At 53.9% G+C, this 136,440-nt stretch overlaps 6 protein-coding genes across 11 annotated transcripts; 1 reads left to right on the top strand and 5 right to left on the bottom strand.

Moving 5' to 3' along the window:
• Positions 1–25,635: 25,635 nt before the first annotated feature.
• On the bottom strand, positions 25,636–33,375 carry FGD2 (FYVE, RhoGEF and PH domain containing 2). Of its 3 annotated transcripts, none has more exons than XM_053998422.1 (16): positions 33,224–33,375; positions 31,093–31,327; positions 30,918–30,998; positions 30,466–30,614; positions 29,944–30,100; positions 29,683–29,821; positions 29,108–29,166; positions 28,622–28,768; positions 28,132–28,224; positions 27,740–27,819; positions 27,633–27,663; positions 27,437–27,529; positions 27,172–27,297; positions 26,831–26,977; positions 26,356–26,499; positions 25,636–26,251 (listed from the first exon to the last, which is right to left on the bottom strand). In XM_053998422.1, exons 1-16 carry the CDS (start codon positions 33,286–33,288, stop codon positions 26,027–26,029), a joined length of 1,971 nt encoding a protein of 656 aa, XP_053854397.1. In that variant the 5' UTR covers positions 33,289–33,375; the 3' UTR covers positions 25,636–26,026. The 3 variants fall into 3 exon arrangements, with proteins under 3 accessions (XP_053854397.1, XP_053854400.1, XP_053854399.1); XM_053998425.1 differs by having other exon boundaries at positions 30,466–30,515; XM_053998424.1 differs by having other exon boundaries at positions 31,093–31,324.
• Positions 33,376–34,655: 1,280 nt separating this feature from the next.
• On the top strand, positions 34,656–46,563 carry MTCH1 (mitochondrial carrier 1). The gene is made up of 12 exons (XM_053998082.1): positions 34,656–34,817; positions 35,895–35,979; positions 37,318–37,424; positions 37,809–37,886; positions 38,192–38,249; positions 38,979–39,030; positions 39,832–39,891; positions 43,002–43,095; positions 43,381–43,428; positions 43,621–43,688; positions 44,378–44,453; positions 44,886–46,563. The coding sequence occupies exons 1-12, from the start codon at positions 34,656–34,658 to the stop codon at positions 44,958–44,960; spliced, it is 963 nt and encodes a 320-aa protein (XP_053854057.1). The 3' UTR covers positions 44,961–46,563.
• A 27,283-nt stretch (positions 46,564–73,846) lies between these two features.
• LOC128818663 (peptidase inhibitor 16-like) lies at positions 73,847–82,038 on the bottom strand. 3 transcript variants are annotated; one of them, XM_053998201.1, is made up of 5 exons: positions 81,820–82,038; positions 79,151–79,369; positions 78,784–78,893; positions 77,910–77,998; positions 73,847–75,511 (listed from the first exon to the last, which is right to left on the bottom strand). In XM_053998201.1, exons 1-5 carry the CDS (start codon positions 81,970–81,972, stop codon positions 75,369–75,371), a joined length of 714 nt encoding a protein of 237 aa, XP_053854176.1. In that variant the 5' UTR covers positions 81,973–82,038; the 3' UTR covers positions 73,847–75,368. The 3 variants fall into 3 exon arrangements, 2 of the variants coding, with proteins under 2 accessions (XP_053854176.1, XP_053854175.1); XR_008440528.1 differs by lacking the exons at positions 77,910–77,998; positions 78,784–78,893; positions 79,151–79,369; positions 81,820–82,038 and adding an exon at positions 75,868–76,685 and having other exon boundaries at positions 73,847–74,968; positions 75,002–75,511; XM_053998200.1 differs by lacking the exons at positions 77,910–77,998; positions 78,784–78,893; positions 79,151–79,369; positions 81,820–82,038 and adding an exon at positions 75,868–76,685.
• A 6,179-nt stretch (positions 82,039–88,217) lies between these two features.
• LOC128818501 (peptidase inhibitor 16-like) lies at positions 88,218–91,553 on the bottom strand. The gene is made up of 3 exons (XM_053997896.1): positions 90,418–91,553; positions 88,963–89,175; positions 88,218–88,331 (listed from the first exon to the last, which is right to left on the bottom strand). Exons 1-3 carry the CDS (start codon positions 90,568–90,570, stop codon positions 88,218–88,220), a joined length of 480 nt encoding a protein of 159 aa, XP_053853871.1. The 5' UTR covers positions 90,571–91,553.
• A 1,920-nt stretch (positions 91,554–93,473) lies between these two features.
• Positions 93,474–117,924, bottom strand: C24H6orf89 (chromosome 24 C6orf89 homolog). 2 transcript variants are annotated; one of them, XM_053998241.1, is made up of 8 exons: positions 117,860–117,924; positions 114,275–114,482; positions 112,744–112,909; positions 100,764–100,918; positions 100,326–100,447; positions 99,118–99,244; positions 98,306–98,429; positions 93,474–97,936 (listed from the first exon to the last, which is right to left on the bottom strand). In XM_053998241.1, the coding sequence occupies exons 2-8, from the start codon at positions 114,461–114,463 to the stop codon at positions 97,851–97,853; spliced, it is 969 nt and encodes a 322-aa protein (XP_053854216.1). In that variant the 5' UTR covers positions 114,464–114,482; positions 117,860–117,924; the 3' UTR covers positions 93,474–97,850. The 2 variants fall into 2 exon arrangements, with proteins under 2 accessions (XP_053854216.1, XP_053854217.1); XM_053998242.1 differs by lacking the exon at positions 117,860–117,924 and adding an exon at positions 114,827–114,849.
• Positions 117,925–122,037: 4,113 nt separating this feature from the next.
• On the bottom strand, positions 122,038–134,993 carry RAB44 (RAB44, member RAS oncogene family). Its single transcript, XM_053998426.1, has 16 exons — positions 134,814–134,993; positions 134,603–134,717; positions 134,186–134,357; positions 133,770–133,913; positions 133,337–133,427; positions 133,124–133,219; positions 132,611–132,798; positions 132,188–132,236; positions 131,798–131,892; positions 130,937–131,325; positions 126,047–126,607; positions 125,494–125,575; positions 125,050–125,164; positions 124,279–124,380; positions 123,376–123,452; positions 122,038–122,931 (listed from the first exon to the last, which is right to left on the bottom strand). The coding sequence occupies exons 1-16, from the start codon at positions 134,991–134,993 to the stop codon at positions 122,844–122,846; spliced, it is 2,544 nt and encodes an 847-aa protein (XP_053854401.1). The 3' UTR covers positions 122,038–122,843.
• Positions 134,994–136,440: the final 1,447 nt, after the last annotated feature.

The raw sequence follows: 136,440 nt of genomic DNA, 5'->3' as shown, positions 1-136,440 counted from the left end.
TGCTTTATCGCTTGATTGCTGTGCTGGGCCCTTGAAGCTGCAGTGTTGCTTTCGCAGTTTACTTTTTGTATTTCCTCCCCCTCGCCTTCCCCGCCAGCACAATTAGCAAATAGGTGAAAACGGGGAGGGCCAGGGCGATACCCAGCAGGGAGAGAGGCTCCCCAGGAGCGCCTGGGGTGAGGGGTTATAATTCAGGTTTGCACTGATGTCCTGGAACAAAACAGCAAGGTCAATGCCCCGCCGGGAGCGCGGCCCCGCGCCAGCCCCACGAGCATCCCCGGGCGGAGGGGCCGCGGCTGCGGCGGGGCCGGGAGGATGCGGGACCGGGAGGATGCGGAGCCGGGAGGATGCGGGGCCGGGAGGATGCGGGGCCGGGAGGATGCGGGACCGGGAGGATGCGGGGCCGGGAGTATGCGGAGCCGGGAGGATGCGGGGCCGGGAGGATGCGGAGCCGGGAGGATGCGGGGCCGGGAGGATGCGGAGCCGGGAGGATGCGGGGCCGGGAGGATGCGGAGCCAGGAGGATGCGGGGCCGGGAGGATGCGGAGCCGGGAGGATGCGGAGCCAGGAGGATGCGGGGCCGGGAGGATGCGGAGCCAGGAGGATGCGGGGCTCGGGAGGATGCGGGACCGGGAGGATGCGGGGCCGGGAGGATGCGGGACCGGGAGGATGCGGGGCCGGGAGGATGCGGGGCCGGGAGCACCGTGACACACAAGGGCTGTGGTTCTCCACCAGCAGCTTTGAGTCACTGCGTGACCTTGGCTGAGTCTGCCCGTGGCTCCCGCGGCTCGGGCTCGGTCGCCCGCGGAACCGGCTGGCCCAGGGCGTGGGGCGAAGCACGGCACCGACCTGCGGGTCCCCGGGGGAAGCCCGAACCCTGCCTCAGCTCTTCCCGATCCTCTGACGGGCACCCGGCCCTGATAGAACCAGGAAAAAAGAATTTGAGGCATCTCAGCAATGCCCAGTGCCCCACGAGGAGGGCACCAAGCCCTTTGCCCACCCAGGGCTTCTCCCAGCCTGGCAGTGGGAGCCCGGAGAGGGGAGAGGTGAGGAGAGTCGGGGAGCGAGGGTGCTCCCACCTACACGCAGTGAGCAATCCCTGGTGGCACCGGCCGGGGAGCGGGCGCTGCCCTCGCCCAGCAGTGTGTGCCACCGCTGGGACACCCCCAGAGTGTGGGGGGTGCTCAAAGTCACCCTACAGCCACAGTAAGGTGCTCTGGGGTCTCACATTTGGAAGTGCAATAAAACATGTGCGTGTTCCTCGTGTGGCAGTGCGGGTGAGGGACATCCCTGCAGGATGAGACTGATCCCGGGGTGCACAGTGTCCCCCCGAGAGAGAGGAGGGCTGGGGTCCCGTGGGTTTGGATCATGAGTGCTGGGAGCCAGTGAGGCACAGGGCGCTGGCTGGGTGCTGCTTTCCCTCTTCTCCTCATCCTCAGGGTCCCCCCAGACCCAGCTGGGACCACAAGGCAGCAGTGACAGCTTGGGGACCACACGCCACATCCTGGGGCACAGGGAGGAGAGAGGTCCTGGCAGGACCTTTTGCTGCAGCTCCAAAACCCCCCTCAGCCAGCACCCTGTCCCAGGACTTTGGGTGCCAACTCCCACTGGACAGTGATGGGACCTGAGAGCAGGGCAGGAGATGCTGAGACCCATCCTGTTCCCCGGCAGGAGCAGCCGTGGGGATTTCTTCTTAATAATTGAAAATTTTTGGTTTTTCTTTTTTTTCGGGTTTTTTTTCTGTTTTGGTGTTTTTTTTTTTTTTTTTTTTTTTTTTTTTTTTTTTTTTTTTTTTTTTTTTGTTTCTTTTTTTTTCGTTTTTGGTTTTGGTTTTGGTTTTGGTTTTTTGTTTTTTTTGGTTTTTTGTTTTTTTGTATGTTGGCTTTTTCGCGGGCTTTTTGGGGCGAGGTGTGCGGGGAGGCGGCAGCATGGCTAATCTGCTTTGTGAATAGAGCCTCACGGGGGGCGGCGGAGGGGATCGGGGAGGTGGAAGGAGCCGCATATTTGGGATTCCATCATCTGGGTGGGCTCCTTCTCCCCAGACTCTCAGGATGTGGGAAATGGAAGATGAAAGGAGCTGCATTTCCAGCCTCTCGGGTTACAATGTCTAAAGCAGAAAAGGGTGGTTGGGGAAAGAAAGAGAAAAAAAAAAAAAAAAGAGCGGGGGGGAGCGGGATGCTACAGGGAAACCTGGGTTGGGAAATGGCCCGGGTAGGTTGGGGCAGGGAAGGGGGCGGCTGGGGCCGAGCCGCTCGTGTTTCACATCACGTCAGGGCTGAGGAATTTCCTCTGCTCTGGGGGTGCCTCGCAGAGAAAAAGGGGGAGGCTTTAAGGTTAGCTGGGGATGAATAATAGCCAAGAGAGGGATTAGAAGTGTTACCCAGGGGCTGCTGTTTACAAGCAAACCCTCCTGCCGAGAGCAGCAGGGGAAAGTGGGGTGATGGTGGGGTGATGGATGTGCCACCCACATCCCACCCCGAGGGCGCAGCGGGGTGATCCCCCCAGCCCCTGAGAGATTTTCTCCCCAGCATCAGCGGGGTCCCAGCAGCTGGTGCCCTGCACACGTGGCATGTCCTGGGGTGCCCAGCCTGGCTTCCCCACGGTGTCCTCCTGTGGCCCCAGGAGGTTTCCCACCCTTCAGTCACCCTGAGTTGCAGACACCCAGATCATCCCCGTGCACAGGCAGGAGAATCCATGAGAGGGTTTGTGTCAGCCCCTGGAGAAAGAACTGGGAGAAGGGATGTAAGGAGTGGGGAGGGGGCACAGGGTCCCCACTGGGGGCAGTGCCCAGGCCTGGGGCTTGTACCCTGCTGGGTGATGGGAGCAAACCCTGGGCATCTCCTTTTTGGCCCAGGTTTTGTACCAAAACAATCCGTTTTCATTTCCCCTTTATTGTTATCCTGGGTGATGCAAGGTCAAGGTGGGGAGGAGTAAAGGGCGCCACATTTTTCCTGTGTTATCCCATATCATCTTAGGACAGCTGGGAAGGGATTGTTGCAGGGTGGAAGTGCAGCCTCCAAGCTGGGCCCAGGGAAACTGTAGGATCCAACTCGGCTGCCCACCCTGGGATAATGAGAGAGACACTGGAATGTGCTGTGGGCAACTGGGCTCCACTTCCAGGGGCTGTGGGCTAGGGACAGGTTGTTCTCCCTGATTTAACCCAGGGAAACTGAGGCACGGCAGGGGCCAGGAAGCCCCTGTGAGGCTGGAGTGGGGAAATGGGCTTATTCCATCCCATAAAGGGGGTGAAAGAGCAAGGGGAAGACGTGGCTGGAATCAGCTGGGTGCTGTTTGGAGGAGGCTGAGCTGGTGCACCCGCACTGTTGGCCACTGGTGAGACCTCGTGGCCAGGTGAGCCCCCTGACCATGCCTGGGGACTTGGCCCAGTGACAGCACCAGGGACTGGCACCACTTGGGGGGCACAAAATTCATCCATGCCCGAGGCTCGGGCAGAGTGCAGCCCCACCTGCCCCGCTTAACAGGTTTCTTCCTGCAGAGCATTTGCACAAGAAAAGCACCTTTTAATGGCCATAGAACAAATGGTGGTGGCTAACTGCGGACAGGAGGGTGCTCAGCTCTCCTCTTCCCCCTCCACCCTGCAAAACCCTGCCTATTCCCAGGTACATTCCTGGCATTGCTCCGTCCTGGAGTGCAGGGAGGGCCCTGACCCCCTGAGCATGGGAAAAATGCCTGTCTGCGTGCGGGAAAGGAGGTGCAAATAGTGCGGGGTGAGGAGGTCAGCCGGGAAATCCCTTTCATCTTCTCCCGGGCCTTTGCCGACACGCGGCCGGGGAGCGCGTGGGGAGAGCGGGAGAGGGTTTTGTCTGCAGCTGGAAAAGAGGAGGCTCCCGGGAGGCTCCTGCAGGGACGGATGCTGGTTCCGAGCTGGAGGAGGCTGAATTGCCACGTGGGGTGGATGGTGTGGAGCTGGGCTGGCCAGGTCACAGCGGCGACCCCCGGGATGGGCGATGGGTGTGGAGTTTGTCACCTTGTGCAGCTCAGCGGTCACCGGGCCCCGCCACACGCGAGGGCGAGGGGGCAGAGGGGCACCCCCACACCCCACAACGCCCATGGCACACAGGTACCAGCTCTCAGGTCAGCCCACTTGGTGACACGGAGGTTCCTGGGTACAGGTCACTGTCCCAGTGTCACCCCAGAGAGCTCTGAGTGCCAGAGTGACCCGGACTGGTGCTGTCCCATCCTGGAGAGATCCCAGTGGAAACCCATCCCCATCTCAGAACTGACACTGCTGCAAAGGCTGGGCCTGACTCTGTGCCTGGGCTGCTGCAGCAGGAAAAAATCTCCTGGCACGAGCACAATAAAAGGCAGGTGTTGCCCTCCCTGTTTGGCAAAAACCTCCTGAGTGGAGGAGAAGGGGGAGCCCCTGAGGAGCCCATGAGATTCCGGGGCCATCCCATCCTCTGCCACAGACCCTGCATTCTGTCCCTCCTCTCTATCTCTGTATCCCACCCGGACAATTATAAACCTCTCCCTGCGGTTTGAACTCCTCCATCTCCCTCCCAGCAGCACCCCCCGGGCCATCGTCGTCATCGCTGTCACCTGCCCTTGTTGGCCAAAGGAGGAGTCCCAGCGCAGCCCAGCCCGTGCGTGCCGAGCCGGATCCAGTCTGGCTTCCAGGAATCGGGGCTGTGACGGGCGGCTGTGCCTGACAGCTGGTGCCTGGAGTGGCATCCGCTTGTCCTGATGTGCTCAGCTCCCGATCCACCCTTTTCCTAAAGCACCCACTGCTCTGTGGGACTCACCTCTCCCCAGGGGTTGCCACTGCCTTTCCCCAGCGTGGGACGAGGGCTTCTCCTGCCTGCGCAAAGCAGATGGTAAAACACGGACTAACAAGATCAGAGATTAATCTGCACTTTGCTTCCAAATCTCATAATCATGTAATTATTCCCAGTATCGGGGAGGAGCAGGCTCCAGGCTCCCGCTTCCTCTTGGGCCACTTTGCACGGCAGGATGGTGTCAGGGGTGGGATCCTGCCTTGCTGCTGCTGCAGGGCACTGTTACTGCGGTGGGACTGCCCTGTCCTACTGATTTATGGCCTCCAGTGTTGTAACTCCAGCTCAGTGTCCAGTGAGAGGTGTTGGGAGAGGCCCAGGCATGTGGGAGCAGCAGCTCCCCATCACACCCCACATCCCCGTCCAGCCTTGCTCCGGGGTTATCCACCTTGTGCTGGGGTAGCCCAGCAGAAAACACATCCCAGAGCACCTTTCCACACCCCCTGGCACAGCACAGGAGCAAACCCAGCCCGGTGACTCCCAGTTCCTACCAGCAAGAGTCTCTGGGGTGGAACTGGGCTACTGCTGATGTGATGCTGCTCTGTGCCCAGCACAGGAGTCAGGTGGCATCAGCACCATCCACTGCTGCCCCAGCACTGTCTCTGCCTTTGTGGGAGAGGAAACGGGGGAAAATCCTGCATTTAGGGCAGCATGTGTGGCCATTGGCTCCGAATTCCTGGGTGGCCGTGGCAGGGCCCCATTATCAGCAGGCCCGGGCTGTTTGCTGGAAAAGGGCGGCAGCGGGGCTGGGTGACCCCACACTTCCTTCCTTTCCTGGAAGCCACTCACTGCGAGCGTGACGCCCGCGCTCTGATAACCAGCTGCTTTCACAACACAGACACAGGGCTGGGGCCGGGCTCACTCCCTGCTCTGTCACCATCCTTCCCGCCCAACTTCCATCCCCTGCCTTCCCTGCCTCAGTTTCCCCCTTTCCAAAGTGGGAACACAGCTTTGAGTACTGCAAGAGTGAGGGTTAGATATGTGGATATGTGGTTAGTGAGGTGGGTATGTGGATATGGATATGTACACTGCAAGGTGTAATAAAATGTATTGGGTCTCAGCCTCACTGTGCATCCATCCATCCATCCATCCATCCATCCATCCATCCATCCATCCATCCATCATCCATCCATCCGAGCAGTGAGGGCTGTGCTGAAGGCTCTGTTTGCAGCCCTTGGACTGGGGGAGTGAGGAGAAGTGGGGGCTCCTTCACCACCACCCAGGAAAGGGCTCATGAGCTGTGCTGAACCATGGAGCTGCACTTGTGGCCGTGCACTCTCTGGTCCCCCTGTTCCCTGGGGTAGATGGAAGACCTCAGTGCAAGGTGCAGGATGGGACAGGAGTGGGTTGGGGGGTTCTTGGTCCCCCTGTGCCCAGGGCAGAGCAACCCAGAGCAATTGCAATTGCCTTTGAAGGGGAGTGGCAGGCGGGGTCCTGCCTCAGTCAGGTGTACCCAGCACGGTCCCCTCCCTGCATGGTGGCAGGTCCCTGCACGCCGCAGGAGCCACCGCCGCGGGTCAGGGAGGGACAGGCTGAGGGGGAAACTGAGGCAGTGGTGGCAATGCTATGACTTGCCTGAACCCTTCCGGAAAGGGACCCAGCAGTCCTGCCTGCTCCATGCACGCTGCAGGTTTACAGCTCTGGGAGCTGCGTGGAGCCAGGCTGGTGCTAACTGGGTTTGGCTGTGGGCTTGGAAACCTGGTGCTCAAATCCTCCCAAGCCCTATTGGGGTCCACTCTGCACTACCCTGTGCAGGGGCAAAGGATCACCATCAGGCTCTGGGGTTCCAGGGTCCTCCCTGCGAGGCTGGTATGGCCGAGCTGGGCTCCTTGGCCCGTCCAAGGAGGAAGTTTGCAGGGTGGATTCCAGCAGACAGGTAAACAGCGGCCAGATGGGACCCAGATACCTGCCCAGAGCCACCCGCCAAGCTGGGTTTGCACAGCCCCGATGTGTATTTGCTCTAGGGAGGGCTTTTCCCTCTGCTGGACGTCAGCAGCGGTGCCAGGACGTCACCCCAGCAGCCCTGCCGGGCTCCCCCGTCACGCTCCTGGCCAGGTGCCTGCATCCGGGGCGCTGCTGCGGCCAGCAGGGCTGGCAGGATGCACTGCTCAAAGAGCCACTGACCCACAGCCTCACCTCCCACAGGCAGCTGCCAGCAGATGCCCAGGGCTCCTCTGACATGGCCAAAAGGGCTGCAGGACTTCAGGGGCCCAGCAGTGCTGGGCTGAGGGGCCCTGGCCTCACTGGACCCCTTTGCAGCAGAGCAGGGGTGAGGGGTTGCTGCTGACTTGCCCGGCTCAGGCAGCAGAGGTGGCTGGCAGAGGATGCCAGGCATGCCCTGGCACACGTGCTGGAGCACCTCGCACCCAGCCCTGGTCTGCAGTGCCACCGGGAAGCTCCTGGCCCTGGTTGTGAGATCCTGTCTTGGCTCATCCAGCTTGCTCAGCTCACCCTTCTGCTGCCACACCCAGCCTTCTCTACTCCCGGGGGAAACTGAGGCACGGGGATGGCAGGATGGATGCAGGGACATGGAGTGAAGCTGCTGAGGGAAGGTCACCGAGCATCACCCACCCATGGGACCACAGCACCCTCCATCCCGGGTGCTGCTGTGTTACCCAGAGCCCCGGGGCTGCAGCGCTCCCAGCCAGTGGGTGCTGCTGGGCCGTTTCTTCTCCCGGGTTTCCGTCACTTGCCCATCACTCCCCCATCCCTGCAGGCCCGACGTGGGACAGCTCTGGGGCTCAGTGCCCACTGCAGCATCACCGCATTTCCCTGCCCTTTGCGTGGTGATGAATAATGCAGAGCCCAGCCCGGAGGGCTCCTCCTCTCTGCCACGGGACGAGCGCCCGCGGGAGGCTGCTCCCTTTGCCTGCCGGGGCACGGAGGGGAAACGCCGGGTCAGGACCCCGCCAGCGTGTGTTTACTGTGTCAGGAGAAGCCGTAAATTCACTTGGTTTAATTGAAAGCCGGTGCTGTGGGTTTGGCTTAATCCACCCTCCTCCTCCTCCTCCATTAGATAACGTCTCGCTGAAACCACTTTGCAAGCTCACGGCATTCCTGTGTGCTGAGCACCGGGCGGGCCACGGCCACCACGGGCCACGGCCACGCCGGGGGCTCACGTGCCTCGGGGCCACTTTGCTGCTGCCAGCTCCGCTCCTCCGCACTCATCCTGTCCTGGTCCCGGTCCCAGCTGCAGAGAATTGACCCACTCGTGACATGAAACACGGGTGGAAACATAACAGGATGGCTGAAGGTGGTGGGATGCAGAAGGATGCAGAATTGTGCTGGGGAAGCACCCTGAGGGAAGCCAGGAGCGGATTCAAAAGGCTGAAGCTGAAAAGATAAAGGGACTTTTTTTGGGTGAGGGGAAATCCAAGCAGTAGATGGGCAGGATGTCCCCAGAAAGAGCTGCTGGGGAGAAGCAGTGGGAACCCTCTCATCTCTGTGCATCAGAGGGGTCAGCACTGCTTCTCCTCACCTCAGCAAAGGGAAACTGAGTCACAGAGCTGGACAGTGCTCGGGGAGTGCTCGGAGTCGGGGCTGCACCAGGGCTGTTTGTGGGGAGCCCGTTCCTCTTCGGGGTTCTGCAGAACTGGCAGAGGAGGAAGCGCCCAAGGCCACAGAGAGGTCAGTTTGCCAGCGCAGATACCTCCGTGAGCTCTGTCCCTTGTCCCCATCCTCTCGCGGGGCCACCCGGGGGGACCCCGCTGCCTCCCCCTGCCCCCGCAGCCGCGGGGCCGAGGAACCCCGGCATCTGGCGCGGGGGGAAGTTTTCTTTGCCAGCGGAGTTCAGGCAGAGGCCAGGGGCGGCGAGGGCTGTCGGGGTGTCCTGCGGCCGCCGCTGACCTGCGAGGAATGCTGTGAGTCACCGGGAAAGCATCCCCACGCCGCCAGCCCCTCGCCGTGCCTCCGTGCCGCTGGCCACCGGAGGCTGCGAGTCCGGCCCCTCGGGCTTTGGGGTGCGCAGTGCCCGGGACACCCCGTTACACCCCGCAGAGGCGCCCGGGGCACGGGCAGTGCCCACCCTGGGCTGAACCCCGCCGCGATCCCGACGCTGCGGTCAGCCCGGCACACGGGCAGGGACGGGGCAGGCAGGGCAGGGGCGATCCCCAGCTCCGGGAAGGCCAGACATGAACTCAGCTTCTCCAAGAGGGAAGAGGTGACGTGATGCTGCGAGGTCACCCGGGGCCGGGACGCCGTCCCAGCCCGGCGCTCAGGGCTCTCCCGGTTCGGCCACCGGGAGGGGAGGGGGAGATTCTCCCGGAGGCAGCTCCTGCTCAGGTCCTTCCCCCAAGGAAGCCGGTGTTTTAGACTTTATCAGCTCACCGCAGATTCGTGACAGGCGTTGCAGAGGAGAGAAAGGCTTTTCCCACTGGCGCCTTATCAAGGCGCTGAGCCTCGGACGCTGCATTGTTTCTGGTCGTGTTGCAAAATTAAAGAGGCAAACGGCATTTCGGGGAAGAATTGCAAATTCCTGGAAGATTATCTGAGCATGGCACCTGCCCCTGGTGTGGGGCAGTGGGAGGTGGCATGGGGCCAGGAGTGGGAATGCCAGGAGGGGACAAATCCCAGAGCAGCCATCCCTCTGTAGGTGAACACCCAGAGCCTGCCCAGCTGTGCCCTCTCAGCCTCCACAGCTGGATACATCCTAACGGGGAGGAACACTCTGTGTTTTCAAAGAAGTCTCAGCTCTGGGCTTCTCCTGAGCCCTGGGGGGATACTGGAGGCCACTGGCTGCAGTGGCAGCTGCGATGCTGAGCAGGGCACCAGCTCTGGCTGCCCCCTTTGCTTCCGTGCAATAAAACACAGCGGGTTATGGAAGGGACGAGTGTGAGACAGAAGGAACCTGGTGCCACCTCCTGCCTGTCCCTAGCACTAGGGCAGGACACCCGGGAGGTGATGGAAGGGATCAGCTGGGGGCAGAAGGATGGTGACCTCCAGGGAAGGCTGTGGTATCATAAAGGACATGTGGTGCCCTCTCAGCAGCCAGAGCTCATCTCCCCTGCCTGGGGCATCTCTGTCCCCAAGGTGCCACCCCAAAGGCCACTTCAGCACCCCGTTCCTCTTGTCCTGCACCACTGCTCATCCTCCCAGGAAGAGCAAAGACCTGATGCTCTTGTGACACCTAATGGCAGTTGCTGTTATCAGACACAGCACTCTCCCAGGAAGGCTCATCTCGCCGTGGAGCTGCAGACCAAGGGATGCTCTCTTCCCAGTCCAGGCTGCTATCCCAGGGCTCCAGAGGGGTCTGGGAGATAGAAACATCAGCCCTGGGAAAGACAAGCCCAAGAGTTGTTTTTCACCCCATTCCTTGCAGGAACGCTGGCTGTGATGTGCCAGTGTTTTGTCCTTTTGTCTCCTCCCAGGGACTTTTGAACCTGCTGGCCACTTCCAACTCCCAACGCTGCATGCAGAGCCAAGGAGAACCAGGCAGGTGTACAGACAGGAGAAGCTCCCACTGTTGCTCCTCAGTCCTCTCCCAATGAGAGGGAGAGGCAGGACCTGCCCACAACCACAGCACCAGAGATCAGAGGATCCACACCTGAACACCACACAGCAGTCCTGACGCCCCAGATCCTGCTCCTGGGGGAACGCCCTGATACATCCAGCCCTGTCCCTGGGGAGGAGGATGTGTGCCCTCAGATCACAGCACCGAAACCTCGGATCAGGGCTTGCCACAAGGTTGCATCACCGAGGCTGGAGAATCCTGGATCAGTCCTGAATCCATCACCAAAGGGATCAAACCCTTGGAGTTACCCAGGACCACCCAGCCCCTGCTGTGTTGGGTCACATCCCTCACGTTCCTGTTTGCTCTGATCCTGCAGTGCTCCAGCCACTTTCCAAACCCTCATCCCAGCACACAGAGACCGGACCTGCAGCCCCTTAGACCCTGCTGGGGCAGTGGGGGCTACAAGACTCCCTTCCCCTGCTGGCAGAGCAGGATCCTGCCTCCAGACCCAGTTATTTTCTGCTTGGTGCATCCAGCCCAGCCCAGGGATTGGCATCCCAAGGGGCTGCAAGGTTCTTTGCCTCCCTACACCCTCCTTCTGCTGAGCCAGGACCATCCAGGGTGCAGGGGGCGTGGGTGATGGACCCACGAGTTTCTGTGAATTTAGCTACCAGACCACACGCCACGCTCACCACTACTTCTGTTCCTGGGAAGAGAGGTGACAGGGTCATGAGCAGCACCCATGGGTGGCCGCAGACAGCACTACGAGCAGGATGGGGAAGCTGAGGCACAGAGCAGGTACCTGGGCTGCCCGTGGTGTCATCACAGCTCTCTGAAGAAAACACAGCTACTGAAAGAGCCAGCAAGCCCAGGAGCTGCCCCTGGAGCTGGGAAAGCATCTTCTGGGCTGGATCAGACTCCAGAGGATGCAGCCCCGGAGCCTCCTCACTGCCCCCCCTGAATTTCCACCCACCTTCAGGCTATTTTTCCTTACTGAAGTGCCTCTTTGCAGGGTGGCTGGCAGAGGGGGGCACTGCCTTTAAGTGTATTTGATGGATAATTCCTCATTACTCTAATGCATTTGCAAGCTGGGATAATTGATGGATGTTTAACAGGATGCGTTTCCGACAGTCGGCTGGAGAAATGGACTCCCATTACTCCGCAAACGTTTCTTTTTACCATTGAACTCCTTTGTTTCAATTGATCCTCGCCTTTCCCATCACTTGCTGCTCATTAATAATCCCCAAAGCAGCTGCTCCCCCACTCCAGCTCCTCCCAACCTGCGATGCCGGAGGCTTTAGCAGGGGTTTGCAAGCAGATTTGGGCATTGCTGCAGTTTTATAATAAACAAGATTTTTTTCCCCCCCAAAGTGAGGCAAAAGCTGAGCAGGAGCAAGGCAGGCAAGGCTGGGGTATCTCCAGGGTCCACCAGAGTGATACAAGCTGCTAATCAGGGGGAATCTGGGGTGAGGAGGGGGAGGTGGCCGGTCTGTGGGGCTGAGCCGAGCCCAAGGGAGAGGTCGCCCTTTGGGGCTGGTATCAGCCCAAGCCAGGCTTGGAGCTGAGCCCTGCTCTGCCTGCAGAGCTTTTATCTGCAGCTCCCTCTGCTCAGGAAGGGCAGCCAGGGGTTATCGGCTCTGCCTGTCCCCTGAGCAGGCTCCATTCCCACCCGCAGAGGGTCCCTGTGTCCCCACCCTGCAGAGCTGCTCGGGGGGCTGAGGTGGAGGGGAGCTCTCCCACTTGCTGAGCTGCTGGCCAGCAGCAGCCTGGCATTTCATTCCCCTGGGACTTCCTCAGGAGAGCCCTTGGCATGGCTGTGGCAAACAGGGCTCCTTTCACTCCAGAGTCATGCCAGGCATGGCTGTGGCCCTGCCCCAAAGCTGGGGGCACTGAAACCCCCGTGTTCCAGGCTGCCAGGAGCCAGCAGTGCTCGAGAGATACCAAAGAGCTTTTCCCCATGGTGCTGAACTGCTCCCACTCCCAATCCTGGTGTATCCCAAACCAAGGTACTCCCTTGATGCTCCCCTGCACCCTCAGGCCAATGCTCCCACCTGTATCCCTGCTGCAGCTCCATCCTTGGCCACTCTCACCCTCAAGTCTGGGTTTGGAGCTCTCTCTTCCCCTCCATTCCCCAGACCTCCAGCCTTGCAGGACCACCCCTCATACCTTCACTTCTCCTTCCCAGTTCCCCCAGAGCTGCAGATGGACCTGCAGCCTCATCTCTCACCCCCTGACATCTCCCAGCCACGCACAGCACTGGGGCAGGAGCTTGCACTGCTGCTCACACCAGGCACTTGCCACGATCTGACCCAACCCTGCAGCATCCTTTGTCCTTTTCCCATCCACATCTTGCCCAGGATGAGGCACAAGAGCTTTGGCACAGAAGAAGAGCATCACAGGCCTGGCTTAAGGCAGAATTTAAGAGGGAAAAAAAAAAAAAAAAGAGAAAAAAGAGAAAAAAACCCAAATTTCATAGAGGAGAAAATCAGCTGTGGCTGCTCAGGGGTTACATAGACCCAAGTGGGTGGAAAGAGGGGGATCAGGCTGGATTCAGGTCAGCTGGGGAGATGGGACAGGACAAGACTGTGAGAGCTGCAGGAGGGAGTGGCTGAGATGGAGTGTGGGGAACAGGAGATGTTCCTGCCCTGGGCTGCACTTGGGGGTCCCAAGTGGACCCCCCTGATGGAGCCCATGCTGCTGGGGCCAGTGAGAACAGCAAAACCCAAATGGCTGAACCATGGGACTGAGCCCCTGTGCTCCCCAAAACATGGGCTGCACCCCTTGTACCCAGAGCGCACGGGCCTGGGGCCTCCCCATGCCAGGGAGCAGCTGGCTGCAAACACTCCCTGCTCCTCTGCACAGCCTGGGGAGGCAATAATCTGCTTTTGGGGGGCTCCCTTTGAGGTCTCAGCTCAGGAGGGTCTGGGGGTAACAGAGGAACCCACAGCCCATGCCCACCATCCTCCACAGGATTAACACCCAGAGAAGGGATGAGCTCCATGGGCAGAGATGGATGAGGCCCCTCTTGCTGCAGACAAGGTCCTGAGCAGGGTGGGGACAGAGGGACAGCGGGGACTGGGATTTGTCACTGCTCCCATAAAGCACATCCCAGTCAGGTGCCTAAACCAGGCTCATGTCCTGGAGATGCCCCTCGTGACTCTGTAGCTGCCCCATGAACACCCCTGGTCTGTCCCTGCCCATAATGGAGCATTTCTGAGTCAGGACAAGCAAAGCCTGGGCACACCTGGGGGGTCCCAGAGAGCTGCCAAACACAGCTCTGATCCCCTCCTGAACTGCAGAGCTGGTCTTAAATCATCGCGGGAAGGCTGGTAAAAGCCTCAGTGCCTTCAAGCATGAAATACAAAGCACTCACCACCCCCTTTCAGCCTCTTCCCTGAGTGCCCGGCTCACCGCATGAAACCTTTTATATCCCCCCTCCCCGTTTTCCCCCATCAGCCCGGAGAGCGCCGGCGCGCCGCCAGCAGCACAATCCCCAATTGCTCCCTTTATTAGGGAAAAAAAAAAGAAAAGGAAGAAAACCGAAGCTTCGATTTCCTTTCTCACCTCTGAAATGGCCAGGGGGGTGGGAGGCCAAAGTCACCCCAACCCCAACACTGACCCCAAACCCAAACACACAAAGGGTTTGATTTTAACGGGAAGGGATGAGGGAGGCATTTTGCAGCGAGGGAGGGTGTGACTGCAGATGAACGACGGGGATGTGGAAAGACCCCAGTCGCTGCATCAGCCTCTGGCAGGGCTGGTACCCACGAGGCACCGCAGCAGGAGGCTGATGGAGCCCGGTGATGCTCCCCGCAGGCAGGGATTGGATCGGGATGCACAATCCCACTGCAGTCCCAGGGGGACGGAGGCAGGCAAGGGTGCCTCAGGGTGCTGCCGAGCATCCTCCCTACAGCCCGGAGGTGGGGAGGGCCCCGCGGGGCATCGCAGATGGGGCTGCGGGGGGCGCGGGGGTGTCCCCGGGAGCCGGGGGAGGTGCAGATGGCGCGGGGTGGGTCCTGTCACGCTGCCATCAATCAGCGCCGGCTCCTCCGAGCGCGGCAGCGTCTCCGGGGTGTAAATCAGACCTGAACAAGGCTGAGGGTTTCTCTGCAAGACCTGGCCTCGCTGTTGGCATTCGCTCCGGTGACAGCGTCGCGACGGGCAGACCTTGTGTCCCCGCCGGCCCGGCAAAGGGCGCCCGAGGACGTCTGCGAGAGGATGCTGAACGTGCCACCTCTTGCTGTGGGGGAAAACGGCCCAGAGGAGCATGAATAGCAGTTCCTGGCAGCCTGAACCCCTCCTCAGCCGTGTTTCTCCTGTCTCCCACCCTCCCGTGTCCTGCTGATGGAGCCCCAGCCGAGCAGGTGTCTCCCCACCCGCCGGGCCCTGCTGGTGTTTGTAGGGGACAATGAGGCACCCACAGACCCTGCACAGCACCCGCTCCCTTCCCAGACCAGGGTTTGTCTGTGCAACACCAGGATTGGCCCCCAAGCTGCTCTGAGGAGAGACTGGGATGGGGACAGGGCCTCTTTGGCGAGCCCCTGGGTGTCCAGAGGCTGTTTGGTCTCTGCAAGTGGCCCGTCACCTTGTCCCCATCCTGTCTGGGGCAGGACAGGGCATGTGTCTGTGAGGCTTTCCTCCCCATTTTCCTCAGCATCCTCTGGGTGTGGTGCAGCCCAAGGTAGCACAGCACCCTTCCCACGTGCTTTATTCTCCCTCCTAGCGCTGTAGCTTCCCAGCAAGGCTGGTGCTGCTGAATTGTTTCATCTCTTTCCAAAATTTGCTCCCCTGGAAGCCAGCCCAGCCCTCAAACTGTGCCATGCAGGCACCCCGTGCCCTGCTGTGCCTGGTCCGAGTATTGCTGGCATTGCTGCTTCACCCGGAGGCACCACTCTGCCATCAGGGTTTGCTCTGCAGGGTTTCACTTTCCTGCCCCTGCTGCTTCTCTGTTCTGCCCCGGGCTTCTCCCATCGCCCCCAGGCTCCCTCCTGTCCATCCAAAGCTGGAGCACGTTCCCTGCTCCCGACAAAAGGCAGCCGGATCTGTTCCTTCCTTTCCGCGGGGGGAGAGCGGGTGAGCTCCCTGCCTTGGCTCATGTGAGCATCTTTCATCCCTGCAACGAACGTGCTCACATTTAAGGAGTAATTACTGCGTGACTCAGCCGTTTTGGCAAACACCCGATGGCTCCGTCCCCGTGCGCTCCCATTCCTGCTGAGCTCCCCCCGTTACCCCCCAGCCCTGCTCAGGGATGTGAGCTCAGGGCATCCCCAGCAGCAGCTTTTGGGGGAAGCAGGGGGGGGGATGCAGCGCAGAGTGTCCCTTATGAGACGTTCGAGCCCCGGGGACAGCGATGCTCTCCAAGGGGCTGTGGTCCAGCATCCACCCGGCACATCCCGGGCTGGGGCTGCCAGGGAGCGCCCGGGAGCAGGGGAGGGCTGGGCGGCTGCGATTATTCAATCTGGAGCAACCCTGACCTGCTGACAAAGGCAAAGTTATTTTTAAAAAACAACCACTCAGCGAAATTCGCCTCCGCCGCTCGTCCTGCTGCTGCTGCCCGCCACCGGGGAGAAATCCATCCCGGGAAACGCTGCCCTGGGATGCCTGCAACGGGGTAGGAGCGTGGGCCCCGCTCCACAGCCTCCAGGCTCCCTCCCCGGGCCCCGCTGGCTTTTTGGGCTGTCAAATCTTCCACAGAGCCACGGGAGCATCTCAACCTGCTTCCCAGCATTATTTATAGCCCCACGTGCATGGTGAGCCTGGGGCACCCCGCATGCACCCCCCGGGGCTCCCCAAAGCATCTCCTTGCTCCCTCCACGAGCAGCAGAACGGATTCTGAACGGCCCAGGGACATTTTGATGTCAGGGTGGTGCTCACTGCAGCAATGGCCGCGGTGCAGGGACCGGAGCAGCGTGGCAGTGGAATCACCAGGATTGCAGGGTGGGAGCGTGGGGCTCCCCCATCCTCACTGCCCCTGCTCAGTCTGTGGGTCAGCAGCAGCCTCGGACTCGGCCGGTGCTGGGGGGTTGCTCTCTCCGTGCCAAGGCTGGTTGGCATCGGGGAGGGATGCAGCCAGAGGAGGGCTCGGTGTTTGCAAGGGAAGAGCTGGACCTGCTCCAAATTTCCAGGGTGAGAAAATCTCCCCAAGTCACGCTCCAGCTCCAAACAAATGCTCGGCTCCAGGGGCTGCCGATGATTCACCCGGGTGAGACCTCAGTGCTCCCACCTTGCAGCCGCCCCCTTTCCATCTGAGAACTCTCAGGGAGGGTCAATTCCCAATTAAGGGGGGATGGCTCCAAGATTGCCTGGCTGTTGCCCAGGGCTGTGATCCCAGCCCCACTCGCCTTCACTCCCCCGAGGTGGCTGCGCTGCCCGGGAGCCCTCCTTCCCTTTTATTGCCACGAGGTGAATTAATACCCATTTCCTGAAGCTTTTATAGTTTCCTCCCAAATGGCTCTTACATCAGGGGCATATTGGGTTACAGCAAATACCAGCAGCAAGGAACGAGCCCAGGCTTTGCTGTTCCTAAAGCCACCGGTGCATTTGGGGACCACCAGCCTCCGGTCCCTCTCCTCCCAGCCACTCCCTTCCCCCAGAGCCGGGTGGATGCTCCCAGCAACAAATGATTCCCTTGAGATGTTGGGAAACAACGAGGACTTTTGTGAACCTCTGCACGGGGAACACTGGACTGGCTGAGCCCCTGGGGGGTGGGGATTTGGGGGTGGCCCCTGGTTTCGGGCTGGTTTCGGGGTGCCTGGTGTGGCTGCTGAGGCTCCTGTCTCCGTCTCGCTCTGAGCGCACGCACACCTCTTGGGCTGGTTACTGTAGAAACGAAATTAGCACGGGGAGGGAATGCAATCCCAGAGCTAATTAAGGTAATTACAGCTTCACACCAGCTGCTCACGAGGTCCAAGGACCTTCTGTAACTTGTGGAGGGGATCAGGCGCTCCGGGGGACTTTGAATTCCGATTCCCTGGGACCACGCGGCTTCCGTGGTGGTGGCCCTTGTGTCACTCGCCAGTGTGACATTGAGCTGGGGGGATGCACGGCGCCAGATGTGCCTCCCAGATGTGCCAGCCCCATTGCAGCAGTGGGTTTCAGGCTGTGACTGGGGCCTGGGGTGTGTTTGGGATCCCTGGGGAGTTGCTTTGGAGGGGGGTCAGTGCTGGGGGGCTGGCAGGAGGTGCTCTGTGAGCCCAGGGAATCCTGCTGGAGGCTGTACTTCACAGATATGTCAATTTGGCTCTTCAGCTGGGGACATGCTGACCTGGCAGGGAGGGAAACTAGAACTGGCTTGGGGTCCCCCTCCATCCCACATGGATTGGCTGGCTGGGGCCAAGGGTTGCAGGATGGGTGCAGGCAGCGGGGAGGTGGCAGGACCTGGAGCTGTTGGGTGTCAGGGATGTTTGGGTGGGGTGCTGGAAAATGAGACTTCTGCTCCAGGCTTGGATGAGCCCACTGGAACCAGTTAGACATGCTGGGGATGGGGTGAACGACCATGGGGTCTGGCACAGGATCACCCCCAGCATCCAGGGGGGCAGGAGCATCCCCAGATCTCCCCAGCCTCCTTTCAGCTGGCAAAATGTTACCACCCAGCGGGAGCCTTCCCAAAACCCATGGATTTTCGGAGCTGATTCCTGGCACTGGTTGAGACGGGAGCCAGGAGAACGTGGCCAAACGTGTTTGTGCCGTGGCCGAAAGTGCCCGGTGGCCCGGCTGGGGCAGCGGGGGCTCCGCTGCCCGGGGACCCGGCGGGCTGGCGGGGGGGCAGCGCTGGGGACAGGAGCGCCGAGTGCCGCGGTGTGTCAGCAGCAGCGCCGGGAGCGGGCGGTGATTCACGGCTTCCCAGCAGCTGATATTTATTACTCAGCCTCGCTGCGGGGCCGACATGAAATGTGGTACGGGGAGGGGGAAACAAGCACGGAGCGGGGGGCGGCAGCGTCGCCCGTGAAACCTGATGGGTTTCCCCATCCTCCCCCTCCCGCTGCTCTCTCCGGCTGGTGGATTTTGATGGAGGAAAATAAACGCTCACAGAAATTGCTCTCTCTCTCCCGGCTTGTCCCCGTTTGCCCTGTGCTTTGGCAGCTCCGCCGGGGTGGGCTGGGACGTGGCGGGAATGGGAGCGAGGAGGGAGGGACGGCAGGAAGGGGCTCCCCTGGGACGCTTGGCCCCAGCAGGGTGATGGGACTGAACTGGGACTCTCCTTCTGAACGGGACCCCCCTCCTGCAGCCTGTTCTCCGTGGCTTTGGAGAAAGCCAGTCACGCTGTGGAACTGCCCGAGGTATGCGGGCATGAGAACTGCCCAGGTCGGTCCACGGATGAGAGGCAGGGATGGGATCCCATGGGATGAAGAGGTAGGGGAGAAGGGGGCAAATCCCCGAGCTGGTCCCCAGAGCTCGTCCCACACACTGAGGAGGGTGGTGTGGGGGGAGAGTGAGGCAGTTCGGGTCTGGGGGTGGATCCTCGGCAGCAGGATGGATCCACGGTATCAGGATGGATCCATCAGGATGGCAGCAGGTGGATCCTCGGCAGCAGAATGGATCCATGGCAGCAGGGTGGATCTGGTGCAAAGCGAAGGAGCCAAAGCAGAACGATGCAGCTGCTGCGAGGGGACAGATCCAGCACAGAGGGATGGGTCGGGTGCGGGCGGCTGGTTGTGCTGCAGGGGATGGAGCTGCTGCAAAGGGACGAGTCTGATGCAGAGGGATGTGACTCAGAGTGACACGAGTGCGGGGCGGGCTTTGTGTATCTCTCCCCAGCCCTGCCATCAGCCCCGGGCTGATCCCCTCTCCCACCCTGGCATCGCAGGCAAGCGGGTCCATCACCTCCCCTCGCCCTCCCAGCAGAGCCCCACCTGTGCCTCAGTTTCCCTGTGCAGCAAGGGGCAGAGGCTGCTCCGTCCCCGTTTCCCTGTGTGCCTCCATGTGTCCGTCCACCCCTCCGGCGGCACGGCGAGGACAGGGCTCCGACCTCCTCCCGCAGCAGCCGGGAAGGGCCGGTGTGAGCTTTCCCCCGGGTTATTTATCACCAGCTCCAAGTGCCGGTGCGCGGCGGCAGCTCCCGGGGATATTTTTAGCCCGCTGCAGGGAATCACGGCGGCGAGGGCTCGGGAGCAGCAGGAGGGAGGCAGAGAGGGAGAAGTGCCGCAGCACGAAGCCCTGCCAGCATTCCTGCTCCAAAAACCCTTTCCAGGGAGGAACCCTGCTCCAGGATGGCTGCGGGGTCACGCCCGGGCTTGGTGCCGTCGCATCCCTTCATGGCCTGCTGGGACCCGAGGGACCAGGTCCCTGCGGCACCCGAAAAGCGGGGGCTGCAGGCTGGGCTGGGGCACGCACCGAGGAGCCGAGGGCGGCTGCAGCACAGGAGCTGTGCAGGCTGCTGCCGTCTGCTCGAGACAGGAAGACATTAGAGAGCAGCGCTGTCTGCATCCCTAATCGGCCTCGCTCCGCCGCTGCCGCCCGCTCCCCCTCCCAGCGCTGCGCCGGGGGCTGCGGGAAAGCCGGGCCGGGGACCCCCGGGAAAGCCGGGCCGGGGACCCCCGGGCAAGCAGGGCCAGGGACCCCGGGAAAGCCAGGCCAGGGACCCCCGGGAAAGCCGGGCCGGGGACCCCCGGGAAAGCCGGGCCAGGGACCCCCGGGCAAGCAGGGCCAGGGACCCCGGGCAAGCAGGGCCAGGGACCCCAGGAAAGCAGGGCCAGGGACCCCCGGGTGCTCCGTCCCTGTGGTGGGTGCTGCTGCCTGCCCTGCTGCCACCCCTGTCCCCGTGGGTGGGTGCTCTGCAGCACCCGTGTGGCACTGCCACACACCCCCGTGTGCACATGTACACACACACACACACGTGTGCATCCCTGGCAGGGAAAGAGCACCCACCGTGAGCTCTGGGCTCACCCACCCAGGCCTTGCTGAGCGGGGAGGGACCCCTTGTGCCAGCCCCCCCAAATGCTTTGTTGTTTTGTTCTCCTGTGACCCTCTTACCCCCAGTGCCAACAACACTCCCCATTTCCCAAGCCCCAAAGCCCATAACACCCTACAGCAGCTGCAGAACACTCGGTGGCTGCCTCCCAGACACCCCAGGATTTGGGCACATGAGGATCTGGGCACGCAGGACTGGGGCTGGGCATCCCTGGGTGCAGGGCTGGGCACACAGAGCTAGGGCTGCACACCCCAGGGTGCAGGGCTCAGCACCCAGGACCAGAGCTGGGCACCCCAGGGTGCAGGGCAGGATTCCCAGGACCGGGGACAGACACCCTGGGGACAGGGACAGACAGACATTCACCCCTGGCAGCGCCAGCGGGGCATGGGGCTGATGTGTGAGGCACCGCCCTCCTGTTCCAGGCAGTTTCCCAGTTTATTTTCTCCCCTATTAGATTCCAGCTGGCAGGATGGTTCCTATAAATATACATAAGGGCTCATTTACATGACGGTTTATTCGGGAGCGAATTCCACAGCTGCCTGGCAGACGCTCGCTGCAGTGGGTGAGAGTCATGCCCGAAACCAACCCTGCCTCAGTTTCCCCATCTGCAACCCAGGCGACAGGGAATGGCTTTCCCCACATTTTTGACAATCCGTTCCTGGAAAACCCAGGGTGTTATTATCAAGGCTATTTATAGCCTGGTAAATGTGTTATTAATATGATTATTTGCCGTGTGGCAATGGGTAATTGCCCTGGGTGGGGATAACACCAGCATGTGTGAGGTGCTGCATGGGGACAGTCTCAGACCCAACCTGCCTCCAGAGGGGGAAACTCACCCCAAAACCCCAGGAGGGCACTGGGATGTGCCTGGTGGGTGATGGGGTCCCAGGGCAGAGCCAGGGACTCAGGGCAGGTGAGGGGCTTTGGTGGCTCCGTGCTCCAGCGCTGGAGTCCAGCTCTTGTTTCGATCATGATGATTAGCTGAGTCACAGCTGGGGTGCTGCTAATTAAATGTATTTCTTAATTAACAAGATCACAGAGAAGGCCTGCCAGCCCGGCTTGGCTTTCAATCACGGCTGACAGAGGCAGCTGCGGCCACGGGGCACGGCAGGCCCGAGGTGTGGCGAGCACCCCGGTGCCCCGCGGCCGCCCCGCTGCCCTCCTGCTCCACAAGGCCGCTCCCACAAGCAGCAGGAGTGTGAGGATGAGGAGGGCTCATGCCCGGCATCACTCAGCCCTGGCTGTCCCACTCTGGGGTGCAGTGAGTGTGTCAGGGCTGGGCCACCCCCTGCTCCTGCCCTGTGACTCAGGGCTGCTTCATCCCTCCCTGCCACCTGAGCCCCGACCGAGCCTGGCTATTAATTAATATTAATAATAACCCCCTGCAGCTGCTATTCACTGACCTCAAAGCACAACCTGAAGTAACCCCTGTCCCGATGGGGAAATCTCCACTCCCTACCGGATAGGGAAACTGAGGCACAGGAACTGGGGCAGGAACTGTGCCAGAAGCTTTCCCTGCTCACCCATAGAGCCCGGAAGATGGGGAAGCAAAACCCCAGGGACTCCCCCCAGTCCCATGGCGACACATGGACGGATGAACCAGAGTAGGTGGAGAGGGTTTTCCTAGCTGGAAAAAAAAAAAGAGAGAGAGAGAAAAAAAAAAAAAAAAAAAAAAAATAAGTCCATTGTGCCCCCCATGCTGAGCTCTGCCCCGCGGCAAGGGGCTGCCGTCTCCCTGGGAAGTGGGAGGCTGAGCTCCCCGAGGGGATTTCGCGTGTCCTCGCCCGCCGGCGCGGGCGGGAGTCGGAGCTGGGGCTTCTCCCGGTTTTTGGCAGTCTGGTCATGTCCTGCCGGCAGAGCAGCAGGACTGAGTCACGTTCCAGCGGCAGCAGTGACTCACGGCCACCCCAGCCTCCCGGGGGGCAGCCGGCACATTGCAGAGATTCCTGGATGGAGGAAGGAAAATAAAATTAAATAATAACAACTGCCAGCTTCCCCCCCCTACCTCCGCCCCTTCTTCCTTCCCCCAGCCTCCTGCAACACAGGCGCAAACAGCAAATTCCTGCGCCACCGGGAAACACCTCCCGCCTCGCCAGACGCCGGGATGCACGACCTGCTTCTCAACTGCACGAAATGCCCTTTGCCGGCGGGGGCCACCGAAAAGCAGGTGGAAGCTTTGCCCCCTCAAACTCTCCCCCGAGCATGGGGACACCCCCACACCCTCACGGCGAGGTCCTGCCCGTGCATTGCAAAAATGGGGTGGGTGGATCCTGGGATCCCCCTCCGGATCTGAGTTGCTCCCTGAGGGACTTGAGGGGGTGAAGAGCAGGGTGGGGTACCCCAGTCCTAAGGTTACACAATTCTGGCTGTGGGGTTTGTTGGTTTGGTTTGGTTTTTTTTTTGGTTTTTTTTGTTTTTTTGAGGGGGGATATCACCAATATTTTCCATCATTTAGCATCATGTCACATCTGTAAATCCCCGCATGCAGGGGGTGCCCCCCAGACTCAGGGGACACAGGGTTCCCACGTGTCCCCGCAGCCCTGGCACGGCGGGAGCGATGCCCTGGGGCAGGGCTCTGCTGTGGCTGCCTCCCAACTCAATTTATTTATTATTTAAAGCGCTTGGCGGGAGCAGCGGAAGCCCCGCTGGGCTGCAGAGGCTGCGTGGTGGGAGAGGCTGCGCTGCCGCAGCTCCGGCACCGCGGCGCTGCGGCCGCAACTGCCCGAAATGCCTCGGCGAGGGGGCAGCTGCCCCGCTGCCCCACAGAGAGGGATGTGCCACCCAAAATCTCACAGTGAGGGATGTGCTGCCCCAAGAGCCCCACGGCAAGAGTTGTCCTGTCCAGTATCCGCAGTGAGGGATGTGCTGTCCCCGAGCAGGGACTCTGTGGGTCACAGCCCCTCCAGGGAATACCCCTGTGGAACTCAACACCTACAAGCACTGTGTGGGGCTGGCCCCTATGGAGCCCAGCACCCACACAACCAAAGCCCAGGGGTTATAGAGCAAAATCTGCTGCCCCAGCAGAGCAGACACCTAAAGAACAGTCCCTAGAGAGCACAAAACCCATCCCATGTAGTGCAGAGGGACCTGCAATTAGTGAGTGAGAGAACATGCCCAGTGGAACAGTCCCCGAAGAGGGGGACTGCCAAGCATGTAGAGAACCCCCCTACAGAGCCTGTCCCTATGGATCAAGAGCCCAGGGCCCACAGAGCAGCTCCCAGAGCAGCCCTGCACGCTGGGGCTGTGGGGTTCTATAGGCCCACATGGTTTCATGCCACCCCTCACCTGGAGGGGCACCAGCCCAGGCCCCGCTCAGCCCCTTCCTGGGGATCAGGGGGAGATTGCACCACACAGAGCCCTGCAAGGGGGGACCACAGCTGTGCCCCTGCCAGCCCCCTCTGCTCACTCGTGCCCTCGAACCTCTCCACATGCCCCTCCCGCAGCGGGGATGGAGGAGTGGTACCCAGCCAGGGTTTGGGATGAGCACGGGGCAGTGGAGCCTCTGCAAGGCAGCAGCTGCAGGGACAGTTCCCCTGGGCCGGGCTGGGTGCTCTCTGTGCTGGGTGTCCCGGCCCCAGCACAGGCACTGTGGCTTTCACTGGGTATTTTGGTCAGTGCTTACGGGAAGAGGTGTGGGGGGGCCCGCGGGGGGATGCCAGTAAATGGCCTCTGAGCCTTCCCCATTCTCGAGAATAGGAAACTGTGGCTTCTGCACGGGGGTTTCACTTTCTGTTCTGGAGGCGGGAGGCCAAACTGCTCTGCTTGACCACTGCTGTGGCACTGCCCAGGGATTGAGACAGGACAGGCAGGGAAAATTCATCAGTGTATTCTCTGCACGTGTAAAAATGTTGGGGTTTGTTGTTTTTTTTTTTTTTTTTTTTGTAGGAGAGCAGAGTTGGGGAATCATACAAACCCCCTAAAGTTTGGTCTCCCACTCTCCCGTTTGGGGATGCTCAGGGCAGCGATGCTGTCTCCCTGTCTTTGAGGGTGGCAGGATGCCAAAGCCACACCAGTGGCCTGCCCTAGTGCCCTGCCATTCGTTCCATCCCTGGGCCACCTCTCCTCTGTGGCAGTCCCCTTCCCGAGGCACTCATGGGTGCTGCAGTGGTCCCGAGGGTGCTGGGGGGTCAGGAGGGAGGAGAGCAGGAGCTGGTAAAAATAGCCCCAGGTGCCCTCTGCCCCGGGAGCAATTCCTCACTGGGTAAACAGGAAATTTATTCTTAGGCCATTCACGAGCTGAGGGCAGCTCTCTGCTCGGGGCTTGTTTTGTTCCTCGCTGACACAGCGGTGACGCCGAGGTGGAAGGGCCACCACGCAGAACCTTCCAGCCCCGCGGGCTTCCCCTTGCTCACTCTTTCCTCCCCGCAGCACCCTGCACTCCCCGGCTTTTCCAGGGCTGCTGGGGTTTCCCCTTCCCACGGGGTGAGGTGGGAGGTGAGGGCTGTTTGGGGTGTCTCTGGAAAGCCTTGTTTGTGCTGTTTGCATCTGGGCTCAGATGGCATCCTGAGGGGCAACTGCTTTGCAGAGCTCTCATCCTGACATCCAGCTTCCTCCTCTTCCCCTTCCTTGACAGGATCTCTTGAGCTGGAGGAGGTAAAGCCACCACAGTTTACCCTTTCCCAGGATGAGCTGAGTTGAATACATTGAGGAAGGGCATTGCTCACAGCTTTTTCCTGTCTCCTCAAACCCCCCAGAGTGATGACAGCTGTGGTTCATCTTTACCCACCCCCCCATCCTTTCCCCAGGTGTTGTTCCTATTTGCAGTACCCTGCTCCACCTCCCTTCCCAGTTTGCAGGGATGTGTTCAGCCTGTGACACCCCTGGGCCCTGCCCGAGCCTGCTGTGCTGGAGCTGCTGCATGCTCCAGGCAGCAAGCCCTGCCTGCCAGGGACCGTGGGCTCCTGCAGCTCTGTACACGAGGCCCCTGGCAGGCTCAGAAGTGGCAACTTCTGCCTGGGCAACATTTCTGGGGAGCTAAAGAGAATGCAGAGAGAAAAATGTGGGGCTGCAGCCTAAAGCACTGAATGAAATGAACAGGGGTGCTCATTATGCTGATGGTGGAAAGGGGGAGCCCCCGTGTCTCCCCAGCATCACAGCAGCACCTGTGTGGACATGACCTTGTCCCAGAGTGTTTTCCCCCTGGACATGTAACTGAGGGAGGTACAAGGGTGGAAGGTGCTTGTGGGCAGGAGAGTGCAGGGAAAGTCTGGGATGGGCAGGAGTGTGGGCTGGCTCAGTGAGGCAAGTGAGGGCTCTCTGTGGTTAAGGGGTACCCCTACACCACGGGACTGCAGTGTGAGGCCAGGAGTGGTGACAAGCTGGAGAAGGGACATCCTAAATCCAGCACTGGGGTTCCCTGGGCTGTGAGGCTGAGCTACAAGCTGGGTGCCTGACATATTTGTGACATATACATCAATGTGGAGCCACGGGGACAATCCCACGGGGCTCTCTGCAAAATAGACGCCCCAAAAAAAGGCTACACGGAGTGCAGAGGGGGGTGGCAGGTGGGGTTTATCCCAGCAGTCCCCGTCCCACGGGCTCGCCCGGCTCGGGGCATCCCCGCCCGGCTGCGGAAGGACGGGGCGGTGCTGCCCTCGCGTGGCCGCCGGTGGCACCGCACAGCGCCCGGGCTCTGCGGGGCGCGGGCTCCCCAAAATCCCCCGCTCCCTCCGCTCCCTCCGCTCTGTCCAGCGCGGAGCGTGAGCAGCGAGGGAAAGGGGATCCAGCTTGTCCGTGTGCTGGCAAACGTGTCCCCGCCTTGCCCCTATCACGATGGAAAACCAGAATGCAGAGATGTCGGCGGTCTGCCCAAAGCCAGCAGTGAGAGCAGGCAGGGAAGGTGTGACCCCCAGGCAGCGCAGGGGTGGCAATGGCCTCATTCTGCTTCATCTGCACCCTCCTCCTCCTCCTCCGGGTGCGTGATCCCCGCTGCAGAGCGTGCCATGGCCTTCATCCAGCGTTGCTTCAGCTCCTCAGTGTCGGCCACGAAGGTGAACACCTGCCGGGACTGCGCCAGCTGGAAGAGGTGCCGGGACTCGCTCTGGGGCATGTCCCGCACCTGGTAGCCCAGCAGGGGGATGGAGGTGTGGGCTCGGACGTCCTGCCAAGGAGAGACAGCGGTGGGAGGCAGGGGATGGGCACAGCGGGATGTCCCCTGGGCACAGCAGGGATGTCCCCTGGGGGTGGATTCGCGGCAGGCCTCACCTGGGGGGCTGCATAGATGTAGAGCACGAGGGGATCGTCCTGTGGGATCACGAACCAGCCCCGTGTGCTCCCCTTGCCGTTCTTGTCCAGCAGCTGCAGGGAACTGCAGAGCAAACTCCTGCTTGATACCTCTGCAGCTCCTTTCTGCCAAAATAGCCAACAAATCCCTCAATACCCAGTGCAGGTGGCAGAAAGGACACGGAGCAGAGAGAATTTCCTGGGGAATTCCCTGCCCACTTCAGAAAACCCCCCAAAGCAGGTCCAGGTGAGGGGCTGTCCTGGCTGTAATGGTGCTGCTGACATTCCGTGGTGAAGGGAGGCTGCTTGGTCCCAAGGCTTGGAGCACGAGGGAGGGAGGGAGATCAATTTATGCACCTTCTGACTACTGTGGGAGTGACTCCCACCCCTCCTGCTGCGGGTGCAGGGCCAGGCTGGGACAGCGAGGCTGGAGACCGGGGTGGGTGGCAGAGCTCACCTCCAGGATGCCTTTGTGCTTCCCCTCGCGGTCCTCGAGCACCGTGTGGCCGGTCAGGAAGATGAAACACTCCTGGCAGACCCGGTTTGGGCGGTTCCCATCGTACTGCAGCTCGGCCTTGTAGTCAGAGCAGCGAGCACACACCACCTGCAGCCACCAGGCAGCGACACTGGTGACACTGGGGCAGGCTAGGGGACCCAGCGACAGCTCCATGAGGAGCCCAGGAGCAGGAGCAGCCCTAAGCCAAGGAAAGGGGTACAAGGTGTAGGAGAGGGGCACTCCTGGCCCAGCAGCCATCTGAGCAGGCCAGGAGGGAGGGAGGGGGGCGCGGGGGGACTCACATATCCACAGGCTCGGCAGTGGTGCCTCCGGCGGGTGATGGCGTTGAAGGGCTCCTTGCAGCGCATGCACATGGTCACCAGATTGTCCCGCACCCACTGCGGGGCTCGGCGGCCCAGCTCCTCTGTCTGGGGGTGGGAGACCATAGTCTGGGTGTCCTCACCCCTTCCCCTCCTCAGCCTCCCCCCAGGTCGGTTTAGCTTGGGAAACTGAGGCACAGCAAGGGGTGTTCTCCCAGGTGGGGCACAGGGAGAGCAGAAGGGTTACCTTCAGTGCAGGGGTGTCTGTCTCCAGTCCATGGACTGCTGTCTTAAAGGTCTCACTCCTCTTCTCCTTCCTGTCAATGGCATCTTGGAAGGCCTAGAGGGGAAGGCAGGGTTGGAGGGGCACTGGGGGTGCCCTGACCCAGGGCATCCAGCTGGGATGGAGGGGCTGTGCCGCCTCTTCCAGCCCTCCGTGGTACCTTGATCCAGGCGTTCATCTCCTCCCCAGACCTGGGTACAAAAAGGACCTGGATGAGCTGTTGTCCCTCCTCCCCGAGGGTCTGCATGATGTCACCCTTCCCCTTACCTGGCTTGGAGCTCCAGCGTCCGCTGCTTTCCTGACACCAGGAAGGTGTGAGGGAACTCAGCGTCCTTCAGCTCCCGCACCTGTGGGAGACCAGAGAGAAGATGTGGAGCTGAACCCACTTCCAGCAGCCTTGGACCTTTCTCCATGATGTGGGGCACAGGGATGTCCCTCTGGCACAAGCCCTCCAGCTCCTCAGATCCCACAGGCACAAGATTTCACTGGCATTTCCCAGGATCAAGGTGTCAACTCCACTCACAAAGCCACCCCTGCCTCCAGCTCCTCCCTCCCTCCCTCCCTCCCAAGGAAGTTCGGGCAGCAGCCACATCCCAGAGCAGGGGCTTTTGGAGCAGGCAGGAGCTGGGGGAAGCACAAAGACAAGGTGTCTGTCTGACCTTCATGCCCCCCACATCCATGCGGAGGTGGACCTGGAACTCGGCGCCCACCTGGATGACCTTGGGCACGCAGTACAGCAGCATGTTGTTGAACTGGGAGGGGAGAAGAGGGTGGGTTGGAGCCCAGCACCGCCTGCTCCGAGCTTCCTGGGGGGCTTCCCTGGGGTCTGAGCTCCTTCACTGCCCAGAGCTGAGCTGGTCCTTGGGAAGAATCCCACCTAAAGCGTATCTGTTTCTGCCTCTGCACCCTCTCACCCTGCAAAGGTGAAGCATCTCCCAGGGCTGCCATGCCCAGGGATCAGCAGATTCCCAACTGTGCCCTGCACAGGGTGCCCTGCACTGAGCGAGGTCAAACCCCCACCCCCCAGCTCTGAACTCAGCCCCTCTGTGTTCAGGTGACCCAGCAACACCCTGGCCAGGCTGTGCTGCCCCTCTCCCCACTCCTATCCCATCTGCTCCCTCCCCTTGCCCCAGGCATCCCAGCTCCCACCAGGAACAGGTACTTCTCCGATGTGCTGTTGTTGCGGGTGGAGACTTTTTGGATTGGTCCCTCCTTGATCAGCTCATTGGAGGGATCCACGATGTCATCCTCGAGGCCCAGCCTCTGATAGACCACCCAGAGGTTCTGCAGCCGTTCCTGGGGGAGGCAGAGGGACCTGTTCTTGTGGGGTGCTGAGCAGCCACAACCCTGTCACTGCTGGGTCCCCTCCATGCCCACCTCCCAGCCTGTTGCTGAGCACTGGAGAAGTAGCACAGCTCTCTCAGCCCAGACTGATCTTTGGGAGCAGCTCCCAGCTTTGACCAGCTGGTCAAACCCCAGCTGATGTTACAGATGTGTCTTCCCCAGGCTTGGGGTGGTGAGGTTGGGCATTAAGAGCAGGGTTTAAGCTCCACAGCTGAACCCACAGGGCTCTTGTACCCTTCAGGGGACTGTGCTGTGAGCTGCAAAGCATTTCCAGCTGGGACAGGGCCTCACCATCTCGGCAATAGCTGCATTGGAGTGCTTGGCCACCATAAAAATCATCTCCAGGGCCTCTGCAATGAGAACAGACAGGAGGTGAAACACCTGCTCTGGAGCTGTGGGAGGAAGCTTCTGGCTCTGTCCCTCATGGATGCACATGAGTAGCAGCTGCTGCCCTTCCATGAACACAACCAAAGTGGCCCTGAAATGCTGTGCAGGAGTCTGGGTACAGCTGGACTGCATATGGAGGGGCCTTGGAAGGACAGACAGCCCACTCCTGTATCCCTCCATCCCAGCAGGGCTGGGAACTGTGTTATCCACAGGGGTCTGAAAGCTCCCCCAGTTGCTACAGGTCTCTTTAGGGGATACTGTGGACACCTGACACACCATCCTTCCCCTCCCCAGCTCCTGAAAAGGAAGATTAATCCCTCTCCCTGGTAGAAAAGGATCAGACTGAGAGGTTTATCCAAGGGCACAGGGCAGCTGGTGAGTGAATCCAGGTTTTCTGGTGGCCACGTACAACACCAGGGGTTGTTATTTCCCTACAAACCCACCCTGCCGTCCCCACCGTGGAGATGCAGAGCCCTTACTCTCGGCGTCGCCCCTGTCGGGGGATTGGGGCGGGAGTTTCCGGACGTAATCCTTCAGGAGGAGCTCGTAGCGCGGGATCCTCTGCACGGGTTCCAGCATGTGGTGCTGCAGCGTCAGGTTAGCACAGACCTTCCTCTTCTGGGCAGGGACAGCAGGAACGGAGAGAGGAACAGTGACCAAGGCAGCTCCCACCCTCTGTTGTTTCCCCGCTCCCAGGAGATTTTGGGAGCTCTGCTGCAATTCCCCCACCCTGCACTTACCTGGATGTCAGCAATGAGCTCCTGGAAGGGGGGTGATTTCTCTGACCAGGCAGTGATGAGCTCCACGGCCTTGTCGAAGTTCTTCACGTACTCCCCATACATCTTGAGGAAGGGTGCAAGCTTCTGGATGACATCCCCAATGCGGGGGTTGCGGTTCCTGCAGGAGGGAACCACAGCAGCTTCCTCAGGACAGACAGACAGTGAGGGATGAACTGAAGGACCACGGTGGAGGACTGAGGTTTTCCCTGCTGCAGGCAGCTACATCCCCACACTGTTTCCTGCTCTCCAGAACAGGAATTCTCCCCACCTTGCAGCCAGCCTGGGCTGTTCATACCCAGGCACACCCTCAAACCACCTGAGATGTCACCCAGGTTTCCATACTCTGATCTGAGTGTTTTAAGGAAGTGTTTTCCAGCAAAAGACACTTGGAGCAAAACAGGCTGAGCTCTGGTCCTGGTGGGAGCACAAACTCAGTGCTGCTCCCCAACTCTGGCCAAACCACCCAGGTGTCCTGCAGCTCACCAATCCTCCATGCGCTTCTGCAGCTCTGGCAGGAAGAACTCAGCGTGGAACTGGTAGATGGAGGAGATGTTGGAAAAGATCATTTTCACTACCTCCTCTGGGACTGTCTTCCCAGTTTTGGCTTCTTTCATCAGCTCTGAATAGAATACCTGGAAGAAGGGTGAACAAAAAGGGTCAGGGAGATGCTTGAGGATCCCATTCCCTCTCTGAGACTGGTGCATCACCCAGTGAAAGGCCTGACTGTGCACTAGGAAAATCCCAGGCCCCAAGAGGAGAGAGGGATGGAAGGCTTTGCTAGGACAAGGGTGCTTCCCAGAGGTGTAGGGTGTAGAAAAGGCAAAGGCCAGACCCAATCTCTGGCTGTAAAGACCAGCAGTCCACGTGTTTCTCATTTTTACACCTTCAATCCCTCCAAGATCCCCTTGCACTGGTCCCTCCACTCCCCAGTTCACCTGGTCAAGGAGGTGGAGGCGGTTGACATAAGCCTGCTCTGTCTCCAGCAGCTCCAGTGCGATTTTCTTTTCCTCTGGTTCCTGCATGGGGAGCAGGGCTCAGTCTCATGGGCACAGATGAGACCCTGAGCCAGCCCTGCCTGAGTGTGGGCACCCACCAGCCTCTGGAGCTCACCTGGCTGCCAGGCTCCAGGCCTGGGCCCTGTGGCCTCCTCCAGTTGTCCTCACGGATTTTGCATCGCAGAGAACGGAGGCATTTGAAGCTGAGTCCACGCTGACCTTGCTGATCCTCCTCCTCCTCCTCATTCTCTTCTCTGGTCGGGGAGCACCTCTGGCTGGCAGGGAATGCTGGAAGCTGCTGGGGCTGCCTGCCTGCCTGCTTGTCCCTCTGGGCTGATGTGCTGTCCCTGCTACAAAGGAATGTGATCAGCTCAGCCATTCCCCCAGCACAGCCCCCTGGCCCAGCTTAAAGCCACCAAAAGGGACAAGAGCAGCAGCTGCCCAGCGCTGACACTGCTCTGCTCTGCTACAGCCCTGCAGTACAAACATCCTCAGCATCCTCCACGGGGCCAGGATCCAGCCTCTCTTCTCCCAGAGCTCCTTGCTGCTGTGCCCAGTCCCTCTCCTGCTCTAGAAAAGCAGGATCCTGCTGTTTATCCCACCCACAGCTCTGGATTTCTGCCTGCTGCCACAGGCACAGAGGAAAGCAGGGAGAAGCCAAATAGCCAAGAGTTTTGAGCAAAGGGCAGGCCATGTGTGGGTGGTTTTACAGACAGGTTGTTTTTGGTGGTGTTCTCTGTTCCCTTTTCTGGCAAAGACAAAGAAAGCAGATCCAGAGAAGCATGAGGGAGAAGCCAGGCTGTGAAGAAGGTGACAGCAAGTGACTTGTCTGTCATCCAAGAGCTGGTCACTGCAGGAAACTGCTCTGGGCAAAAACTGGAAAGACATCCACTGTTGGCCTGCAGACAGGAGTGGGATGGATAGGATGGGAAAGACATGAAGAAATTGGACACCAAACTGCAAAGTTTTGAGGATAGGAAGTGACTTGAGGGGCAGAAACTCATCTGAGGACGATGTCAGTTCCATCCCATGCTCAGGGTGTCTGTGAGCTCGGGAGTGCATCCACAGCCATGCACAAATCCCCTCCTGTGCAGGGGGGCTGGCAGAACCCTTCAGGGACAAAGAGGCTTTTTCCACCTCTCCGGTGCCTCCCAAACCTGTATCAGCCTAAAGCCACAGCTGAGTCCCAACAGGGAACTTCTCTCTTTCTACTTATGCTGATTTAGGCCAAACCATTGTCTGCTCCAAAATGCTCTGCTCATTCCCAGGTTCCTCAGCTTCCTCTGAAAGTCCCAAGTTACTTTTATTTCCTCTAAATCATACTCGTACTCCAGGGCAAACAACAAACACACTGCAGCAGTGACATGGGGGCAGATCAAACACTGCAGTGGTTCCAACACAACATCCCTGTGGGATGATGGGGACAACCACAAAGCCTGGGGAAAAGCACACAGCAGAGATGCAGGAGTTCCTGGAATGAAAGGAAATCTCGTGCCTGAGCATCTTCAGGAATTGCTGCAAAACTCACCTGCCCAACCACCCAGCCCCTCCAAGGCTCACTGAGAGCATCTCATGGGTACAAGGAATGGCAGGATTCCATATCTTCATCCATCAGATAGAGAAACTGAGGCACAGTCCTGACAATAACTCACCTGAAGTCTCAGAATTACTTTTACACCAGCGCCAGGGCAGATCCCCTTGCTCAGATGCCAGCACATGCTGTCTGAGGGTCCCAGCTCACACTCCAAAGGAAGGGGCTGTTTTATGAAAGGAATTCTCTCTTTCCCTTAACATAATGCTTTCTGTTTCCTTTCCTAGGAGCCACATCTCTGCAAACAGCTGGACAATCTGAGGCTGGGACCCTCCCAGACACCCAGGCAGTTAATTCCCAGTGAAAATGCCTGCCTACATATTTGCAAACCACAATTGCTTTCCCCAGCAGCAGCAGCAGCAGGATGCACCAGGCAGGCTGAGTGTGAAGATGCTGGGTGTGGGGGAATGGCCTGCCACAGCCTAACCCCGAGCCACACAGAACTACTCACACCCCACTGAGGTTTTCACATTCTGCTCATGACCCGCAGCAGGAGGAGGACACTGAGGCAGACCTGAGTTGTGAACAATTGCAAATCACCTTGTCAGCTTCTCCACAGGCTCCAAACCACCTCCACAATGGGTTTCTTCCTTCCCAAACCCACTCCACGTGGAGCCCTAACACACCCTCAGCACCCAGAGCCCTCCTGCCTTACCAGTGCTCTTCAAACGCAGCCACCAGCTCCACCACACTCTGCTGATAATCTGCCTTTCCCTCCATGGCACGGGCTGGGAGCAGGTCCTGGGTGTCCAGGAGCTGCAGGGGCAGGTGCTGGGGGCTGCAGCTCTTTCCTCTGTCCCCCTCTCTGCTCTGGCTGCAGTTTGGGAACGAGGATTTGCACGAGGCAAAGCCCACCCGCTGCCCTCTCTGTGGTAGCAGAACTTGTGTCTGTGTTGGCCTCAAAAGGGAAGGGAAAGAGGAAGCACAGCACTTTGTGGGTAGGAGAAATGCTGAGAAAACACTGGGAATCACTTCAGTTTGGGAGGGATCCAAGTGGTGGCACAGCCAAGGCCAGAGCAGCAGCAGGGATGGCGCAGGGCAGGTGTGACCTGGGACACCTCCCGGCCGTGCAGCCCAGGTGGGCTGGGCTGTGTCCCACCAGGGTGGGCTTCAGGGTGGGAGTCTGGACAGTCCGGATGGCTGGAGGGGCCAGGAGGGGCTGGCAGGACCCTGGTGCCCAGCTGGGGCTGATGTGCCTGTCCCAAACACCAACACCTGCATGGCCGTGGGGCCAGCCAGGGACCGCTGGTAACAACAGACAAGGATTTTGGTAAGAACCATGAGAAAGAACAAGACGTGGCCGGAGAAGGGGCCACGTGGAGGTAGGGCAACACTTTTCCAGAAAGGTCTGAAAGAGCGCACTGTGCATGAGAACCAATTTGCGTGGCAAGTGAGAAACCCATCCCAGAGCTTGTGCCCCAGGAGCCTGGGCATCCCATCAGCCAGACCAATGCTGCCACCAGCACTGGAGATCTGCTTTCCTCTCTCCTCTTTTCTTTTCCTTTCCGTGTTTTTTTTTTTTTTTTTTTGTTTTTTTTTTTGGTTTTTTTTTTTTGTTTTTTTTTTTTTTTTTTTTTTGTTTTTTGTTTTGTTTTTTTTTTTTGTTTTTTTTGGTTTTTTTGGTTTTTTGTGTTTTTCCCCTTTCCCCTTTTTCCTTTCCCCTTCCCTTCCCTTCCCTTCCCTTCCCTTCCCTTCCCTTCCCTTCCCTTCCCTTCCCTTCCCTTCCCTTCCCTTCCCTTCCCTTCCCTTCCCTTCCCTTCCCTTCCCCTCTCTCCTCTCCTCCCTCTTTAACTCGTATCCTCTTTTCTCTCTCCCCTTTCCCCAAACCCCTCTGCCGTGTGCCCACAAACCCGGTCAGGCACTAACACCCAACTCCACAAATCCCTAAGAACCCTCTCCGCTTTCCGCGGCCCCTCCGCCTCTCCCGCCCCTCTCCCGCCGCCGCCATCGCCGCCCCTCAGGCCGGGCCCTCCCCCCCGCCCCGCGATGGTTCCTCCCGCCCCGCGATGGTTCCTCCCGCCGCGGTTCCTCCCCCGCCCCGCGCCGCGGTGGTGGCGGCCGGCGCGCGGCGCGGTGACGCGCGAGCCATGGCGGCCATGGCGGCGCTGCCCCCGGGGCCGCTGTCGCCGCCTGGCGGGGGCGCGGCGGACGCGGCGGGGCCTGAGGGCGCCGAGGGCCTGTTCGTGCTGCTGGGCGCGGGGCTCGCCGCCGCCAGCCACCCCCTGCTCTACGTCAAGCTGCTCGTGCAGGTCCGCTCGCGGGGGAGCGGGGAGGCGGACGGTGGGGTGGGAGTCCCGTGTGTAAAGGGGGTGGCGGCTCCAGGATAACGGGAGGATTTCCCGTTAATGCTCCCACGGAGGCCTCCGTGCGCTGGGGGTCGCTCTGTGTGCAGCTCTCCCCCGTATAACGGGCCCCCCTGTGCCATGGGGGCACCTGTGGAAGGGGGGGGTCTCAGTGTATGTAGCGGGGTGGGGTCCCAGTGTGTGCTGAGGGATCGGGACCCCGGTATAACGGGAGGAGGTGGATTCCTGCAGTGTCCCTGTGGAAACCCCCGTGTGCTAGGGTTATATGTACGGTATGTACAGCCCCCCTCGTTACAGTGGGACCCCCTGTGCAATGGGGGCATCTACAGAATGGGGGGCACCTACGGAGTGGGGGACCCCCGTATGTAGCGGGGTGGGGTCCCAGTGGGTGCTGGGGGATCGGGACCCCAGTGGAACGGGTGCGGGTGGATTCCTGGTTCGTGCCCCTGTGGAGGCCTCCGTGCCCCGGGGGTCACGGTACATACAGCCCCCCATTAGAACGGGACCCCCTGAGCACTTCCAGAAGGACGGACATCTGGGTAATGGGGTGCCCCATGTGTGAGGGAATGGGGTCCCCTATGCACTGCTGGACCCTATACAAAAATGAGGTCCTGTGTAATAGGAGGATGCCTTCCACAACATGGGCACCCTATTTAGGGAATAGGGGACACCATATAATGGAGGGGTGAGGCCCCCCCATACAGTGGGGGCTCCTTTGTAGTGGGGTGTTGGGACCCCTCCTGTGACAGGGAATGGGGACACCCAGTAATCTGGGAAGCCCTATAAAATTAGCCCTCTACCATGGAGCCTTCCATATAAGAAGGGATAGGAAACCCCAAGACCCTCTCAGTAACAGAGACCCCCTAAAATGGGAAAGTGGAGGACCCTCTGTAAGCTAGGGACCCTATAAAATGGGGAAAGGAGTGCCTGAGAGCGACAGGGGGGTGCTGGGATCCATCCTGTTCATCCCAGGGACTTTGGGAACGCCAGAACAGAGACCTGCTGACGAGGTTTCTCTCTCAGGTTGGGCATGAGCCACTACCTCCAACCATTGGAAGAAATGTATTGGGAAGGAAGGTCCTGTACCTGCCCGGCTTCTTCACCTACGGTGAGTGACTGGCCCTCCCTGCCAGCACAAGGTCCTGCCCTCATGGAATCAGGGCTGGGAGCTGCCAGGCAGGCTGAGCTGACCCCCAGCAGCACTCCCACATCCCCTTGGGATCGTCCCGAGGCTGCAGTGAGGCGTAAACCACCACAGCTCCTTGTAAGGCTGTCAGAGTCATGTACCTGTTGCTGGAGAATAGGGGTGTTGTTGCTGCATTGTGTCCCTGTGGCACATTGCTCTGGGTTTGCACTGTGGTGGAGGGGTTTGGGGGGGTTTAGGTGGTGTAGGCTTGTTGCAGGAGGTTTTTGTGTGTTTTGGAGGTTGCAAAATACTTTCCTTCTGCTCCAAAACAGCCCTGGAATAACCTGCCCCCTGCCCTGCTCATTTGTGTTGTAGATGGAGCCCTAAAGGGACAGAAATACCAAGAAAAGGGCAGGTAATATGTTTAGAAGGAAAAAAAAATCAGTATTTTCCTGTTTTTGTGGGTGCAGCAGCATGGGAGAGGTGGGTGAATACTTTGTGACCTGCTGTCACAGCAGGTTTGCTGTGGGGAAGGGGAATGCACTGTCCTGGCAGCTGACCTGGCCAATCCCAAAATCAGCCAGTGGTATCCATGGGGTGGAACCAGCACAGGAGCAGGATGAGAGTGCTGGAAGCCCATCCTGGGACACCCAGGGCTGGAAAAGCTCCAGTGCTGCCCTTTGGAAGATGCAATTTCCAAAGAGATGGGCAGCGTTGGGTGATGGGGAGGTGCAGAGCCCACCTGGCTTTGCGTGGACAGCACAGGACAGGGGCCAGCAGCAGTCAGTAGCCACCAGCACATAGTGGGTTCTATCCCACCTTATTATATGTGGGAGAAATGGGATCTCTGGGCTTTTTTTGCAACTGGAGACCTGAGGAAGTTTGCCTGGGTGAAGGTGGTGGGGCAGGAACTGAACATGGGTTTGTGAGATCCATGTGAACCCTGAGTCAGACCTTCCTGGGGTGGAGGGAGGAGGTGACAGCACAGAGCACATGGGATGATCCCCCCTGCCTGGTTCAGTCCAAACTGCCTTCAGGTGAGCAAAACCATCAAAAGACAAAATAGCCCAAATAGCCCAAAACCACCCAAAATATTGGAGCTGTCCTTCCAGATTAGGCAGGTGGCAGTAAGAATTCTTGTCCTCCAGTAAGAAGTTTCTTTAGGACTGTTAACAATAAATCACTTACTGTGGGGCCGTGGAGTGGCTGCCGTGCCGAGCTGAGCCTGGCGTGGTTTCAGCTGAACTCTGGGGCTGTTGGGGTGCTCTCCATGCATGGTCCCCTTGCCCACTGACAGCAGCCTGGTGTTGTCCCACCCAGCCAGACACATCGTGGAAGTGGATGGGAAAAGAGGCCTCTTCCGTGGCCTGACTCCTCGCCTCATCTCAAGCACTTTATCAACCATCACCAGGGGGAGTGTGAAGAAGGTAAAGGTCGGCTTCTCTCTCCATTAATCACCTGCAGGGTCAGTGCCACTGCAGCAAGGGCTGCACAGGAGGACTGATGCACCCAATCCTCTCCATCTCCTAAGGGAATAGTCCTCCAGTGCCCTCATCCCCAAAGCATTTTTAAATTTATAAACCATTTACATTTGATTTGGCATCCCCGTGCCTTGTATCCTCTGTCAGCAGTTTTGTGACTCCTCTATTCTTCTATTTTACTTTCCATCCTTTCTTCTCCTGTGTTCTTTCTTGCCTGTTTGCCTTGTCCTTGCATCTAGAGCATGGCTTTTCATGGTTTCCCCCTGTCCTCAGACATTGTGAGTCAGCATCTCCATCAGTTCTGACCATGTTGTTTCCCTCTCCACTCAGGCTTTTCCACTGGAAGACATGGAGCACGTGTCTAACAAGGATGATGTGAAAACTTCACTTAGGAAAGTGGTCAGAGAGGTGAGAAGTGGATATTGCCCATTAATGAGTGGTTGGGGACGTCCCTGGGGACGTGGGTGAGATTACTTGGAGAGAAACTGGGGTGAGAAGTTTGTGGTGAGAAGTTTGTGGATTTGTTTGTCTATCAGTTTAGTGGCCATTCTGTGTCCATCCATGAAATAAATCACAGGAGTAGAGGTTTACCACAAGAACAGATCTCAAAAGAGGGACCCAAATTGTGTTTCCCCACACTAAGGGAAAGGGTCTGGGCTGTGCAGGAGGAGCAGCACAGCTTTTCTCACAGGTGTTTTCTCCTCCCTTCCCAGACATCCCACGAGATGATGATGCAGTGTGTGTCCCGGCTTGTCTCACACCCGCTGCATGGTGAGTCCTGTCCTCTGGCTGCAGCCCCCTCCAGACTGGGCATCACCCCAAACCCTGCTTACTCAGGAGGATGATTCTTATGATACTTCTCTATCATATGAGGCTGATGCTGGGCTTTGCCTTCAGGCACTAACACAGCTGAGCAACGAGTTTCTCTCCCCACTCATCCAGGACCTTGTCCTAGAGATCCCATTGGAGTTAGGGCCAGTAGCAGCCTTCCAGAGCCTAAAGGGGCTCCAGGAGAGCTGGAGAGGGACTTTGGATGAGGGCATGGAGAGACAGGACACAGGGAATTGCTTCCCACTGTCAGAGAGCTGGGTTAGAAATCCTTCTCTGTGAGGTGGGCAGGCCCTGGCACAGGGTGCCCAGAGCAGCTGTGGCTGCCCCTGGATCCCTGGAAGTGTCCAAGGCCAGGCTGGACAGGGCTTGGAGCAACCTGGGAGAGTGGAAGGTGTTCCTGCCCCTGCCAAGGGGTTTGGAAAAAGATGATCTATCAGGTCCCTTCCAACCCAAACTTCTCTGTGATCCTCTAAAATCCTTCCCGCCACTTACAGGCTCAGGAAAGGCCCCAGCTTCTAATGAGTCTTGCAGTGCTGATGACCACTGAGAGGAGCTGGAGATGTTGTGAGTTGAGGGAGAGCAGAAGGGTCATGTTTCATTTTCCTTCACATCCATTACAACCCAAACTGGATTTGTTTGTCTATCAGCCCTGTGTTTGTTTCCTCCCAGTGATCTCCATGCGCTGCATGGTCCAGTTCGTAGGCCGGGAAGTCAAATACAGGTGAGTGGCTGCAGCTGGGAAGGGTCTGGGCTCAGGGGTGCCAGGTGCTCCCATGCCATGGGGAATAGGGTTATCCAAGAGGCTTGAGAGACTGAAAGTGAATCTGAGCTGTGCTTAGAGACTGGGGCTTGAAGGGATGTGGGAAGGCTGGGCTCTGTCCCTGACATGCCTCTGTTCCACCTTGTGCCTGTGGGGGTTTGGGGCTCTATCACCCCTTGCTGATCACACAGCGAGTCTCCTGCCTTTTTCCTTTGGCTATTAATGGAAAGGGAAGGCAGCAGGGAGGCAGAGTGGATAACACAAAGCTTTGCTGCAGCCCTGCTTAGTCTGTAAAATTTTTCCAAGCCTTTTGCAGTACCAGCTGCCTCTCTGCAGTGCAAAACTGCCTGTGGAGTGGCGTGGAGGCACGCTAGACAGGATTGCAGCCAGCCCACGACAGCCAGCTCGAGCTCCCAAAGGCAGGACAGGGTTCTTGGGCTTAGAATCAGCCAAATCAAACCATATCACACAACATCTGTAGCCACTCAAAAACCTCAGAGCTCTTGTACCTTCAGCACTGAGCAGTTGTGTGCAGGTTGGGTGTTCTCCTGGGTGTCACTGCAGACTGGCAGAGTACAGACACGACCTTCCTTGCCTCAAACCTGCCTGGTCTGAGGAGAATAAGCAGAACAAGCTGCCTTCTGCTGGAACAATGGCTGGGGAGGCACTGCCATGGCTGGGGGCTGCAGGATGCGTGTGAAGCTGCACAGGGCAGAGGTGGAACAATTCTGCACTACCACAGCTCTTTTCCTTTCTTGGCAGCGGAGTGTTCAGTGCCATTGGCAGGATATTTAAGGAAGAAGGGATCCTGGGATTCTTTGTGTACGTGAGTTGCTGTTTAAATACTTTCTCTCGTAGCCTCAAGGCACTGATGGCTCTCCCGGCAGCTCTGCCAACCCCAGCTGGAGTCACACTGAGCTGAAGCCTTGTCTGACCAAGGGAATCCCACATCACTCCCACGATTAAATCTGTGCCTTTAACAGCACTCCAGTTTGACCATTAAGTTTGCCCCAGATCTTATCTTCAATCAAACCTTCAGAGCCCAGAGGAAGCTGTATTTTTTCTTATCTTTCTTTTTCCCTTGATGCTTCTTTGTGTTTCAGTGAAGGGCCTTTTAAAGCATTTGTTTGTGCAACAGGCACCAAGATCAAGTGTAACAATAAGTTCCCTTGTTGAAATGAAAGCCAGGGCCTGGATAAGCATCATATTCCTCTGCAGAGCACCGTGGGTGCTTGTAATGAGCAGGTTTACCTGTGTGCTTGGAGTGTGGTGGTGCCTGGACCAGGAGGATCTGAAAGGTGTCTCCAGCTGCTTACAGAGCGTGGGAAATTGGTGCATCACTGAAATGGAAGTTTAGTGGACACCTTTTTGCTTGAACCCTTAATTAATGCTTCCTGCCTTTTTTTTTTTTTCACATCTATATAAAAGCAGAACCACCTGCTGTCTCTGCTCATGGTGGGGAGATAACTCACTTTATTATGTCAATAATAGTAAAGGGAGCTCTGGAATTTCAGTAGGGGTTTTCAGGATGCCTTTGGCTCTGCAGTCATAAAACATGGACCTCCAGATGAAACCTGAATACATCAGGAAGAGGGAAGCAATCACAGGGGGTCTCACCCTGTCCTTCCCAAAGGGGAAATGGCCAAGGATCTGCAGAGACCCCATCCCTTGAGTGTCACTGCTTCTTCCTTTGGCAGCCCACAGCTTCTCAGCTGAACTGTGCAGCTCCAAATCTGCTCCACTAAATATAGGATCCTCTGGGATGGTCCCTGTGAGTGGGGCATGGCTGGAGAAGGCTGCTCAGAGCCCTCCACCTCCCAGGGAAGTGATTCTGAAAGAAGCTGCCACATTCCCTTCCATCCACATCAAATAATCACTGCTGGTAGCCTAATGAAACTTAATGGTTCTCAGGAAAGGCTTTAACACAACCCAAATTGTCTCAGGAGGGCTCTGAAGTTCTACATACTCTATAACCCTGTTAGGAAATCCCACTGCTGTGAGGGGTGCACAAACTGCATCTGAAGGACCAAACTGCTGGTTTTCTCCTCTCAGCCCTGGTGCAATCCCAGCACATCCACTGCCTAAAATCATGGCAGTGCACTTGTTTCTCATGGCCTTACAACCATCCCCAGCAATAACAGTGGCACACACTCTCTGGGTGTGTGCCTGGCTAGAGATAAAGACTTTTCAAGGATGCATTTATCTCCCTTTCCCTCACATCTGCATCAGGCTCCTGCCAGCCCAGGAAGGTGTTCCCTGAGCTCCAAAGCTGCTGGGCTTGGTCAGCTCAGGAATGGCTTGTCCCAGGTCCCTTGCACTGGGGTTTCTGCTGTTGGGTCACATTACTGTACATCATTGAGGCTTCCTCCTCTGCCTGCTGCTATTCCAGCTTTTCCTCATCTTCCAAAAATATCCCCAGTTCAGATCTTGGACATCTCAGCAGGTGTGAGAATTGCAGCACTCACTTTTTTATGTCAATAGTAGTAAAGCTGTGTAAAGGCAGCACTGGAATTCCAGGAGGGGTTTTCAGGCCTGATGCCTTTGGCTTGTTGGCTTTTTTTAGTTCCTTTCTGCAGCTCTCAGACTCCTGGTTTCCAGTCATCCAGCTCAGGGTCAGCAGCTGTCATTACTTTGGAGGGGAGAAAGGGATGGGATCCGTATTGGAAGTGGAATAAACAGTCTGATTCCCTATCAACAGTTGGGTGAGGTTTTCCTTATGGGGCTGCCCTGGCTCAGCCCTTTGCTTCTGGACTTTATTATGTTCTGTTGTATCTGCAGCAGCTCAGGAGCTTCAGACTTAACTTTGAGTTAGAAAAAGGATGGTTTTTACAAAGGCTGAAAGCCAAACACAAAACAGAACATCTCTTTGGGGCCAGAGAGCTTTGATTTCTTTGTCCTGTCTGTTGCTCTCATGTATCACATCTTTGAAGCCAGTGAATCTTCTGATGAAGGTTTCTGCTGTGCCTGGCCCCTGAGACCTCAGCTGCATTCCCAGGGCTGCTGGGGCTTAACAATGCACAGGTTATTCCCAAAACCAGTCCCAGTTGCTGCTCTGCTGCTGCAGCAACCACAGCAGGAAACAAACTGGTCCCTTGCTGTGAGGAGGCAGCATCGTGTTTGGGAAGAAACAAAAGGCTCAGATTAATGTGCCTGGAGGTGGCTCTTTCCAGCTCAGCAAACTGTGTCTCTTGACAGGCTCCTTTTCAGAACTGACCACGTCTGCTGGTGAAACACTGGTTTGACACACACCTAGATCCTTTTACAGTGGAACAACCCCTGCAAGAGCAGGAAACCCTGCACTGCTGCAGCAGATGCTGCAGAAGGACCAACAAACTGGAGAAGCCCTCTGGAATATTTTGTTAAAGTTTTAGTGCTATTTTCTGCAAAAGCTGGCAGTGCTGTGCTGCTGGGAGCTCTAGTGTGTCAGTGGGAGGCATTAAGCAAAGAACTGTGCTCCTGGGGGCAGCAGGGACTGGGAAAAATCAGTGTTTCCCCAGTTATTCCCACTTCTCAGTGGAGCAGGTTGTGCAGGAGCAGCCCCTTTCATTTTGATTTCTAAAAGAAGGGAGATTCCATAAAGAGATGAACTTCTCATTCTGCATCCAAAAGAGCACCTTCAGAAATGGAAACCACTTAATCTGTGTCTCGCTTGGGTTTCTCAGCAGGAGTTGGGCCAAGAACAAGGGGAATTGAGTCATGCCCAAAAAAAGAGATCCCCAAAAAATCTCAGCCAGAGCAGCACGTGTAGTACCAAGTTTGAAGGCTGAGAGAGCTCTTCCCTGAAATCTTCCTTTTCAGTTCCTCCCAAAGTAAAAATTTCATTTTGGGGAAGTGGAGTTCCTCTGAGCTTGTGGAGGGAAGAAGGGCTGGGCATCTCAGGCGGTGGCACTGGGACCCTCCTGCACCTCACACCCCTTTTTTTGCCCTTGCAGTGGGTTAGTCCCTCACATCCTGGGGGATGTCATCTTCCTCTGGTGCTGCAACCTCCTGGCTCACTTCATCAATACCTACGCTGTGGATGACAACGTGAGTGGAAGTGCCTGAGGGAGGGTTTGGGGTCTGGACCAAGCACCTGCAGTGGGAAGGAGTTACTGGGGAGCAGGGGCTGATTTAATACAGACCCCGGGCTTTGGGGACATCCCTGTGAGAGTGCTGGAGGAGCTGTGTCTGCTCAGGGCTGTGCTTCACCTGCACTTCGGGGGATCACAGTTCCCCAGATGCCTTCCCAGACTCTCAGCTGGAATGCAGCTGCTCTCCCTTGCTTTCTGCCTCGTCCCCTTGCCCCACAACGCCTTTGGTTTCTCTCTGCAGTTCAGCCAGGCATCGGTGATCCGGAGCTACACCAAGTTCGTGATGGGGGTATGTAGGCAGCTGCGTGTCCTTCCCCCTTCTCCTGCCACCTCTGGGCTGAGGGCTCATGCTCTGGGGACTAAGGCTGGTCTGTACTTGACATTCCTTATCCAAGGTTAACTCTGCTAACATGCAAAAGCTGGAAATAGCGTTTTTGACATGGGGAGCATTAGAGAGGCTGCTGGTTTTCTGTGCTTTCAGATCGCTGTGAGCATGCTGACCTACCCGTTCCTTCTCGTGGGAGATCTCATGGCAGTGAACAACTGTGGGTATGTCCTTCACACTGAGATCTAAAGCTTTCCCTTCCTTTCTTGCAGCCCCTTGTTGTCTGAATGGGCTGCTAACGACCGTAAAGCTTTCCTACAGCCCCGTAAACTCTGTGGCACCTCGAAGAGCTGGCTCGTTTCCTGTCCCAGGTTGCTTATAATTTTAGATCAGAGGGCACAGACACGAGCAGCAGAAAAGCTCAGGTGGTGAGAAATCGGGAGAGTTGTGGTGGTGTGGTCTTATCTGAGCTGAGCTGGAGGTACAGGGATCAAAGGGACAGTGCTGGCTCCAGGGAGCAGCACGAGGGAAGCAGAGCTCTTACTGCAGCGATGGGAGCAGACAGGAGCAGGACCAGGCTTGCCTTCCCAATCCCACTGCTGCAAATCTTCTGCATTTTTGCTCATGGGAACGGGATCCAAGTCTGGTGCCGTGTTTTCTCAGTATCTGCTGACTTTTGAAGGTGTAGATACGGTCCTGGACTCTCAAAGTCTCCAGGTAACGCTCCTTGTTTGTGCACTCCAGGGGTAATTAAATTACAGATCTGCTGCATTGTAAATAACAAGCTGTCACTTGGCCACCAGCCCGGTGCAGACACTGTCCCCGTGTCCTCATTCACACTTCCTGCTGCTCTTTTGTTACCTGTGAGGGTAAGGTGACACATCCACCTCAGCTGTTCCCTGTTGCCGTGCAGGTTGCGTGCAGGCCTCCCTCCCTACGCTCCTGCCTTTGCATCCTGGATCCACTGCTGGAGGTACCTCAGTGCTCAGGTGAGGGAGCGGGGCACACACGGGGCTTTGGGCTCCCTCTGCTCCTTTCTCAAATCTCCAGCATTCCCCAAAAGTGCCTGTGCTGCATCCTTGCTGTGCTCTGTAGCCTGCTTCTATCCCTCCAGTTCTGGCACTGGTACCAGCGTGGCAGTGCTGCTCTGCCCACTGCACACCCCGAGCTTGCAGCCTGCAAGCTTTTATCCCATGCATTGCACACAGCAGAGTCTGCAGCTCCCCTCTGCATCTGTCACCCCTGGGGGAAATGCTCAACTCCAGCAGCCACAGGGCTGGAGCCTCACTTTGTCCTGCAGAGCAGCCCAGGGTGCCCAGGCCTTGCAGCCCTGCCATGGCCATGGAGTTGGGCCCTGCTAAATCAGCTGCAGTTCCCTGGCCAGGTCTCAGGCTGCCCTGACCCCGGGCTCTCCTCCTCAGGGGCAGCTGTTCCGTGGCTCCAGCCTGCTGTTCCGCAGGGCGCCCATCCCAGCCGCCTCCTTCCCCATCGACTGACGCCTCGGCAGGGACAGCTCATCAACGTGGACTCCTCAAGAAACCCCAAGCTTGTTTCGATATCTGTATATTTCTATTTTCTGATCCAAAGTCCATGGTGCCAGAACTGACACCTCCTCTCCAGCAAGGCCAGGAACAGACTTCCGGACATCTGGCTCAGGCTCCAGCTGGACCAAAGCTCCATCCTCATGGCTGTCTCAACTGGGATGTATAGCAGAGAGAGCAGAAAGCTGTTGTCTCTTTGGTCCAGGCTGTAGCTCTGGAGTTGCTGGGGAAGTCCAGGAATCCAGAAAATGCCCAGGTACTAAAGCAGCCAGCCATGAGCTGCAGGGACAAAAGACTGCTTTGTTCTGCCTGAGCTGAAAAGCAGCAGGAGATCCAAGGTCACCTCCCTGGGAAGGTTATGCCAGGTGACAGCCTCCTGCCTCATCCTTTCTGGAGAGAGCACCTTTGCCTGGCAGGTAGCTCATCCTGGGCAAGATCAACCTGGCATCCATATTTAAGATTTGAGGGTACCTGAACACCCAGAAGCATCCCACCTCCCATGGGCAGGAAAAGGAAATTATAGGATCAAAACAGGGAAGGGAAACTCAGTCCTACTGCAAAGAACAGAAGAGTCCCAAAGAGACGGGTCCAGCCCAGCTCAGGGCAGCAATGGGATGTGGACATGGAGGGAGCCCTTGGGAAGGGACGTGTGCTGCCAGTGGTGCTGCTTTGGGCAGGATTTCAGTCATGGAATGGGCTATGTTTAGGATACACCCAGCAGAGCTGTGGGCTGGGCAGGCAGCCTGCACACACTCTGGGGGAGGCAGGTGCTGGGTTGGACTGGCCTGGCTGCACCAAGGGGCATCTCCCAGCCAGCAGCACCACGAGCCCTGCTGGGCTCCTGCTCCTGTCGCTGATGGAAGCGGAGCTGCTGGGATCTGAGAGCTGCTGGGATCTGAGAGCTGCACACAAAGGCCTTTCCTGCAGCAGGGGCAGCCTGCAGCCTGCCCAGGGCTGTCTGCAATGAAGGGATACACCTTGAGCTGGCCAAAGGCTGGTGAGGCATCAGGGTCGAAGGCTTCTGGTGCTCAGTGGAGCATGGCTGGCTCTGTGTGTAGCAGAGCTCACCAGTGGCACCAGGGCAGGATTGATGCTCAGCTCCCCACATAAGAATTTCTTTGCACCAGTCTGTGCTGTGATGGCAGCCAGGCAGATTTCCCCCGTTTCAGTTCCCCACGAAGCAGTCTTTTGCACAGAGGTGATGCTGCACTCCCTGGGAAGAGGTTTAGCATTCCTTGAGGAGGTTCCCATGTGCTGCAACAGCAGCAGCTGGGGTCACATCTCATCTTGGTCCTCTGGGGACCTGCCATCACAGGGGGCTTTTTCTCCAGTAGCCAGGGTCGATGCACACCCCCAGGCAGGGCTTGCAGGACAGTGGTGGTGTGTGCTGGGACTGGCAGCCCCCACCCAGCTCCCTTCAGTGTCGTGAAGTTGGTCCTGTCTGTCCTCCCTCGCTCCCAGTTTGTGTTACAGTTAAATAATGCATGGACCTGTTCCCTAACAGCAGAGATGATTTCAAAGAGGATTTAATTATGCTCCAAAATACAGTTGTAAAACAGCTATTGGGTAGTTTGGTTTTTTGGGGTTTTTTGTGATTTTTTTTCTGTGATTTTTTTCCCCTGCATAATGTGCTCCCTCAGGGAAGGTTTCAGTTTAAGACAGGCACTTCCTTTGGTCTTTTCTCCAAATCAGGTGCTAAAACAGGTGTTTAAAACTCAGATTCCCCCTGTTTTTCCTCACTTCCATGGAAGGTGGGCATATTTAGGCTGAGCAAACTGCAGTGGGTGCACCTGGAGTGGGGGTGGAGGCAGCAGAGGGCTTGGGTGCTTGAAATAACATATGTGGAATTAGGTTTTTGGAGTTAAAATTGACCCTGACATCTTCTGGAAGGGGTGATGGAGACCCTTTGGTTCTCTCAGACTGGTGAGGTGGGCTCAGCCATTCCATCTTCCCCCTTACAGCTCCATCCTTCTCCACTGGCCTTTAATCACCTTGTTTTATGACCTGCTCCATCACAGGGCATTGCACCTGCCAGGTCACACAGCACCTGCTCAGGAACGAGTACCTTTGCCCTCCAAATTAAAGCCACCTTCTGCTGCTCACATGCCTGTCAAACTTCTGCAGCCTCTGCACAGCCTGCCTGCAGGGAAAAGTGCTATTTCCTGTCCTTTGAGGAATTTACCTGAAGAATTTACCTAAGGAATTTACCTAAGGGATTTACCTAAAGCTGCAGCAGTGTATGCATCCCGCCAGTAATTTCTGCCCAGTTCATCAGGCCCACAAACTTGGCTGAAAACCCAACAGTTGACTCCCATTTTTGCTCAATTTAAATGAAAACCAGGTTTCAAAGCTTTCAGTGCACTACCTTCCTTACTTTGAGGCAAGGGGCTGCCATTTTTAGGATGATTGTATATTTTCTACCTCCTGATTCTTCTTGTCCCATTCTTCATTTAAGGGGTCCCACCAAAAGGACAAATCTCTGCACCAGGAGCAGGCAAGGAGACAACCCAAACCCTGCTTGGGCATCCCTCTCCCTTAAATTGCTACCCATTAGTCAGTGCCTGGCCCTGCAGCTGGTGCTCAGATATCCCAGCTTAAGGGGATAGGGCCCCAATCCCACAGGAGAGGGGATCCAGGGTGGAACATGTGGTCGGGAGAACAAATGAAGGGGTGGAGGAGGAGGTTTGGGTCTGGCGCCCAGGATGGAGCCGGGGTTTTCTCCCACTGGCGCTCCCCTGTCTGCCCAGGAAACAAACTCTGGTTTAAATATTGACTCTCCTGCACAAAGCCAGGCTGGGTGGGGATCGCTGCTGTTCCGTGCCCAAGCCGTTTATCAGCCTCCAGTGGAGAACTGAGATTGTCGGGACTTTGGCCTCATCTGCTCCCAGCTGCCCGGGGGAGAAGGGAGGCAGCGACAGCAGCCAGGAGAGGGAATCTCAGGTCAAGGCTGGTCTGTCTCTCCGCTGGGCATGGATGCTCGAGTCTGGCAGGATCTGGAAAGCAGCAAGATGAGCCTTTGTGCCCGGGAAGTGCAGCTGAGCTCAGAGCCAATGTTCCATCCTCTCCTTTCCCCTGCAGAGCTGTCCTGCTGAAGACCCTTCAGTTCAGTCCAAACCCCTTCCTGGCCATGCCACTCTCCTGCCATGGAGCCGGGAGGGAAGCATCCCAGAGAGCTCTCTCGATGCCTGGATGGTGCCTGGTGTCTCCCTGGTGTCTGGTCAGTGGGAAGGCCAGGGGCTGCCAGTCCTCCCCCGCAGCCACGGAGGGCCCCATCTTGCAGCCACGCATGAGGAAGTGCCCTGTGGCACAGCTGCCCTCGATAAGGCTGTTTGCTCTGTTCTCCTGCAGCGCTGAGCTCCACGTAGGCAAATAATTCCTTAAAAAAAAAAAAAAAGTAAAAAATAATAACCCTCACAGAGGAGATTCTGCTGCCGGGGTGGTGGGGCCAGCTGGTGCCAGGAAATGCTCAGGGTGGGGACTTGGACTGGACCCAGGCAGCAGCAGCGGGTGGCCCTGGACCTGTCCCTGTCTTCACACAGCCCCATCCCCTGGGATAGCCTTCACTCGAAATGGGGGATTACAGAGGAGCCAGGTCCTCATGGATTTCCCCCTGGATAAGGGAAATCCCATCTGGAAACAAGAAGAGGCCACAAAGAGCACAGGAGCAAAGCTCAGCACAGCGGCCTGACCTGCCACGCCGACAGTGACAGCTCCGTCCATCACTCACGGCTGGTAAGAGGATGGGAAGGATGTGGGGAAGCTGCTTTCCATGCTCCTGCTTGCATGCTGCAGGCTTTTTTTTTAGGGTAAACTCCCTCAAATCTCCCTAAACTAAGCTGCTGTGTTCCTTCCTGGGCAGTGCTCTCAGGGGGAGCCGGTGGTATTTCATCCCACCCTGAGGGGATCTGGGTCTTTTGGGGAAGAGGTGGCAGCACAAGGTCAGCACAAGGTCAGACTCCTTTCCCTGCAGCCACCGTGACCCCTGCACACCTGCCTCCACACTCACACCGTGCTGGACCCCCACATCCCAGGGGAGAAACAGGAGGGGCAAAGTCTCCCCAGCTGAAAACTCAGCCCCTCTCCCCCTGCTGTGACCCCAGGCCGGGCTGGCGTGGCAAAGGTCGGCATCGCCGCGGCTGCGGCCCCGGCTCGAGGCGCTGACCCTCGCTGCAGACATGTGAATGCTCCCATCCCTCGGAATGGAGTTTCTTCCTGAAAAGCCGCCTGCGCTCTGCAGCCGGGCGGCTCTTGTCAGCCTGCCAGAGGAGGCCGGAGCAGCGTCACATGCAGCAAAGTTTTACAAGGCGAGCGAGCGTCTGGGGAGAGGGACGGGAGAGGGACCGACCGCCGCACGCACACACTCGGACGCGCACGCGGAGAAACCTCCTCCAGGCTCCCTCCAGCTCTCATCCCAACGCTGATTTTTTTTTCTTTCCTCCTTTTTTTCTTTTGTTTTTGGAAGAACAAAGACTTTGGGGTGGGTTGGCGCTGTTGTTTTTCCGGGGTTGCTGTTGGTTGATGGGGGGAGGCTGGAGGTGGAGGGGGGAGTCGGTGGCTTGAATGCGAGAAAGTCCCAAATTTCCCTGGCTGAGTTGCCAAGATTGTCTATGCGAAACTTAGGGGAGGAAAGACGGGGGGGTGGGAAATAATTAAAAAATAAAATATGATGACGTCACTCGGAGCAGGGGTGCCTTCCCTGCTGCCTGTCAGATGCGCCTGAAAAGAACAGGGCAATAAAACAACAGCCGCCTCTGTCTCCCTCGTTAAACACGGCACTAATTGGATGTTAATTTTTCCTTGCTCTTCTCGCTGCTCGATTGTGAGGGCTCTGCCTGGCTCTCCCTCTCCCGCTTCCTTTCTTTCCTGTTGCAATGCTCTTGGCAGCTCTGAGGGACTCCGGACTGTGCGCTCCCCTCCCGCTCGTGGACTGGAATAATTCAGGAGCTGGGAGAATTAAAAAAGACGAGGCGCGGGGGCGAACGGTTCAGAAACGGGGCGGGCGTGATGGATTTCGAGAGCTACGCTAATCTCCCCGTTTCCCGTGCATTGTCCTGCCGACTTGGAGCTATTCTTTTCCCATTTGATTTCTCTTCCCCTCCTTTCCCTTCGCGTTGGGTTTGGACTGCAGGGCAAAAATATATGTTTCAAAAAAAAAAAAAAAAAGGCATTAAAAAAAAGGGGAAAAGGCAGGAAGAAATAGAAAAAAGACTAAAAAAATAGGGAAAAAGAGAAGAAAAAAGCCAAAAAAAAAAAAAAAAAGAGGAAAAGAAAAAAAGCCTGGTTCAATGACGACAAACCCCCAAACCTCCTCCCAGCTCCCCCCGTCTCGCCGCGCTGCCTAACCCCTGCGTGGAAACAGGCGTTTTAGGGAGCCGGAGCAGGAAGTTGTTGTTCTCTGTCTTGCCCAGGTCATCCTTCCAGGGTATGTGTGCAAGGGCAGTGGGCACGAGGGCTCGGTGGGCGCCCAGCAGCCATCGGCCGCCCCTCACACTACCCCTGGCCAACGAGGCGGGTGAGCAGCGAAGGGGGAACGGGGGCCGGGTGGTGTTTTGGGGGACGCAAGAGGGGCCCAAGGGACAGGATGGGTGGGGGAGCGGAGGGGAGGGAGCAGGAGGCGGAGGTGGGGGGAGAGAGCGAGAGCCGGGGAGTAAAGTCCTACCTGGGATCGGTGCCAACTTCCTGCAAAGGGTTACAGACCCGCGGCTTTGAGAGCCCACCAGAGGCGAGTGCGCTCTTGTCACGGTTCCAAGGCGAGATGAAGGCAGCGGGAACAGGTACAGCAGATGCCGAGTGGCCTCGTTTGCCCGCCGAGCAGGGCTTCGGCTCGATTTAAGCCTCGCCGACGAGGAGCCTTCGGTGCTCCCGCCGGTGGGGGCCTCGCCATCCCTGCACGAGGCCACTGGGGCTGTCGGGTGCCAAGGGTGGGGTGGGTGGCTCGGTGGCAGGGGGGGTGTGTGTGCATGGCATGGGGGGGCCTCTGCCGCTCGCTCGCCTTCTTGCCGTTTGGATTAACATGCGGAAGATGCGCCTGTCACTTTGCTTACTGTCAGCGCCGGCTCGGGGATGGGTGACGGCTTTGTTCGGCGCAGCCGGGGGAGCCGTGCCAACTCGGACTTGGCAGGCGAAGCCGGGTGGGCAGGGAGAGGGGGACGAGGGAGCGGGAACGGCTGCTGGGGCGGCTGTGGAGGGACGTGGCCGCAGGCCCGCGTCTGAGCACGGCGGCTTTCTGTTGGCGTGCGTCTCCCTCTCCCTCCCTCTCTCCCGCGCTCGCCTGCGCCCAGGCTGGTGCAGACAAAATGAAAACGTGTTTTGTTTTGGTTTTTTGGCATCTCCCCAGCAGCGCTACCAACCCCAGCTGCCCCCCCTCCACTCCCTTCCCCAACCCGCTGCGACTCCCTTTTACAATCGGCATGACCCAGGTGCTTGGGCAGCAACAAAATAAGGCCAAAAATACCCCCTGGCACCCAAACCACCCCAATCTGCCACCCTAGGCAGCAACTGCTCCCAACTGTTCTCCATGGCGGGTGGGTTGTTGTTTCTATGTGTATATATATATATATTTTATCCTCTTTTTTTTCTGCCCCCATCGAGTCCCTCTTGCGTTGGGTGTATGTGTTCCTATTCAAGGACCCGCCACCTCCTGTCGTGCTAAAACCAGGAAGGAGGGAGCCAAGGGCTCATTTCTGCCTGGACGCCGGGGCGGCGTGCGAGGGAGACAACGATGGAGGACAAGAGGAGGGAGGAGAGGGATGGGAAGGCGGGAAAAGGAGCATGGGGAGGGCGGAAAAAAATAATCCACCTCCCCAGGCCTTTTGTTTAATCTGCGTTGATGCAAAGAGGGGTCTTGGGGTTTTTTTTCCTCCCCTTGTCCTTTTTTTTTACCATGTGCTTGAGCCTCATGGGGCATTTTCGAGCCTCATGGGGCAACTTTCCGGAGCGGGCGGTGTCGGAGGTTGATTTTTTGGGAGGCAGCAGGCTTGTCCCGCAGGCGCGCGGCTCCCAGTACAGGAATTCCTGCCAGCTTGCCTTTGTGCCAGCCTCCGTTGGCCTTGGGTGTCTCGTTCGGATGGAGCCTGGCATCCAGGCACCGCCCATTTCTTGGCATTGAGCTGCGAGGAGAAGGAAAGGGGAGAGAGCGAGCGAGAGAAGGGAAAAAAAAAAGCTGTCTCACTCAAACTGGCCTTTCTCGGAAAAGGATCCTTCCCCGATGATTGTCCGGATAAGCGGAGCTAAATCCAGCCACTACTCAACAACAAAACCACTCTCTTCCACGGTGCGTCTCTCTTGCTGCCTTGGTACGAAATCGAACCTCACTCTTAATTTTGGTTGGTTTTTTTTTTTTTTTTTTTTTTTTTTTTTGTCCGTGCGGTTGGGGTTTTTTTGCCTTTGATTTGAAATAATGTTTTGTTCCTCCAGTTGCTCCGTTGCTTTGTTGTTGCTGTAACCTGCCTTCTCCCCAAAATCCCTTCCCGCCGAGTCCTCTGGCCCTTGGTGCTAAAACACCCGACTTTAATCGGTCTCCTAGAGAGGGATGTATAGCAGATAGGCAGGTCCCTATGTGCAGCATCTGGAGCAGAACTGGAGGGTGATTTCTCTCCCTGCCCTCGCCCCACCACCCGGGACGTCCCCAGGAGCCGCCCGGAGCTGGGCGTTGTCGCCCGGGTGCCTCTTTAGTTCCCCACCGGGCACCACCGATGGGGGAGAATGTGTCGAATCATGTCGGATTTGCAATTCAACATGGCAGCCGGAGCAAACGTGGTGGGAGACGCTGGGCACGGGCGCTCCCGGCAGCGCCAGCGCAGGGTGGGGGCACGGCAAGAGCGGATGCACGGACAGGGAGGACGAGAGGACAGCGGGGAGGACACCAGGGTGAGGTCAGAGCAGGAGGATAATTTTATTTCATTTCATTTGAAGGGTGTGAGTTCCACCAGGAGCGGTCTGGGACTGGGAAGGAGGGAACTCGGGCCGCCTGGTTTTGTCAGCATTAACTCTTTAGAAGCTGGCTGGTTCCCCACGTTGGCACGGCATGCCCAGGCGGGCATGGGGCTGGGAGATGCCCAGCAGTGGGGCGGGACAGGGCACTCCGGAGGCGGCTTTTCCTGGAGCCACGGCAGCCTCAGGGCTGGGCCGGCTGCTGCTGGAGGAAGCCCTGCGAAGGCTCGGGATGTTCCCGGGCCGTGCGGCTCCTCCGGCCTCGTGCAGGTTCGCGCCTCGCACCGGGGCGAGGTTTGGCACGACTGAGGCTCCACAGGGTGGCCCGGCCCTACCCGAGCCCAGGGCTTGCCCCAGCATGGGGGAATATGCCCTCTTTCTGTCAAACTTAATTTAGGCCTGGCTGGGACACAACAAAAGCAGCTTGTTTGCAGGGCAGGGTCCTCCTTCCCGGCTGCCGCGCACTCCGCAGGCGCTCGGAGCCATGAAAGCCACCCCTCCTCCTTCACCGAATTTTTCCTCCTCTTCCCTGCTGCCCAGCCTCCTCGCTCCTCCTCCTTTCTCTGAAAAAAAAACCCTTTTTCAGTGAGCGACGCATGGCCCTACAGTAAAACCTTTGAACTGGCCACAAAGCACCCAAATGCTGCTGCCCTTCTCTGCCTCTGTGACCCAGCAGCCTGCACTGGCTGTATCAGCCCTGCTCTGGGGACATTCCCAGAACTGCCTTACCCACCTGGATGGTGACAGCCTCCCAGAGATGGTGTCCTGGGCATTTCACATCTTCCTGACCCCGCAGGGAGCTCTGTGGCCTTGTGCACCCTGGTTTGGTGGCTGGGACGCTGGGGTCCAGTCCTGGACTTTGCTTGTTGTGCTGTTCCCACAACACCCCACGGCTGGTTTGCCAGATGAAATTTCCACATTGTGGGAGCTGGGGGCAGTCAGGCATTTGTGGGGTCTGACCCCCAAAATGTGCCAGGATGGTATCTTCAGCAGAGTGTGTGGACACAGTGGGTTACATCCAGACCCTTAATTCCAGTGAAGAGGCAGCACAAGTGTTTAACTCATCATTCCAGCTTTTCCCTTGCAGATTATTTATACAAAGAGGGGCCAGGGTGAAACCAGACCTTTCCCAATTTGCTCCCAATCCCTATTGCTTTCCTGTGAAAATCTGGTGGAGAAAAAAATACTAAAAAAGCCAAAAGCCCACTGAAGCTCCTGCAAGCAGCCTGAGAGGAAAAAAAGTCTGAACTCAAGCAAGGCTCTTCTGACGTGTCCTAAGCAAAACATCTGGCACCCCTGGAAGAGCCATCCAGCCAAGGGACACAGCTGTTTTATTCCACAGCTCACAGCAAAACAGGGCTTGTGCTTCCAGAACATGGCTCAGCAGAAAGGGTGAATTCTTGAAAGGGGGAGTCAGATCTTTCTGCTGTTTATTGCCTCTGAATCCCCCGGTTGCTCTCAGGCTGCTCTGGTGTGAGCTCTGCTCCATCTCCTGGCAGGAGACCAGGAGCTTTGCTCTGAGGCTGGAGCCTCGTTCAGCTGCTGTAACCCCCAGCAGGCAGCAGAGCCACTCTGGATTTGCACAGACATTCCTCACAGCAGGATCAGGCCCCCAGGTGTTTTGAGGGTGGCTCTGGGTAATTTCCTTTCCTTAAAAGGACCAAGTTTGGCCAAGGCAGAGTTTGAATTGTGATTTCCCTTTTTCTTTTTCCTCTTTTTTTTTTTTTTTTTTTTTTGTAATCCCCTACAACTCACAGCAAAATTTATATTGGTGAGAACTGCCTGATTTACAGCTGCAGAAAACACTGAGCTCTGTGTCTCCACAGGCCAGACCTGAGGGAGAATGGTTCCCCCATGCTGGACCATCCATGTAAGCAGCTTCACCACTCCAGGAACCACTTCTTGTGGGGAAAGAAGGGGTAAAAGGCAATGAGAATAATTTGACTTCTGTGGGCTCCACCCTCAGCCTTTCCACTAATTGTTCCAAGGGACTTGGGGATACAAGTTTCATGAGATCCTTGTAAGACCCATCCAAGGGAGAGCTGACACTGGCAGGCTCCATGGGGAACACGGTGTCCAAGCACAGCCAGATTGGATTCACCCTCTGTACCACCCACAGCTGGGCCTCAGAAGAATCAATACCATTTCTTTTTCTCCCTGCAGTGTTTTTCTCTCTCTGCCACCTCTCTCAGCTCCTAATTTCTCTCTAGCTTTTTTTCCATGGTACTGGTTTTTTATGTTGGAGTTGCTCGTAGCTACTGTTTAACTTTGGTGATAATTGGCTGCTGTGAAAGGTGAGGTCTGGGAGGACACAGGAGGTGACCAGTTTGTTATTGTAGGGCTGCTCATGGGCACTGAGCTGTGCTGTCTGGCTCTGCAGCCGGAAAGCCCACGAGACACGCAGGGTTTGGCATGCTAAGGCTGCTCTCCAGATAGTCCTGGCCACAGGAAGTGTAAGAGAAGTAGCCCAGCAAAGGACACAACCAACACTGCTGTGTGAGGTGAGGTCTGTGCAGTCAGAGGTGATGGCACCCAAATATCACCCTGTTCTGGGAGGTCTCTGGGGGTGGTTTCACGTGAACCTCTCCTGCTCATTCCCACACCAGGGCTTTTCTCCTCTGTGGTTGCTGCCAGCATCACCGTCCTGCTGGGCTTGGGAGGCCCTGCCCAAGGGAGGTGGCCGTGCATCCCTGGCTCCTGCAGGACTGGGCAGGTTTCTCCTCATCTGCAAGACCACCACAAATATTGTGCTTCCTCCTCCTCCTCCCTCCTTTCTCCTCTTCCTCTTCCCCCCAACTTGAGGGCTTTGCAGGGCAGCCACAGCCACCTTTATCTCAATCTTAGGTCTGGTTTGGACTCATGGGATGATCCATGCTGATGTTTTATTGCCAGATGTGGAGACCTGAAGCAGCTTTGCAAGGCCTGGGAGCTTCTGGGAGCAACACCAAGAGTTCAGATTCTCCCATCCTTCGGTCTGGGTTTGCTCGGTGCTGGGCATCAGCTCTGATGAGGGAAAGGGAGGTTGTGGGGCAGCACGTGGCATCCTGGCACGTGAGCAGAGTCAATCTAGATGGGGAGCAGGCAGCAGGGTGGCAGCAGGCACAAGGTGGGACCAGGCACAAGCATGGGAGCAGCCTAATTTGCTTGCATCAATTTTGACAACAGAAACGTGAGTTCAGGTTGGTAGTGGAGGCACCCTGGGCATGCAAGGAGAGAAGATCCCAAAATCCCAACTCAGAGCAACAAGTTGGGTTATAGAGTTTTCTGAGCAGGAAACTCCTCACAGAGACTCCACCAAAAGTCAGGGCAGCTGCTGATGCCAGTGTGATTCACAACTTTAGTGTCTGCACATCTGCTCCCAGAGCTCCAGTTTGTGGGAGGAGGATTGGGCTAAGACCCTTGGAGCTGAGCAGCCCCACAGGGAGGATGCCTGGGACCATCCCTCCAGCTGCTGTGCTGGGAGCACATTGCTGCCTCTGGAGAGAACCGGAATGAATGCAGAGGGACATGGATAAAAGGAGGGCTTTGCTCCTTCCTCCAAGGTGGCACTGCAGAAAATCCAAGCAGGTGATGAAACCCAACCACTTGGCATGTTTCAGTGTCCCAGATGTAATACAGATGAGGTTTCCAACATCACCTCCCAATTCAGTCTGGCCAGTCATCCTACAGCATGGTGGGGAATTGCTTCTGTGGTTTTCAATCCACAAAACTTCCTTCTCTCCCTGTCCCCAACAGCCACGTGCTGTGAACACACACACCACCGTAAGAGTGGCTGCATCTCAGCAGAGGTGAGGAGACACACAGTGTCAAACCCAACAGTCTTTCTTGTTGACCTTGCTAATCTGAAATTTTCCTGGCTTTTCAGAGAGGCAGGAGCAAAAGAAGAGCCTGACAACCAACTCACAGAGCAGGGAGAGCTGAGCTGATGGAGCCTGGCTGTGCTGGAGCTGGCAGCCAGGATCTGCCCCTGACCCGGGGCTGGATCCAGCCGTGCCTGAGCTCAGTAGGAGTTCCCATCTGGATCTCAGCTTTGCAGTCCAGGCCCTCCCCTGCCCAGGGGATTAGCAGAGCTGCGGTTCCCAGGGCGGGGGAAGGGCTAATGAACAGAGACAGGATAACGAAGCAGGTATGGGCTTCCTGTACTTTAGGGCTCAGGAGGAAATCCTGCAGCTGGTGAATCTGGATACGATTAGTGTCCATTTCTCCCTGTGTAATCAACCCATCTGTTCATCCTTGCGCATCAGCCGTGCACGCCCCACTGCAGGCAGATGCCTCTCGGGCACTGTTTTCATCCCTGTCTGCCACGGCCGACATCATCTCACGGGATGAGAACAAGGCTCGCTCTGAGCCCTGGCAGCGCCTGCTCCGCTCCCCGCTGGGCTGGCAGCCGGGCCGGGCTGGGGCAGCCCTGGGGGAGCTGCAGCCAACGCGGCCACGATCCCAAACAGCAGGACCCAGCGCTTTTTTTCCTCCTTTTATCCTTTTTTTTCGCCATGTGCTTGAGCCTCATGGGGCGTTCACCTCATGGGGCAACTTTCCGGAGCAGGCGGTGTCGGAGGTTGATTTTTTGGGAGGTGCAGGGCTCATCCTGCAGTGCAGGCCCCAGTGCAGGAATTCCTGCCAGCTTGCCTTTGTGCCGGCCTCCCTTGGCCTTGGGTGTCTCGTTTGGATGGAGCCTGGCATCCAGAAAAAGCCGCTGCTCTGGCGGGAGGGAGGGCAGCTCCTCCAAAGGGCTTGGAGCAGTTCAGAGGGATCGCTGTGACACACAGATAAGCTCAGCTTTCCAGACTCTGCCTGCTCATCCCAGCTCAGCTTTGCCACAAGCAGGTAAAGGTGGATTATGTTTGGCTGCCTGGCTTCAAAGCCTTGTTCATGCCATGGGATGCTGAGCACAGGACACACGGGCCTCTCATGGTCAGGGGAGGGACTGAGCTCTCAGTCCTGCTCTGTAAGAACACTGGGAAAGTTGATAGGTGCTGTGCAGAGGATCCTGAGGGTTCATTTCAGCTTCTTTTCCTTGGCTATGCAAAAAACACGACAGCCCTGCAGTGGGTTACAAATGTCAGGTAATGCACCGGCCTGGGCTGAAATGAAATCAAAAGAGGAGCTGGTGTGTGGATCAGTGGTTGTTTTTTGTAGTGCAGTCTGTCAAGTTTGCATGGTCCTTTAGGGTCTTCTGAAAGGTCCAGCTTGGTGACAGAGTTGGGACAAAACTCAGGGTTACAATTCCCAGTCCTGGTGTCCTGTATTCCCAAACAGTGTCAATCTCCACCGAAATAGCTCTTACTGGTGGTCACTGGAGTCTCCTGGGGATCTGTCACACTGAGTGCTGTCCATGTGAAGACGAAGGTGGTCCCTACCCAGGGGAGTTTACATGTGCAGCCCAGTCCTCCCCCATGTGTGGTGTTCAGGGATCCAGGCACCTGAGCTCCTGCCAAAGTGTCGTTACAGCCAGAAACAATCTCAGGAATGCAGCACAGGTTAAACATTTCATTTGCTTTCAAGGGCTGCTTGTTGCTTCATTTCTAAATGCAACCTGTCCTCAGCCCCTGTTATATTGCTCTGGGCTGCTCTTCGGCTCCTAAATCTTCTGATTTTTGTTTGGTTTGGAATGCACTGATTTACCATAAGGAATAAATGAAAATCAAAAGAAAACAGCAGTACTTGTCTGCATAGGCCCTACATTGTTCTGTGCTCTGCTGCTACTGAAATAGGAGTGACAAATCCCAGTCCCTGGACAGAGGTTTTTTGGGTGGTGGCTGTGTGCAAACAAGGCTGGGGAAGATAAACAAGCAGAAGAAAAATGGGTTTAGGAAATGACAGTTGAGGATGGTCAATCAACTGATGGGTCAAAGCCAGCACAAGACCATCAATTAGCAAAGCCATATTGATATTGTTTCTCCAAAGCATTTTTGCATCCACAAAGAGGGCCGAGAGCTGGATCTGTGGTCAAACTTGGCTGCAGTTAGGAATCTGTACAGTTTCTATATTGCAAAGGGGGAGTTTTAGAAAGGATTCTGCCTGTAGAAAATATGTCCACAGTTCCAGAAGGGCTCAGCCAAAAGGGTGATGAAAATCTGTCTGTTGGTGTCATCGTCAGAACTGCTGGAGGTGGGAACATTTGCTAATCTTGCTTATTTTAGGGGCCCTGCTTTCGGAAGCAGTTCAGTTCTGAAAATGCAGCTCTGAAAACTCAGCTCTTAAGAGTCTCATACAGTACATGCCTCAGACTAGACTAAAGAGGGATGAATTTTTCAGACTGTAGGTTCTTGCTTGCCTAATTATGATTTTCAGCTTCTTTCGATTTGGTCTTTGCATTGTGTAAATGTGACACAGAAGAAATAGCTGTGACATTGCCTGGCGTTTTCTGTTCCAGCTGGGGAGGAACCAGCTAAACCTGCAGGGTTTCAGAGCTTGCAGAGCTGGTGTGGAAGGAAAATTTAGTTTCACGTTTGGGAAACAAACTCAGTTCCCTGAGTAATCTAAACTGTCACAATCTCTCTTCCTCCAGCACCCCCAGGCCTGGGGACGGTGTCACTCTTAAGGGGTAACTTTGGCACTCTGAGGCACTGCAGGGTTGAGCAGGATTGTTGTATTCATACCAAACATGAATTCAAGGCAAGCAACCTTCATCAGCTCCAGTGGTTACATCTCTAATGGAACCTTTCAGTAGGTTAAAATCTCCTCTATGGGTTTTGACTTCCCTGCTCAGTTGCCTCAGCAGACACATAAGGTGCCTGAAGATGCACAAAATGGCTTTTGGATGAGCTCAGGACTGGCCAAAGTCTAAACTGGTTTGGCTTGCAGGATTTGTGGCAGCTGCAGCTCCAAATCCAGCCTGGGATGGGTCCCAGTGATATGGATAGAGAAGCGATCTCTCACTTCAGAGAGTTCTCTGCCACCATCCAGCTTCTGGAAGAGAGAGGAGAAGCTGCCCTGGGTGCGAGCAGAGCTCCAGAGCAGGGTGAGATGTGGGTCACAAACAGACTGCTGGGCATGTACTAGAAAGGTCAGCAATGTTGTCAAAAACCCTGGCTTGGGGTTTTTCTGTGTTTCGTGGGTCTGGAGCCCCAGAGCTTGGTCTGTGATGTGGCAGTTCCATCTTCATCCGTGGTGGGAGCAGGAAAGAGCTTGGATGGACTCCGGCCTTTGTGCTTCAGGAGTGCCAACAGTATGAATAATGTATAGGAGCTCAATTCTCTCCCTGGCTGAGGGCAAGGTGTCCCAGCTGATAGGAACTGGGAGCCCAATCTTGTTAAAGCCAGTGTTAGACTTAGACCTTCATGAGATCCACTGCCTCAAGCAATTCCATTGTTCAAAGCACATTTGGTTAATTAGTACATTAACTAATAACCTTCTCAGCATCCCAGGTAGGGAATATCTGTCTCCCAAAGGAGGAAACAGGCAAAGTGACTCACTAAGACTGGATGCAGAAGCTTAGCAATGCAGCTGTTAAGTCTGGGTTTTTCTGTCCCAAATGATTTTCTGTGACTGCTGCTGCCTTATGCACATAATTTCCCTGAGACAGAAATGGAGGAGTCCTAAAAAACTCCCAAGAGAGTGCTCAGGCCCAGTGAGGGAAGGTACCCCTGGACAAACCTGAGAAGAACTGAATCCATCCAAATACTCAGAGGAGGCAATTTGCTTCACCCACATGCACCAGCTAAGGAATAAAAACAAAACCACTTCTCCTCATTTTCAAGGAAAGCTTTTCTCACCACCTTGGCTTTTCACTCACATCTTCATCTACTCTAAGTGTCATGAGCAAATGGCCAGTGTGGGGAGGAGAGAGCACACGAGGAATAGCAGTGGGGCTGTGTTTGTACAGGCTCACTGGGATGGGATCAGACCAGAGGGATAAGACCTGAAGAGATTCAGACAAACAGCCAGAGGGGAAACTTTGATGCTGAAGAAGTCCTTCGATTCCAACACATGATGATGAGCAGCTGATTTACACAGCTTTGCAGCGTGGTTGGAAAAAACCCTGAGCTGAAGCACAAGGGTAGAGTTCTTTGGCTTGCCAGACCCATGACAAGACCACAGATCCTTTCTCACGAGCCCTGATCCCAAACAGAAAGGAGAAGCTTGTTCTCTCCACCCAGCTCTGACCTGAAGGGGCTTTGTGCTTTGCCTCCTCTCAAATGACAATTCTCAGCTGCAAGGATGTGTGTGCAGAGGAATGAGAACCAACTCCTGCATGCAGGGATCCATCCCTGAGGAGGAGAATCTCACGGGGTTTAATTATGGGGCCACGTGCCTTATCAGTCTGCTGGCTTCCAACCAGCCCAGGCAGCCACAGCCCTGCTCAACACTGGAATGTCAAGGGAGTGCCTGGAATGAGGGACCTGGTGAGGTCACAGAAGCAGAAGGCAGCAAAGCAAGTGGCTGTCCTGTAGAAGGGACTCCTTTCCTTTGACCACAGCTTAATGCACCACCAGTTTGCTGAGCCCACAGCAGCCCAGATTGGAGGCTACAAAAATATCCCTGTTCAGCAACTCCTCCCTTGTCCTTTGTGAAGCTCCAGCATTTTAATCATGTTCACACCTCCCTCTCCTGACACAAACCATCTCAGCTCCCTCCCAGGTCCACAAAACCTGTGCATTCCTGGTCTCATTCTCTTGCTTACACGTCAGACACTCTCCCCTCCATCAGCTTCCCAAACGTCCCCGTTTCTTATTCTCTGTATTCCCATCTTCCACCCCCTGCACCCTCATTTGACTAAGATTTGTGCTACTGCTGAGGGGCTACACGCAGCTCTGGGTGTGCTGTTGATAGATTGAGCACCCCCAGCTCCATGCATGTCCCCAGTCCCATATTTCTCCATCTTAGGACCACCAGGAAGATGCTGCTGATGTAGGGGCCCTGTTATTGGGAAAGGCAAAACACCCCAAATGTGTCTTGTAAATGTGTCTCATCCTGCTCTGTTCATTTTCACTCAGAAAAAGGGTAAAATCAGAGTTCCTCAGGTTGTTGGGGGTGCCAGAGCAGCTGAAATTGGTTTTCAGTTTTAGCTTCAGGCTGACATGCTGTGTGTGGCCATCCTTGATCTGTTCCTATGCACATCTAGAGCCCTTTGGTCATCATTCTCCAACCTGTCTTGCTGGTTTTCCTAGAAGAGTATTACACAAGAAATGCACTATTCTCTCCACGCACAGGTGTTTTCAAGCAAGCCTGGTCTTCTCAAAGCCCAGTAAAATAAACCAGACTTGGATCTCTCAAATACCTTCAAAATTACCAGACTTTGAGGTTAATACAAAGTGCATAAACCTACTTGTGGGGTCACATGGCTCCACATCAAACCCATACCAGAAATCAGGATATCCTGAGCAGGCTCTCAGTGGAGTTTGTTACAGGTGATGCTTTTTTTAAGGGACATTTTAATAAGCCGAATTGATCACAACAAATTGCTAATAAATCCATAACAATTTTCACCTGGAGATCTTAGGTTACTTTGCCAGAAATTGCAATGAGGAATAATGGTTTTTAAAAAAGACCTAAAGATTTAACTTTTTTCACAGGATAATTCAAGATGTTGCTATTATGCTTCTGCTCTGAATTACTTTGCAGAGAAATTACCCTCCCCACTGACTTGAGAAAGCTGAGCAGGTCCAGCCTCTTGTGCTTAAATTTATCCCATGTGAATATGGCACAAAGTGCCTCATCCTATCGACAACCTTCCTTACAAGATTTTCCTGCAGGTCCTGTCACAGCTTCAAAGCTGTGCTGGGTTTTGGCATTTCCAGTTCCCTGCATCCTCAAAGGACAGGACTTCTAATGCAGAGATCTTACCAGTCCTAAATCCTAGGAATACTCCTGATTTTCACAGCTTGTCCCATCTACAGAAGCAGAAATCCAGGGGTGTTTGATTTGTGTCCTCCTAAGGGTCTTCCAATGCCGGGTACTCCCAGACAGGTTTGTGAGGTGTTTGCCTTGCTCTAAAAACCTGTCTTTGGTTTTGGTGAGGATTTGGAGGAGCATAATGCCTGTGGTGGAGGGTGGGATTCATCTGTGTGTCTTGTTGGATGCTAGCTGGGACTTGAGCCCTGTGCTTTCGGGAGAAGAGGGTCCAGTGAGAGGCGTCTCTGGTTCCTCAAGCCACGGGTGCGTTGCCAGGATGGGCAGCTGTGGTGCTGCTCCGTGGAAGGGCAGCAAGATAAAAGTCGTGGAGCTCACAAGGCTTTTTGTGGGCACAAGGTCCTGCTGGAGAGAGCCTCTGTTTCAGAGGCAGGCACGTCCTGACGGGACTGAGAGCAAGCAAGAAAAGCTTGGATTGCTGTTCCCGTGGGTGCCGTTGGGATCCGGGCTGTAGAGGCCAGGCTGTCCCCAAGGCCGGGTTCCTCTCCCCCTCTCTGCGGGTGTTATTTACACCATTTCCTGCCCAGGGAAGTTCAGGAGTTTGACGTTGCTGGGTTGGTTTCCGCTCTCCTGCCTGGCTCCCTTCGGGAGCTCTCGCAGAGCCCGGCAGCAGTCGGGCCGGACCCCGCAGGCAGGATGGAGGTGCCAGCCTGGCCCAGGGAGGGGAGTGTCACCCATGTCAGGCCGGACAACTCGGGCTCAACCGGCTTGGGAGGGCTGGAAAACCAGCCCTGTGTCCATCCCTCCGGCTCAGTCCCGCTGTGGGACTGGACGGGGCCGGCAGGAGGAAGGAGGACGCGCCCGGGCATGGCTGCAGAGCTTTTGGGTTCCTGCCGAATTGACGCCCTCCCCTCTCCCCCCTCATCCTTCCCGCCTGGCCTGCGTCTCCCCTCCCTTCCCTTCTCCCTCCCATCCCGCAGCAAACAAAATGGCTGCTCCATGGCCATTTTGTTTCCCGTCTGGAAGGGGGAAGCCGGGACGCTGGGACTTGGCTCTTTTTCGGAGGCTGCGGCCATGTCCGAGCCCAACTCTCCCGTCTCTACGTGGCACCGGCTGTAGCAAGAGAGAGAAAGGGAAAAAAAAAAAAAGAGGAAAAAAAAAAAAAAAAAGGACATTTTGGAATGAGACCAAAGGCAGAGGCAGAGAGTGGGTAGTTTTGGCGTATGTTGAGCACTGAAAATGCCTGGAATTGCCAAACTGAGCTTTTGTATGAGCAGCGTAAGGGCTACTCGGTGCACGCAGAGCCGCGGGGCTGCACGGAATAGCCGGACGGAAAGGTTTGTTCGCTATATTCAATAAAACAGCCCTCCTTTCTTCTGGATTTATAAAGTACCAGAGAGCACTGTTGTCTTAATTTGTTTTTGGACGGGCGGATGGTTTTACACATCGGCTTGGTATGACCAGAGCCGGTCATTGCCGGACGGTAGCGTTTTAACCTGTTGTGTGTCCTCTTGTTTTTGGTGCATACGGGATCTGACCTTTCCACCGAGCTGGCACTGCCTGGATTTAGCTGATGTAATCCGGAGGATATTTTTTTAGGGATTTTTTTGTTTATTGCCTTCTTGCCTTGAAAGTTTTCATCTCAGGAATAAAAACATCTTAATTTAAATATTTAAAGCAATAGCTGTTCTTGGCTTTTTAAGCCCTTGCTTTTCTCCCAAGGCTGGTACTGTGCTCACAAGCTGTTTACTGCACTCTGTGTGTATCCTGCACACGTTAAGGTGTGATACACAACAGAAACACCATCAACAGGAACACGCCTTGAAAGTTTAAAGCAACTTGGTGGCATTACCGTAAAATTTTGCGCAGAAGCAGGGCAAAAACACCAGAACATGCGCCAGATAAAAGTGATTTTTTTTTTTTTAAGTGATTCTGCATTTCCTTCAGTAGCCTGGATGTCTTGGCGTTAGTAGCCACGTCACTTTGTTTGTGGACACTCTGAGGAGCAGATCCCTGCCCTGTGCCACGGGGGGGATCAGGCTCTGATAAGGTGCTGGAATGATCATCCTGCTGTTCCTTGAGTGGCTTTCCAGACATGTGGAGAGAAGCAGACACTTCCAGAGCGGAGCTGGGAAGGAGAGCAGAAAGAGGTGAAATGGCTTTCCTTGCACAGAAAGGTATTTGATTTACCTCCATATCCCCTTGGCTTGTTTGCAAACAGACAATAGAGAGAACGGCAGGGCCACGGTGGTCCTGGAGCCGGGGCTGCACGGGCGGGCGCTGGGCGGGTGCTTCATGGTGCAAATGTAATGTTCTGGTCCGAATCTACATTAGAGGTGGACATTACCTGCACACCTTTCATGAGCAGCTTGTGAACTCAACGTTGAGAAGGTTAACAGTATTATAGAACAGTTTTATAGAGTGTTACAGAAAAAAAAAAAAGATTTTTCTTTCGATTTTTGAGTTAACCTATAGAATTGAGTGCAGAACAGGTAAAAATTAGTCTGAAGGATTTTTTTTTTTCTCTTATAATTAGTATTTAATGAAATTACACTGTGAAATATCAGTACCACCTATCTTTTATGACAAAAATTCTGGGACTTTTTTTTTGCTTCAGGAGATGGTGAGGTATATAGAAATTTGCAAGGAAAATGCACAAACATTTAGAAAAAAAGCATTACCTTTATGGCCACCTTTAATAATGCATTTAGGAAAGGTTAATAAAAGATAAGTCATATAACAAGCAGGTTACTGATGCCTGCATTATAGATAACAATATCAGATTCATTAATAATGATCCAGATGCTTAGAAACATCTGATAGGACTCAAGACAACCCCTAAGAGACGAGCATCTGTTTATAAAGATACCTGCTAATTGTTTAATAATAAATGCAATGACAAAGTTGATGTGAAATATTCCCTGTGTCATTAAAAGTGTGTGGAGTAAAAGCATTGCTGAGAGACATGGGCTGTTGCAGCATTGAACTGTAAATATTTTTGCTTCCATTTCTCTTTCCCTATTCATGGTGTCTTTGATTAATTGTTTCAAAGTGTGATATTTAATATTGACTTTAGCATGGGGTGTTTGCAAAGTTGCTTGGCCTTGCTTTGCTGAGAGGTTTGCCTGGCCTGGGAGAAGTTATAAACAACTTGTCTTCATGGCTAGTTTGGCAAATGTCATTTTTTTATTGCTTTCCCGTGGCACAGGGTGTGTCCAAGATGGGTTTTTGGTTTGTTTTCTGCTTTTCGTGTGAGCGGGTTCTTCGCTGCCAGCCGGATCAGCAGCTCCGATTGGCGCTGTGGGTCCCCACAATGATGGGGAGTTACTGAAAACCTTCCACCCTTCTCTTGGCTTATTTTTGGGTTGATTTTTGCTTTTTTTTTTCATATGTTTGGGTTTTTTTATTTTTCCAGCCAGGTTGGGAGGACATGAAGCCAAGGGAACAAAATGGCCACACTCGGCCATTTTGTGCCAACGCCGCCGTTCCAGGGAGCCGAGGCTGGTTCTGCCCCAGCTCCAGGAGGCTGAAAATCCTCTTGGAGACTCAGGGTCCTGATTTCCCACTGAGAAGTGCTCCCTGTCCCTGGCACGTTTCGGCACCGACACAAAGGCTGAAAGTGGTGTCAGCTTTTAAAGCAGAGTCTTTGTTGTTTTCTGGTTTCCTCCTCCCCCCTCCTCCATTTCATTCAGTGCTCCTGAATGAACCAGATCAGCTCCTCAAGGCTTCGGAGCCTTTCCAACTCCTCTCCGAGGTGGGTTCCTTTTAAATGCAGACACTTGGCCATGCTCAGGAATCTCTGGTGCAAAGATGTTTCAAAATTTGGGAGGCATTGTCTTGGGTTTTTGTCTGGGGTCATCACAAGCCACCCTGAGCCCTGATAAATGAGAAGCAGTTTAGGTCACTTCTTGATTCCCAAAAACAAGTCTGAAAGCTGGACTGGCAATGCTATTTTTATTACAGCCTGGAGGATCTTACTGTGAAAAAAAAGTACTCTTTGCCTCCCAATTTTCCTCACCCCTCCAAGCACCTGTAGACAGTGGGACCATGTAGTGACACACTCTGCACACAGGGACCTTCGTGCAGAGGCGTGCAGAAACCAATGAAGTGTTTTCACAGAAATCAGATTTGATCAATTTTGAGGGATCCATATGAATCTGGAAAGTGGAAATTACAGGGCCACTGCCTTAAGGCCTGCACAGAAAGTGGTGTTTTTTGAAGAGGCTCTTGGCAATTGAGTATCCAAAAATCTTTTGAAACTAAGTGTAATCTCAGAAGGCAATGACAAGCTTTGGGTGTGGGTCTCTGACTCCTACAGACCCTCTTGGCTGTTTTATCCAGAATTTTGCATAGCTGCATCACATCCAGGCAAATTTGGGCACATCTCCTTCCCTCCATGTTTTTTGTCTTGATGGTTTAGACCTCGGGCCATGAGGAGAGGGAATTCCTGTCATTGCAATTTGTGTAGGACAAACAACTGTGACAGCAATACTAAGGGTAGGATGCTCTTAGTCATCCTTACTGGGCATTAAAAAATCCCCCTGTTTGACCCATAAATCCTCCTGTTTGACTCCTTTCTTCACAGATCCTGCTAAAATCAGGATTCCAGAGTCAGCAGCTGGGTATTCCCAAAACCTATACTCATTAAGACAATTATTATAATTAAGTCTTCTGTTTTCAGGTTTACTTATAGAAGTCAGAAGGGATTTTTTTTCCCCTCTCTCCATGTATAATTATATCTATGTGAGCTCAGAGTTATTTAATGTAATTTCCCACCAACAGTTTGAGATTGGCTCAAATGCCTGTTGTCTGCAAAGGTATCAGGAGTGACCTTTGAAATGCCTGCCTGATACATCTGGCTTATGTGCTTAAATTAATAGAAACCACCAGATTTGGAACCAGGAAAATTGTTCCTCCAGGTCAGTTGCTAAAAGTCTCTTTGGAGAAGACAAACATCCTCTGCCTCTATGCATCACCCAGGAATCATCTAGATCACCCACCCTCCCAGTCCCTGATCAGTGCAGCATCTGATGGTTTTCTTGCCACCCTTCTGCTTGATGCTTGTGGCAGCAGATTAATTTCTGGGAAGCTGAAACATTTCAGTTTAAACTAACTCTTCTGTCCCCAAGGAGCTGAGCAGTGACCGACCTGATGGACCCTAAAGCCTGGCTGTCACCTCACCGAAGCTCTGGCTGGTGTTGCATGTGCTGAGGAGGGATGTGCAACCCCTGTGCATCACTTTCTATGCTGATAAAAACAGGAGAAACAGCATTTCCCATCAGGAGGCTGTTTGGGATGCACTTGGCACCAGGGATGGGCCGGGCACTCCAGTGCTGTAGGAACCAGTTCCGCCACGGTGGGGTTTTGACGTTGTTCATACCCTCTTACACCAGGAGAGGCCTGGGCCAGATGGCCCAGCACAGCGGGTCGTTCCCTGTCAAGGACCAGTTTGTCAAAGGAAATTAAGAGAATTACCTGGCATTACTGGAAAATGCCAGTGAGGAGAGCCTGTGGAGAGCTCTGGAAGAGGGCTCTTCCAAACCTTGCTGCAGAGATACCCTTGCACCTGAGGCCATCCTAAACTCTCACAAGGATTCCAGCTACAGTAGTTGGCCAAAGCTGTGGGATTATTTAGGCTGTTGCCTGGTAGCTGTGGAAGCACATTAGGCAGCTTTTATCCCTTTGGAGACTTCTGCCTGAGCGCCCTCCTCTCCCACCACAGCATTCAGCAGATGCTTGTGGAGGCTGGGGACATCTCCTGCTGAGCTCCCATGGGAAGTTATCCTTTGGGACTGTGCTGGGCTGCACATGCAGCCTGCTTGGCGTGGCTCCCTCATCATTAGGGCTTCTTTAATCTCCAAGTGGAATTCTTTCTTCTCCTTGCAAAAGAGCCTCACACATTTCTTTCAAACTACCAGATTAATACCTCGCCTCTGTATTTGGGTGTGCAGAGAGTGAAGAAGCCTCAGAAGGTGAGCCAAGGGCTTGGGGGAAAGCCAGTCTGTCTCGGATCCATGCTAATACTGCTTGGCTGGGCTGGAGCATTAGAGGGACAGCACGGCTGCATGTTGCACTCATTTGTTTAGGAAATAAGATCTGCCTTGATGTACTCGATACCATTACATTTGCAGCCTAAAAGCTTCCTTGTACTTAGTTATTTCTAATCTGCTCAATTCCCTGGAGTGCACAGCAGCTAAATTGATGGATTCTCTTATCTGCTCTGGCAGGTTTGTTCTAGATACGCTGTGTGTTCAGGAGGTGAGGTCAGCCTGGCCGGTTGTGCTTGGTGCTGCTGCAGCTTCCCGAGAGCTCTGCTACCTCCATGTGTAGCCCCAGGTTCCAAGGGCAGGGCTGCTGCTTTTGTGCACCCTTGGGTGCATGAAATCTGCAGCCAGTGTAATTGCCAAGCACAAGGTATAGTCCAAGTGGGCTGAAGGAGGTTTGAAGAAGGAGAAGGAGCTCCAGGACAAGGTTGGGTATGACTCCTCTCCCCTGCCATCAAGAATTCTGATTTTTCATGCATTCCTCTTTGCAGGACCTGCAGAGCAGCCAATGCCTGGATAAGGCTCATCCCAGTGCCTGGATAAGGATCATCCCAGTGCCTGGATAAGGATCATCTCAGTGCCTGAATAAGGATCATCTCAGTGCCTGAATAAGGATCATCTCAGTGCCTGAATAAGGATCATCCCAGTACCTGCATAAGGATCATCTCAGTGCCTGAATAAGGCTCTTCCCAGTGCCTGGATAAGGATCATCCCAGTGCCTGGATAAGGATCATCCCAGTGCCTTAGGCTGCCACGGTCCCAAGCTGTCCTTGAGGCTGAGGTAGTAGATTGAATAGTTGTGGAGTCCGGTCCTCCCTCTGAGCTAACTATACAATCTACTGTCTTTCCTAAGGAGACAGTCAGGTCTTCAGGTCTGCACATCCACTTCTACACCAGGTGTGGGGACAGGTGGTGCAAGTAAAGCAAATCCGTGCCTGTGACCCGTCTGTTCTGCTCTGTGGAGGTGAGGTAGTAGGTTGTATAGTTTGGTGGGAGGGATTTGATCCCATTTCAGGTGATAACTATACAGTCTATTGCCTTCCTTAAAGAGCAGCAAAACCAGCGGAGGAGGAGCTCCTGAGGCATCGCTTCTTTTGTTGAGGATCCAAAAACGCAGCATGGCATTGTTAAACAACTCAGTGGGTGTTTCTCTTACAGCATCCAGAATTGCATTCTTCCAGGAATTGCTTCATGCCTCAGGCGCTGGAGCATGGAGCCACCTGCTTCCAGGGAACCCACCTCTCTTTAAGATTCGAGGGAAATGAGTTTGCACAGCAGCTCCCAATGTTCAATTCTATTCTTTTTTTCCAGGAGATGGGTTCAAGTTGTAAAGTGCTTAAATGTGTTGATCTTTTATGGTCTGTCCTCAAGTCTGGAGGGGAGCAGCTACTTTTGTATAAATGGGACAGATCTGAGCTCATGATTTAATTTTGCTGTGCCCAGTTCTGAAGTTTGGGTCAGAACCAGACCCAGGGGCAAGCTTAGCCTGTGGACTCAGAGCCCTAGGAGTTGATCAGATTTGGCTGGTTGGCCCCTGCTTAAGAAGTGCATTTTGTTTTGGACAAGTTCCCAGCCTGTCCCATGGAACAGAGTTGGAGGGTGGTTCTTTCTGATCTGATAATCCCTTATCAACTGAACTCCCTCACATGCAAACCTTGTCAGGGAAGTTTGGGGCTCTTTGGTATTTACATATGATGAACCAATGATTCCAACTAAAATCTTGTCCTAAAGTGGAGACAGGTAAGCAAGAGACATGAGCCAAAAGGAGCAGGTTCTAATCCTGGCTTCTCCCAGGCAGTCACCTGACAACAGACACTCGAGAAGTCATCACGCTTCAGAGCTCTGGCCCTTGGCAAGGGACAGGGAACTGTTAATTCTTCTATTTCTTAGGAGCAGATGGGACTATCCCTCTGCCGTTTTCCAGAGTAAGTAGGATCGAGACCACGAGAGGAGCTGTAACACGATCAGGGCTGCATCAGGAAGGACATTTCAGGCCATTATCACGACCATCTTACTGCCAGGGAGACTGTGAGATCCGAGACACCGGGGAGCGAGGGCAAGCAGAGGACACCTTCTCAGATGAAGTGGGAGGGAGAGAGCAAAGAGAAATTGGAGGCCTCAAATTTCACCCTGAGCAAAGGCACAGGGAGAGCCAGACCTGGCTGCCGGGGCCGTGGGAGTCCCCAGAATGAAGCAGCTCATTTCAGGCCCCTCTGCTGGGACTGGGCGTAGCTGCAGCGAGGCTGGGACACAGCTGGTGGGTGGGGATGCTGCAGTTCCAAGCGGCGAAGGAATGCAGCCCTCTCTCCATAAATCTGGCTTTTCAGCAGTCCTGGCGACTTGCTGTGCAAAACTACAGCTTGGTCCTCTGAGCTGCATTATTATCCTCCAGCTGCTTGCTCAGGGGCAGGGCTCCTGCCCGCAGATTGCTCAGAAGGTACCAAAATAGCAGCACAAGCATGGGAACAGGGCGGCATATCCACTTCATCTGGAGAGGTGTCCCCTGGAAACGAGCTAATCCCACGTGTCTCAGATGGAATCTGTTCAGTCCCCCTGCATGGCATTGATACTAACGCAGAGAATCTCAAACAGTGGAACTGTGTGAGCTGGAAGCCATGAATAAAATATTGCTGGAGATATTCCCTTGTGAAAATAAACTTGATTTGACTTTTTAAAAACAGAGTCTTTTTATTGCCCTGGAGTGAGCTTGGCTGGTGAACTGGGACCTCTTGAGGGGTAGTCACTGTTCCTGACTGACCAAAATCCTGGGTGTGAAAGGGAAGCCACAGGATGAGGATGTGGGGCAGACTGATTTGGCCAAGCAGCTTAGACCATGTGTGTTGGCTGTCAGCAGGTGCTTTCCTGACACAAATTTTCTGCACAACTCCTACACAAAGCCCGACCTGCTTCCTCACCCTCAGTCAGCTCAAGGGCTGCAGGTGGGGCTTCCCTCTGCCTTGGACAGTCCTTGCTATGAACATGTTTATAATGTGCATACCAGCAAGAGGAGAACACAGGGTCCACTAACCCAAATAAATCCCACCAAGGGCTAAGAAACCAGCCCAGGTAATGTTTAATTGCTCCAATGCATCCTGGCACAAAGGAAAGGGCAGCTTTGCCCAGGAGGAGGGTGACCAACCTGGCTGAGCTTCCACCCATGGATATGTGGGACACCCACCTGACTCACCGGCCAGGATCCACAGCACACGGCACTGGGGCAGCCACATCATCCCTGACCACAATGGCAGGGAGGAATAGGCAGCACCTTTTAGCAAAAAGCAGCCAGGAAGCAAGAATAAGAAAGGTGGGTCCTCCCCAGACCCCCTCAAGACACTGTGGGACAAGAACACTTTCAGCCCAAACTGAGGGAATACTTGGAAGCTGGATGGAACTGCCAGCAGCATACCCCCAAATGCAAATACCCAGCAGGGTGTAGGTGCTCACCCCAACCTTTCTGACCCACTGCATTCACAGGAGATTCAGGAGCTGAAGCAAAGGAACCTTCTCTCACTCAACCAGCAGCAAACACCTCCCTGTCCCCGCTGGGAACAGGCCCAGGGATGGAGGGAACCCAGCAGGTGAGGTTCATAAAGAAGCCAGGCCTCATAAACACCCCAAATCCCACCATTTGACCCAAGTCAGCACAGCTGATGGATAATGCCTTCTCCTCCTCTCAGCAGACAGGGCCACGAGGCTGTAAGAACCTGGCAGAATCTTTGCCAGGGTCACCCCAGTGCCAGAGTCCCCTTGATGCCAACCCCCAAAACGGAGTGGAAATGCTGCAAAAGTCTGCCTTGAATGTTTGTGTGCACTCCCCTGTGCACCAAACCAAACCCTGCCCTTGCCTAAAGCCCCAAAGTCAGGATTAAGCCAAGCCCCCCAAATGGCTGTGTGGGCAGGCTCAGCCCCGCTGTCCCGGGGAGCAGGGCAAGAGGAAAGCGGATTTCCTTCTGGGTTGGAGTTTTCTGCTGCAAGGATCTCTATAAATAGGTCCTTGCACAACAGCCACAAGTCAAAACCTTCAGGAAAACAAAACCCAAGAGTTTTCACAAGGTTCACAGCCCCACACCAGTGATAAAACACTTCAATCCTGGAATTCTGTTGGTGGCTGATAATCAGCAGCACCGCTGTGCCTCGATGGCTCTCACCAGGGTGGGGAATCCAGCGCTGCAAAAAATCAGGGTTTGCCCGAGTGCCCTGATCTCGCTGGGAGGAGAAATGTTTTTCTGCTCTTGGTAGTGTTTCTAGGGAATTTTTAAGGAATGCTTCACTGTCCTTCATGCAGGTGCAAAAGCAGATGAGGACCTGAAATGCTCTCCCAGCTCCGAGCCCTCTCCCCTCACACGGCTGAGGAGCAGCCTCTGGGGCTGTATTTTTTCATCTGTCCATAAGGCAGGGAGGGATTTCTCCCCCAAAGGCAGCTCGGCAGCAGGAGCTCAGCCTGCCCCCAGAGCGTGCAGCAGCCACGGCACCTGGGCACGAGGCTATTTTAAATCTGATTCTTAACTACATCGGAAGCTGGCAATGAAATAAAGCTCTGAACTGTGGGCAGGGCTGAGCTGCCCAGTTCTCAGCGGTGCCTCTCCCAGTGCCATCTGCTGGTCACCTCCTGGCTGGGCTGGACTGGCCAGGGACCTCAGAACAGTCTGCAGACAGCTGGGCTCCTGCAGGACAGCTGGTGCTGCCGGGCTCCTGCAGCAGGGGCTCGGGAGAAGGGGAATGAGGAGCTGCAGGGCCGCTTTGCTGGGAAAAGCAGGGGCAGGAGGATGGGGAAAAGCAAAAGGCAAAGTCAGATACCAGAATCACTCCAGTCCTGATTCTGCCTCTCGAGGCCCTTTTCCCCTATGCTGCTCCCAGAAGGATGTTCTGAGGCGATAGTGCTGCAAAAAACCAGAATCTGGGGACGTACACTTGTATTTAACTTTTTTCTGTGCCGCAGAGATGAAATTGTGTGAGAGGCTTGTGCTGGGCTTCCTAAAGCAGAGAACCAGATGTGCTCCAGCCACAGTTTTTATTTCTTTTTTTTTTTTTTTTTTTTTTTTTTTTTGCTCTTAGCTCTTTTTCCCTTGCTTTCCTTGTCCAAGAATTCCTGGTGGGGACACATTTTTACTTTACACTCAGCTGGATGCTCAAGAAAAATTCCCTGCGTCATCTGCAATCCCCATGGCCTCCTGCTGCTTTTACACAGGTTTAAAAACATTAAGTTACACCCTTACAAAAAGCAGCACATGGATGCTTTTGGAAAGCCAAAAAACCCCTTCAGGACCCACAGAAGTCATGTTGTCTTTTAGCAACTCTATGTAAGCACATAATTAAGGGCATTTTACAGGTATAATAAGTAGCTCCCAGGTGTCCAGATCCCCCAGAGAGAGAGTGAACAGACTTTCACAACAGGATTTATTCAGTGCATGCTCTGGGGATGCACAGGACAGAGCAGTAGTGGAGGAAATGAATAATGGCCTTCAGGTCATCCTCCACCTCCTCTGTAGAAATGAAAGGGTGCAATGACCAGAGAAGGGGCTGTATCTCCCTGTTATCTTCCTTCCACCTGTCTGCAAAGCTTGTCACATATTTAACACACCTGACTGGGAATCCTCAGGTGAAGGGAGGAGAGACGTGGGGTAACAAAACACGGTGGCCCAGACAATGCCAGTGGTCCCAGGAGCCACCAAAAACCTCTAACAAGGTCACTTGTATCTCTGGAGCTCAGATTGTACCAATGCATGTGGGGACTTGTCCTCCTTGACCACACACACACAGATTACATGTCAAGAGGAATCTGTATCTAAATTCAAATACACTAAAATTATGCAAAGAACGAAGCCATGCAGGGAAAAGCTACATGGAGGAGCTGGTGGCCTCTCACAGCTCTGAAGGTTTCTCTTCTGTGCGTGCACAGGTGCAGGCACATGCGTAAAATAAATCTGTGGCTTGGGAGGAGGCAAGGGCTGCAGAGTGTGAGGAGGAGAGGGGGGAACAGCTGGGCAGTACTGGCCAGAGCTCCACCAGAACCAGGAGGAAACTGAAATCCTCAAAACAGCCACTATTTGGACAAGAAGGGAAAGAGGTAAAACTTGTCCAAAATTGAGATGGACACATTGGGAAGGAAAAGAGAATTTCTGCTGGAAAAAAACACCAAAGCCAACCACCATGTCTCATCTACAAACTCCAAAGCCAACCACCATGTCTCATCTACAAACACCAAAGCCAACCACCATGTCTCACTGTCCCCAGGTCACCCTGCTGTCCCCAGGGTCAGGCTGTGGCGGGGCCTGCCGGCCACACGGGCAGGTGGGTGGGAGAGCTCAACACTTCCAGCCTGGAAATGGAACAGAAGCCAGGAAAAAGGAGAAGCATCCAAGGTCACCAGCATTATGGCAAACACCCTCCTGCCCTCAGGTCTCCTCAGGAAGGGAACAAAGTTCCCCAGCACTGTTGGCTGCCCTTGGCTCGCCGGGGCTGCAGCAGAGGAGGCAGCGTAAGGAGGGAGCGTGTGAATTGTCCAAGGAGTCTCCTGAGCCTACCAGGGCTGTGGACAACCAGCGCTGACAAAAGCCTTGGTGAGGGGTGCAGGGAAGCTGAGGAAGACCCTTCAGAGCAGAAGGCCCAGCAGGATGGCACTGGGGAGGAGGAAGAGCGAAAGGCCCAAGCAGGTACTGGGGGCTCCTCCTTTGGGTGGATCCACACTTGTCTGGTCTGAGTTTGTCTCCAGTTCTTCTGTGTCCAGGGCACCTGCTGGAAGAAGAGAGGAAAATGTGGAGTTAGAGGGGAAGATCTGGCAGAAGAGAAGCTCCCACTCATGCAGGTGTGCCATGACGTGCCCCGAGGCTCCGTGAGGCAGCAGAGCTCTGGTCCAGGGAAGCTGTGCGTTAGTGGGAGCAGGCTGTGAACGGGACCATGCTTCAGAGATGAGACATCCAACCAGCCCCTCAGGGTTAGAGCAAAGAGTGAGGAAAAGGCTTGGTGCCACATACAAGAGGAGGATCCAAAGGACCAGTCTGACACTGCTCCTCCCAAGCCCTCTCCATGCTGCTTGGGGATCCCTGAATGTCCAAGTGTCCATGCCAGGACAAACTCCACGGTTGCCTTACCTGAGAGGGAGGTCTGGAAATGGGGGCTCGGCCCTTTTTTGTCTTTGGAGGATGATGTTAAGTGCAAGAACGTGGGCTCTTCAGGGCTGAGGACCACTGACTTGGAGGGGGTTATGAGCTCAGCTCTATTGAAACCTAGCTTCATCTCTGGAACAGCTTGGCTGAGGGATGGAGATGGACTGGGAAAGGCTGATTTCTCTTTCCCATGCTCTTTGACACTTTTCTTTATTTCTGGGACTGATCTGGGGCTGAAGGCTGTGCCCATGCTTTCTAATAAGGCTGGATCCTCTGTAGTGAAGGAGCTAAGAGGCTCTCCAGTGTCTGCCTCTGGAGATACTTTATAATCTGGGTCTAAGGTGGGCTCAAAGGAAAGAGTGATCCCGGTTGCCTCAGTAGGATCAGGTCTTTCTGGTTCTGGCTTTGTGGCTGTGTCAGTTTTCAGCTGTGTCTTTGCTGTTGTGGCAGGTGCCAGTGTTGTAGCAGGAGGTGTTGGCTTGGCTGTAGTGGTGGTAGATGTTGGTGTGGTGGGTGTTGGTTTGGCTGTGGCTGTAGCAAGTTTTGGCTTAGCTACAGTTGGGGTGGATTTTGGTGTGGTGGGTGTTGGCTTGGCCATAGTTGTGGTTGGCTTTGGCTTGGCTGTAGAGGTGGTTGTGGTGGGGTTTGGTGTGGTGGGTGTTGGTTTGGTGGTGGTTGTAGTAGGGTTTGGTTTGGTGGTGGTGGTGGTGGTTGTGGTGGGGTTTGGTTTGGGGGTGGTGGTGATGGGTTTTGGTGTGGTGGGGTTTGGTTTGGTGGTGGTGGTGGTGGGGTTTGGTTTGGTGGTGGTGGTGGTGGTGGGGTCTGGTGTGGAGGCTGTTGGTTTGCTGGTGGTGTTTGTTGTGTTGGGTTTCAGGGGGGTGGGCGTTGTCTTGAGGGTAGTGCTGGTTGTTGGCTTAGTGGCGGTGGTTGTTAGGGTGGGTTTTGGGGTGGTGGGTATTGGCTTGGCCATAGTTGTGGTGGGCTTTGGCTTGGCTGCAGTGCTGGTGGCTGCTGGCATGGTGGATTTTGGCTTGGCCATGGCTGTGGTGGCTGCTGGCGTTGTGGGTTTTGGCCTGGCTGGGGTTGTTGGGAGCGTGCTGGCAGATTTTGGCTTGGCTGTGCTGAAGGATGCCTGTGCTGGGGCTTTGGGCTTGGCTGTGGTTGGGAGCGTGGCTGTGGGTGGTGGCTTGGCTGTGGTTGTGGTTGGAAGTGTGCTTGTAGGTTTTGGCTTGGCTGTGGTAGACACTGGTTTTGTGGGTTCAGATTTGGCTGTGGTAGACGCTGGTGTGGGTTCAGGTTTTGCTGTAGTGTGTACTGGTCTTGGTGCTGGTTTGGCTGTGGTAGACACTGGTGTGGGTTCTGGTTCAGCTGTGGTGTGAACTGGTGATATGGGTTCTGGTTTGGCTGTGGCTGTGGGCTCTGGTTTGGCTGTGGTTTCAGGTCGGGCTGTGGGCTCTGGTTTGGCTGTGGGCTCTGGTTTGGCTGTGGTTTCAGGTTGGGCTGTGGGCTCTGGTTTGGCTGTGGCTGTGGGCTCTGGTTTGGCTGTGGCTGTGGGCTCTGGTTTGGCTGTGGCTGGGGTGGATGGCCTTGCCTTTGTTGTCACAGAGGCCGGAGTGGTCTCTTCTACAACGAGTTCTGGTGAGAGATGAAAAGTGCTGTGGGTTAGGGCTGGCTCAGCTGACCTCAGTGGATCCCCTGCACTGAGCAGGACCAGCAGAAACCAACAAGGGGCTGAAACAGCAGCCAACCCCTCTCAGGTCACTCTGGGCCATCCCCCACTCTGGGGCTCCCAACCTGGAGACATCTCATGTCCCTCACAACCTCCTGCCCCACAAGGGGCAAAAACCGCTGCCTAAAGGGGTACAGGCTCCTCCTTATGTTAAGACAGTTGTCCTGTCTCATGGTCCAGCCCTGGAGCTGCAGTTCAAGGGCTTCCTGACAGCTCCACGAGGGTTCAGAGCTCAGACCCAGCCCGGGGTCTCAGTCCCAACAGCCTCTCCAGGGGCTCTGTGGCTCTGCTCACTCACCACACAGGTTGTTCACACAGACTGTGTCCACGGGGCACATTTCACACGAGGGTCCTTCCATGTAGGGCTTTTTGCCTTTCATGTTACCCCTGGAAGCAGAAAATGCCAAGATAAAGAAGGCGTGAGGAAAGGGGAAACACCCATCCCAGAGAGGGGGCTGATTCAGCTGGCATATCCCAGCCAAGGCAAAACCTGGGATTAATGTAGAAAACAGGTCTTGGTCTCCTGCCACGGCCTGTCAGGGCCATTTAATCACCAGCATGACCCCAAGGCAGCTAAAGCCAGGGCAGACAACTCCATGGAGCAGATCCCTCACCCCCCTCAGAACAGAGCAGGGGATGGATATTGGGACAGGGAATACTTGTCTCACTTCTGCTCCAGACCCCAGGAAGGTCTGCAGCCACTGGCCGCTCTTGGTGCTCTCAGCAGCTCCAAGCAAGCAGTGCCAAGGCTGGTCCCAGTGCTGGGAAGGAGGTACCCAGCTCTGCTCCCACGTCCAACCCTTCCTGCTGCTCAAAATGGCTTCTCCACCCCAGGTGACAGCTGCTGCTGACAGGGAAGAACAAGGCCCAGGGCAGGGAGGTGTTTGTACCCTCAGTTACTGCCACCTCAGCCTTGAGCAGCTCTCAGGGAAGGTCCCTCCCTGGCTGTGTTCCAGGAGCTGAACCAGCACTCAGCAGTCACAATCACAGGCCAGGATCTCCAGACAACCCTTCCTTAGTCTGGGACCAACCCAAGATAACAGAAGCATTATTTGGAACTTCTATTTCTGACCAAGGACAAACCCTACTGTGACATAAGGGCTGAAGCCAGGGTATTTCCAGCACAGAAACCCCACTGAGATGCACCAATCCATGCAGGGCCTGGGACTTACGGGGGATAATAGTTGCAAACAAGCAGGTGCATGTTCTCTGTTTCGATTCCATCAATCTTCTCACAAAAATGTGCCCCGCAGCCAATCTGATGTGTGCTTGACCAGACCACCTAAGGCAAAAATCCAGGGTGGAGGTGAAGAGATTGGGTGAAGGCAACTTGTCCCCTGGCCTTAAAGGCTGCTCCAAAGACATCCTCATCCCACAGAGTATGCCACAGTTCCCACATCCCCATGTTGCTTTGGCATCCACCACCATCTCTGCTCCTACCCAAGCTGCAAAGAAACACTCAGACTTCATCTCTCTGTCTGAGAAAATCTGGCACCCAGCTCTGCTGAGCAGCCACCCCTCCACCCCAGCAGCTGGTACCTGGGTGTAGTGGCCACACATCTGCCCGGGGACACACGTGGATGTTGTCAAGTTGTAGAATTTCTCCTCCCCGTTCCAATCTTCCACGGCAAATTCTAGTTCCAGGGTTGGGGCCATGGCAAAGAGGTTTTCTCCCCGTCGGCCCCTCTCCTTGTTGTGGTCCCAGATGCACTTCTCTGCATAGGATTGAGCAAGGGCCTCCAGCTCCTTGTCCCAGGTCTAAAAGGAGCTTGGTGTCAGCACACAGAGAGGGACACTGGGCTCTCCAACAGGAACAAGGCACTCACCAAGGACCCCTGCACTGTCTGGCTGCAGTTTCCCCATTCATGAGGAAAATTCAAACCCCTACCCAACACGGTCCTCAGAAGAGGGGAGCTCCATGGTCAGTCCTAGCACAAACTGAACTTTGGCTTATGGGTCAAACAGGAGAAGGTCAGGGCACCAGCTCAACTCTCACAACCTCTCCTGGAGCTCATCTAACACCATCATGGAGCATCCTCAACTCAGCATGGAGAAACCATGAAGTCATGGAGGAAGAAGGAAACCCACTGTGGGTCACGCCAGAGGGGTCTGGGGCCATCCCTCCTCGCCCAGGGTGGGGATAGGAGGGGAATGGGACACATCTCTCCTGGCAGCTGAACAAAGCCTGGGAGCACAGGCTCCTGGGAAGCATCATCTGTTTGCCTGGAACCGAGACGTGGCTGCCTGGCTGCTGGCCAGGAGCCCCCTCTGGAGCGGCAGCGGCCCCGCCACCAGCTGAGCCCCCGGCCACAGGGATGTGCAGGAGGAGAACGAGGAGGAGGAAAAGGTGGAGAGCTTTTCTCACAGGCATGCATCTGGGAATCCTGCACTGCAGCTGTTTGGACCATCCTTGATGGAGAGAGCGGCTTGGCTCTGGAAGGCAGCCCTGCAAACAGGGGTCCTGAGGGAACACCTTCCTGGACAGAACCAGGGCTGCATCCAAAAGGTGCCAGACAGGAGGGCATGTCACCATTGGGGTGTCGAGGGGATGAGGACAGGCCTGAAGGCACCTGGATGGGACACAGGGTGTTGGTTCACCTCCCACCATGGCCCCAAGCCACGCTGACAGAGATCTGGAGACCCAATTTGGGGAGCACACACCCCTCTCCCTCTGACACAGAGCTGGGCTCCATAAACGGGGGACTCACACCTGCAGATTTGCCTCATTAATAAAGTGGCTTTAGGATACAGATTCCCCTCCTTCAACTAAATATTTCCAGAGCAACCAGCCCCATGTCCCAAAAGGAAGCATGGAGTGACCTCAGCCAGGCACAGTGCCACGGCAGCAGGTGAACCCAGAGGCAAACTCAGCCCAAACAAAGGTCCCAGGAGGGAGACGAGGACGGTGTTCTCATGGAAAACCTCTACTGAGGAATCGTCAGGGCTGCTGTGAGCTAAACATTTGCTGGGCTACAAATTGAAAAAGCCTTTGTCCCCAGACAACGAGCAGGTCCTGTGTGTTCAAGCAGGAGCAGAAGCTGCAGAAGGAGCATCTCAAAGCACAGGGGCTGCAATCAAAGATTCAGCTAGGAGCAGCCCCCACAGGTTTGGAATTGACTTAAGGACCCTGAGAGATCATTTCCCTCAGGCTTTCTCTAAGCCTTTGGCTCCAAAGCCCTGATACTCTGAGTTTGCTGTGCCTGGTGGGTTTGATGGGATCATGGTGCTGAGGGTTCTGGCTCTGTCCCCTTTGATTCTGCAGTCACTGGTCAGGCCTTCTCTCCCTGAGTTTAACTTTTTGCTTCTTCTGATTGTTAAGCTCTCATTTACCAACCCAAAAAGGTTTTAGTCATTCTGGGCAACTTCCGGGCCAGGCAGGGAGGTGTCCTCCAAGCACACTGTGACCCAAAGAGGAAAGGACTCCAACTCTCCATGATAAACAATTATCCTTCTCTGTGTGGTTTGCAAACAGTGAGGAAAAATCACATGTGGTGCAAGATAAAACTTCATAGCCAAATTCTAATCAAATCAAGAGTCTGAACAAGACAGAAAGCAGCAGCAGCAGCACCAAGCTTGTTTTTGGTCCTACTACAGGTTCCACTGATGACCTGTAGTAGGTTTGATTGACTTGATTTCCCCAAGCAAAATAGGGGATCCCACATCTCCAAGACACCAAGTCATGGCGAGGATTAGGAGTGTGATGAGCCCAAATAACTAAAACACCTTGACTGACAAGCTGACATTCCCTCCAACACATAAAAGTACCTTCACCTGCAAAGGCAAATACAGAGCACTGTGTGGTGTCCCACACAGCAAGATTCCCCCAACACCTCTTGGTAATGACCATGACAAAGTCTCCAGGTCATGGCACCTGCCCATGGCAGGGTCTCACCTGCCCTTCCTGCCATCACAGGGAGCTCCAGCAGGCACTCATGTGAGTGACAGCTGCATCACTCTCATGGAACAGCATCTGGGGACTCACATCACACTTAGGAACTTCTAGAACATGATCAAAGACAACTCCAAAGGTAAAGGAAACTCTTCTCTTTAGAGGCAGTTTAGGGAACCCCTCCATTAACACCTGCTTGTAACCCTACATGAGAATTGCTCTGCCTCCCCTAAGGAACACCCCGATCCCTCCTCGCATTAAGATTGAGCCTTGGACCACAAAAACACCCCAATATTCCTCTGTAATAAAAGCCACTCACCATCTTCATCATAGCCTTGGCAGGAGGAGAGACCTGGGAGCGATATTTATTATGCTCATCCAAGATGATCTTCTTTTCTTCATCACTCAGGGACCAGCTCAGCTCCAGCACTGAGAGCACCAGCAGAACGGGAGGAAGACCTGAGCTCAGCATCGTGCAGGCAGCTTCTGCTCTCAGCAGCCCACGGCTCTGGCAGTCAGATTTAAAGCACCTCCCAAAAGCAAGGAACACCCAACAGCTTGAAGATTGGGGAGGAAATATATTTATTAGAGTTTTGGAGCCATGCAGAACACACCCATCTCACATATCGGCCTTGATGGAGAGGCAGCAGTGCCAACAAACATGCAGGGTCCTCTCCCTGGGACAGACCCTGTGCCTGAATCCCAATCCCTGGACTGGCATTCTTCATCCAAGCCTGTGCTGCTCCAAACCTCAGCCATCCCCTGAACCCTCAGTTACGGGTCCTCTCTTCCACCTCCTGTTCCATTTCTTCTAATCTATAACAATAATCCCACAGCAATTAACACAGCCCTGTTTTCACACGGGTCTTCCCCCGTGCCTGGAATGCAGCTGCCTTAGAAACAAAGGCAGCAAGATGCAATTGCTGAGAGCAGTTTGCAGCACAGCAACTCCCCAGACAGAGTCAGAGCCACCTCGGCCAGCCCCGTGTCTGTGTTGGGGGGACAGCATTTGGCAGCTGAGGAACAGCCCCTGGGCTGCCCAGCCTGCTGGGATCAGGGGCAAGCAGAGGGTTGATGCCTCTTCCCTGAACCATCAGGAGAAGGGGGAACAGAAGAGGAAGAACAGGGTACAGAGTTGAAATTGCCCTAAACAGGAGAGTTGGGAATCTGTGGCTGCCCTCAGGGCTGGCTGCGATAACCAAACCATGGCTCTGCGGGGACAGGCTGTGCTCCCTCCCGCAGACACCTGGAGGGCTCAACATCCGTGTCCTGCAGCCCCCGCGCCGGAGCCGGTCTGGCCGAGCCCCCCGGGCTGCTCCAGCCTCGGCTCCCCATCTGCGATTGTGCAACCGCCCGGCCCGGCTCCAGGAGCTCCGCTGGGATCACAGCCTGTTAGAGAGGATCAGCGGGTGGGCAGCTCTGGAGAGCGGAGCCAAGTTAATCACACGCTGCCGGCTTTGCCTCCCCCCTCCCCTCCCCTCTCCCCAGGCAATGCTTTGTCGGTTTTCCTTTGGTTTTGGACCACACGGATCACTTCTCTCACCACAACAGCTCTCCTACTGCCCCCCAGATCTCTTAACTCTGTGTATTACCTTGTCCTTCACTAACTCTGGGGTCAGCCATGCCCTCAATTGTCCAACAATTCCTGCAAGTGGGGTCTGAGGCCAAGATCTCACTAGGTCTTCAACTCAGATGGTCAAACTAGAGATTCCCACGTATTGCTAAGGTAAATCTGTTTCTTGATGGAGACACCTCAACACATTTGCTGTTGGATCTCTGGAGACCTGAAGAAACATCTAGCAAACATCAACATGGGCTGCAGCTCCTGCTGGCCAGCTCACCGTGGCCTGGCTTACATGGAACAAGGCAGTGCTGAGAATTTTAGAGCCATGGAATGGTTTGGGTTGGGAAGAACCTGAGAGCTCATCTCATTCCAACCCCTCTGCCATGAGCAGGGACACCTTCCACTAGACCAGTACAGGCGCTGGTCTCTCCAAAGGCGATGTGGAGATGCAGGGCCAAGTTGCCCATAGCCCCTGGCACTACAGCACCCTGGCTGAGCCCTGCAGGAGATAGTGTGGCAGCAACGATGAAGGAAAATGGGATGCACAGAGCTTGTGGGGAAGAGCAAACAGCCCTGGAGGAGTCATCACCAGGGCATGTGGCTCATGGGGAAACGTGAGTAAGAGCTGATGCCTTTGGCAAGTGCAGGGCGGCTGCCAAAGGGGTGCAGGGCCATTTCTCAACTCCCAACCTGCTCTGACGGCTCCTTCTGGAGCCAATGTCTAAAGCATCAAGATTAGCAGTGCAAGGTCCAAGCCCCACCCTGGAGCTGACACTCGTGTCCAGCCGGCATTAGGTAAGTGTGTGTGGAATGCAGCTTTCCTTCTGCTCTCTCAAGGAACAGCCCCATCCCCACACCCCGGGGAGCAGCAGCCACTGCACGGGGACAGGAGCCACACACCGACACCTGACAGGCTCTGCTGGCTCCAGAGAGGCCCCATGCTGCAGCACACAAGTGACCAAGCCTGGGCTTCTACTGACTCACGTCTCGAGGGTCTCCAGCAGGGCTGGCCGGTGTCTACAAGGCTCCTGCACGGGTGTGGGAGTAACAGGATCTCTTTTCTCCCTACTCGCCCGGATTTATGAGCTCTGGAGGAGTTTATTGTCTTCCACACTATTCATTCATCCATTCTATTATTTAAAAATGCTGGGATGCAACTGTTGACTGGGAATCCCTCTGAGCTGGGCAGGGTGAGAGTGGGGTATTGTCCAAACCAGTACAGTGAGTGCCCAGGAGAGCTGAGGTGAGGGAGGCCACGGTTAGACACCCTCTCTGTGACTCATCTGATTGTGTCTGTCACCACAATGCCTCAACTGCTGCAGGAACAGCCCCATTCCCACCCAATTCCACCTCAGCAGGTCACTAGGAACACCAGACTCTCTAGGGAGGTCCCAGCTTCCTGCAGCCTTTCCAAGGATCTGTGAAACTGGAGCTCAAGATGAGGAAAATGACCAGGGCTCACTTGCAGTTCTTTGGCCAAGGTATCAAAACCTCCCCTTGGTCATCCCAGTTTTGCCATTGTGGGTTTCCCACCCTGACAATGCAGAAGGTGTGAGCACCACTCCCCTCTGGCAGCTGAAGACAGGAGCTACTCTGGAAGCCGTGCTGCAGACTGGGGCGTGGTAGATTTGGCCAAAATAGATTCCTTACCACCAGAAGAACTGCCCTCCTGTTTTAGTTTTGCAGATGGTTTCAATGGCCTTGAAGGGCAAAACCTTTTAGCAAAAAGCAACCAGGAAGCAAGATCAAGAAAGGTGGGTCCTCCCCAGACCCACACAGGACATCGTGGAATGAGAGCATTTTCAACCCAAACACTCTGAGGGAATATTTGGAAGCTGGATGGAACTGCCAGCAGCATACCCCCAAATGCAAATGACTGTGTGGGCAGGCTCAGCCCCGCTGTCCCGGGGAGCAGGGCAAGAGGAAAGCGGATTTCCTTCTGGGTTGGAGTTTTCTGCTGCAAGGATCTCTATAAATAGGTCCTTGCACAACAGCCACAAGTCAAAACCTTCAGGAAAACAAAACCCAAGAGTTTTCACAAGGTTCACAGCCCCACACCAGTGATAAAACATTTCAATCCTGGAATTCTGTTGGTGGCTGATAATCAGCAGCACCGCTGTGCCTCGATGGCTCTCAGCAGGGTGGGGGATCCAGCGCTGCAAAAAATCAGGGTTTGCCCGAGTGCCCTGATCTCGCTGGGAGGAGAAATGTTTTTCTGCTCTTGGTAGTGTTTCTAGGGAATGCCCAGAAACACTAATGGGAATTAGGGAATGCCTCACTGTCCTTCACGCAGATGCAAAAGCAGATGAGGACCTGAAATGCTCTCCCAGCTCCGAGCCCTCTCCCCTCACACGGCTGAGGAGCAGCCTCTGGGGCTGCATTTTTTTCATCTGTCCATAAGGCAGGGAGGGATTTCTCCCCCAAAGGCAGCTCGGCAGCAGGAGCTCAGCCTGCCCCCAGAGCGTGCAGCAGCCACGGCACCTGGGCACGAGGCTATTTTAAATCTGATTCTTAACTACATCGGAAGCTGGCAATGAAATAAAGCTCTGAACTGTGGGCAGGGCTGAGCTGCCCAGTTCTCAGCGGTGCCTCTCCCAGTGCCATCTGCTGGTCACCTCCTGGCTGGGCTGGACTGGCCAGGGACCTCAGAACAGTCTGCAGACAGCTGGGCTCCTGCAGGACAGCTGGTGCTGCCAGGCAGCAGAGCCACCAGTGATCTGTAACAGCATCACCTGTATCTCTGGAGCTCAGATCTTACCAACACATGCAGGGATTTGCTCTCCCTGACCACACACACACAAGTTACACATCAAGCAGGATCTGTATTTAAATTCAGATACACTGAAATTATGCAAAGAATTAAGCCATGCAGGGAAAAGCTACATAAATGAACTCATGGCTTCTCTCAGCTCTGAAGGTTTCTCTTCTGTGCGTGCACACAGGTGCAGGCACACACATAAAATAAATCTGTGGCATTGGAGTGACTGAGGAATGGGACATGTGCCAGCAATAGAGAGGGAGGAGGAGAGAGGGAGGCCTTAACGGCTGCAGACTGTGAGGAGGAGAGGTGTGAATATGATGTGGAGAGGGGGGAACAGCTGGGCAGTACTGGCCAGAGCTCCACCAGAACCAGGAGGAAACCGAAATCCTCAAATACCCACTCTATTTGGACAAGGTAGGAAAGAGATAAAATATGTCCAAAACTGAAAGAAACACATTTGTAGGGAAAAGAGCATTTCTATGGGAAACTCCTCCTGGCAAACTCCAAAGCCAACCGCCATGTCTCATCTACAAACACCAAAGCCAACCACCATGTCTCACTGTCCCCAGGTCACCCTGCTGTCCCCAGGGTCAGGCTGTGGCGGGGCCTGCCGGCCACACGGGCAGATGGGTGGGAGAGCTCAACACTTCCAGCCTGGAAATGGAACAGAAGCCGGGAAAAAGGAGAAGCATCCAAGGTCACCAGCATTATGGCAAACACCCTCCTGCCCTCAGGTCTCCTCAGGAAGGGAACAAAGTTCCCCAGCACTGTTGGCTGCCCTTGGCTCGCTGGGGCTGCAGCAGAGGAGGCAGCGTAAGGAGGGAGCATGTGAATTGTCCAAGGAGTCTCCTGAGCCTACCAGGGCTGTGGACAACCAGCGCTGACAAAAGCCTTGGTGAGGGGTGCAGGGACAGCTGAGGAAGACCCTTCAGAGCAGAAGGCCCAGCAGGATGGCACTGGGGAGGAGGAAGAGCGAAAGGCCCAAGCAGGTACTGGGGGCTCCTCCTTTGGGTGGATCCACACTTGTCTGGTCTGAGTTTGTCTCCAGTTCTTCTGTATCCAGGGCAGATATGGAAGGAAAAGAAGAAAAGATGAAGTTAGAGTAGAAGATCCTCTAAGCTAAGAGGCTCTCCATTGCCTGCCTCAACCTCTGGACATGGGTCTAACATGAGCTCAAAGGAAAGACTGAGCCTGGTTGTCTCAACAGGATCAGGTCTTTGTGCTCTGGCTGTGTGGTTGTGGCAGTTTTCAGTCGTGTCTTTGCTGTTGTGGCACATGCTGGTGTTGCAGCAGCAGATACTGGCTTAGCCAGAGTTGTGGTGGGTTTTGGCTTAGCCAGAGCTGTGATGAGTTTTGGTGTTGTGGGTTTTGGCCTGGCTGAGGTTGTTGTTGGGAGAGTGGTGGCAGGTTTTGGTTTGGCTCTTGTGATGGGTGAGAATATTGGGGGTTTGGGCTTGGCTGTGTTTGACAGTGTGGCTGTGGGTGGTGGCTTGGCTGCGATTGTGGTTGGAAGTGAGTTTTTGATGGTGGCTTGGCTGTGGTTATGTTGGCCTCTGATGCTGTGCGTTCTGGTTTGGCTGTGGCTGTGAATTTTGGCAGGGCTGTTAGGGTGAATGAAAGAGATGCAGAGATGAAAAGTGCCATGGGCTAGGGCTGGCTCAGCTGACCTCAGTGGATCCCCTGCACTGAGCAGGACCAGCAGAAACCAACAAGGGGCTGAAACAGCAGCCAACCCCTCTCAGGTCACTCTGGGCCATCCCCCACTCTGGGGCTCCCAACCTGGAGACATCTCATGTCCCTCACAACCTCCTGCCCCACAAGGGGCAAAAACCACTGCCTAAAGGGGTACAAGGCCCTTGTCCAATCCTCCTCATCTTGAGCCAGTTGACCTCTGTTAGGAGCAGCAATTGCTCCTGATGTCTCATGGTCCAGCCCTGGAGCTGCAGTTCAAGGGCTTCCTGACAGCTCCACGAGGGTTCAGAGCTCAGACCCAGCCCGGGGTCTCAGTCCCAACAGTCCCTCCATGGCCACACGTGGCTCCGCTCACTCACCACACAGGTTGTTCACACAGACTCTGCCCCTGGGACACATTTTACATGAGGGTCCTTCCTGGTAGGGCTTTTTGTCCTTTATATTACTCCTGGAAGCAGAAAATGCCAAGATAAAGAAGGCGTGAGGAAAGGGAAAACACCCATCCCAGAGAGGGGGCTGATTCAGCTGGCATATCCCAGCCAAAGCAAAACTTGGGATTAATGTAGAAAACAGGTCTTGGTCTCCTGCCACGGCCTGTCAGGGCCATTTAATCACCAGCATGACCCCAAGGCAGCTAACTTCATGGAGCAGAGTTACCTTCCTCAGAACAGAGCAGGGGATGGATATTGGGGCCTGGAACTTATGGAGGATAATAGCTGCAAACAAGCAGATGTGCGTTCTCTGTTCCGATTCCATGGATCTTCTTACAAAAACTGCTCCCACAGCCAATGCGAGTTGTTTCTGCCCAGACCACCTAAGGCAAAGACCAGGGTTGAAGGTGAGGGGACTGGGTGAAGGCAGTCTCACCCCTGGCCTTAAAGGCTGATCCAGTATCTTCCTCATCTTGCAGCATGTGTCCCAGATCCCCATCCCCATGTTGCTTTGGCATTCAGGATCTTCTCCCTTGCCCCCGTCTGAACCAACTTCCCAAGGTCATATATTCCAGTGCCACAGCTTTCCTACCATATAGTCCACCCAGGCAGAGCATCACCACCTCTGCTTTGGTCTTGGAACCATCCATCCATCCATCCATCCATCCATCCATCCATCCATCCATCCATCCATCCATCCATCCACTTACCACCACCATTGCTTCTCCTCCTTGCTCCCCCCCAAGCTGAGAAGGAACACTCAGACCTCATCCTTCTACCCAAGACAAGCAGGCACTGAGCTGGCACTGCTGAGCAGCCAAAAAAAGGGCTGCAGAGCTTCTTTCAAAAAAAGGTCTTCTCCAAAAGGCCATTCATGACTGACACCATGCCCAGATCTGCCTCTATCATGGTGAATCCCACCTGGTTCCCTGTCCTTTTGCAAAGATTTTGGGATGAGCTGGGGCAGTGGTACAGCTCCTGTCCCAACAGCCCCTCCACCCCAGCAGCTGCTACCTGGGTGTAGTTGTCACACGTCTGCCCGGGGACACAGGTGGATGTTGTCAAGTTGTAGAATTTCCTCTCCCCGTTCCATTCTTCAATGGCCAGTTCCACATCCAGGGTTGAAGCTGTAGCAAAGAGGTTTAACCTGCCTGGGCCCCCATTCTGGGTCCAGCTGCACTTCTCTGCATGCTCTTGAACATCAACCTCCAGCTCCTTGTCCCAGGTCTGAAAGGAGCTTGGTGTCAGCACACAGAGAGGGACACTGGGCTCTCCAACAGGAACAAGGCACTCACCAAGGACCCCTGCACTGTCTGGCTGCAGTTTCCCCATTCATGAGGAAAATTCAAACCCCTACCCAACATGGTCCTCAGGAGAGGGGAGCTCCGTGGTCAGTCCCAGCACAAGCCTTGGTTTATGGGTCAAACAGGAGAAGGTCAGGGCACCAGCTCAACTCTCACAACCTCTCCTGGAGCTCATCTAACACCATCATGGAGCATCCTCAACTCAGTGTGGAGAAACCATCACAGTGCTGAGGGTTCTGGCTCTGTCCCCTTTGATTCTGCAGTCATTGGTTAGGTCTCCTCTCCCTGAATTTTTGGCATTGTTTGGTTGTTAAACTCCCATTTACCAGCCCACAAAGGCTTTACTCATTCTGGGCAACTTCTGGGCCAGGCAGGGAAGTGTCCTCCACACACACTGTGACCCGAGAAGGAAAGGGCTCCAACTTTCCAGATAAACAGTTGTCCTCCTCCTCCCCATGATTTGCAAACAGTGAGGAAAAATCACATGTGGTGCAAGATAAAACTTCATAGCCAAGTTCTAATGAAATCAAGAGGCTGAGCCAGACAAAAAGCACCATCTCTAGAGCTCAGTTTTGTTCCTGCTGCAGCCACATATGATGTGGGACCTGACTTGATCTCCTCAAGCAAAACAGGGGATCCCTCACATCCAAGGCAGCCCTGCACAAAGCATGGGGAGGAGTAGGAGCATGATGGGCCCAAATAATTGACAGACTTGGCCGACACGTTTGAGGTTGATGCAGATACAGAGCACTGTGTGATGTCCCACACAGCAAGATTCCCCCAACACCTCTTGGTAATGACCATGACAAAGTCTCCAGGTCATGGCACCTGCCCATGGCAGGGTCTCACCTGCCCTTCCTGCCATCACAGGGAGCTCCAGCAGGCACTCATGTGAGTGACAGCTGCATCACTCTCATGGAACAGCATCTGGGGACTCACAGCACACTTAGGAACTTCTAGAACATGATCAAAGACAACTCCAAAGGTAAAGGAAACTCTTCTCTTTAGAGGCAGTTTAGGGAACCCCTCCATTAACACCTGCTTGTAACCCTACATGAGAATTGCTCTGCCTCCCCTAAGGAACACCCCGATCCCTCCTCGCATTAAGATTGAGCCTTGGACCACAAAAACACCCCAATATTCCTCTGTAATAAAAGCCACTCACCATCTTCATCATAGCCTTGGCAGGAGGAGAGACCTGGGAGCGATATTTATTATGCTCATCCAAGATGATCTTCTTTTCTTCATCACTCAGGGACCAGCTCAGCTCCAGCACTGAGAGCACCAGCAGAACGGGAGGAAGACCTGAGCTCAGCATCGTGCAGGCAGCTTCTGCTCTCAGCAGCCCACAGCTCTGGCAGTCAGATTTAAAGCACCTCCCAAGAGCCAGGAACACCCAACAGCTTGAAGATTGGGGAGGAAATATATTTATTAGAGTTTTGAAGCCACGTGGGACACACCCGTGTCACATATCAGCCTTGATGGAGAGGCTGCACTGGGGCTGGTGCCAACAAACATGCACGGTCACTCCCCATGCCTGAATCCCAATCCCTGGATTGGCATTCTTCATCCAAGCCTCTGCTGCACCAAACCTCAGAAGAAGTTGGATAAGACTGGACCAAATACTGATCCCTGGGGAATGCCACTGACTACAGGCCTCCAGCTGCATTCTGCTCTGCTCACGACCCTCTGAGCTCAGCCATTGAGCCAGTTTTTGATCCACCTCAGTGTCCATTCATCCAACTCACATTTCCTGAGCTTGTCCATGGGGATGTTACAGGACACAGTGTCAAAAACCTTGCTGAAGTCAAGGTAGACACCACCCACTGCTCTCTTCTCATCAACCCCTCCTGCCATGCCATCATAGAGGGCATCAGATTGGTCAAGCAGGATTTCTTCTTGGTGAATCCATGCTGACCACTCCCAATAACCTTCTTTACTTTCAGGTGCTTGGTGATGATCTTCAGAATGAGCTGTTCTATCACATTTCCAGGGATGAAGGCTGGCTGGCTGGGAGTTTCCCAGATCTTCCTTCTGGCCCTTTCTGAAGGCTGGACTTAACACTGGCTTTTCTCCAATTATTGGGCACCTCTCTCATTCTCCAGGGTTTTTAAAAGATGATCAAGAATGGCTAAGCAACAACCCCGGCCAGCTCCCTCAGCACCTGTGGGTGCATCCCACCAAGGATTTATGGGTGTTAAGTCTGCCTGGCTGATCTCTCTCAACTTTCTGTGACCAAGGGGAAGCTTTCCTTTCTCCATCCTTCATCTCTTACTTCCAATGTCTGGGATTCCTGAGGGCTGCTCTCAGCAGTAAAGCCTGAGGCAAATAAGATGTTGAGTAATTTCACCTTCTCTGTGCCCAGGACACCTACTGGATTCAGCAGCAGCCCCACATTTTCCCTAATCTTCCTTTTGCTGCTTATGTACTTGGAGAAGCCCTTCTTGTTGTTCTTGATATCCCTTGCCAGACTCAATTCCAAGTGGACTGCACCCTTCCTTGTTGCATCCCTGCATACCCCAAAGATGTTCCTGTAGATCTCTCACGTGCCTGTCCCTTTTTCAACATCCCATAAATGTCTTTCTTCCATTTGAGAATTGCTAGAACCTCACTGCTCTTCCATGCAGGTCTCCTGTCCTCTTTGCTTGATTTCTGGATCATGGGGATACACTGGTCTTGAGTCTGGATGCTTGAATATTGACCAGCTTTTTTGGGCCTCCTTCCCTTCTAGAGCCCTATTCCATGGGATTCCTCTAAGTAGGTCTTTGGAAAGCTTGAACTGGCTCTCTGGAAAATCAGGGTTCTAGCCCTGCTACTGCTTTGCTTCCCACACAAGATCCTGAGTTTCACCATAACAAGGGTCACTACAGGCAAGGCTTTCCCCAACCTTCCCATCTTCAACCAGTCCCTCCTGGTTTGGCAGTACAAAACAGAAACACACTTCTCCTCCTTGGCTCCTCCACCACTTGTATCAAAAAGTTGTTTTCAATGACCTGCAGGAACTTCCTGGACTTCCAGTCTGTGCAGGGCTGTGCTGTCTCTCCAATAAATATCAGGATGATTGAAGTTCTCCAGGAGAACCAGGACCTTTGACCATGAGGCTACTTCCAGCTGCCCATAGAAAACTTCATCAGCTTTCTCCTCCTCACAGGTGCCCTTTAGTAAATCCCCACCACAGTGTCACCCACAATCTATAACAATAATCCCACAGCAATTGACACAGCCCTGTTTTCACACGGGTCTTCCCCCGTGCCTGGAATGCAGCTGCCTTAGAAACAAAGGCAGCAAGATGCAATTGCTGAGAGCAGTTTGCAGCACAGCAACTCCCCAGACAGAGTCAGAGCCACCTCAGCCAGCCCCGTGTCTGTGTTGGGGGGACAGCGTTTGGCAGCTGAGGAACAGCCCCTGGGCTGCCCAGCCTGCTGGGATCAGGGGCAAGCAGAGAGTTGATGCCTCTTCCCTGAACCATCAGGAGAAGGGGGAACAGAAGAGGAAGAACAGGGTACAGAGCTGAAGTTGCCCTAAACAGGAGAGCTGGGAGTCTGTGGCTGCCCTCAGGGCTGGCTGGAACAACCAAACCATCAGCTCTGCAGGGATAGGATATGTGGATTGCAGCTTTTCTTCTGCTCTCTCAAGAACAGCCCCATCCCCACACCCCGGGGAGCAGCAGCCACTGCACGGGGACAGGAGCCACACACCGACACCTGACAGGCTCTGCTGGCTCCAGAGAGGCCCCACGCTGCAGCACACAAGTGACCAAGCCTGGGCTTCTACTGACTCACATCTCGAGGGTCTCCAGCAGGGCTGGCCGGTGTCTACAAGGCTCCTGCACGGGTGTGGGAGTAACAGGATCTCTTTTCTCCCTACTCGCCTGGATTTATGAGCTCTGGAGGAGTTTATCGTCTTCCACGCCTCAAAGTTTGGCTAAAATAAACTGAATTGTGAAGGAAAGATGGAGATTGTTACTGGGAAGAAAAGAAAGGAGAGACAGGCAGAGCTGTGGCATCAACTTTGTTCAGAGAATCAGGCTAAAACCCACAGAACTTTTCCCAAACTGCTCCTTTTTCACAAAGTGTTTCTTATGACATTTTCCTAACAAAAGTGTTCTGACTTTTCATTTAAAATTACACTTCCCTTAGGAAAAGTCCCCCAAAAAAGGTTAAATAACCCCTCAATAACTGACATGCAACATGAAAATAAAAATCAGGAAAAGGGAAAGGGGTCATTAACACTTGTATTTAATTGCAAAAATTAAAAACTTTTTTATTCTTCTTACATACAAATCTCATTTATTTACATACTTTACAGGCTTTTCCCAAGTATTTACAAAGTTTGCAATATATTAAATTAGGACCATCCATAAAATTCTGCATTAAGTGCATATTCACATTCTTTTTTTTTTAATCCATCACTAAGTTTAGTGTTCAGCATTGAAACAGTCTTTATACATATATAGCTTTACTTCCCAGCACCTCTGAGCCTTTAGAACGTGGCTCCCCTCCCCAGTACAAGGAGATAATGCTAAAAATAAATCACCTGCCATTTGTTTGAATCTCCAAAGCAAAGGGAAGTCCAGCATCTCCTCTGTCTAACTCAGCAGGACACTAAATCTGCCCTTTACAAGGAGGAGGTTCCTGAAGAGGAGGATATCGAGTTCTACCTAGAAAATTTACCAAGAGGAGAAAGTTTGGTTTGCAGGAAGCAAAAGCTCTTTGTGCACCCACTGAAATGGCCTCACCCCAGGAAGTGTTCAATTCTCCGGGGGGCCACGGGACTGAACGAGGACCTGGGACTGGGGTGTGTGGAAACTTCCCTCTTGGAGGGAGGGAACAAGAGGGTTTCAAGGCAAAAGATTCCCCTTTTCTGAGACACTGGTGTTTATATAGTTCACATCTCTATTGTGAGATGCTCTCCTGCTCCCCACCTCCTCCTGCTGCTGCTGGAGCCCAGGAGGTCATGAGGGAAGGGAGGTGCTTTGATCCAGCCCAGACAAACCAGCTTCTCCTCCAGAACATTGCAAAAACAGGCCTGGTGGGAGAAGCTGCAGTCTGGAGACTCATGGGAAATCTGACTCAAAGCTCTCCAGGGCCCTGCAAAGAGACCCCTCAGGGGAATCAGTGTGTGCAAAAACAGTGGGCAGGGAAAAAAAATGAAACAGAACAAAGAAAGCAAAAAAAGAATCAATAGAAACTGCCAGGTTGGCTCCCGTGGGGGCCGCTGATTCCTGGTACTGAAGTAAATCATAATAATCCTTTCTCCTCCTTTCAGTTACCCTGAGTTCAGGATTGACTGACAGCACCGGTCAGTGACCCCTGCTTTGGGGAGCAGCTTTAAACCACGATCCTCCTGCCCAGCTGATGGGGACAGCCCATCCTTCCAGCCTGGCAAATGCAGAGGTGACCCCTCCTCACCTCTGCCCACTGGGCTCGTGGGTAGTACCAATTTCTGGTATGATTTCAGAGCAGCTTTGCAGCCTTTGGGATGTGGGGTGAGGAGGAATCCATCTCCCAGCTCACAGGTGATGAGTTCTGAAGCACAAAAAGGGATTTTAAAATGTGTTAACTGGGAACTTGTGTGAGCTGGGGAGAGGGAGAGTGGGAGATTGTCCAAACCAGCACAGAGAGTGCAAAAGGGGAGCTGAGGTGAGGGAGACCATCGTGGGACACCCCGTCTGTGACTCATGTGATCATGGCTGTGAAACCTCAATAGCTGCAGGAACAGCCCTGTTCCCCCCAGTTCCACTTCAGCAGGTCACCAGGACCACCAGCCTCTCTAGGGAAGTCCTGCAGCTTTTCCAGGGACTCTGTGAAGCTGGAGCTCTGGATGTAGAAGACAACCAGGGCTTAATTGCAATAAAGGTATCAAAACCTCCCTTTGGCCATCCCAGTTCTGCCATTGTGGCCTCACCTCCGAGCTCCCCACCATAGCTCCTTGCCTGCCCTGGGATGTGGAAGGTGTGAGCACCACTCCTCTGGCAGCTGGAGACAGGAGCTGCTCTGGAAGCCATGCTGCAGACTGGGGCTCTGCACTTCAGCCAAAATCGACTCTTTATCAGCAGGAGAACTGCCCTCCTGTTTTAGTTTAGCAGCTAATTCCTTACAGCTTTTGGAAGAGGAAGAGAAAATATACCAGAGAGCTTAAAAACAAATGATGTAAGCTCCAAAGGGAGCGAGGTTGGGACATATGCAATGTATTGCTGAGGCAGAGCTGGAAACTTATGCAGAGCCCATAAAGTGCACTTGGAAGGCTGCTCTGCAAACAGGCCAGACTCACCAGCTCCTGTCCAACCAGCTGCAACTCTTCGAGGAAGGCTGCAACTCTTCGAGGAAGGGAGAAGCACTACGTGAGAACATTTCTGCTAAACAGGCACAAACCTGCCCCTTCCTCTCCCTCCTCCCCCTAGTCCAAACAGCAACTGTAAATAAATCCATTTTCTCTGCTTCTTCCCGAAAGAGCCAGACAGCCACAATGGCTTAAGTGTGACTCTCAAAATCCAGGCATTTCACAGACACTTGGGAATTGTGTCCCACAGCTCTTTTACAAGTTACAGTCAAGGACACTTAGCAGTGACAGTGTCACCGAACCGCCGCAATCTCAGCAAGAATGGCTCCAGCAGCGTCTTTGAGCAAATGCTTTACAAAAATGGGTCAGATACAAAACCAGTAAGAGGTGAAGTAACCTGGTCAGCCTTCGAATTTGATTTGAGAAGCTGCCAAAGTGTAAATAGCAACAGTCACTAATGAGGCCCTAATTCTGCCATCACTGAACTCCCAAATTTCCATTAACTAAGACCCAGGCTTTAAGAGGGAGAGGGGTGGTGTGTGTGTGTGTGTGTGTCTTGGCATGTACAAGATTGAATGTAGTGTCATGAGTGTGAAATAGACTCCAAGAAGTGAGAATACTAATGGAAGTTATATTAGTCCAATTTGCTTTAATACTTGGTAACAAATTATATTAGTCCTTTTCTATCTTGAGAGAGCCAGACTCTCCCCTTTTGGTTCTACTAGATCTGGTGTGTGTCCAGCACCAAGGGCCATGCACAGACTGACACAGGTGCTGGGCTTGTTCTCATTGTTTTGACAAGAGAAAAACAAGGGTTATGCATAGAAATGTTTGTAGTGTCAAGGCCTCAGACTAAATTCTTTGGAGCCTGAACTGTCCTCTGCCTTATTCTTGTACAGGAGCCAGACATGGTCATCCCACTTGGCAGCTTTTGTCAGCTCCTAATCAGATTAGCACAATGTTTGCTCCCATTCTCCTCAAAAACAAAGGCTGGACAGACATTTTCCCAATTTGTCATTTTACATGTACCTAAAATATTTACAGAGAAAAAGGCTCTTGCTCCTGAGAACAGAGTTAATTCGCTGTCAAACAAAACCCCTCCCAACTCCATATTAACAAGTGTGAGAATATGTCCTGAACTCCAGCCCTGGCCTATGAGTTCAGCCTGACACATCTGTAAATGATCTTCAGCAGTGGGATCGGACCCAAAGGATCAGACTTGGAAGGGACCGGAGCATCCGCAGTCTGCAAACACCGAACCCGAGCCTCTCTCAGGGCACTGGAGACAGCACTGCTCCAGCAGCAGGAAACACGCAAAGGCAGCTTGGAAAGGACCCAGGAAAAACCAACGTTCATTCTGAAGACAGAGTTCCAGGTCTGGAAGGAGTCAATGCAAAAATATGCCAGGGAAGAGGGAGGTTTCAGGTGCTCCCAGAGGTACCATGGGCTGGGAACGCAGGCAGTGCCTCCAAAAACAAGGAGCAGCTGAGAATGGCTGTGCAGCCCTTGGTGTCTGAGGTGAAAGCTGGACAGAGCTGCTCTCTCCCAGCCCCAGCTCCATCCAGAACTCCTGCACTGCCAGCACCACTAACACATGTGAGGGTGTTTTTGCAGGAAAGGAAGTGGAGGTGAAGAAAAGCACAATTACCATTTGACTCACTCACAACCTGCTGACACAGAGCTGCAGAACGGTGATCACAACACAGAGAGGCCTGAAGGGATTCTTTTGGTACAAGAAGGATGCAGTGGGTGAGAGTTTCTGCCCTCAGGCTCAAGGCTCTCCCCAGCCTGGGAGCAGGAGCCAAGATCAGCTCTGCAGGGCTCACACAGGTGCGGACGTGAGGGAGCTGGGACACATCACCAATTCATTCCCTTTATAGAACTAGCCTGACTACACAGGCTCAAAGCTTCCTCCTCAGGAGGAATGTACACAGAAATGTCACACACCCCATCCACTCCCAAACCCCCCAGGAAGTTTCAGAAGTGCCATAATCCACAAAGAACATAAGGTGAATTTCATCCTGAGAAATCCATCTGTTGCTCCTGGAAAAAAAAAACCCTTGCAAACCCAGGGCTTACCTGAGGGGACAGGGAGGGTCATAAATAGCTTGAGTTTCTCCCAAAATACATTTGAGGAAAGGCAAAGGATTACCTCAAGGGTCAGGAAAATAGTCCTTTTTAAACACTGTAAACATGCAGGGTGGCAAAGCTGCCTGCCCCAGTTGCCCCGGCTCGCTCCTCTCAAGACGTTGCCTTGGCTTCAAAGCTGAAAGTCTCCTTGTTCTGGAACAGCTCTGTTTTCCCACCCCAGAATCCTTAGCTGGCAGCTCCATCACAAATCACCGCTGGCTCTGTCCCTCTGGCCATGAAGCTCATTGTCCAGTGATCTGTGCTGGCATAACCTTGGGAAAAGGCAATGGAGAGGCTCTGTTAGATGAGCCCATCCTTAATGAGTGCTCCCATTTCCCACAAAGGGATGTGGTCATGCTGGAGCTCTTTGGAAAGACACTTCCCTCAGTGGGCACTGGGTTTGTAATACCCATTGTGTACCCACACTGCTCAGCTTTGAGCATCTCCAGTGTTGGTGTTCCAGGCCACAAACTCCCAGACCAGGAGGGATCACTCCCTGTGCTGTGACAAGCAGGCACACACCAGTCTGGAGGTGACAATGGCACAAACCACTATCCCAGGTGTCAGACAGAAAAGACCCAGCTGGAAGCAGTCTCCTGATTCCACTCCCACTCCCTGCACGCCACAGCTCTGGTACTCACCCAAATCCCCAGCTTCCAGCTCCACCTTGAACACCTCACAGTGTCCCCTGCACGTGTCCAGAGGTGCAACAGTCAGGGTGAGCTGCCCACTCCCAACAGCAAAGAGGCTGTGCAGGCTGTAGCTCTAGGACAGGAAGAGAGGATTTCAAAAGCCTGGACACCTTTCCTTGGCTCTGTCTGCCCAAAGCAGGGACAAGTCACTGTCCTGCAGGCAGGTGAGACAGAGCAAACAGCACGTTTGCTGCTCCACCAGTTACCAGTGGATCACAGAATCTTAGCTGAGGTCAGCTGCATGCAAGGGTTCTCCTCTCCTCCAAGGCAAGGCAGGGCCTGCACATCCCAACTCAGGAAAACACAGAGGAGGAGATCAGGCCAGAAGCCTGAAGTGTCTCAGAATGAGTGAGCCTCACTGCCAGGAACAGTTCCTAAAATGCAACTCTTAAAACAATTCTGCCCAACTGTGCACAGAAAGACCTCACCCAGCTATAGAGCAAGGCCAGACACATGAATGGAGCAGGCAAGGTGTGTTGGAACAGGATGATCTTTAAAGTTCCTCTGTTTCTGTGACATTTCCAGCTGCCAAGGGAGATGGGCACAAGTTATCTCCTGCCCCAAACTAGACACAAGTGCTTGGAGGCAAAGCCACCTTGATATGCCACTTTACACAGGGATGGACAGAACTGATATAACCCCAAATGCTCCTTTTCAGGACTGTATCAGCTAAAAATATCCTGCAAATCCCACAAAAACTCAGAGCTGCTGGGAGACAACTCACAAACAGGAGGAGAATGCCTTTGGAATTAATTTCTCACCTTATTCCCCAAATCTGGGTGGCGGATGAGGAAGCAGCTCTCCAGGGACACTGTCTTGGGGAAGGACAGCAAAGAGGAAGCAGGGAAAAATTCCTGGAGAATCCGGGATCTATTCACAGACTTGTTCCTAAACAAACCAGCCCATATTAAAGACTCATCAGACAATTATAAGGTTGGCATTTAAAAGCTACTTTCCAGATAAAATTCTTGCCAAACATTCATGCTTGATAAACAGCATGACAGACTTGCCCTGGGAGTCAGGAGCACAATTCAACCTCAGCCTCCAAACCTGTGCTCCTTCCCACTTTCCTCTGGGCTCCTGCTCTGGGACCAAGTAAAGAGGGAACAAACAGATCCTTATGGATACCTGAACTTCATTTCCCTCTCCTTTTCCCTTAAAATCATCCAAGTCACTGACCAGATCCATAAATTACAAAGATGCAGAGAGGTGGCATCATACACAACCATAACTGAACCCACATGGTGAGGCAGGGGGGATCCAAGGCTGTTCTCTAGACCAGGAAGAGTAACTGGAAAAGGCCAGGTGGGGCTTGTTATCTTTACATCCCTGTCTAGGGGACTGACATGATTAATTCTTCTGTACCCTGACCATCCCTCTACCAGTTCTTACTCTGACACCTCAGAGAGCTCCGAGTTGCTCACATGTCTTGTTCATATTAAAGGCTTTGGCCTTTATGGGGCAAAGAGCTTTTGGTTAACGGGGGCAGGATTAGAGCTGGCCATATTTTCTGCACAAGACCAAACATTAATTGCAGGATTATTTGACTTTCCAATACTTCTCAGTGTTTGCAGAAGTCATGGCATCTCTTCTCAGTCAGCTCCAGTGGTGGAGGATTTCCACTGAGTAGACAGAGGTGATAGAAATGTGAACCAGTGGCTTCAGGTGATGAGATCCCAGCCCAGATGATTTACAGCCTGAAGAACAGGACCAGGCAGTCCCTGGGAGAATTTTATCTTATAAGGGGAGCAATAGCTGGAGACCAAGCACCAGGTCTCCAGTTTTAGTGCAGCAGTCTTGTCCTCAGAACAAATCAGTGCCAGCAAGCAGAAGCAGCCTGTAACTCACTCCTGTACACCTTCCCTCCAGTTAAACTGCAACTTGCAGGCACTGGTGGTTCACACAGGCAGAGCCTGAGCACCCCTACAGAAAGGATGTGTCCATCCATCACATGTTTCATGTGACTCACCAGGGAAAGAAAAATGGGCAGCTCCATAATTCAGCTGAATTTTCTTCTATTATAACCTCTGCCAGTTCTGGATCCTGGGACTGAAAATGCTTCAGTTCTTCATAGGAGAGATGCTGCCCTGTCTTAAAGAACATGAAACAAAGATAAAAGCTGTGCCCACAGGGCTGCCCCCTGCTCCCATTTCCCTCCCACTAGAAAACATCCAAGAGCAACAGCCACGTGGATTGCTAAGTGTCCAAATACAATGATCATTAGTCAGAGGAACAATGCAGGGAGCTGCCTCCTCCCACATCTTTACACTGGTGTGAGATGTCTTCTTAGACACAAGTCCTGAATGAGCAGTGTGGGTTCATGGGTGAGAATACTGGGCAGGGGTTCTGGGCTTGTGCTGTTCAAGAGTTGGGACTCATCACCCAGCCCCACAAATCCCTGCATTACCTTGATTAGAAAAGGCTGGTGCCTCTGGATCTTTTCTGATAGCTCTCTGAAGTCTGTCACTATGTGAAGGCTTTTCACAGCAGAACAGACTGTGCAGTTTGCAGGAAGTGCGGAAGTGTTCTGTCTGCAACCTGCTGCCCACCAGTCCTGGCATTCTGGGGAAGAAACAAGGGAAACCTCTTTAGCAAGACCAAAAATGGAATGGAAAGGAGACAAATTCAATGATAAACTCATTATCCCTAACATGAAACACTGAGATTTCTTATAGTTTCTGGTGGCTGTAACTCAAAAAGAAGCAGCTTCACCAGGCAGGGAACTGGAGGGAATGTTTCCAGCACATTTTGGAGACACAGCTGAAGGTTGTGAGCAATGGGAGAGCTTATGGAAATTCCACTTGTCTGTACATGAGGCACACAGGCTCAGCTACCCTTCCATGAGCAACAGAGGGATGGCAGCCATCATATGTAGTGTAATTAAACTGAAACAAGTCCATAAGCAAAAGAGCAACCCAAAAGTGTTATCAAGGAGATAACACCCAGTAAACAAAAAAATACCCAGGGTGGAAAAAGTAATTCCCACATAGTTAGCACTGGTGTCATGAACCCTGTTAGGACATACCTGAAATCATCACCCTCCCCTTTACCACTCTGTTAACTTAGAAATACTTTGTCCCAAGCAATGGTTGCACAATCTCTGATGTGCAGAAGATGCTGGGGAAATGTCAGATTTCACCAAGACATGCTGCTGCTGTTTTCATTCATCCCATGCATTGACTTGAAGATGAAATTGGGAAAAAAGTCCCAGCAAACCCTGGACCACAGCCACATTAATTTTAAATTCCAAAAATTGTTGTTACACCACAGTCAGCTGAACTGGCCTACAATGAATACTGCATATGTTTACATCTTCAAAAATTTAATTTGTACATGAAAACACAACTTGATGCCTATATCCGGCCTCCCTCCTCCAATTAAAAGCTCTCCCAAAAAGTCAAAGAAACCTTAAGAGAAGGGACTTGTTGCAGCAGGGAAAGAGCAGGACAATGTTGAACATGCCATGTATTTCTATGTAAAGGATGTGCAGAGCAGCCACCACACTGAAAGGGTGTGGCTCTAATTTACAGAACCACAAGAAGATCAAATTCCAGCTCCTGGCCCTGCACAGAGACATCCCAAACTCCCTCCCTGTGTCTGAGAGTGCTGTCCAAACACTCCTGGAGCTCTGGCAGCCTCAGGGCTGTGCCCATTCCTTGGAGAGCCTGGGCAGTGCCCAGCACCCTCTGGGTGAAGAACCATTCCCTGATATCCAGTCTAAAGGCCCTTAACATAAATTTTATATTTGGAGATACAGCAGCAGGTTCTTAGAAATGGGAGATCTTAATGGAAATTCTACTTCAAACACAGATTTTATGGCAGTGACAGCCCTTGTTCTGCAGCCTTAATCCAACAGGAGAGGCTTAACTTGGGCAGTGGCAGCAAACCCATCCCAGGCCTGATCTGTCAGCGTGGGTCAGGAAAAACCCAAGGCCTGGGACGCATCTCACGTGAAATCTCCAGGGATCTGTCCTCACCAACAGGCCCACCCTGCCAGCACATGTCAAAACAGCTCCAGAGTCTCCTGGACATTGCTGCAGGCAAACTTGGAAAACAGAGGGGATGGCAAAGGGAGAAAGAAGAGTGAAGTCTGGCTTCAAAATCAAGTTGGGAAACAAGGATGCACAGCAGCTTTTTGGGGCAGAAAAGACCGTGCACAAGCTGCTGTCACTGCCACTGTAATTTCCAGCCACACTCATGCTCCTGCACAGGGCTAAGAAGGGATGAACAGCACTTCATAAGGAAGCTCTTGTTTTATTTTCCCCTCTGACATCTGCAACAGGCCATGAAGAATGCTACAGAGGATTTACATTCATTGGGACATAACAACAAGAAGCAGACAACAACAACAAAAATTAATTTTGCTTCTTTCTTGCTGAGTATTTTCAACTCCCAAATGCTGCATTTCCCACCCTACTGCTGGGATATGGACTGAAAGGGATCAGGATATAATTCCTAGTCTTTCTGGAAGACACATCTAAACTGCTTTCAGGGAAAGGGAAAAAAGGCAAAACAAAGTGTAAAATCCTTCTTGCAAGCAGAAGTCCCAGTCCCATGAGAAACTGCTCCAATGTACTTTCCCTCCCTGCTCACAAGAGAAAAAAGAAAATCTTTGTTCCCCTGCCTGCAGAAAGCTTCAGTTTTACAACAACAAAAAAACTCAACTCACAAAAAACAGCTGGTCAGTGACAGGAAACAAAAGGCTGAAAGATCTCAGCAGAGAAAGGGCAGTCGCTGTGAAGAGAACACGAAAACATCTCTATGGTCTGTCATCAGACGGGGCGTAGCAAGACTGTAATTTCTCTCTGGGCAAAACTCAGAAACCTCATCCCTCAGCATTAAGCACAGTTGTCCCCAAATTTTCCCTCTAGGCTCAGGGCAGTACCCCACGGAACAGGATGCTAATCAGCTTGACAGTACAGAGCTTGATTCCTCTTTTGAGCCAGGCTGGGATATTTGCATTCTCAATTGCTCGATTCAGGAGGTGATTTCTTTTCCCCATGAATAACTAGAGCAGAGCACTGGTTGAGACGCATTTCAAATGCTGCAAGTGGGGTTGTGGGATTTTTTTTTTTTTCCTAGTAATTAATCTTTTTGATTTATTGTGGAGGGTGTTAGTCTGTGCTCCAGCATGTGTGTGACTGGCATGACAAGTACGGGCAGCGCCTGCCCTTCCCAGGGAGGGCGGGAGAAGAGATGGTGCACAGAGGAGCCAACTGCCACTGGGGACCAGGGCAGGATTTTACCCAGGATGCTGATTTTCTCTCCTTACCCTCCCTGCATTCCTTTTACATTATCACCCTGCCTGCCCAGACACCCTGGGGATTGTTCTGGTGGAGCGCACAGTCTGTGCACACACACGGCAGCTCGGGGATGCAAATGGAAGTTGCTCTTTTCATCCCAGCACAACCCTCACACCATGGTCCCATCCACACGCTGAAGTGCTGGGTGTGGGCAATTATCCCTGTGGAGCTGGAGTGCAGGAGAGCAGCTGTAGCAGTGACACATCCAACTATCCATTACACGACAGAAGTGTGGCCAACTTCTCTCTGCTTTCTCACCCCTTTTTGAGGGGCAGCCTTCAGTTTGCTCGACAGAATTTCAGTTCCCCATCGGCCATAATCACCTAATATTTCCTTTTATGTGTTATTATTTGTCCAGAACAAGAGCTGCCTTCTCCCCCATGTCAGGAGAGCTCCTAGCAGAGCCAGAGCTGGGACTTTCAGCTGCTAACACAGCACAGACCAAGAGATAACAATCTTCCCTTAAAACACATCTATGATTAATACTACAAGGAGTTTATGACTCTACTTTCCACTATGCAGAAAAATAATTTTCAAGTCACCCTCAATTTAAAATGAGTACCCCGCCCTTCTTGGCTGTTTTCACAGAGGATCTCCCAAATTTTTGGCTGCCCACAGCACTAGAGAGGGGTGTGTGTGCACAGCTCCAGAGATGCTGGGTGTGGATGATCAGACTGTAAACTCAAGGCTCGTAAGAAGACCTGGCCCTGCTTCTGCCTGTTGCAGCAAAGCAAATTAACTCATGGAAACTTGCCCACATGGTTGTGAGAGCAGGATCTCAGCAAGTCCTGCTCTCTTTAGGGACCACAGAGAGGCTGCAGGATCAATCTGCCAGTGCAGAAAGTTCAATGGGAAGCCTCTACCAGGGAGAACTTTTGTTCCTGCGGGATACAGAGCCAAGGGCTGCTCCTGACCCTAACAAAGTGTTCAAAACACAAAACCTCCTGCTTGTAGCACTGCAGGTGCTAAGGCAGTTTGCTGGCTCCCCACCAAGCTGGTTTGCTCCCTAGCACTCAGGGCTGCAAGGCTGAAGCAATGTCCACCAGGCAAGCACCAGCCAGGTCAGCACAGAGAAGTCTGGTCCCAGGGAAGACCCCCAGGACTTCACAGCCCCCTGGGTCCGTAGGGGCTGTTGCTGCCATCACCCACAGTAACTGACAGGAAGCTCCCTAGAGGCCTGGCTGATGTACTGAGCAGTTCCACAACCTGCAAAGGCTGGCTCCAAATCCCAGATTCCTCTTTCTGAGGATGAGACTATTCCCCAGACCAACCACGTACTTCAGCAGGGCCAATCCTTGGAATATTCAAGTAACTTCAGCAAGCATTGGATGAACTCAGGGCTCCCAAGAATGGCTGTGCATTGGATATTCCCCAGACATTTCTCTATCCTTTCTTGTAGGACCATTGTACAAACCTGGGTGTTTCATTAAAAGGGGATTCTGCCCCTCTGCCCCGCTCAGGTGAGACCCCACCTGCAGAGCTGCCTCCACTCTGGGACCCCAACATAACATGTGGAGCTGCTGGAGTGAGTCCCAAGGAATCCACAGAAATGCTCTGAGGGCTGGAGCCCCTCTGCTCTGGAACCAGGCTGGGAGAGCTGGGGGTGTCCATCTGGAGAGGAAAAGGCTCTGGGGAGACCTTAGATCCTGTTCCAGTGCCTAAAGGAGATCCCAGAGAGCTGGAGAGAGATCTGGGACAAGGCCTGGAGTGCCAGGATGAAGGCGATGGCTTCCACTGCCAGAGGGCAGGGATAGATGGGATATTGGAAAGAAATTCTTCCCTGTGAGGGTGGGGAGGCCCTGGCACAGGGTGCCCAGAGAAACTGTGGCTGCCCCATCTCTGGAAGTGTTCAAGGCCAGGCTTGACGGGTCTTGGAGCAACTTGGGATAGTGGAACAATTTAGGCATCAATTCATGATCACAATCCATGACACAGGTAAATCCCATCATTCTTACATTCCTGGATGTAGGAATTCCAAGCTCTATAGTTACAAGGTGGCACAGTTTGGATGAGGCATTTGGAGCACTTTGTTGCACAAGCAATGTTTCCATCTTGCTGCAAATTCTTCACTAGGCTAAAAATTAATTTGATAATTTATAATGTCATGTCAAAGTCAGGCTAAACTGATGGGCTCTTAAGTAAGTCAGGCAGGAAACAAGGATTATTAATTACAGCCTGCAAGTCCTGATTAAGGACTGCATCACAGTGGGGTTTTAAATATATACTACAAAGAGTGTCCCTGTTCAGCACAAGATCCTCACCCCTCCCTCATATTGAACTTTTATTGTAGCTCTGGGTATACTGAATATATTTATGCCACGAGAAGAAAGTACCTCCCAGTTTGGTTCACAACATTTTTAGGAACAGCTAGGAACAAAATAACAACTACAAAAAACCCCATTATCAAGAACCCCTTTATTGTTGTTCTGGGCAGAAGTCAACAGCTTGAAGAACTACTCGTTCATCTCACTAATGGGTAACGGCTGCTCCACCAGCACAGGGATCATTAGTCAACCTCGAGCAAAGCACGAAAATGATTTTGATCCAACCAGACATTGTGAAATCAAGTCTGCTGAGCCAGGCCCAAGAGGAATTCACAGCCCACTGGGGCAAAAGAGTATTATTTCCAGGAGAAATCTGCACCTACCAGTCTCAAGAATGGAAGGCAGGGGCCAAGCTGTCAGGAAAGCATCCAAAGTCCACTCCAGCTGCACCTCTGGTTACCTGCCCCAGCAACAGCTTGTGCTGCATGAGCAATCTGCCTCAGAGGAGCAGCTTTGGAAACAAATCCCTCCCAGCTGCTGTCACCTGCCTGATGGTGGCCTCAGCCTGTAAAAGGTTTGACATGTCTGTGTCACAAGTGCACAGAGGGCTCTGCCAGGCTGCTAAATGCCTCTGCAAGAGGACACCTATGGCAAACGCTCATCGCAGGGAAGCAAATCCAAAGTAAGGATTTACTCCGCAAATGAGGAAACAAGAAATTTTGGAGGCTTCACAACATAGAAGTAAAAGGAAGAGTATTTCGTGTTCCACAGCACCACAATGGTTTGGGGTTAGTTTACTGCCAGCAAACCCAAATAAACAGCTCATTGGCTGAACCAAGGCCAAAGTAACAGAGTATGAACAGCTTGGCACCACCCTGCCCTGCAAAGTCAGCCGTTTTTTTCCCCCCTTTGAACGAGCCAACACATGTCTGCTGGTTGCTCTCAGGTTATATCATAAAAGGGTTGTTTACACACACAAAGATCAGATAAACTGGCAGCTGTGCAGTGATGGGAGGGAGCCCTGCACATGCTGTGACCCACAACCACCTCCAAATGCTTCAGCCCCCAAAGCAGGTGCATGAAAGCACGCACAAAAACAAGAGCAAAAACCAGCTCAGCTTTGCTGAGCTAAAAAAAAACAACATCCTTTGAGAGCAAGAGGAGAGGCAACAAGTTAGAAATCAGATCCTGCCTTACCTCCCAAGCAGCATTATTGCTCAACCCTTCATTCAGAGCAGGCCCATGCTCCTTGGACTCAGGAATTCCTGAGTCAGAGCATGGGCTGCAAAGCCCATTGGCAAAGGCTGGATGAACACCTGGGTGCTCGGCTCACAGGGAAAGGCTGGATGAACACCTGGGTGCTCGGCTCACAGGGAAAGGCTGGATGGACACCTGGGTGCTCGGCTCACAGGGAAAGGCTGGATGAATACCTGGGTGCTCAGCTCACAGGGAAAGGCTGGATGAACACCTGGGTGCTCGGCTCACAGGGAAAGGCTGGATGAATACCTGGGTGCTCAGCTCACAGGGAAAGGCTGGATGAACACCTGGGTGCTCGGCTCACAGGGAAAGGCTGGATGGACACCTGGGTGCTCGGCTCACAGGGAAAGGCTGGATGAATACCTGGGTGCTCGGCTCACAGAGAAAGGCTGGATGAATACCTGGGTGCTCGGCTCACAGGGAAAGGCTGGATGGACACCTGGGTGCTCGGCTCACAGGGAAAGGCTGGATGGACACCTGGGTGCTCGGCTCACAGGGAAAGGCTGGATGGACACCTGGGTGCTCGGCTCACAGGGAAAGGCTGGATGAACACCTGGGTGCCCACGCTGCTCTCAAGAAGCAGCAAGTCTCCATGCAAGGCAGGCATGCTGGATGCTCCCCTTCTGCACAAAGCTGTGCCAAGGATAAAAACACTTCAAGGCTGGAGTGAGAGAAGCATAGGGAAAAGTGTTTTGCCTGCAAAGGGTTAAGACCAGGGAAGAGACAGGGGCTGGCCAAGTGCCAAGGCAAGTCTCCAGCTAAACCCAAGGTGGGCCAGCCAAGAGGCAGAGGCTGCTGCCCTCTCCCAGTAACCAGCTGCTGCCCTCCCCCAGTAACCCAGCCTGCTGTGACCCATCCCCACAAATAGCTCTGGCACCCAGCAGGCTTTAGCAACACAGTGACAGGCCATTTACAAGGTGTTGCTAAACACTGCTCCTCCAGCTGGGCTCCTTTCTCTACAATAATTACACACAAACCCGTAAACATGATTTTAGCCCTACTGGTCTAGGCAGAAAGGGGTATTTAACACGTCTTCTCCAAGCTGGGGATAACTTGCACAGGATCTCTTTTCCAGCACTGAGATCCATGTGTGCTTTTGTCTGATTTTAGGTGTGCTGAGCAGTTACTGACCCTGCTGACTCTGTGCTGTGCAGGATGAGTGTGCCCAGGACCAAGTCATTATTAAAAGCAAAGCTGAATTTTCCTTGAGGTCATGACAACCTCTGCTACCAGTACAACCAGTACAACCTCTGCAACCAGTGCAAATTGTCACGTTGGACCACAGCCTGTTCCCTACTGAGAGACCTGCTCTGCTGAAGTTTTTAAGCTGCAAGGACTGAACTTAGCATGGGCAGACACACAAGTTAATGTGGGAGCAGCTTAATGCTCTGCTCATCACATCATTGCATAGCTGGCAGAGAATAGTTACCAACCAGCTGACATCAAAAATCATATTTAGATATTAACAAAGCTATAGGGATGACAGTTGTGAAGGAAAGAAAAATCAGGTAGAGTGACCACCAGTGTAGTTTTAAAATTTCTGTTAAAAGAATAGAAAACCCCTTTGCATTTGGCTTTACTGCAGACTTTGAGAGCTTATGTATTCCTAATGCTTCCTAATGCTTGCAGGGGAGAGAGGAGCACTTGTACCCCTATTTTGCACCAGAGAACTGAAAACAGAGGCAATTGTCCATCCCAGCCTAAGTGAGAAATTAATCCAGAATGCATAGGTCCTACATTTCCCTGGAATAACATTAGATAGCCATGAGCTAACCCATGTGCCCATCAAAATACACCGTGTTCCTCACAGCAGGCAGACCCAGAGGTCTGACAGCCCACTGCCTCTCTGGGGCTATAAATGAACAGCTGATGTGCCAAGAGCTGCAGGCCCAGAGCAGCCAACGTGACCCAGCACCAGGGCTTTCACAAGCTCTGCATAAACACCAGCTCAGGAAGAGTAAATGCAAACCACATTTCCACAGACCTTTTCCCCAGCCACAGGGACCTTGCCCTGGGAAAACAGCTGGAAGAGAGGCACAGACCCAAGGGTCTAAGAGTCAGCTATCAAGGAACAAAGGGTGGGAACATAAGGTTTAATATGGGAATTGATCTGGGGGAAAAAGTCAGCAAGAAAGAGAGCACAGAGACAGGCAAAAAGGAAATTTACTTTGGACTCAATCCTATAAACAATGCAAGTGAGTTTTGTGGATGCTGCTCCTCACCTCGGCTGCTCAAAGGTCCACCCACAGCCACTGACAGACAGGCATCCCTTGTCACCCACAGCACAGCTCTTGGGTGGAAGGGACAAGGATTGAGGGCAGGTCACCATGAGCAGGAGGGAGGGGGGAGCACATCCTGCACCTCTGCACCTCCCAAAGCCTCACCACCATTCTGACTGGAGCTCTTGGCTCTCAGGGGAAGCCCAGCAACTGAGCTGCCCTTGTTCTGCAACACAAACCTGGCTGCTCAGCCCACACCTCCCAGCAGACCGGGCTCCAACCTCAACCCCGGTCACAGGAAAGCAGCCCCAAAGCTCAGGAGGGACTGCACAGCCCAGGCTGCCCCTGCCTGCCCAGGCACAGAGGAAGGAGCCAGACCACCCATGTCCACACCACGGTAACGTGTGCCAGCATTGCCGGTGGGCCACGGCAGCCTCCAGCTGACAACAGGTGGCTTTCAACAGGAACAGCCCGAGTTGGCTTTGAACTGGTGCCCAAGCACAGACAGCTCCAAGCTCCATCCTCAGCCCCCTCAAAATTTTCTTCCCAGAACCTACGTAGGGAAAGGAAGAGAAGTCTGTATGTTGAGTCCCTTCATTAGTGGTTTTCTCTGCTGCTCGGGCACAGTGAAAACATCTCCCTTCTAGAGACTCAGAGGGGATCTCATTAAGGCATATAAATATCTCCAAGGGATGCCAAGAGGATGTGCCAGACTATTCCATGGTGCCCAGCAAGAGGACAAGTAGCAATGGCCACAAACAAAAACACAAGAAGTTCCACCTCAACCAGAGGAAGAACTTCTTTCCATGGAGGGCGGCAGAGCACTGGAACAGCTGCCAGGGAGGTCATGTCCCCCCCTCTGTACCCATTCCAAACCCACCCGTGCCAGGTGACCCTGCCTTGGCAGTGGGGTTGGACTGGGTGACCTTCAAAGGTCCCTTCCAACCCAAACTATTCTGGCATTCTGTGATCAGAGAACACCAGACCTGCCTGCAAGTCCTCCTGGACTTAAACTCTCATCAACAAACAAGACACAAAATGCAGCTTTATCCCCTCCCTTCAGCAGACCACAAGGCCAAAATTAGGGGCAAAATAATACAACACATGCAAAGCAGAGCTGAAAGGGCTTGGGAGAGCACTCAGCCCCAAGCCGTGGAACTCCCTCTTCCAGATCCCTGCTGGATGGTTTCACCAGTGTCCTCTGGGCAGCAAGCTGTGATGGTGACTCCAGTGTCACTGGGACAGTGTCAGTGGCTGCAGCTGCCTGCTGGGAAGCCAGGACATGAGGAATTCCCACAGGAACCCAGCCAAGGTTCAGGCTGGGTGCTGCACTCTCCCATTTAAATAGCCAGGGTCTTGTCTAGTTCCTTTTGCCGAGGCAGGATCAAAGTCACTCCAGCCAACCCCAGTCAATCTGTTAATTGGGACATGCTGTGGCTTCTACCACAATCTAATTCTGTGGAAAAGAGAGCAGGAACCCTCTCCTCTTTTTCCCAGAACTGTATTGCTGCCCACCCTATTGCTCATCACTTCTGAAGACTTACAGGATTCACAGAGGCATGAGGGATTTTATGTGCATTTAAATAACAACACTGCATCCTTCCTCTCCATCCATCCTTCCCTTTTCCTCTGTTCCTATGGATGTTTCCCCATCTCCTCATCATTCAGCTGGTTTTCCCAAAGGTAGGCCAGAACTGCTCCTGCTCTTATTTATCTTTACAAGGAGATCCTCATGGTTTCAGGCAGCCCTTGTCCTACAAACCTCTAGGTGTGCCAAGAAACCTCCTTGGGCTCTTCTTGTCCAAAGGGACCCTGTGGTAGCTGAAGGAAGAACCCATCAACTTTCTGAACAAAATCTGATTGAACAAACACAATAGAACCACAGAATGGTTTGAGCTGGAAGGGACCTTAATATTCACCTTGCTTCACCCTGTGCCATGGGCAGAGACACCTTCCAATATCCCAGGCTGCTCCAAGCCCTGTCCAACCTGGCCTTGAAAGCTTCCAGAGATGGGGCAGTCACAGCTTCTCTGAGCAACCTGTGCCAGGGCCTCCCCACCCTCATAGGGAAGAATTTCTTCCTAACATCCAACCTGCCTTCAAATTTAGGCCATTCCCCTTTGTCCTGTCACTCCTGGCCCTTATGAAAAGTGAAATGAGCATTAAAATTCCCACTGGATTCCATCTCAGTGCAAGACCAGGGGAGTGTTCACCCATGGAAAAACTGGAATGCAGTAGATAAGCAGGCTCTTAATGTCAAGTGCTTATCAGAGCCATCTTCTCACCTTTGTTTTCATTCCCAGAGATATCCCAATCTATAAGGAATAAGAGGAACAATGGGGGATACCCTGTCCCACCCATACAACTTGGAATCAACAGAAATCCCACGTTAGCGTCATCGGAAAAGAGGGAGGGAGAGAATGCAGAATGGTGCTGGCATTTCAGGGAGCTCTTTTTAGCTCTGGCAGGAAGGTCAGAGCCAACACAGACAACTCCAACACAATGAGGTGCCCAAGCTAAATATAAACCTGACAAGGGCACGGCTACAGGAGTTTGTTTTTACAGTGAGCCACCAGACCATCAACATTGTGCCACATCCCTGCTTAAAATAATTCACAGCTTTATCATCTCTGACAGTCTTTGTGTTCCAGCAGAGGCAGAGCCCAGGCTTGCACCCACCTGCCAGGCTAAGTCAGTGAAATGATTAACCAAAATGAGAAATAGCCAAACTTTTCCATTTCTATTATGCCATTCTAGGAAAATCTAGAATGTTGCTCTCCTGTGATGGGATCACCTCACAGGGAACCTTTATCTGACTTCCTCACACACACACACTGCCCTTAATGTCACATAAACATGACAGCACTCAATATGCCACTTGGCAAAAACTCCTTTTCCTTAAACCAGGCCACAAGTTGAGGTTTTTACACTTTGCTCACAGGTATCAAGATTTGGTTGAGAAACTGGTTTTACCTTACTCAGAAAAAACAAGAAAAGGTGACATTTCCCTAGCAGAGCTATCTCAGTTCTGGTTCTCAGAAGTGCAAAGATTTCTAGAGAAAAGGGAACTCTTGTGGAAGAAAGACCCAAGGTGTTAAAAGCATGGAAAAGAGAATGTGCAAGAACAAAATTATCAAGTTAGAGATAAAATATGCCTCAGTCCCAGTGAAGCTAGAACTCAGGATGCTATTTTTAAGTACAGTGGTAGGAAAAGAGAAAACCAAGATGCCAAGCCAGCAACACATTTGTGGTGCCCTGGAGATGTTAGAGTGACTCTCGTGGCTGGTATTTAAGTTGGTATTTCTTGCTAGGCTTATGTTACAGCAGGGAAAACATTTCCTTACTCTCCAACATGTACTTCTTGGCAATGGGCAGGGACAGCAGCCGGATGTGCCCGACGAGGGAGCCCCAGGCCTGGGCTCTGGAGAGCGGCGCTTCGGGTGGCAGCGGGTTGTAGGGCTGGATCACCAAGTAAACAGTCAGCAACACCAAGCCCAGGGTGAGCAGTCCCTGCAAGGGAAAACAGGCACAGAGTTAATCACACTGAGGGAGCTGAGGTGTCCTCACACCAGGACACACCTTCTGCTGGTATCAAAGGGCTGTGGCTGTGCACCACAGCACGAACACTCTTATTTTTGCTGTGTCTCCTTGTTCAGCTGCAATGCTATTTATGTACACAGAGTTGTCAGCCAGTTTTATTATTAGGGCTGTCCACGGATGAAATTAAGCAGCCATCAAACCCAAGCCACACAAACAGCTTTGTTCCTGTATTTTAGCACTGCAAATAATCCAGCATGAGATCAATCAGGATTATCTACAGATAGTTCCTTTTCCTTCCTACCTAATCAAATAAAAGCTTGCACTCCTGCCATGCCTCTTACACAAGGAAAACCCCGTGGCTTTTGCAAACATCCGTCATGCCTCGAAACACTTTGGCAGAGTTGGCACCAGCTCCCTCCTCCATACCAGAATCCTAAATAAGTCTTAAAGAGATGACATGACGCATTTCTCCCCCTGGCCAAAGTCAAACTGAATCAACAGCAAAAACAAGAACAGAAGCTGAAAGTTCAAATTTGCAGTTTCCTGTTCTCCTGCCTCATTTTACAGCTTTTTATAGGACATGAGGAAGAGAGCTTGAATTTTTTTCCAAATAAAATCCATTGCAATGGATTTGTAGCGATGACACTAAAGTATTACTGAATATTATGTCAGTGGGAAGCTTTTCAGACTTGAAGCAAACATCTGGTCTAGTGGAAGGTGTCCTGCCCATGGAAGGGACTTGGAACTAGATGATCTTTAAGATCTCTTCCAACTCAAACCAGTCTGGGATTGAATGGTCTTAAACCTACCCAACAATAGCATCACTTTGCAAAAGTTTTTACAGAATCTTTTAGTTAAGGCTTTTAAAGCATTTTTCTACCATCAAGCATGATGATAATAGCTTTATTTCATAGACCAGAAGGAGAATAAAGACATGTAGAAGTTTGTGGTAGGGTCAGAAACAGAGCCATGTTCACTTCATTACTCAACCCTGAACTTCAAAAATCTCTTTCCTTCCTCACATTTCCATTCAGGATGCCAACACTAGGAATCTTAGTCTGAAGAATCAATCCAAATCTCATTATTTAATAATTTATGGAGAGGAAGATGTGGACAATGTAAATTTACAGCACACGTGAGCAATTCCAAATCTTGGGCAGCTATCTCCTGTTCTCAAAGCAGCTCATGGCATGAAGGAAGGAAGCTACACTTCACAGCCTTTTAAATAAAGATCTTGGAAAATTCATCAAGAAATGCAATGGGAAATAAAAAGCTCAGGTGCAAAGGAGAACCCTGACCCTCAAATGCTGTGTTCATGCACAAGAGTCGTCTTACCTTGTAGAGAGCCACTAAGACAGGGTACCGTGGAGGGCCCCTCTGGGGTTCGTTTCTCTCCAAGAGTTGCTTGATGAACTTCTCAATGGCTTTTTCTGACATGCCACACTGGTGGCCAGTCTGCCTCACCAGATCAATGGTCTCGGAGAGCTTGTCATAGATGCTGAGCTCATTGGCTGAAAGCTCCATGGCCTCTGATGAGAAATCCCTGAGGAGAGATGGGGTGCGTTAAGAGGAATCAACTGCAGCCACACAACCCAACAGCAGCGTGTGCACAGCCAGCCCAGGAATGTGGCAGTGCCCAGGAAAGAAGGAAGGCTCCTCTGGAGCAAACCTGCTCCCAGCCAACAGCACAACACTGAGCTGCTCTCCTAATAGTCTCTGCTGCTTCAGGATCTCCCACCGACTCAAAGAAGCCGTGAAATTTCCTGACAAGAGCAGAACCGGCCGAGATTCGCAGCTTATGTAAATGAACAAAGCTTCCCAGAAATCCATGAAACTCCATTTATTCATCTCCTCCAAATGAATCCGTCCCATAAAGCAATTGCTCACCAAGTACAAAAGCCAACAATACAAAGCCGATCATCACACGCAGCAGCCCTGCTAAGCCCTCCCGCGCTACAATTTCAGTCGCTTATTTTAACCCAGATTTGTTTTCATTAAATCCCCCGTCAGCGATGGGACGGGACAGAGAAACAAGTACAATGTGTCGGGCAAAGTTTGGCAGTTTACAATTTGCTTAAATTTTCGCAACCTAATGTCAAAGCCAACTGATTATTGAGTAACAGCAACGTGAGAGCAGCTGCTCTGCAGGCAGTAAAGCCCCCACCTTCCTCTCCAAGTTTGCCTGCAGGTCAGAGATGCCACAGAACTAAATATCCCAGCAAGAACTCCATTATGCTGGGTGACAAAATGGCATTTGACAGCAAATTATTTCTCACTTATAGGAACACACCCATGAGAGATCAACATTAAGTTGCAAAAAAAAAAAAAAAAGTATATTCTCTACCACTTGCACTCTGCCACAAAGGCCTCTTTGAGAGCAGCTGATTGGCTCAATAAAAGAGGTAGAGAAATTGCTGGACAAGGTACAAACTGCCAATATGAGAATCACACTGTAAAAATTTTTCCCATTGCCTGGGAAAAACACTGGCACTGCCTGGGGGAAAGGCAGAATCTGCAGAGTTTTGCTTTGCCTCTTGTTTCTGATGTGGGTAACACTAACCTGATCAAACTGGGCCAGCTGGGAGAGAGTTGAGCAATGCTCTAGCCTGAGAGCACAGCCTGAGGGTCATCACATAAAAACACAAGAAGCACGATGGATAATCACAGCTGAAAACTGAAATCGTGCCCCTGTCCCCATTTTGCTGTACAGTTTCCTGGCCCCAGGAAACAGCTCATGAATCCATTTCACCCAATTCACCACCTTGCTCCCCAAATTCTGTCCCTGCACTGTGAGAACTGTAACTACTCCCAGGGCTCTGCACACAGCTGCCAGCACAGCCTGCCTGGGAAAGCAGAGACCTGCTCTGCTCACCTGAGCACACACTGACCAGCCCTGAGTAACAAGCCACCACAACTTAGATTTGCTCAGCTGTAATTTGTTCTGGCTGCTCCCACAGCACAAATCAGCCATAACTTCATGTATGGATAGAACTAGACACATGATAAAGTTCAGATCTGAACTCTGATTTGCCTTTAAAGAACCGGCTGACAGCTCTCCCCCTAAACCACCTACAAGTCACAACTCAAGCAAGGGTGATGTAAATATCTTCCTTTTAATGCAACACTGGGATGTATTTTCAAAAACCCCCAGGTTTCACAGCTTCAGCGATTGCTCCTCTCCCCACAAGATCACCCCTGTTCTGCCCTTGCACATTTGTTTATGTGGTCATGTGGAGCTTCAGATCAGGAAAATTATCTGGCTGAAAAATAACCCCAGTTTGTTTGGTCAGCAGCTGCCTAAGCATTCAACTCCAGCAGTTAATGTCAGATGTTATACTGACATCAGTGTCAAATTTCTAGCCACAGCCACAGAAACACCAAAAAGGTAAAAATGCCAAATTAAAACCCAAGCCCGAGTACATACTGCACTGCATTGCCAGGTTAATTAGCTCCTCTTCTACGGACATTCCCTGCATTCTATGCAAATATTTGTCCCAGATCTTGCCACCTGAGCAGCCCCATGGGCAAGCAAAGCAGGTTGGGTCAATAATATCTCATATTAACCTCTCCAAGACAAGGACTTTTTTTTCCTCACCTGTAAAGCACCTGCCACACACATGACAATAAAAACAAGCCATTGCTTTACTAACTCTTTCATTCATGCAATACCCTGATTCATGGAACAAGCAGGAGCCAGCACATCTGCAGGATATTAAAGGCCTTTTTTTTTCCCTCCAGCTTTTCTGGTTACTCCAGTTGCCTGGACACTGTAAGTGGTGTGCTAAGTGGTCTAAAAGATTATCTAGTGTCCTCTGGCTCTCGAGTGCCAAAGCTTTCCCCCCTGAAGCTGTCCCGTGCAGAATTCCAGCAGATTCAACAAGCTTCTCCTGCTTGCAGGACCTGCCTGGAACCACTGATAACAAACATCCCCACAGAAATGCTGTCAAACACTGTGGTTACCCCTTTTCCAAACAACAGAAAAATCCTGCTAAAATACAACACTGAGCTATATCCCAGTTCCCTCCCCTCTCCATTTACATTCCACCCTTGAACAAACACCTTTGTAGACACCCCCTGTAAATCACAGACACTAAAAACCCAATCCAGCTTTTTGACAAATTCAAGAGTAACTCAATCCTCAAGCTAGGAAATAAGGCATTATGCTCCCACATTGTTGGGAGAACAGATGAAGCCTTAAAAAACAAATAACAACCCATTATTTCCCTTCCTATCCCTACGATACAACCGACAAAATAATAACGACTGTTATTGTACCCTCTTTGCCAGCACACACACTGAGCAGGGCTCATCCCTTGCAAACCCTTTAGAGAGAGGCCTTTGAACGAGGAACCCATATGTTATTCTGGTTTTTTATGAACTCCACCACCCTGGGAGGAATCAGGAGCTCTCTCCACGAACAGAAACAGTGATGGCACTTGGCTTGCAGGGTTTGCACCCCAGCGCCCAGTTCTGCCCACAGACCCCAGGGTGGTTAGTCCAAGGCTTTAGAAGGTAAATATTTAGACATAAAGGGTGCCGGAGGAGTCTTTAAAAGGGAAAGCTCGCTCACCTTGCGGGTGAACCTACAATGATGTACATATATAGAGATATAGATATAAAAATATATTCCCATCTGCTTGATGCCGCCTCTCTCGCCCTGCCAGGGGATCAGGTCCCAGCCTCGCGCTGAAAGCCCTCCGGAGGGACCCTCACCCGGCCACAGCCCCACGGCCTCGCCCGTGTCCCTCTGAGGCAGAGGAGCCCCAGCCAGGGGGGTACTCTTAAAAATAAATCAATAAACTAAGCAGGACACCCCCACCCCCGGCTCCAGCCTCCACAAGCCGGGGAGCCCCCCAGGCCGAGCCCGCAGCGAGAGGCCGCAATCCGGGTTCCCCCCGCGACCCGCGCCCGCGGCCTCACCCCGCTCGCGTCCCGCCCGGCGGCTCCTCCCGCTCCGGCTGCGGCCCCGCCCGCCCCGCTCCGGCTCCGGCTGCGGCTCCAGCTCCAGCTCGGGCCCCGGCCCCGGCCCCGGCTCCTCCCGCGGCGGGGCGGGCGCGGCCCCGCTTCCGGCTTCCGGCACGGCCCGGCCCGGCCCGGCACGGCTCGGGGCCTGCGCGCTGCCCGGGGAGCCAGCGCTGCCCAGGAGTGCAATACTGCCCGGGGAACCAACACCGCCCGGGGATCCAGCACTGCCCGGGGAACCAGCACTGCCCAGGAATGCAATACTGCCCGGGGAACCAGCACTGCCCGGGGAACCAGCACTGCCCGGGGAACCAACACTGCCCGGGAATCCAGCACTGCCCGGGGAACCAGCACCGCCCGGGGAACCAGCACTGCCCGGGGATCCAACACTGCCCAGGAATGCAACACTGCCCGGGGAACCAGCACTGCCCGGGGAACCAGCACTGCCCGGGGAACCAGCACCGCCCGGGGACCCAGCACTGCCCGGGGATCTAACACTGCCCAGGAATGCAACACTGCCCGGGGAACCAGCACTGCCCGGGGAACCAGCACTGCCCGGGGAACCAGCACTGCCCAGGGACTGCCACATTGCCCGGGGAACCAGCACTGCCCGGGGAACCAACAACACCGCCCCGGGGAACCCCCACACTGCCCGGGGATGCAACACTGCCCGGGGAACCAACAACACTGCCCAGGGAACCAGCACTGCCCGGGGAACCAGCACTGCCCGGGGACCCAACACTGCCCCGGGACCGCCACATCGCCTGGGGAACACCAACACTCCCCGGGACTCCCAACACTGCCCCGGGGAACCCAGTCCTGCCCTGGACCCCCAACACCACCCCGGGGCCCTCAGCACCCAGGCCGGCCCAGTCTGGGACCCCAAACACTGCCCAGGACTCCCAACACCCTGCTGGACCCAAAGCTTCAACATTCCCCAGGATCTCACCAACACCTGCCCCTCTGCTGTCCCAAACACCCCTTGGGACCCCTCAACACCGCCCTGGGACCCCCAACACTGTCCTGGGACCCCCAACACCCACACTGGCCCCAGGGCCTTGCAGTGCCACAAACATCCCTCAGGACCCTCAACCACCCCGGTACCTCCCAACAGCCCCCAGCACCCACATCCCTCCCTGCTGGCACCCCCAATGTCCCCCTGAGACTCCTTTCAGCCCAGAATATGGAGACCCCCTTTTCCAGCACCCATGATTATCCCCATGATTATCTCAGTCCATGCTTATCCCAAACCCAGACCAGCCTGAGCCTCCCCTGGATCATCAGAGCTCCTCAGGACCCCTAAGACCCTTCCCAGCACCCATCTGAACCCATAAACACCTTGAGACCACCCCCAACAACTGCCTGACCCTGTCATTACACACAGGCACCCCACCAGTATCTACCTGAGCCCATAAACACCTCGAGACCACACTCCAGCACCTGCCTGACCCCCATCACTCACAGACCCCCTAAGAAATACCCGAGCCCCCAGGCCCCCACCAACACCTTGAGACCTCCCACACAGCGCCCACATGAACCCTCAGCATCTTCCTGAGCCAACACCCTCCAGAACCCCAAAATCTTTCACAGCCACATCTCACAGCATCCCTAACACCTCACTCCACCCCCCAGCACCCCAACACTCCTCAGTATCACCCCGCAGCCCCCCCAGACCCTCCAGCACCCCCTGGGAGACCCTCACAATACCCCCTTGAACCTCACTTATCCCCAGCCCTATGGGGGACTAATGAGTGCTCATTCCCACAGGTCAAGTGATAAGCACTGAGTACACAGTTAACACCCCCCAAAAAAATCTGGGAAAGCCCTAAAAATTGTGGGAAGGGCTTTGAGGAATAAAGGGCTGGAGATGGGGCAAGAGAAGGTCCCTAGAGGCACCCCTGGCATGAAAAGCTTGGGAGAATGCAGGAGTGAGGGGTCTCAGCCTCACCCTACTGTCAGACATGAGCTTCAGTCCTTAGCTGCAATTAAACATATTTTCAGTCAGCTCTTGATTGTGGGTGTGATGGGTGGTTTTGGTATCTCTCTGATGCATTTTCGAAGAATCCTGGAATGGTTTGTGTTGGAAGAACCTTAGAGATCATCTCATTCCACTCCCCCGTTCCACTAGACCAAGTCCCTTTAGAGCAACCTTGTTTAAATTTCAGCCTTGTTTAAGTTCCCGGCCTCAACAACTTCCTGCAGCGCTGAGTTCTGCAGATGAATTAAACATTGCAAGAAAAAGGACTTCCTCTACTCAGGTTTGGATTTCCTGCCCTGTCAATCCCAGCCCAGGGAGTGGGATTGTCTCCTCATCTCGATTTTCCTGCCTTTCCAGGGGAATGGGGTGAAATTCTGGGAGACACTCCTGGGCAAAACCCAAATCCCATGGCTGGGGCACTGAAAGCTGTGGTTGAAGATTTGTTCCAACTTGTCAGAAGCTCGTGTGGATTCTCATCTTCCAAGGTGGATTCATCCGAGCAGGATGATGGTAAATGCCCGCTGACTTTGGGCTGCGATCCGAGATCTTCCCAAGCTTGGCTTGGCTGAGGCAGCTCCTCTAATTCTTGTGGAGCGCCTTGAGGAATTTCAAACAGCTTTAAAGGAAACCACCTGATTTAAAAAAAAAACATCCTGTGGTCCAAACAAGTATGCATTTCCCTCTTGCTATTAATATCCCAGGCCTTGATCCTCCTCCAAACACTGTGCAGGCGTTTAATGGCTTGCAAAGGAGCGGTGCCTTTGATCCCAGAGTGGGAATGTTTGCTGGAATGTGAATTATTAAAGGTGCTTTCAAGTGCAACATGCTGCCCATGTTTTCCAATGTGATTTATTGCCTGCCCGGTGTTTCTCCCAGCCTGGCAATGAAAAATTCATTTCCAAGTTTGATGGGGAGGTTTGGAGTGTAGTAACTCATACTTTGGGCACAAACTCCATCCTTTTTTCTAGAGGTGATTTCCAGGGCAATAAGATAGACATTTCTTTCTGCCTGCTGTTCTGGGAAGGCTTTTTTTTTTTCAGCTTCCACTTTGGGCCCTGTTCAAGCTCCCTGGTCCTTCCCTGCAGCAGCAATATTGCAGTGGGGAGGAATTGCTGCAGCTGCTGCCATCTAATGGGAAAATTCAGCCTCCACGGCCTCAACTCTTCATTTTGGAATCAAATAAAACCGTTTCTTGCACAATCCTGCTGCCACTTGGCCAAGCAGCATCTTCCATGTGCAATCCCAGCATATTTAGGCAAAAGGAAAAGCAGATCTGATGGGTGGCTTTACATGTGTTACAGACCTGGTCTCCACACAGACCCAGCAGAAAGTTTTTGGGTTGATCGGGCTGAAATGGTGCTTCTCTTATTATGGATCAAATTTGCAAAGTACACTTGGATTTATATTATTTTTAAATAAAAGAAGAAATAGTGAAGAGGGTCCCAAAGAATAAGAAAAAGCTATTCCAGATATCCCAATTATCAAACCCCTCAGGCACAGCTCTGAGCTGAGCCACATAAATCCTTCCTGATGAGCTGCTTCATCACTAAAAATATTGTATAAAGAAATACAGTAAAGAGGGATGGACAAGGAATGGGAGCATGAAATATATTACATTAAGAAAATTAAGTGTTTGAATGATGGGGCCAAAGGAGAATGATTTGAGGTAGGCTGGGGGGAGATACAGGGGATGGAGACTTAGGGTACAGAGGTACTGGAGTGATAAATTGGGGTGTGCAAGAGAAATAAATCATCCCTAAAACACTCAGAAATTCCAGAGTCACTGCAAAGTTGGACCCTGGCTGGTGAAGGTGATATATATAAAATATATATAATTATATATGAAAATATATAGTGTTGCTAGAAGCCCAACTCCTGTTGTCACTTTATTTTTCTAAAGCACAAACTGGCTACTATTATGCTTTGCCATTGTGTCCATATAAATAATAATGGCAACAAAAAGTAAACCCAGCTAGGCAGAATTATTTCTGCAAACTCTGCACATAAGCAGTGTCTTTAAATACACCTGTTGAACTGCTGGGAATTTACATGGAACACATAATACTACAATATAGCACTTGTATTCTTATTTATTTAGTCTGTATATCTTTTTTTTTTTTTCCTGCAAAAAACAGAGTTCGATCAAGCTGTAAAAAGATTTTTTAAAAAAACTTGAAATTGTGATGTGCTTATTTAGATTTTTTCAAGCTGGATTTAAAACCAATTCAGTACTTCACAAAGAGCAGAAGGGCAGGATGCAGCAGCTCATTCTTCTCTGCCCAGCCTGAAATTTGCTGCAATAATCCAGAATTCTGCTCTGGGGACAACACAATGAAAGAAACCTCTTGCAAGCATTTATCTTCATATCCTGGATATGCTCTTGGGGCTTTTGAATTTATTTTAAGCAAAATATTTAGTAGTTTCTGACAAGCCCCATCACTGCTCACTGGCAGGATAAACCACGGAAGGGAAAAATTAGCTTTACCTTGTGTCATTGGAGATTTAAGTGCATTTAGAATATATTGAATATCTCATTGTTCCTGATCAAATCCAATCAGATTACAAAGCCAGAGCAGAAGTCCCCACAGCCCACTAAAACCCCTTGTTTTATACACTTGGATGGCTTCAGGTTTTCATTTCTTCTATCCCAAGGCTTGGGTTTACTCCCTGCTGCTTCCAGTATCATTGCAGCATCTCAGACTCAGCTGGGTTCCTTTTCTGCCCCTTTTCTTGGCCTGTTTTTGGTCTCCAAAAGAAAGTTGCAAAGTTCCCTGAGAAGTATTTTGGAGGGCTGGTGTGCTCTGGGGGAATGGTAGGGGGTCCCACACAGCAGCTTTTGCTCTCAGCATCCAAGGAAGATCAGGCAAGGAAGACACACAGGAAAAGAGAAGGTGTCCAAGGACTATTTTTATGCTTTTCTGGCTGTTGGTGCAGTTTTAGATCAGTGTGTGGGGTGTCTGTCCATCACCAGCAGCAGCTCTTTTTCTTCTGGGGTGCCTTTGGTACCTCTTCTGCCTTATTTTTCAATTCATCTTCACGAACTTTGAGCAACCTGGGAGAAAAGGAAGCAAATTAGCTGGGTAGTTCCCCCGTTTTGTATTGCTGTGCTGTTTGTTTTGACAAGCCATGGTACAAGAGGCTCAGCACAGCTGAAAGGAGTCAGGATCCTTCCAGTTCCATGTGATCCAAGAGCTGTGGGTGCTGCTAAAAATTCCAACCTATATCAAATCACAGACAGAACTTGTTTCAGTCAAGCCAAGGAGAAATCAGCAGCACCCCCAAAAGGGTTTAATTCACCTCCTTGCAATGCTGGTTGTTCAGGAGACAAGTTAGGGCAGTGCTAAATGTTCATCCCAGCAGGTGTTTCCCTGAGTTTTCCCTGACATTTGGGCATGGAGTGTCTGGTGATGGTGACATCCAGTATTTGGAGTTAAAAAACCATGGAGGGAGTCCATTTAATTGAGGACAGCTAGAAAAGTCCAAGAACATGGCTCACCTGGTGAAGCTGACCATGGACTCGAAGACGTTGTGGCCCGAGGCAGCGCTGCACTCGTAAAACATGAGCTGGTGCTCCTGGAAGACACAGACCCCGAGTAGAAATGTAATGTTCTTGCACTGGAATAGTTTAATGTGGGAATAAACAGCAATGGGACAGTCCGAGTCAAGGGGAAACGGGAGGGGATCAAGGAAACAAATAACTCAATAACTTATTTACTGGAACATGAGGGTGAAATCCAGATTTTCTGGTTGCTACAACACCAGCTTTTAATACCAAGGAAAAGGATGACTGTGCAGACAGAAGAGTTTGTGATGCCTTCTGCTTATGGGAGCAAACACAGAGAGAGGCATAACTAGATGTTCCCAACTCTTTTGCTCCCTACCAGTTTGGGAAATAAGCGTCTATCCCTCATCTCCATTAGTAAAACTGGTCCATGGATTCTGGCCCAAATCCCATAAGCTTTAAAATTAAGTCAGTAAAGGTGAGATTCTTCTCATTCTCCTCATCTAATTTTTTTAGCCATCTATATGTGAAGAGATTAATCAAACGTTGATCATTTCATTATCTTTAAACCAGTATAGTGCTCAGTGGGTTTGTTATTTCTGTGATGCTGGGAAGATACTTAACACTTCACAGCAAAGAAAGGCAGAGCTTAAAATGTTTTAATTTACAAATCCAGTTCCATAAACCAATTTACTGGGATGGTGCTGAGGCAAAATTGAAGTGGCAAAGGGAAAGCAAGGCAGGGAAGGGTGAGAGATGGGTTCAGAGAACATTTTGTCAAACACTGATGCATGAGGGGTAAATTAAAGGTTTTCCCCTTTCTCCAGCTCTTCAGGTTGGTGGTGTTGACCTTGAGCTGTCCCTGCCTCACTTGGGTGGCTGTGCTTCACCACCTACCTTGGCCAGGCATTCACCCTCCTTTGTAGGGACCTGTCTCTGGGCAGCACAGTCGGTTTTGTTCCCAAGAAGCAGAACAGCAACCCCATCCTCTGCTCCTTCCTGAGTGAGAAAGAAGGGAAGATCAGAACAGCTTGGAAATCTTCCTTGAATCCCAGCTGGCCACACTGCCTACACATATCCTGAAACACCATGACTGACACTCACGGATTTGGGCTAATAACAAAACTTTAAATTATTCAATAAGTTCAACAGCATTTAAGATTTTTATTTTCCTTAAATCATCTGCCTCTGTCTATTAACATGGCAGAGCACTGGATGAGTTACACTTGTAATGAATTCACTTTGTGCTCAACTACAGCAGTGTCTGAAAGTGCTCTGGCTGGGATTTACAGGCACCAAGCAAGGCAATATCCTATTTTGTTTCAGATTTTTAAACACTGGCTTCGTGTCAACTGGAAATCTCTGAAAATAAGTTTTTAATAGGCCTTGAATAACCTCCCATTCTCTGACTCAAAGTGGACTATTCTTGATGTAAAAACATTTTCCATTCCTTTGCACTAGTTTTTAATTGTTTAAGAGTTGATCATTACCCTACTGGTTCTATCAACAAATTACCCTGGGAAACACTGCCAGCGTGTGAAAATCATCTATATCTGACTTAAATCTTCTACGGAAAAAAAATTATTTTATAATGAACGCAATGCAGAATACCCTTTCCAAAGGGCTTGGCCTTTCCTATGAGCCCCCGGAGCTCGGGACCGCCCCCACCTGGATGCAGCTGAGCCAGTAGCGCACGTCGGAGAAGGAGTACTCGGAGGTGATGTCGTACATCAGCACCACCCCGTCCGCCTTCCGGAAGAACTGCTTGGTCATGCTGCGGTACCTGCGGGCATTTTGGATGATCACCAGGATGGTCTAAGGAGGTTCTGCCTAGGAGTGATGTGAAATCCTAGTGGAAAAGGTGGGAATGCAGGTCTACATAACAGGCAACCCCCAGATTTGGCTCTTGTCCTGTTGGCAGGGGCCATAGAACAGCCTGAGTGCCAGTTTTATCTTAATTACTTCCTTTATTATGCTTTATCAGATCACATACTGTACAGAGTCCCTCCTTGAGCAATCTCACCTTTGCTTAGCAAAGCAAAGAACATCAGTTGCCCCTAAACTACAGGGGGAAAAACCCCAGGTTGTGTCCTTAAGCAGCACAGACCTCACCTTTCCTGACCAGCTGAGTCCCACAGGCGGAGAGCAAAGCGCTCATTATCCACAACCAGCGTTTTGATCTGGTAATCCAGTCCTGGAAGACACAAAAGAGGATATTTTGATACTGTAGAGTTCTGCCCTGTGACAGAAGTTGGATGGAGAAGAAACATGGTGCAGGGTGGTCTGAGGCTGCAGCTCCAGGGGTTGGTCCCAAGTGAACCTCTGGCTTTTAGATGTTTAATCACTGGATTTTGGGAAGGTCTCTCATCTCATGATGAATAAAAGCAGGCTGGTGAAGAAAGGAGAATGGAGCTGAAAGGCAAAGCGGAGAGGAAAGCCCTGGTCCACTGTTGCTAAGAAGGACAAGGAGAAGCAGCATTTCCTGCCCATGAGCACCCAGGCGTGGGGACTTGGTTCTGCTTGGCCCCTGGGGACTGGTTGTACAACACGCTTGGCATGAGCTGAAACAGGCATGTGGGGACCTCCAGCAGCTTGTGGGGTGGAGGAAGGGGAATTGCAGCTGTGATCCAAGCAAGTGCCTGGAGGGCGGCTGGAGGAGACCTACCCACTGTGGCGGTGAGGTGGGGGTTGAAGGTGTCGGTGTGCAAACGGTACAGGAACGACGTTTTGCCCACGTGGGAGTCCCCAACGAACAGCACATTGTAGAGGTGGTCTGGGTCCAGGGCAGCTCTAGGACAACCCCTCGGGGCAGCTCCTGCCCCGCCTGCAGTCACAGCCCCTGGCTCTCCTGAGCTGGGCTCACCTTCCTGGCTCATTTTCTGACCAAACTCTTGCATCTTCTCTCGTTGACCAACACTGAGGTCTTTGCTCTGTTCTCCCAAGAGCTGCCTTTGCCCCAGTGAGTTTTCTCTGAGGACCACCCCCAGCTGATCACTCCCAGCATCTCCTGGTCGCACTGCTGTGTGCAGTGTTGATGCTGGTGGCACCTCCTGCTTCGGATGCTCAGCAGATCCAGCAGCCGTGTGCTCCGGTTCCATCGTGGGTGGTGTCTCCCCCTCTGGCTGTTGGGCCACCGTGTGAAGCCTCCCCTCATGTCCCTGTGCTGAAACCTGCTCCTGAAGCTCCCTTTGGGCTGCCTGTCCTGGAGCACAAAGCCGCCACACATCTGGAATGAGAACATCCTCCTGCATCATCGTTTCCAGCTTTAGGGGGCTGAGTTGTGACAGCACCTCAGAGACCAGGGAGGCCAATGCAGCATCATCGTGGCCCTGGTTTAGTCCTAGACCCTGAGTTTTCACTCCATGCCTCACCTCTACCTCCAGCCTCTCTCCCTGTGCCACTTCCAGACCGTGAGCTCCATCCAGAGGCTTCCCCTCTGCAGGAGCCCTCTCTCCCTGCAGTAATTCCTGTGCCTCCAGAATCTGCCCCTCAGGACCAATGCATGCTCCCAGTTTTGCTTCCAGACCAGGGCCCTCTGCAGGTGTGGCAGGCTCAGGACACAAAGCAGCCTCAGTTGGAGGGGGCACATCTGCAGCAGCAGCTCCTTCCCATGGGTTTGCAGTGGGAGATGGACCCAGAACTGATTCCAAACCTAGAGTCAGGCCCTGCTCCCCTTCCCACAGTCCAGCTACACCCAGAGGTGTCAGGTCTGCTTCCGTGCTCCCTCCTGAGCCTGATTTGGGCATCTGCTGATCTGTGAACAGCTGCACATCAGCATCAGTGCTCTGGGCCTCCAGTGTGTGCAGGCTTTCAGCCTCCTCCTGTGGCTGTGCTCCTGCACCAGCCCCCTCTCCCTGTCGGCCTCCTGCTCCTTCTGGAGAAAGCACAGACTCCTGAGGCAGCCCATTCTCACCTTGCACTTGTGCCTCACCCTCCTCATCCTCCTCATTGTGAAGGGCTCTTCCCCACTCCCCTCCCCATAGAGCCCCTGGGCTGGGACCCTCATGGAACATCCTATCTTCCTGGACATCCTCTGCCTTCCTTTCCAAAAACTCTTCTTTATCCTCCTGATCCAGGGGCTGCACTTCTGGATCCACACTCTCTCCCTGCTCTGTCCCTGAGGATCCAGCTTCACCCAAAGGCTGCAGATCTGCCTCTGTGCTCCCTCCTGGGGTCTGTCTGAGCTCATCCCCCTCTGCAATCAGCTGCACACTGGCACCAGTGCTCTGGTCCTCAGTAGTGCCCAGGCTTTCAGCCTCCTCCTGTGCTTGCATACCTTCACCAGCTCCTTCACCGTGCTCAGTTGCTGATTTGTGCAGATCAAGCACAGGCGCGTGTGGCAGCCCATGCTCTCCCTGTCCTTCTGCCCCATCCTCCTCCTCCTCCTCCAGCTGAACAGCTCTTTCACCCTCCCCTCCCCATGGAACCCCTGGGCTGGGACCCTCATGGAACATCCTATCTTCCTGGACATCCTCTGCCTTCCTTTCCAAAAACTCTTCTTTATCCTCCTGATCCAGGGGCTGCACCTCGGGATCCAGTCTCCCTCCCTGCTCTGTCCCTGAGGATCCAGCCTCACCCAAGGGCTGCAGAGCTGCCTCTGGTCTTTCTCCTGAGGCTAATTTGAGCTCATTCCCCTCTGCAATCAGCTGCACATTGGCACCAGTGCTCTGGTCCTCAGTAGTGTCCAGGCTTTCAGCCTCTTCCTGTGCTTGCATGTCTTCATCAGCCCACTCTCCTTGCCTGACCCCTGATCTGTGCAGATCAAGCACAGACTTGTGTGGTAGCTCATCCTCATCCTGTCTTTGTGCCTCATCATCCTTCTCCTCCATCTGAACATTTGTTCCAATTTCTCCTCCCCGTGGGACTCCTGAGCTGAGACCCTCTGACAGCTGCGTGTCTTCCTGGGCATCCTCTGCCTCCCCTTCCTCTAACTCTGCTTTATCCCCCTGATCCAGGGGCTGCACCTCAGGATCCAATCTCCCTCCCTGCTCTGCTCCTGAGGATCCAGCCTCACCCCAGGGCTGCAGATCTGCCTCTGTGCTCCCTCCTGGGGTCTGTCTGAGCTCATTCCCCTCTGCAATCAGCTGCACATTGGCACCAGTGCTCTGGTCCTCAGTAGTGTCCAGGCTTTCAGCATTCTCCCTTAGTTGTAGCCCTGCACCAGCCCCCTCCCCCTGACCCATGGTCACTGCACTGGGATGAGGCACAGGCTCATGTGGCAGCCCGTGCTCACCCTGTCCTTCTGCCCCATCCTCTTCCTCCTCAATCTCTGCAATCAGCTGCACACTGGCACCAGTGCTCTGAACTTCCACTGTGTCCAGGATTACAGCCTCCTCCACTGGCTGCACACCTGCATCTGTCCCCCTTCTCTGTCTGATGGTCACTCCAGACAGGTCAGGCACCAGCTCCTGCACGGGCCCACGCCCACCCTGTCCCTGTCCCCAGTCCCCAGCCCCATCCCTGGGCTGCACAAGTGCACTGTGCCCCCCTCCCTGGGGGGTTTCTGGGCTGGCAGCCACACTCAGCTGAGTGTCTGCCCAGGAGTTCTCTGCCTCCATTTTCACTACCTCTGCTTTATCCTCCTGATCCAGGGGATGCACATCTGGAGCCACATTCCCTCCCTGCTCTGTCCCCATGGAGTCAGTCTGGATTAAGGACTGCAGATCTGCCTCTGGTCTTTCTCCTGAGACTAATTTAAGCTCATTCCCCTCTGCAATCAGCTGCACATTGGCACCAGTGCTCTGGTCCTCAGTAGTGTCCAGGCTTTCAGCCTCTTCCTGTGCTTGCATGTCTTCATCAGCTGCTTCACCGTGCTCAGTTGCTGATCTGTGCAGATCAAGCACAGACTCATCCTGTGACAGCTCATCCTCATCCTGTCTTTGTGCCTCATCATCCTTCTCCTCCATCTGAACATTTGTTCCAATTTCTCCTCCCCGTGGGACTCCTGAGCTGAGACCCTCTGACAGCTGCGTGTCTTCCTGGGCATCCTCTGCCTCCCCTTCCTCTAACTCTGCTTTATCCCCCTGATCCAGGGGCTGCACCTCAGGATCCAATCTCCCTCCCTGCTCTGTCCCTGAGGATCCAGCCTCACCCCAGGGCTGCAGATCTGCCTCTGTGCTCCCTCCTGGGGTCTGTCTGAGCTCACCCCCCTCTGCAATCAGCTGCACATTGGCACCAGTGCTCTGGTCCTCAGTAGTGTCCAGGCTTTCAGCATTCTCCCTTAGTTGTAGCCCTGCACCAGCCCCCTCCCCCTGACCCATGGTCACTGCACTGGGATGAGGCACGGGCTCGTGTGGCAGCCCGTGCTCACTCTGTCCTTCTGCCCCATCCTCTCCATCATTCTCTTGGAGCTGAACAGCTCTTTCCCCCTTCCCTCCCTGGGGGTTTTCTGGGCTGAGACCCCCAGAGTTCTGCAGATCTGCCTCCACCAGTTCCAGTACCTGAGACTTACCTGGGAACAGCCCACACAAGTCTGGGCTGCCCACAGCTGTTTCTGCAGGGGAAGGACCCTCACTGTGCACTGCAGCAGCCCCCATTTCTTCTCCCAGCCCTACCTCTGGTTTATCCTTCTCCAGCTGCACACCTGGATCCACGCCCCCTCCCTGCTGTGTCCCTGGGGATCCAGCCTCATTCCAGACCTGCAGATCTGCCTCCACCTCTGCCAGCAGCTCCATGTTGGTGCTGCTCTGGGCCTCCATCAGTTCCACATCTGTTCCCACTCCTCCCTGCCCGTGGGTGGGGGGCACAGCCGCTGCCAGTGGCTCCGGAGTGCCCGCACTCCCTCTCCACCCTGCGCCTCCCCTCGCACACTCACCCTGCAGCTGCTGCTCTGTCTCCCTGGGCTCTGCTTCCTGCACCTCCTCTTCCTCGCCCCTGGCTCTGCTGCTCCCTGCACGCTCAGCTTGGGCTGGCAGCACCTCCAGCACTTTGGAGTCTGCAGTCTCTCCCCAGGGCTGCACCTCCATCCTGGCACGCTCCTCGTCCAGCACTCCTGGGCCAGGAGCCACTGTCACCTCAGGGACACCACTCCCATGGGCTGCTCCCACTTGTGCCTCAGCCCAGGATGGTGGCTCTGGCTCCAAGTGCTCTCCCAGCTCAGTTTCCAGTTTCCCAGGGAGCCCCAGTGCTGGCTCAGCCCGTTCCTGCAGCGCTGTGCCCGGGGCCTGCACACGTTCACCCAGCGCCCTGCCTGACTGCTGCTCATCCATGGCAAGGCCCTGTCCCACTGCTACGCCTTCCTGCCCAGCCTCAGGTGGCCCCAAACCTGCCTCCAAATTTTCTCTCTGGCTTATTTCTACTTCCTCAGCATCTCCCAGGAGTTGTGGTTTTGCCCGAGCTGTTGTTTCCTGCAGCCACTCTGCTCCCTCCACCTCCATCTGCCCCTGTTCTCCTGCCTCCATGCTCTCTCCCAGATGCTCAGCCACATTCAGCACCATCTCCTCCACACCAGCACCCTTTCCTTGCAGGAATGACATCCTCTGTGCCTCCTCTGGGCTCTCTCCCTGCTCTGCCCCTGGCTCCTGAGCCGTGCAGTGCCCAGCTCCTGCGGACGCACCAGCCTGTGTCACATCCAGAGCACGAAGCTCAGCTGAGGCTGGCCCCTCTTGCAGGTCTCCTTCCAGCAGCTCATGATGGATGTGGCCAGGGAGGGTCTCCTGCAGGACCCCAGGGGTGGTTTCATGGGCTGTTGCTGCCTCTGGCCCCGTTTGGGGCTCAGCATTGTCCCAGGGGTGACAGGGAGAGTCTGCCAGGGGTGCACCCTGTGTCTGTGCCTTCAGATGTTTGCTCAGAGCCGCTATTGCATCATTCATCTCTCTTAGCAAAGAGCTTTGGAAATAGACACCTTCCTCTTTTAAAGGTTCTGGGAAGGGGTCCTCTTCTGTAGAGCTTGCTTTCCGTGGGGCTTCTGAAAGGTTTGTTTCTGATGGCAGCGTTTCCCAAACCCTGGAAAGGGCAGAAAATGGGGGCAATGAACCAGCTCCCAGGTCAGGCTCCAGCTCCCTCCCATCCCCAGTCAGTCCCAGAGGGTTTCTGATCTACAGCCTCACCCCATCCCTGTCCAAACCTGATTTTATTCCCCTCACTGCACTTGGAGTGTACACAGGCAGCAATGGGGGCAAGGGAAAGGGGAATGCACACGCAGGCAGCCAGACCCGGGGCTGCATCCTGGCCTCTGCCCAGTACCCATCTTAACATTATCAGACAGGAAAAGACAACTCTCAGCCACCTACAGCCAGTTCCTGAGCCAAGGGGGTGATGAGCTGGGATGAGCTCCAGGGTGAGAGATGAGTGGGTGGGAGAGGAGTGCTAAAAGGACAAATATCATTGTTTGCCTGGGAAGGGTGGAGGGAGGGCCTGGGGCTCAGCCCCAGCTCCTGACCCCAGGAGCACACACAGGAGCAGCAGGACCCCTTACACTTGGTGGGTGCTCTTGGCTTTGCTCTCGCTGCTCTGGGATCCCAGCCTGATCCGCATCTCAGAGCGGAACTTCTCGCTCTTCCCAGGACTCAGCTGTGGGAAACAGGGTGGGAAGAGGAGAGAGAGAAATGCTTGGTGAGGGAGAATATCCACCTGAAATGATGTGGAGTTCTCCAGCAGGTATCCAGCAAAATCTGGGGGGTATCAGAAGTCAGGTGGTGCAACCCCCTCCCTCCCCAAACATCCGTGCCAGCCCTATTTGAGAGAGATTTTAGGGGAGGCAGTGCTGCAGTAGCACCCTGTGCTCTTGAGCTCCTCAGCAGTCCCAAAAGGATCAGCACAAGGCCCTGGGCCTCCTGTCCTGTCCCCACACACCCAGCTGAAGTACCTGTGGGGACATTGGCACCTCGATGGGTAACTCTGCCACCACTCTGTCCCTGCAAACACAGAGCACAAGGGTCAAAATGGGAACTCCATCCTCTCCACCACATCCACCCCAGCACCAGAGCTGTCAGGGTAGTGATAGGGCAGCTCAGCAAAACCCACAGTCCTTGGATCTGTCCTATTGAGCCCTCCTGGGTGAAGGACACCCCCATCTCTCTGGCACTGCCCTCCAGGGACACATTCAGCGCATGGTGCTGATAGTGCTGCTTTTTCCTCCGATGCTTTGCACACCAAACCACGATTAATCTGCACCATGGGCAGCACTGGAACACCATGATGGCTGAGGCCCATCCAACTCACACCCCATCCAGGAGGAAATGACGTGTGTGGGGACACACGAGTGACACACGGTCACTCAGCTACTCACCCGGGCTCCCCCATGTGCTCCCAAGCCACTGTAGCCCTCATTGTCCTCAGGTGGCCCTGGGTCTGCTGCAGCTGCTGGTGCAGGTGCTGCAGGTGCTGCTGCAGTGCCTGGTTGCTCTCCTCCAGCTGCTGGTTCTCCGTGCTGGTGACTTGCTGGGAGCTGTGGAGGCTGCGGCAGCGCTGCTCCAGCTGTGCGATGGCAACCAGGACACTCAGAGCCAAAAATCCCCACGCAAAATGATTCATAATCACCTCCTCAAGACCCGGGGTTGAATTTCACACCCCCCCCCCCCCCACCCGAGGATGGTGGATGGGAGGGAAAGTCAACTTGTTTCCTCTGGGGATGGAGGGGAGTGTGGGGATGGGGGTGGCAAATGTGGCGTAGAGGGTCCTGTGTGACAGCCTGCAGCAAGGGCTGCTGGGGACACACCGGGACCGGCTGCGCAGCACCGTGGGGTTGTTACAGCATAACCCAGAGACCCCTGACTCACAAAGGGGGTTGGGGCCAGCCCACCTCCATCTGCGCCGTGACCAAGCGCTGCACCTCCCTCTCGCTGGCATCCAGCACTCGCTGCAGCTCCTCGCCCTGCTGGCGGCTCCGGGCCATGCTCTGGGGTGGCACAAGGACACTGGCACCCACTCACCCATCGGCAGCTGCCGAGGGGGTTTGGGGTGCTGGGTTCCCCCAGCAGGGACAGCAAGGGGACAGGAGGAGCCGGGGACCCACCTGCTGCTGCAGCCGCAGCTGCTCCTGCTGGACCTGCTGCTCCAGGACCTCGCAGAGCTGCTGCACGTCCTTGTCGTGCTCAGCCACACGCCTGTGGCGACAGCAGGGCCGGGGAGGGGTGTGAGACCCCGCTCCAGGGGGTGCAGCCCCTGGGACCCCACACTGCCCTCGGGAGCCTCAGGCTGCGGCTGGGTTTGCCCGGAGGGCCACCCAGCACGGACGTGTCCGGCAGTCCGAGTCCGGCCCTTTTGCCATCCCTTCGTGACTGTAGAGGGAGCCCGACCCCAAACATTGGCAAAACCTCTGCTCCGGCCGCTGGTGGATATGCTGAAGGCACGCAGGTTTCTCCGCACGCTGGGGTGATCCTCCAGAGCCCCGTCCCTGTCCCCATCCCTCCTATCCCATCCCTATGCACTATCCTGGGGTGACTCACTTGTTCAGAGTCAGCTCCAAAGCCTCCTTCTCGCTCCTGGCTTCTTGGATGCGGTGCCTCATCTTGGCCAGGAAGTCCTCCAGGTTGTCCAGCAGCTGGGGCTCATCCTGCCGGAGCTTCACCCAGAGCTGCCAGATCTCCCGTCTGCAGGGAGTGGGGTGTTTTGGGGTGAGCATTCCCCCAGAAGCCCCAAAGCCAGGCCAGCTGAGTCACTTCACTCACATTTTTGAGGTGTGTGAGGGCAGATGAGCTCTGGGGTCGCTGTGACCCTGCTCCTGTGCTCAGGCCAAAGGCACCTCCAGGGCATTTCTGGGCTCCCTGCCTGTGTGGGGATCTCCTGCCCCTCTATCCATCCTGCCCCTTTCCCCCTCTATCCATCCTGCAGGACACCCATGGGTGCCAAGCAGGGCACTTACTCTTCAGAGAGGTTGTCTGTGCCCAGCTGCTCCATAAAGGCAGCGAAGTGTCTGCGCTCCTCGCTGTCCCCCCCTTCCAGCTCCGGGGTGGGGAGCACCAGCCGCACCCTCCGGGACGCCGTCTTCCTCCGCCGGTGCTCCCTGGCAGCTTTTTGGGAGCTCAGGAAATGCCCTGCTGACAGATACCCCAAATCCTCGGTGCCCAGGCAGGGCAACAGCAAAGCCCAAAGCCCAACACTTCCCCCTCCACGGCTTCAACAAAGCGGTTCAGCACAGCAGGACCTCGCACCAGGTGAGGCAGGGGCTGAGAGCTGGTCATGGGGACGATTCATCCTGTGCCACACAGCAAAGGCAGCACCTCACATCCCCCAGGAGAGCCCCGGGACCGTGCCCAGGACCAGCCCAGGCTGCACTTACGGAGCCCGGCCGTGAACTCCTCTGTGCCCAAGCGCCCGGTGCCCGCGGCATCCAGCCCATCGAACACAAGCTCCAGCTCCTCCCTGCTGCACGGCAAACCTTCCTCCTGCAACTTCTAAAACCAAAGCAAATCAGGGTAAAATCCTCCCATCACACCATCTCCAGTGACCCCAGCAGTGCTGGAGCCCAGGGGACAGCCCCACCCTCTCACCTGCATGTCCGAGCGGGTGACAACTCCTGCCTGCTCTGTGTCCCTGTCGCTCAGCAGGTGCTGCACCCTCTGCACTATTTCAGATGCCCATGGTGGCTCCTCACCGGGGCCCTCCTGCAGCTGCTTGCGCCGGCTGGAGCCCAAGCGCCGGCCCTTGGCGCCCGCCCGGCGCTCGGACATGGCCTGGCCTGGCCTGGTGGGGACACTCGGCCAGCCCTGCCCTCGCTGGACACCTTTGCTCCAGCCTGCTAGGAAACAGCAGAAAGGGAGCGAGCTGGAAGTTCATTTTGCTGCTCTCAAGGGCCCAAACCCTGATTGCTGAGGAGGGTTTGGCAACAGGAAGGGAAGGCAAGCCCTTATCTCTGATTGCACGGTGCCAATGGAGCCTGGAACTGCAGCAGCAATGGCTGCTCCTGCCAGCCATCCCAGGGGCTCCCAGCCCAGCTCCCACCTGCTGAACACTCCTCCTGCCAGCAGCCAAGCACCCATCCCAAATCTCCCCGTGCTCTTCCCTGGCTGTGGAGGATGCACAGGACACTGGCACCAGCAAGGGCCACCCAGGAGGTGACACCAGCAAAGGAGCAGCCAAGGTGATGCTGGAGGTCTGAGCAAGACGTGCTGGTTCCACCTGCCTTCTCAGAGCTCAGCAGCACTTTTTAAAATTCCTCCCCCAGTTTTCACAGCTGTGAGTCACCTCCGGGCAGAGGGCAGGAGGCCTCGGGAGGTTTCCGTCACGCTGCTGCTCGCCCAGGCTTGTGGGGCCTGACCTGGGGACCCCCAGTGCCCTGTCCCCAGCCTGGGTGGGTGGCCGTGTCACCGACAGCCACCATGCCATCCCCAAGAGGGGCTGTTCTTTGTGTGGCAAAGCTGAAACTCCGAGGGAAGGAAACCACAGCCGTGGGGAGCAGTGACGCAGAGCCGGGGCCGTGCTCGGTCTGGCTGAGCCCAGCTCTCCACTCCCAGCCTGGGGGGACAGCAGCTCCTCCAGCCCTCTGCCCCCTCCCTTTGCCATGAGAAACAGATCCTGCTAAACCCCAGTGGACATCAGAAATGGGAACAGGGCCCAAAACCAGCCCCAACCCCTTAAAGCAAGAGGGTCTTGTGGAGTTGCTGGAGTCCCACAGGACCAAAAAACACCCTTGTGGTGGTCCCAGGCTTGAAGACAGCAGAAGTGGGAGCTCTGGGGGGCAGGGGGGTTGTTCAAGGCATGGAGAAGCCCCTGGTTCCCGTTCCAGCTCCAGGGCAGCTGAGCTGAGCCCACAGCATGATGGAGGTGCTGAACGAGCAGGGGGATGGGATGGGATGGGATGGGATGGGATGGGATGGGATGGGATGGGATGGGATGGGATGGGATGGGATGGATGGGAGTTGTGCCCCTCTCCCCCAGCCATGCAGGGCCCCCCATGGCATCACCAGCTCCCAGTGTCCTGCCTCTCTCCACAGCACCCTGTGCTGCTCCCAGCCCTCAGAAAGGAGTCCCCAGCCATCGTCCCTCACAGGCAGCAGGAAAAAGGCCCCTTGGATCACCAACAGCAAGAAAAAACCCTTAATTCTCTCACTTTTCTATTTCTGAAGGTGATGCCCCAGCCATCCCCGGAGCAGCAGGACTTACCCTGTCGGTGAGGGA

The sequence above is a fragment of the Vidua macroura genome, chromosome 24 (assembly GCF_024509145.1).
Source record: "Vidua macroura isolate BioBank_ID:100142 chromosome 24, ASM2450914v1, whole genome shotgun sequence".
Taxonomy (NCBI): Eukaryota; Metazoa; Chordata; class Aves; order Passeriformes; family Viduidae; genus Vidua; species Vidua macroura.
The sequence above is the reverse complement of the archived record's forward strand: the minus strand, read 5'-3'. Positions and strand labels throughout refer to the sequence as shown.

Excerpts from the sequence above, each read along its gene's own strand:
- FGD2 (XM_053998422.1), bottom strand. The coding sequence starts at position 33,288 with ATGGAGGGAAAGGCAGATTATCAGCAGAGTGTGGTGGAGCTGGTGGCT. Across the intron at positions 27,530-27,632 it reads AGATGAACGCCTGGATCAAG|GCCTTCCAAGATGCCATTGA; the intron begins GTACCACGGAGG and ends CTTCCCCTCTAG. Across the intron at positions 27,298-27,436 it reads CAGACACCCCTGCACTGAAG|ACAGAGGAGCTGGGCCGCCG; the intron begins GTAACCCTTCTG and ends TCCCACCCCCAG.
- MTCH1 (XM_053998082.1), top strand. The coding sequence starts at position 34,656 with ATGGCGGCCATGGCGGCGCTGCCCCCGGGGCCGCTGTCGCCGCCTGGC. Across the intron at positions 34,818-35,894 it reads ACGTCAAGCTGCTCGTGCAG|GTTGGGCATGAGCCACTACC; the intron begins GTCCGCTCGCGG and ends TTTCTCTCTCAG. Across the intron at positions 43,429-43,620 it reads ACACCAAGTTCGTGATGGGG|ATCGCTGTGAGCATGCTGAC; the intron begins GTATGTAGGCAG and ends CTGTGCTTTCAG.
- LOC128818663 (XM_053998200.1), bottom strand. The coding sequence starts at position 76,480 with ATGGCCAAGCCAACACCCACCACACCAAAATCCACCCCAACTGTAGCT. Across the intron at positions 75,512-75,867 it reads TTTCCAGACCTCCCTCTCAG|CAGGTGCCCTGGACACAGAA; the intron begins GTAAGGCAACCG and ends CTCTTCTTCCAG.
- LOC128818501 (XM_053997896.1), bottom strand. The coding sequence starts at position 90,570 with ATGCTGAGCTCAGGTCTTCCTCCCGTTCTGCTGGTGCTCTCAGTGCTG. Across the intron at positions 89,176-90,417 it reads CCAAGGCTATGATGAAGATG|ACCTGGGACAAGGAGCTGGA; the intron begins GTGAGTGGCTTT and ends AGCTCCTTTCAG. Across the intron at positions 88,332-88,962 it reads CGTGTGACAACTACACCCAG|GTGGTCTGGGCAGAAACAAC; the intron begins GTAGCAGCTGCT and ends TCTTTGCCTTAG.
- C24H6orf89 (XM_053998241.1), bottom strand. The coding sequence starts at position 114,463 with ATGGAGCTTTCAGCCAATGAGCTCAGCATCTATGACAAGCTCTCCGAG. Across the intron at positions 100,919-112,743 it reads CAAGAAGTACATGTTGGAGA|AATGCCAGGACTGGTGGGCA; the intron begins GTAAGGAAATGT and ends TTTCTTCCCCAG. Across the intron at positions 98,430-99,117 it reads ACCCAGATTTGGGGAATAAG|AGCTACAGCCTGCACAGCCT; the intron begins GTGAGAAATTAA and ends TTCCTGTCCTAG.
- RAB44 (XM_053998426.1), bottom strand. The coding sequence starts at position 134,993 with ATGTCCGAGCGCCGGGCGGGCGCCAAGGGCCGGCGCTTGGGCTCCAGC. Across the intron at positions 134,358-134,602 it reads GGAGTTCACGGCCGGGCTCC|GGCATTTCCTGAGCTCCCAA; the intron begins GTAAGTGCAGCC and ends ATCTGTCAGCAG. Across the intron at positions 133,914-134,185 it reads ACAGACAACCTCTCTGAAGA|ACGGGAGATCTGGCAGCTCT; the intron begins GTAAGTGCCCTG and ends CACTCCCTGCAG.